This window comes from Nomascus leucogenys, chromosome X (assembly GCF_006542625.1).
Source record: "Nomascus leucogenys isolate Asia chromosome X, Asia_NLE_v1, whole genome shotgun sequence".
Lineage (NCBI taxonomy): Eukaryota > Metazoa > Chordata > Mammalia > Primates > Hylobatidae > Nomascus > Nomascus leucogenys.
The window spans coordinates 16,090,317-16,213,013 of NC_044406.1; the positions used below are offsets into that span (position 1 = coordinate 16,090,317).

Below are 122,697 nucleotides of genomic sequence, written 5' to 3' on the forward strand. Positions count from 1 at the left end.
TGCAGGTATTTGGGGTTTGCAGCATTTCTTGGCAAGACAAAGGGGAGGGGGAGGCTGGGTCTAACGAAGAGGGGCTTGTGCTGTAGCCACCTCCTATTCTGGGGGAGAGGAGGAGTATGCTTCCCAATGAAAGTGAGCCCTTTCACAGGAACAGCTGTGAGGAGGGGAATCTGCACTTGACCCTCACTCAAGGCTGACTTTGACATTTAGGGTCAGTGGCTCCTAAGCTTTGAGGACCTTGCATTGTTCATACTGGCTGGCCAACGTTTTCACCTTTGCTCTCCTTCTGAGGCAGCAAACTACCCAAGACAAAGAGGACAACCCTTTCTTCCTTCTCCTCTTCTGCTCCGACATTTGAACGTCTTAAAGAAGGGCTAGAGGGTAGCTCAAGTAGAGATTCCAGGGCAGGATTCCGGGGCTCTAGCTCAGGACTGCTGGGAAGGGGCCCCATCCTTCATGGGCTTGCACCAGGCCCTATGTTGCTTTCTTCTCCTCCAGCACTGCCCCCTCCACTCTTCTTGGAATTCTTCAGTATCTTACCTTCATCCTGAGATTACAGAGAAAGATTTATTTATCTCCCAGTTTCCCCAAAACAGCCCTGAACTGAGAGTCCCCAGACCCAAATCCCCCAACCTCTCGTTTCTGTTACATCTTCAATGGCCTTACACAAATCTGGTTAAACCACTGTGGGGCCTGTCTTGATTTCTTTAGCCCTCTAAGCCCTCCTTCACTATACTTCTTTATCACATAAGTTTGGCCATGCAATTGAACCCTATTTGCAAAGCACTGAACTTTTTACAGTATTCTTCCAGCACTGGGATTATTAGTCCTTCAGTTGTAACTCAGGCTCCTTAATGTCAAGGACAGTGCCTTACTTTCATTTCTTGCTATGCACTATTAGGTTGTTCCGCAGGAGATGGCCAGTGTGACAGTTGACGCTGGCCGCTCTCCTTGCCTCAGCTAAACCCCTTCACTGCACATTTGCCTCCACTGCCTCTGCGGAGGCTGACCCAGGGCCACGTTTCCAGGGTCTCCTATTAGCCCAACTGCTACCAACACCGTGTATGCAGCCTTTCTTAATGAAGGGTTTGTCCTACCTGCTGTCTGAGAACACTCTCTCTGAGCTGCCTTTCCAGGCCATGATGATGGGGAAGCACTGTTGTGTGCAGCTTTGTTACTTAAGATCCCTCAGGAGAAGAAGGAAGCATGCCTGTGAACCAGGCAGCTTCCAATGGGTGTCGTGGAGCCTCTATCAGTTTGTTCAGGACATTGTGGTTTCTGAATTTTGTGGCAGAGAAGTTGTTCAAATACAAGTCCCTAATATCATATATATTTATGATAAATAACCATTATTTGATGGGCAGGCCAATTATAACAATTAAACACCTCAGACCAATCAAATCAGAATCTCTGGGAGTGGGTCCAGATAACAGTGCATGTTTTTAAAGCTCCCCAGGTGGATTCCAATGTGCAGCCATAAGAAGTAAGAACTGCACTCCCACCCAAACCCCCAATTCCCCTCAGGGAACCAAGGAAGACAACTAAGGGCCTACATTCATACATTTTCATACAGATCAGTGGATTCAGGAGAGAGCGTCCAACAGCCAGACAGTCTATTTATTAGGCCTGAAGTAATGGGCAAGAGTACCAAAGAAATAAGGCCCTGCCAGAAGTTTCAGTTTAGGCTCAATAAAAAAGTTGAGAAGGCCTTTAGAATAGCTTGACCCAGTTTTCCCTCAAGAGTTGAAGATCCAAGGCCTATGCATGGCTGACAGACCAGGAAGGGACTGGGCGGGGGTGGTGGTGGTGACAGGGCTACTTGGCAGAGGGCTCAACTTTTTTGAAGCTGCTGGCATGTCATGAGTTTGGCTATCGTTGGGCATTAGTCTCAGCAAGGTCATGGTACTCCTGCCAACTCTGGATGGTTCACAAGTGGGAAGACTAGGCCCTTAATCAAAGATGCCTTCAAGTAGGACTTGGCAGATACTGCATTCAGCACAATAAAAGCTGAGGGGAAAATGACTGCTTTTACCTTAACACATTTTATTACCACCAGGTTTCATTATAAAAATGTTAGAGGTTTGGGTGTGTGTTTATTACATAAACAATGGAGTTACTCTGATCTTCACCAGCTTTCAAACTGGAATCTCAAACGGAGTTCTATTTACTAGATTTAAAGCTGTGGAACAATTGTTTCTCATGACTGCCTTATAAGCATAGGAATAATGCAGGGAAAAACAAACTCTCTGTTTTCTTTCCTTCTCAACCCCTGCCAAATTTCCCCAATCTGGAAGAAGGCACAGCCACGTGCTGGATGTTGTAGCTGATAGACTATATTTGGGCTAGGCTTACCAGGGATAGGATGGTCTTCAGGAAAAGTGGGCATGTGACTCAAAGTTCAGGCTCCTGTTGTGTCTAGCTTAGAAAGGTGTCCTAGAGGCTTGGACAGGTGTGAGAATCACTTAAGCTGATCAGGCAAACTCTCGGAAACACAGACCCTTATGCCAACCCATAGTCAGTGGTCAGAAAGTACAACAGCTACTGTCATTATGTGTTCCCAGATCTCTGGGCATTTGTCTTTTCCAGAAGCAAAGCTTTCATGTCATTATCAATGTCATCTTGGGTCCTTTAGTTCATTCCTGGGAACCCTGCATTCAGAGGGAGCAAGGCATAGGCTGCCACTGTCTTATGGCAAAGACCATTTTGTCAATTTTACTGATGTTCTGTATTTTAAAATTAATGTATCTGATTTTATATTCTTTACTTGAGATTTTAAATTATTAAAAATATTTCTTAAATTGAATGTTTCATTAAAAAATGTGAGAATTGAAAACTATAAATTTACCTCAGAGTATAGCTTTGGTAATTTCCATTGGTTTTTCTATGTGGGCTTACTGTTGTTGGTTTCATCCTCTGAATAGTTAGTTTTGGGCAAGACAGCATGGTGTGAGGAAAATGGGCTTTGGTGTCTGCCAGATCTGGATGTGAATCTTTACTCTGCCCTTTATCAGTTGTGTGACTAAGTTATAGGATCACAACTTCCTTATTTCTAAAATGGAGATAATAATATCTGCTTGTTGTATTCTTTTTTTTTTTTTTTTTTTAGATGGAGTCTCACTCTGTCGCCCAGGCTGGAGTGCAGTGGCGCAATCATCTCAGCTCACTGCAAGCTCCGCCTCCCGGGTTCACGCCATTCTCCTGCCTCAGCCTCTCCCAGTAGCTGGGACTACAGGCGGCCGCCACTACACCCGGCTAATTTTTTGTATTTTTTAGTAGAGACGGGGTTTCACCATGGTCTCGATCTCCTGACCTCATGATCCGCCCGCCTCGGCCTCCCAAAGTGCTGGGATTACAAGCGTGAGCCACCGCGCCCGGCCTGCTTGTTGTATTCTTTAAACGAGGATGAAAGAATGCAGGCAAAGGACTTAGCATGGTGCACCTAGTAGATGCTCAATCCATGGTTGCTATGGATAATAATAGCAGAAATAATAAATCACTGGCACAGGCAAAAGCTTTGTGGCTGGGAAGTGCTCTCCATTTGCATGTCTTGGGCAGAGGGCCAGGACAATGGGTATCCTTTCTGGATCAAACTACTTATCCTAATGTCCTCCAGAGACACTGGCAGATGGGACATGAAATACCAACAGTGTGCCTAGGGGAGGGCATGCAGCCAAATGTTACACTGAATTGAGCACGCCAAGGCAATCCAGGAAAAAACTCAGCACAAAAACTCACCATTCAGAAATTCCCCTGAACTGTCTTGATCTCATTTTCTCTTGTGGGATGTTCCTCAATGAACTGAGCTTCCCTACCCCAGATCTGGCTTCTTTCCTGGCTACCCAGCTGGGTTACTTTCCCCTCTGTAGGGTTTTGACTGTACATTATAGCCAGATCCTTGAGGGAAGTGAGCATTTGGGGAATACAACTTTATGGAGCAGCATCTCTGTGCTGGGCATTAGGCTTGGCTCTGAGCATCAAACATGTCTAAGTCACAGTTCTGTTCTTGAGGATTTCCAAGTCAGATGCCTTAGTCCATTTTCTGTTGCTATAACAGAATACCACAGACTGGGTAATTTATAAAGAAAATAAATGTATTACTCACAGTTCTAGAGGCTGAGAAGTCCAAGATCAAGTGGTTGCATCTGGTTGGCTTCTGGTGAGGGCTTCATGCTGTGTCATAACATTGTGGAAGGCATCGCAGGGTAATAGGGGGGTTGCACTGAGAGCCAAGCTGGCTTTTATAACATATCTACTCTTGTGATAACTAACCCATTCATGTGACAACCCATTTAATCCATTAACCCATTAATCTATTAATCCATTTAATCCATTAACCCATTAATCTGTTAATCCATTAATCTGTTTATCCATTGGGTTATGGAAAGAGCCCTCATAACCCAATCACTTCTTAGAGACCCAACCTCTTAATACTGTTAAATTGGAGATTATGTTTCCACATGAGTTTCTGAGGGGACAAACATTCAAACCATAGCATCAGGAGAATACTGACCCGTAAACATCAGAAAGGCTAAACACAGTGCCTTGAGGCCCATCCACAGGAAAGAGGAACCAACTCTTTCTTGTGGGGTGGCATGGGAAGCCAAGTGAGGCTGATGGAGGAGAGGACTTTTGAACTGACTTTGTCAGGATAAATAGGTTAAGATGTATCAAGTTTTCGGTAAGTTTTTAAAAATGTCTACTTGCCTTTGGTTGATTCTTGCCTTCTCTGAGTCTGCGGGGCATAGGAGGTGATGGAGGAGATGGTAATATTTAGGAAGGGATAAGGCTGCAGGAAGCTATAAGCAACTGTAATCTGCTATCCACACTCTCTCCATCCTGCAGAACTCCACCGTATATAGAGGTAAACTGAAGCGGAAGTTACTTATCTGTGTTCAAAGCCGAATCTTCTAATTTTCTCTGAAGGCCACCCTGTACTTCTGAATACTTTTTTGGGTAGCATGGCTCTCTCTCCTACTCTTTTTGGCTCAGCAAGAATACCAGAAACTCCACTCTCCTGAAGGGTATTACTTTTCATGGCCTTGCATGTGGCTATAACTCATTGATCTTGAATGTAGCTGCACCCCCGGCTCCTGAAATGGCAGAAAGGACATACAGAAGGGAATTAATCTCAGCCATATCCATTCGCAACTGAAACACAGAACTGGTTCTTCAGCATCCAGATGCCAAATGTCAAGCTCCAATAAGAGGAAAGATGCAAATGCTTCCTCAGCTTCAAGGAACTGAGGCCTCCCAGGAATGTTGTCTTTGCTCCTTTCTTGATCCCACCTTTGCAATTGAGTGAGGAGGAAGTTTTCATTTATTCTTCAAGATAGAGTAAATCACTCTTCTCTCACCACCTTGTCTTTGTGTTATTTGGCCATTAACAACTAAGCTCCCTCTTCCATCTAAGTTTTTACCCCTGGAAACATTCACAGACAAGTAAGAGCTGGATGATTAATTTCCGAATAAGGATGTGTTTGAGAACAGGCCAGGGGCACACATCAACAGCCACATAGCCGTCGGCTTAAACAGATGATAAATTCTGCATCCCAACTAATACAGGCCCATAGTTCCTGCTTTGAAAACCAGGGGTGATGACAGGGACCATGGGTTTCTAGTGCTTTCCACACCTGTCTCAGAAAGCAAGCAAAATAACCACTTGGGAGAATTAAGATACTTGTGTGTTGAGTGTTTTTCCCTAAGAAAGAGTTGATTTGTTGCTTCTTTTGATTAGGCTTTTATTTTTGCCCTTCTACCTCTCTCCACTGAGTTTTTAGTTGCTTCTTTTTTATTTTATTTTATTTTTTTACACAAAAGACATCATGGGTAAGAAGAGGAGATTTTATTTTGAAGAACAATGACCACATTAACAAGGTGACAACAGATAAGCTAAAAGTCACTCCATTTTCTGCCAGGGAAAAATGTCCTTTGCTGCCAAATCACATTCTGCTTCTCTTTGTCTACTCTCCTTTTATGGGAGGGTGGCAGGCCCAGCCACTGATGGACTCAGAAGAAATATCTGGGAGATAAGATACACCCTTGATTCATATGAGAAAAGAAGCTTTTGAGTTCAATGATAAAAAATAACTTCCTTTCCTGTTCCACAACATTCTTGTGGCTGGAGCCCTCTGTAGGACAACGACATTTCTCTGCCCTTGGTCCAACATATCAAGCTGAAAATAACTATGAATTTGGAAACTTGGTAAAGGGCAAAAATCCAGTTTATTGCATTTAATAGATATCTAGGCTTAGATTAGATTCTGTAAGTATAGAATCTGCCCTACATCCTGCTCTATATTTGGGGCAAAGCTGAGAACCTCTCTATCTTTAAAGTGTCACAGCTACATTTGGAGACCCAACCCATTCAGCATTCTGTGAAAGAACAGTAGAACCAAATATCCATGTGTGATTATATTCCCAAGTATGTCTATTTTAAAAAGAAAAGAAAAGAAAAGAAAAAAACAAACTTCAAAATGATTGGAGAAATAAAAACTGGATGTGGGATGGAGGAGGTGACAAGGGAAAGGGAAGGAAGCTTCTAAGGAAGTGAGATTTGAGCTAGGCTTTGATGAATTGGTAGAAATATATTAGCCAGAGAAACATTTTAGGGTATATCTTTTGTTGTTGTTGGAGTCTCGCTCTGTCACTCAGGCTGGAGTGCAATGGCACAATCTTGGCTCACTGCAACCTCTGCCTCCTGGGTTCAGCGATTCTCCTGCCTCAGCTTCCCGAGTAGCTAGGATTACAGGCGCCTGCCACTGGGCCTGGCTAATTTTTTTGTATTTTTGGTAGAGACGGAGTTTCACCATGTTAGCTAGGATGGTCTCGATCTCCTGACCTCGTGATCCGCCCTCCTCGGCCTCCCAAAGTGCTGGGATTACAGGCGTGAGCCACCGGGCTCGACCTAGGGTATATCTTTCTAAGTTTTGGTTTCTTCTACAAAATCTCATAGGCTTGTTGTGAAGATTTAATGGCCTAATTAAAATAGTGCACATGGCACACTGTTGGGACATAAGGACTGAATAAGTGGTTGAAGTTGTTGTCATTGCTACTATTATTATCATTGCAATTAGGAGGTGGTATTGGAAGTATGTGAAAAGAACCTTCGTAGGGACATGATGCTATTACCACAGGTAATTAAAGCCCTTTTTCCTGACCCCTTTTTCTCTGATCTTATCCCATTCTTTCTGAGACTGTCATCTTTTATATTTTGGCATACTTTGGTTAATATTAGTTCACTTCTGGCAAGATGAAAGCAGACCCAACCAAGTATCAAAAGATTTCTTTTAACCCCACTCCATTTCCCAATATAACATCTTATACACTGATTTACAATTTCAGTAGTGGGTGGATATTCGAGTGAAGATGTAAATATAAAACCAATAGCTTATGCTATAATTTCTCCAGGGGTCTTTGTTTTTAGCAACTTATTTTAGCAATTTCAAAAAAATATTCACTCCAGTTATTTTGATTTTCTTCTAATCTGTTTATCTTCCAGTGATTTCATTCAAGTCACAAAGGAAAGGTGTTTCTGGAAATAAGCAATGAAACATTTCTTTTTTAAGTTTAGCGGTTAATATGGCAGTATTTTTGCCTCATAAGTGATGCATATAATGTGTTTAAGAGGGGCTTGTCCATTGATGTTAGGGACTGAGGAGATTGTCACATGCAGTGGTTGGGGGAAACCAGGATGTTAATGTTAAGAGTAATTTAATGACTCATGTGCTCAGGAGGATTATGCTGATTGCTTGGTCATAGCTTATCCTCATCACAATCCTCTGATGCAGGTACAATTATTCTTCTCATTCCATAGATGAAGAAAATGAGGCTTAGAATATTTACATAACAACTTGCCCAAGATTACAGCTCAGTTGTTGTAGAGCCAGAATTTAGATTCAGTTCTCTCTGGCTCCAAAACTGTTATCAAACAGTGCCTTGGGGAAAGTGGGAGCTCTCAATGAGGTTAAGGGTTAAAAGATGTGCTATGGCCTGTGCTACAATCTCTGTTTAGTTCATCCAAAGTAGAAGGAATTTAGTTCTGATTTGAAGGTGCAAAAACTGATCAGAAGAAATGGCCTCAATCAAAATACAAGACTATGAACTGAGAAGTGGTGTCACTTGGACAAGGGACAGAGCCAATAGTGTCCTGTGTCTTGAAAAAAGGGAGGGGCATGGTAGGTAAAGCCTGTTACCTTCACTTTTGGTTTCTCTAATGACACTAGAACTTTTTGCTAATTAACTTGATTGCCTGCAACTGATATGTTTATTACTAAGCATTGTTTATCAATAACATATTGTTCAAATATTTGTTTCCCAGGAGAAGGTTGTAAATGTCCTCTGGGATCATAAAAGGTGATGGATTAACAAGTGCTGGTAGTTGTGGTAGGTCAAGAAGTTACAATGCAGAATTTCCCATACTGTTGTTTGGATATGTTGGCAGGTCAGCATGAAGAGATGGTGTTTTTCCATGATGAGAAAGATGATAGTTTGTCCCCTAATTTCTTAGCTTTAGCATCTGGTGAAGTTGCTTGCAGGGACTATATTTTATCTCATTCAAAGTCTCTGAATGAAGTAACAAGTAGCAAATATGATTACAACTCTGTAGTTACAAAAACCTAGTTTTAAATGTCTCCCATCTACAATTGGCTATCTTCATACCACCATCTGCCTTCTCAAATTTCCCAAGGCCATTTGCTGTGGATACCACAAAGCTGCCCTGGGCCAACAATGCCCCCTGTTGACTGGAACAGAGAACTCTTGGATTCAACATCTTTTTCCCCTCCACCTCCTTTCTTGCACCTTGGAATGATAATGCATGTGTCTCTGAAGTTCCCCACACCAGCCAGATGTTCCAGTCATACAAAATTGCTTGCAATTTCTCATCACATCATGCTCTCTCACACACCTACAGGTCTGTGTACACTAAAACCTCTGAATGCTTTTAAGACCTATTTTGCCCGGCTATTTCTTCAGTTTAGAAGCCTTGGCTTAAACATCACTTTTTTGGGGGAAGCCTTCCCTGAAATTGCCCAGGGTGATTTAGATATCTCCCTTTCCATAGCCTACATGTAAAGGAAAGATAGTTGTGCCTGTCTATCTTTTAGTGGATGGTGGTGCTTCCAAGGGAAGAGGGTGAACCAGTACCCCTATAAGGACCTGAGCCAGTGGTGGAGATAGGGAGGGATAAAGTCAGGCATGGCCCCAGTCTTTTATATCATCATCTGAATTTTTTTTTTCGTAATTGCATGCCTCATCCTAAACATTCTTATAAAATTAGCACTATTATCTATGTTATGTAATATAAAATAATCTCTCCTCAATCATTGAGTAAAGCTAGTGGTCCAGGAAGATCCTTCTATATTTATCCTGTGGCTTCCTGAACTGCCAGGCACACTACAGTGTATCTCGGGAGTATGCATAAGTCCCTCTGAAAACCAGGTATAAAATAATGTCTCTCAAGGCAGCCATTCAATGGTCTCCTTCAGAGTAGGCACTAGGTCTTTCATCTCTGCTATAGTATTGTCTAGTGGATTTTAGATACTCAAGAAATATTATTTTTTGGAATGAGTTAATCTTTCAAGTGATATCAGACATAATAAAGAATCAGTGTCATTAATCTTCAAAATGACAGATATTTCATTTGTAGACCCCAAAGTCTCCATCAGTCTACTACTCTTTCTCTAATTATTCTTGCATTTTATCAGGTACTGGCATCTAAAATTAATTTTTAAAACTATCTTCTTAAGTTATATTAACATTGTTTACTCACTACCATGATACCAGTATTGTTTTCCACTCTTCATTGCAAGTACATATTTTCCAGCAATATTATGGGGGAAATAAGCCTTGATGGAAAAACCCGGAACTCTAAACACCATCTGTAGTTTCTTTTCCATGGGAAAATATGTCCTTAATTAAAAGAGAAAACTGACTTAGAAATGAGCTTCGGAACACTTTGAGGCTGAAGAAGACTGCATTCAAGCATCAGACCCCTGCATCCTATGGCTCCAATTTATACAGATTACTGCCCGAAGCCTGGGGGCCTAAGGGAAGGAGCCTAAATCCAGAGACACAAAGTGACATCCTAGAACTGCTGAAGTGGGCAGGGAGGACCTCAGTGTGGTCCCCCGCTGGGCTCTTTCAGAGTTCTATCAGCATCATCATTAGGCCATCTTGGATACATATTGACCATCCCAGAAAGCCAGAAAACTTCTTTCTTACAAATCCTACGGAGATTTACATCTCTATGATCCCAAAACTGTTCACTCTTGAGACAAGAAACATCCGAATCATCTGTTTTCTCTGTTTTAAAAAGTCAATTTTTAAAAATATTGTTTGTTAAGAAATATTTATGAGTGAAGGAGCTCCTATGTGCAAAGCAACTTTCTAACACATGGTCCATTTATTATGAAATTATTCTGCAGAAACTTCCTGTTGCTTTGTTTTTCTCCTTTTATGTATGTATGTATGTATATATGTATGTATGTATCTCTTTAGAGACAGGGTCTTGCTCTTCTGACATCCAGGCTGGAGTGCAGTACCATGATCACAGCTCACTGCATCCTCGATCTCCTGGGCAGAAGCAAGCCTCCCACCCCAGCCTCCCAAGTAGCTGGGATTAGCCACCATGCCCAGCTAATTTTTTATTTTCTGTAGGAACAGGGTCTCACTATTTTGCCCAGGCTGGTCTCAAACTTCTGGCCTCAAATAATTCTGCCTCAGCCTCCCAAAGCGCTGGGACTACAGGCATGAGCCACCATGCCCAGTTCCCTTTCTCCTTTTAGAAGTGAATTACTCTAAACCAAAACCTTACAAGAGCAAGCCAAACTGTGCCTTGATTCTCTTTCATGTCAAAGTCTAGGTGGTAAGACATGGATAAGGGGCTTTTTGACAAGAACAGGAGACTTCTTTACCTGGCTTCTCTAGTAAAGCTTCTAGTATCTCAGAGGGGCCGTTGATTCTCCATACCTGGTCATTTCTCCATACCTGGTCATTTCTCTTTCCTGCTATTCCACTCAACCCTATCCTCAAATGAGGAAACCTTCCCTCCCAACTGAGTACATGATACTTTTATGTCTCCTCTGCTCTGGAAATGTCATTTCTGATTCTGCTGGGAAGGCAACCAATGGAGGTCTCAGCCTAGAGCCTTAATCCACTGTCCTAGGCATGTTCTCAGACTGGGAAAAACTGTTGGGAAACAAGTTCAGAACCTGAACTAGGTGAGACTGCAAATACTGGTATAGACAGGTTTGTTTTAATTTATAAGGTTGCTCAGCAAAACATCCCCTTTTCTGCAACACAATTAGTATGTTTTTAACTGCAGATGTAGAAAAAAATTATTTAGGGTACAGACCAATATATTTTCTTAGGTTTATAAGGAAGGTTTCCTTCTCTCTGTTTCTCCTTTATCTACTCTTTACGAAACCTTGCAAGAGTAGACTAAGAGGGACCTCCTTTCATTACACATCTTTTTTCCTAAGAAGCAAAATGAACTAAATTAGTTCATTCACTCAGTACTGTAAATACCAAATGAAAAAGCCATAGACGTATAGATGTAAGTACTGCTTCTGTAATGATTTTTTGTGTGTGTTTGTATAACTAGAGGGCACTGGGAGAAAGAAAAAAGAAATTATTCAAAGTTCAAAGGCTCCAAGATTTACTAAGAAAATAAGAAAATGGAAAAAAAAAGGCCAAGCATTCACATGCTAAGATAGCTGAAGGATCAAGTAATATGTTACCCCAGCATTTTCTTCAAAAGAAACGGCTTTTGTAGAAACTGGTGGAAAGTCCAAATCCGAACATTTTTTCTGATTATAATAAATAAAGCTAGTAATCCCTGTAGAGATTAAGAATGCAGGCTTTGGAGTTGCTTTCACTATGCTGAAATTCCAACATACAGTCAAGGTTGAGAACACTGCTTTAAGTACTTAGTTGTAACTTCCTTTCTCAGATAGTTCAATTTGGCCCTAATTTGGTTTATAATTACAGCACTCTTTCCTTCCTTTTGAGAGTCTCCATCTGTACATTTCCCAAGTGTGTGGAAAGGGAGGGTGGACATCTCTTTCCCTCTCTCCCACCTGTGTCTTTGCATACCTTATCTTCTTAGGAAGACAGCATGACTGTTGTTGTTAAATACAAAACTGACCCCATATTCTAACAAATCATAGTTCTTCTTGACCCATAGCATTACTTTTTAATTTCAATGATGGATTTCTAGGGGTCATGCATTGGCATTAGCAGTCTTTAAACACATCGTCTCTTTTTCTCTTCCTTCCATCCACTGATTGTTTCTTGAGGGAGGCTCTGAGCCATTCACCTTGGTGATTCTTTCCCTCAAACCATATCACCCAAAATCAAGCTGCCAAGCCCAGGATTGGAGGACGAAAGGTGGTCTTCTGGAACTGTATCCATAGGAATCCTTTCCAAACTGGCACTTTCATGGGGCATATTGAAGTATTGTGAAGACCTTGAGCAGCGACAGTATTTGGAGCCATCAGAAAGGATTTACCTTTTTTTTTTAAGTCTTTAGTTTATGATCCTTGTGCTCAAACCAACAATCTTCAACCATTAGTATCTGTTTTGACATATGGCCAGAAATTTATTTTAAAGAACAGCATTAGTTAGCCTTTTCTGCATAAAAAATCACCCAGTACTTAGTGGCTTAAAATTTACTGGGTGATTCTTCTGGTCTGGGATGGCTCAGTTAAGCTCTGTGGAGTTTGCTTATGTGTCTATAGTCAGCTGGGGCTGAATGACCTAGAGTGGCCTTATTCATGTCTGGTGATTAGCAGACCAAGATGGGGGTAGGGGACAACTGGGCCACCTGTACCTCATCATCCAACAGGCTGGGCCAGGCTTCTTCATGAGCAGCAGTAAGCAGGGCAGGCGCCAAGATCAGCAGAAGCAGAAGTTGCAAGGCTTCTTGAGGCCCAGGCTCAGACATGTACAATGTCACTTCCACCACATTCTTCTGGCCAAATCAGGTCATAAGGCCTGCTCAGATTCAAGGTGGAGAAATAGACTCCACCTCTTGCTGGGAAGAGCTGAAAAGTACCATGGCTATTTTTGAAATTTACCGCAATAACGAAGCACCTGTATTTGCAAATTTTTATATACATAAATTAAAATGGATTTGAAGTTCTTCTAATAGTAGGGTAACTCTCCTTGTATTCAAATAAATGGGAGAAAAGGGCATGGGAATTTCCCATGGTTGTGATAATGAGTGGTTCGTGTAAATACCATGGGTCATGAAAGAAAAAGGTTTTGAACAGCTGCCCAAGAGACAGTGTAGTGAGGTGGAAAGAGCATGAACCTTGAAATCAGACAGACCTGTGTTCAAACTCCATCTCTCCAACTTGTTAGTTGGATGGCCTTGGGCAAGTTATTTAACCTCTCTGAACATCAATTTCCTCACCATAAAACAGGAATAATAATACCTAAGGCACATATCTGTTGTGAGGATTAAATAAGATTATGGGGTAATGCCCGGAACCTAGCAAAGAGCCATTTCATGGTGCTAGTTTCCTTCCTTGACCCCTTAATTCTGTGAAATTGGTGTGTAGTGGGCATAGTGATTCTTTCATTCAGAATCAAAGCTGTCCCACCCCTTTCCCTTCCAGATACCAGCTTGTCTTTTTTCACATATTGCATATCTTTGAGAGATGACTTCAATACAATATTTTTCAACCTGGGATCTTTGCAATGTTTGCAAACATAAACTTACAGTTAAAACTTCCAAGACAATTCTTAGCTTTGGTGCTATAGATTATTCACATTTTTGAGTTGTGCATAGCTTGCTTTTTCTTTATAGTCTGGATATACTGTGCAATTTTGGAAACCCACCATTAGAAAAGGAGGCTTTGAAATAGTAGAAGTTGGGCAGCAATGTATGGGAACCACGTTTTTTCAGAAAGGATGCATTTACATTGGATAAAGTTTTCAAACATATCCAGGAATTCTAAGTAGTGAGGTTACTCTTTGGGGGCTAGAGGAGGCCAGGTTGGGCAAAACCTTTGCTTAATCTTCTCCTCTGATGCATTCTATAGGGTTCCATTTTGGCTAAATCATCATAATTCCCACCAAGACAGCACAGAATGATAATGGTTTTATTTATTATTTTATATTCATTGCCGGTATATGCAAAGTTTTATAGCCTGCTATAAATCGAGAGGGATTATCACAGCTGTTACTTATTTTAACAGGTCACAATACAGTAGTTTATGCCAGATGGTTTGGAGAATTTTGAGGGAGAAATTTTATACAGGCAGCCATATAGATACTAGCTTGGGTAGTCACACCCTGAAATTAATTTACATTTGTTATGATATAAAATATATATGAATAAACATATAGTTCCTTATGAATGAGTGATCCATTTTATAGCAGCTATTTCTTCTGGAAGTCAAGGGAGTCCCTTGTGAGCAGTGGTGGGGCAGCAGCAATAGTAATGTGCTGCTACTGGGATAGGTGAGAAGTAAAGCTCCACCACATGCATAGCTCTGGAGGGGACATTCAACTTGCTCCAGGGAAGTAAGCCTTGGAGACAAAACTGAGTTTTCACAATTGGGTCTCAGCACGTATTTGAGTCAAAGAGAATAAAGCAGGAAACTCACCCTAGGTAAATATAAGGAGAGAATGGGTATGGTATAAATACAGTAGAGCTAGAATTGGGATCCTCAAGGTCACCCTCAAGGTCAGTATGGGACCAAAAGGTTATCCAGCCCTGGGCAAATCACAGAACATATTACTTCCCTTGCAGATGCTGAAGTTTATGGGTAGAATGGCCAATTCTGGATGCTCAGCAGAAACAGGAAGATAAAATAAGTACTGATGATCAGAAATCATTTTAGAAGGTATTTTTGGTTCCAAGTCTCATAGAAAAATTGACTTACACAATGAAAGACGTAGAGAAAATTTTACAGATCATCTCTACCATCCTTATTTTATAGATGAAGAAATAGACCAAGAGGATCATTTAAATATGATTTGTCTTAGTTTTTTTCAATAAAGAAGTAAAATCAGACTGTCAAAGTATTTGGGCTCCATTGGCTTCCTCCAATCTTTGTCCCCTTGATCCAGCCCCACGAGTTCCTCTCCTGTATCCCACCTCATGCTGGGAAAGGACCACATTCCCACCTATCAGAATAATCCAAAGACCAGGTGTAAAGCACACCTGGATTTTCTTGGTAAATTGTCTGAGGCATAAAGTTAATATACCACCTCTTGAACTGAATTAAAACTATTTAGCCTTGTAGAGTCAATTCTTCCAGCTCCTGTAAAATAGGAGTCAATTAAGATCTGTTTGTGTCAACAAAATAGTAAATTAACCAGAAAAGGTGAATTTAAAATGGAGATTTGGAGCATATAACAGCTAAAATCTATATGTACAAAATCAGGAAATGACAGTATTTTGACAATTGAATAGTCCATGCATGTTGAAGGACAGAACTGGAATCTGTATCATGGAGTCCCCCAAGATGGCTAGTAGAAGAATGAAAGCTTTGAAAATTTGTAAGCTCAGCCATACAGAAATACCCCCACTCTTCTCAGGGCTGCTGAAATTCCAATAACTTCGGCTTTTAGGAATACAGCACCAAACCTGGAAGTAAGTGAAAAGAGTTTCCCAAGGATACAAATAATTTTTGGCTCTTGCCAGAGAATTGGTAACTCTTCTTTAATGGACAGATGTTTCCCAGCCATGGCTGTCTGTTATCTCCAGCTCACTGGAGACTTAAACTCTGGGGAAAGGAACTAGAAGAAGGTTGCGAAAGGAATGATAGTGGAGAACTAAATACCAAGGAAAGAGCGTGGAAATCCAAAAAGGAGTCTTAGAAATGTGTTACCATAGAGACCAATAATAAGCTTTCTTAATAAAGACCCTAAGTAATCAACGAAACATTAAATTATGTTTTGTAGCATCTGATTAAAGAGATAGGAAGGTGAATTACTCAAGGTAGGCTAATTCTGGTAATAAACCCCCAATATTTTAGTGTCTTACCTTTCACTTTCCTTGCAGTTTAATGCTGGTTAGCTTGCAGGTGGGTACCTAGGCTCTTCCCATCTTGGGAATCCACCATCCCGTATAGCCTCTGTGTTCAGCCAGCAGGGAAGACAAGAAAGCGTGTGTAGGAATAGCTAAGAGTTTTTATGTGCCAAGGCTGGAGGCACACGTAACTTCTGCCCACATTCCTTTGGCCAGGACTCAGTTAGAGGGCTGTACGTAACTGCAAGGGAGGCTGGGAAATGTAGTTTAGCTGTAGGAGAAAGAAGGACACTGTTTGGTGGACAACTAATTAGCCAGTTTCTTCCAAGGAAAGTATAAAATATGCTTCAGAACAATAAGGGGTTTCCAAAAATTGTTCTTGGTTGGATAAACTTTAGTTATATGGAAAATTACCTATGTAGACTTTACCATTTCCTGGCAATACCAGTTAAAGGAAATAGTTATCTCCTGAACCACACTGTAGATCAGAGGTTGGCAAATTATGGCCCATGGGCCAAATCCCACCCACTCTCTATTTTTGTGAAGAAGGTTCTATTGAAACACAGCCACATCCATCCATATATGCGCCATCCATGGCTGCTTTTGAGCTACAACAGTAGAGTAAGGTAGTTGCAACAGAGACTACATAGCCAGCAAAGCCTAAAATACTTTCTACCTGGCCCTTTACAGAAAAAGTTTGTTGACCCCTGCTATAGATCATCACTGTCCTAATGCAATTGTCTGTGAGACCTGGTATCCTTGGCTTTCAGTAAAAACATCAGTATGTTGAAGAGACATCTGCACTCCCATGCTTATTGCAGCACTAATTGCAATAGCCAAGATAGGAAATCAACCTGTGTCCACTGACAGATGAATGGATAAAGAATATGTGGCTTATATACACAATAGAATACTATTCAGCCATAAAAAAAGAATAAAATCCTATCATTTGCAGCAACATGGATGAAACTGGAGGGCATTATGTTAAGCGAAATAAGCTAGGCACAGAAAGACAAACATGGCATGTTCTCACTCATATGTGAGGGCTAAAAAAAGGATCACACAGAAGTAGAGAGTAGAATAGTGGTTACTAGAGGCTGGGGATGGTGGTGTGGGGATAAGGAGAGTTTGGTTAATGAATTAAAAAAATTACAGCTAGATAGGTGGAATACGTTCTAGTGGTATATAGCACTGCAGGGTGACTATAGTTAACAAGAGTTTATTGTATATTTTGAAATAGCTAGAATAGAGGATTTGGAATATTTCCAACGCAAAGAAATGATAAATGCTTTAGATGATCAATTTGCTAATTACCCTACTTTGATCATTTCACATTGTACACATGTATTGAAATATACTGTATGCCGAAAATATGTATAATTATTAAGTATCAATTAAAATAATAATTTAAAATACATATCAGAAAAGTAGGATACCTATATGGACTGAGATGTAAACTCAGTCCTTAGAACGTCAGCTCCAACTGGGCCCAGACTCTGCTGTATCCCCACAAGCACCCAGCACAGTACCTGGCATCTAGGAGATACTCAATAAGGGCTTATATTTGAACCTTTGAGCCATAGGAAGCATCGGGCACCCTAACCACCATATAGGGGATAGGGGGACCTAAAAAATGCAGTATGAGCATTATGTGTGAAGACCTCAAACACAGGTAGGAAGGAACATCTTTGTTGAGCTTTTATTATGTGCTAGGCACTATCATGGTGCTTTATTGTTTTATTTACTCTTTTATGCAACCCTATAAATTAGGTATTCTTATTTTCATTTTACAAATGAGAAACTGATTCAAAGAAGATTCAAGATTCAGAGAAGTCAAATAATTTTCCCAAGGCCACACTTGTTAAGAAGTGGAGGAGCTAGGATTCAAACACAGGTCTTTCTGGGTACAAAGCCTGTGTGGTTTTCTTTTCTTTTCTTTTCTTTTCTTTTCTTTTTTTTTTTTTTTTTACCTCTCTGCCATGGGACTTGCTAAAATCTCATTCAAATTTAAGCAATCTAGTTATATCATTATTTTTGCCGTCACTGTTAACAACCACCTCATTATTGTAAAGATCAATACAAAGGAGAAAAGACATGGCCATTTTCATTGCTTTGTGGAATTTTGCAGACTTCATTGTCAAGGCTCTCCCGTGTTAGAGCAGACCTGAAAACCCCGAGCAATGCAGTTCATTTCCTTGGGCTGCGTGATTAGTGACTTGGCCACTAGCTACCCACGCACTTGCCAGGGATTGCTGTCGAGGGCAGCCATTTTGCTCACCCTAATGTAAATTCTCATGTCAAGACCTGAGAGGTTTGAGTCTGTACATGGTGAGGCTTCCTGTTTGAAGTTGATCTGAGAGCTTGTTAACATACAGATGGCCAGGCCTCACCCCAGAGTCTGATTTAGCAGGTCTGGGAAGGCCTGAGAAGGTGTATCTCTACCAAACCCCCAGGGGCTGCCGGTCCTTTCAGAAGCAAGGCTAAGGGAAGGACTTTCCTTTACCTTTGAGAAGCTCTGACTGGTATTCCCAACCACTTCACATCTCCCATCAGTAGCCAATCCATCAAGCCTTCCCAAAGCCTCAGGGCTCCAAGTCTGCCCTTGGCAGGCAGAACTCCTCCCACTGACCCCTCGGTGACATTTGACATTATATATCACCCTGCCTTCTTAAAACTCTTTCGTCCATCCCCCTGTTTCTGAGATGGGGCCCTTCCCCTCTTCCATCCGGGTCTCCTGCTTCTCTGAGTAATGTCTCTCTTCCTTTCTGATGACCTTTTCCTTTACTCACCCACCCCTTAAACTTTGGGGTGCATGGCTGTCTTCTCACCTTCACTGGGGGAGTGGCCATGCCATCTCCTCCCACCTCATCCTTCCTGTCCCAGCCACACTCTGTCTTCCCGGGGACTCCCACCAGATTCTCTGTCGTTGCCAGCAGCTGGCAGCCCTCCAAGGAGGCTAGTGGAGAACAGCTAACCCAGACTGACTTGGGTTCTAGGTGATACTTCATGTGACCACAATCATTAATTCATAGTAATGCCAATTAGGAAATATTCTTTATTTCACACACAGGCAAGCCCCAAGATTTCTTACGACCTTGGCAAGTGGAGTGTTTCACAATTGTGAATTCTGGAGAAGGTGGATATAGTATTGCCCACACATGCAAATCTGCCCAGCGCCTAAACATCCCTAGTAGAAAATAGGCAACCCAGTCAGAAAAGAGTCAAGTTTTCCCTAAATAGGTTTCAAAGACATATTACCAAAAACAACATCCCACAAGTCATCTTTGGATAATTTCATTCACTGGGTTTCTTCTTGTTATGTATGGTATTAGGATATATCCCATAAGTGTTGTCTTTGAAGTGGCCCTAAATGGCTCTCTGCCTTCTGCATTAGGTCGCTATATGGAGAGCCTACCAACTTACGCTATGGGCACACACTGCCATGGTTTTTAACCCTGGTTCAACCTCAGATCTGGTTTAGTAAATCGCCGCTCCCTGGAGATGAATACATGGCTGCAAAGGCATTGTCCTTGCAGTGTTTTTCAGCCTGGGCAGGGTGAGATGTGTCTAGGATGCGAGGTTTCAGCGTCCGGAGATGAATGGGGGGAGGGGACGCAATGTCACATTTTTCGGGTGCCCTAGTCCTGTTATGTGCGGGCACATGCTCTACGCCAGTCTCTGTCCACCCTCTTGCCCGGGCTGGAGGGGTTGGCACGGTCGGCGTTTCTGATTCCTTCCTCTGCTGTTGGCCATAGACTAGGGATGAGGGAGGTGAGAAGAGAGCCACGGGGGTGCGGTGCTGAGCAGCTGCGGTCGGTCCAGCCTGTTGGTAATGTGCGGAGCCCGCCGTCACTCTGGGCATGGGTAACGCGCAGCCCCAGCGGTCGCGCTACGGGAGAAGGAAACACAGAGGTACAAGAAATCCGGATCCGGGATCCTCCGCAGCCTCCGGCTTGTCTAAGCTCACAGGCCGGGCTTTGTGGCTGGCTCCCGCGCACCACCGAGTTTGGCGCTGGGGACTGAGTCCTGCAGCTCACTGCAGCTGGCGGCAGGGGACGGATTATTTTTAGCAGGTTCCCTTTAGCCCGGTGGAGCTGGGAGATACTCGCGGAGCCAGGCGGCTGTCCGCGGAGCATTGGTGCAGCCGTGCCTTGCTGCCCGGGAGGTTTGGCTGCCGCAGTCCTCTCCATTCACTGAGCTGTAAATCGAAGCTGTCTACACCGGCAAGGCTCTCGATCCCAGCGTGGCCCCAGGGCTACGTCCCGCCCAGGTCTCCCGGCACCTGATTTCCCAGTGGTCAATTAGGTGTCTCAGCCTGCAGCATTGAAGCAGTGGAGGGGCCAATGCCCCTGCTTTGATGGAGCGCGCCGTGCGCAGAGACCTCCCCAGTCGACTTCCTCATCAGAAGGCAGCATCCATTCATAATTCTCTGCCTGTGGACCGAGTTAGGCTGGAGCTGGGCATGGACTCCTGCGATCTTTCTTTTGGCATCTAAAGGAGAAACTAAGATAAAAGGGAAAAGGAAGTGGGAATGCAGTCCTAACGCAACAAGGCGCTGGGAAGTCCCCGAGAGGCCTCTCTTTTGCGGGGAGAGGGAGAAGAGGCAGATTCCGAGCCCAGCGCCCCAGCCAGCTGCTGCTTCGCTGCGGAGCCGGCACGCATGCCTACCTCACCTGACGGCCGCATTCCTGGGGAGCCAGCGCGGGGCCCGGCGGCGCGCCCAGGGCGCACGGGCGGTAGGATTTCTGCACCAGGGGAACGATGCACGGGCGGGCTGCCCAGGGCCGAGCCTGAGCCTGAGCGGGCGCCGGGGGAGGCTAGCCTCGGCTTGGCGCCCCACCGCAACCCTCCGGGATGCTCCGCGACTCGCAGCCCAGGCCATGCGGGTGTGTGAGATGGGACCAGCCTGGGGGGAGAGGGTATGGGCAAGTGACATCATTTTACACTAATTTCTCGCACCTCTGGGTGCTGGGTGAACTTGGGGGTTGGGGGAGGCTCGAGGCGCAGCCCAGCCGCGCGCTAGCCCGAGAGAAGATCCCCCTTGGTCGAGATCTGAGAGCTGGGTCCCCTTGGCAGAGCTGAGCGAGGGTGAGCCGACAGTCCAGGTGGACCGCGCATAGCTCAGAGGGGCGAAGGGAACAGCGCTGGCTTTCAGGGGTCTTTTATTATTTTTAAAAGCATATTGCAGCTGCAGCTTTTAAGTTTGCCGCCTCCTCCCTACCCCGATCCCGGGTTCTGGGGCGGGGCGGCACTTTTCCACTCTGCCTACCCTCTGGGTGGAGGGGTCTGCAGGGGCTGCAGCGTCTGGTGTTGGGTTTCCTGCAGGGGGAATGAGGATTCCACAGCGCTGTGAGTGGAAGGGCGCCCTGAGGTTTGGCCTTTTGAGGGCTTCTAAGGGCTGGGGAGAAGTCGGGGATCCCGCTTGGTGCCCTCTCCTGTTTTCCTGCCCTGCCACTTGGTGTTGGATGACATTTTGCCTGTGCAGGGGTTTCACTGTCAAGGAGCTGTGATGCTGTAAGGCAAATGGACTGTTAGGATGAGCTGGAAGAGAGGGGAGTGAGCTGGAGCTTTTCCTTTTGTGGCAGTGTTAACCCCATCGCCCCCACCTCTCTGGCACACCTGTCCCCTGGGGTCATCATCTGTGCGCATGAGTGGGGCAGCCTGACCCACTAGCCATTCCAGGGACAGTGAGCCAAAACTGGACTTGCTCAGGGCATGCTAGGCCAGGAATGTGTGGGCAGTGAAAGAGCAACACCCTCCCTCACCCCCCTGAGGGGAAGACTCAGCAGGCCCCGCCATGATGGTGCACAGTGTTTTGCCATAGTGTGGTATGCTCTGGAGTTTTGGAGCTCTTGTTTTATGAGGTTTTTATTTTACAGTTTCTTGCCTCTTGGTGACCAGTTTGTTTTTCACAGCTGCTTGTGAGCAAGGCAAAGATAACAGCATCTAAAAATAGCCCTGCAGTTGGAGGTACAGCTTGGCTTGACCCCGCTATTAGAGGGGTGGGGTCTCCCTTCCCAGCTCCCTGAGGGTGGGCCAAACTTGGACCCCCAGATAGCCTCAGACCAGGTCCACACATCTTTCAGAGCAATTCACCTTCAGGTCTCAAGGCAAGGCAGGGATGCTGAGTGCTGGTCCATGTGAGAAGGGCAGCAGCTCTGAGAAGCCTCATCCATTCCCGGGTGAGGCCCAAAGCCACTGGGCTGCAAGACTGGAGGATGGGAGCCTGGACAGGGGTCCCTCTTTTGCCCCCAGCCATGGATATCCATCCTTGGCTTTACATCCCCTGGTTGGATCCAGCCATATGTATGGGGCTTCCTCCTTTGCACTTTAAAGCCAACAAGCAACTCCCTCACAATGGAGTTCGTTCCAGAATACAGAGGGACAAAAGGGGCCAGGTGGCACTCAAACCATGCCAACTTCCTACTGTGTTGATAGCAGCTGGGCTACTACTCTTTCCTTTCCAGGTGGAAACCCCTGGACAGTTGGCTGAGGAGCCTCTTCCTGGTCAGCAGGAGGGTGGCCCCAGCCTGTCTGAAGGGGGGCGCCTCCAGCTGATGGTGAAGAGGCCACCTGGAATGGAGATAGGAAGGGACTGAGGACTTTGCAGTGATTGCAGTGGAAGCAGGAAGTGCAGGTTTTCTGTGGGTCCTAGATTCTGTGAGCCTGCTAGGCTCCCCTCATTATTTATTTTCAAAAGCCTTCATTTCTTCCCTGTTCACTTTTTCTTTCGTGGTGATGGTGGTAAAGTCCAGCTTGAAGAAAAAAGGCCCCCTCTGTTCTTGATTTGGTTGGATGATAGGATTTTTATTTTTTTGGCAAGAATGCATTAGCAATTGCTGAAAAATGTAAATGCCTATTTTTTCTCCAGTGAAATAAATGAACTAAACAGCAAGGGAATGTAAGGGCAAGCATTCTCTGTTCGAGATGGAATCTACCAAGTGATTTTCTCCTCTCTTTCAAAATGAATTTTGATTTAAAATTTTTACCTTTATTTTCTGTATGTCATAACTATAATCACTGGGCAACTATTAAGATAGAGATCGTGATTGGGGGGAAGAGACCAGGAAACAGCACCTTTGAGATATCCATCATTCCTCTAGTCTTCTAGTGGAGACTTGTGCACAGTTGCTAGTTTATCTTTAAAATTTCCACCATCTTTGTGTTCCCCATGGAAGACAAAGGATTAATGATGATGAAATGTAGTATAAGGACCCAGTGCAACAGTGGCCAAGTTTGGCCACCTTAGAAGAGTAGATATGGGAAGACCATGGGTTGAGATTTCAGTTTTATAAGAACATCATTGGCTTGGCTCGACCGGTACCAAATAAGATATCAATGATCCCTTGGTCTTAAATAGAAAGGGCTGCTTCCTCTTGAAGATCAGAACCTAAACCAGCAATTGACTAGAGACCCACAGTGAGCATATTGGTCAGGGAAGGATAAACACCATAATAGGTGAGCCCTAAATTTCAGGGTTTAACACAATAGCAGTTTATTTCTTACATAATGTCAAACCAGCTTTTTGGCTTGTGATTATAAGGAACCTAGTCTCTTCTCTTCTTATGAATCTACCATTCCCTAGGGCCTTGAAGCCCCTGCTGAGTCTTCTGCATCCAGCCAGGAGAAGGGAAAACAAGAACATGGAAGATTATCCTGGAAGTAGCACCTCTCACTCCCACCCACATTTCATGGCCAGAACTCAATCACATGGCCACATCTAACTGCAAGGGGACTGGGAGATCTAGTTTGTGTGCAGTTTGTGCTATGGCAGTACACTCTCTGGCATGGAGGGGCCCTTTTTAAGCTCTACTTTGAGATTGGAGTTTGGCTCTGGACAAGTCATATGGCAAATACAGATCTCCATCTTAAAAATGGTGGTAATTCCACCCCCTCTTTCCTGTCTCAAAGGGATTTGGAAAGAGGTAGCAACATAAAAGGCTCCTACAGGGACCATCTGGTCCAACCTCTGTAGGCAAGGTCATTATCATTTTCCTCAATTTATAGATAACTTTCCCCATATAACACAGCTGGTTTATAGCAGGGCTGAAATCATACCTAGATCTCCTTCTCTTGGCTCAGTGCTCCTTCTACCATGCTATGTTGACCCTGCCCTCTTATGAAAACAGTTATATAGAATATTGTTTCTGAAAGCTGACATGCTTTCATAATGTGTAGTCATTAAAAATGACCTCATATGATTTAAAATCCATGTATGATCTTCTTCTGGTTCTTACTGTATAATCACTTATAATCAGGCAAAGAATAACCAGACACTAATCTATGCCCTGCACATATATAGCTCATTTAATCCTCACAATAACCCTAGGAGGTAGAGGTTATTATTATCCCCATTTTATAGATGAAGAAACTGAGGCACAGAGAGAATAAATAACTTGCCCAAGGTTTTATGGCAAACAAGTGACAAATTTGGGATTCGATCCTGGGCACTATGGCTCCAGAATCCAACCCTGGATTATTTTACTATACTACCTTTCTGATCTGGTAGACTCCTTCTCAAGCCCTTTCTGGGATGTCCAATTGGGACATTTTTAATTTCCTTTTTAAGTGAGTGACCTTGAAGATCCATGAGGGGAGTCATTTGTAAATTTGCTGAGGCATGTCTTTGAGCCTCAAGCATATAAAATGGATACACAGGATTGAGCTACTTAGCTAGTGAAGAAGCTCAGCTCCCAACCTCCAGCTCCAACAGCCCAATGAAGCTTTTTTTTTTTTTTTTTTTTTTTTTTTTTTGAGACGGAGTTTCACTCTGTTGCCCAGGCTGGAGTGCAGTGGTGCAATCTCGGCTCACTGCAAGCTCCGCCTCCCGGGTTCACGCCATTCTCCTGCCTCAGCCTCTCTGAGTAGCTGGGACTACAGGCGCCCACCACCATGCCCGGCTAATTTTTTTGTATTTTTAGTAGAGACGGGGTTTCACCGTGGTCTCGATCTCCTGACCTCGTGATCCGCCCGCCTCGGCCTCCCAAAGTGCTGGGATTACAAGCGTGAGCCACCGCGCCCGGCCAAAGCTTTTCTTTTTTTCTTTCAAGATTTTTGGGATAGACACTACTGTGTAGTCCGTTACCACTGTGAAGTAATAAAAATGTCTGTTTCTTTGTGAAAAGCAGCCGTGGTCAACCGTAACCTTTGGTGCAAGATTAAGAGGCAGTTGACTTGGTAGGGGCAGGCAAGGCCATCATAGTCACTTAACTCTGGAGGAAACTGCTTTTTGGGGTTGTTTATCTATTGTTGCAGGAGAAACCACCCCCAAAATTTACTGGCTTAAGATACAAGCCAATCTATTGGTTCAAAATTCTGCAATCTGGGATAAGCTCAACTTGACAGCTCTGCTAGTCTTGCTGGTGGTTGGTCAGATGGTATGTCACCTGCAGGCAAGGTCCAGCTGGGTCACTGGGCTGGCTGTGCTTATGTCTCTTTCTGGGTAGTCTCAGGGATTCTCCCTCTCCACATAGTCTTTCCCAGTGGTCTTTCCATGTGATCGCTCCAGCAGGGTAACTGGATTTCTTACCTGGCAACTCAGAGTGCCCAAGGATGCAAAGGCAGGAGCTTCCAGGTTTTCTTAGGTTGGGCCTGTGTCTTGTTTTACCAACAGAATGAGGCAAGTCACAGGCCCAGCCCAAACCCCAGGTAAGGGAATTAACCAAGGGCATAAATAACAGGAGACATGGAAACAGACATCCACAAAGGTAAAGTCTGAAGCTTCTGTATTTACAAATTTGAGGATTCCCAAAGATCTCAGGAGGAGTTGACGGTACATTAAAATGTAGGTTAAATAAAATCCATTCCTTTTGCTCCAATGGAGCAAGACTATTATATTAATAGATGCTTGATTCTTTCTTCATCCTGAAACTAACAAATCATTTATGCCCTATGGAAGCATCGAGGCTGTAGATGTGACTGCCCAAAGAGAAGGGGAACAGAAGTGTGTGACTTCTGCTCTCTTGCCGCTGCCATACTGTCTCAAAGGTATCTATTTTTAAAAAGGTATCAATACCTATCCTCAGACATAAACTAAGGATAGTTTCTGAAAAGGCAGGAGCATACCAACTGGATGAGAAGATAGGAGTATTTATTTTTTCTTTTTATTATACTTTTAAGTTCTGGGACACATGTGCAGAACGTGCAGGTTTGTTACATAGGCATACATGTGCCATGGTGGTTTGCTGCACCCATCAACCCATCATCTAGGTTGTAAGCCCCGCATACATTAGATATTTCTCCTAATGCTATCCCTCCCCTTGGCCCCCACCCCCCGACAGGCCCCAGTGTGTGATGTTCCCCTCTTGAAGACAGGAATATTTCTAATCTCCATTTACTTTTCTCTGGCAAGTCACACATTCCGAGGGGATTCAGCATGCACAACAGGAGTCCCTGCCTGCCTCAGGAGGTAGAGCTGCTCTCCTGCAGAAACGGGCTAGTGGGTTCAATCCATTGGGACTCCATTTCAGATTATTTTCCCCAGGCTTCTGAGTCACTGTAGTCAGTGAGGGTGCAGTGGCTACTTTGATTCACTGTCTACCCCTCTTCATCAGGGCTCAAGCACTTATTCCACAAGCACTCATTTGCCAGAGCTAGGCGCAGTGGCTGACAGCTCGCAGCTGCATCCCTCTTTGGGAATTGTCCTTCCCTGAAGAAAGTCGCCCCGTCTAAGGTCACACTCCTTCCAAGGGCAGCACTCATCTGATGAATGGTCAATACAGTAGTATAAAGGCCCACCCACCTTGCCTCAACTCAGGACAATTCTATAGGGCCATCCCAGCTCTAGAGCTCCCCATGGGATGGGCTGAGCCTTTGTTGTGACTCTCCTAGCCCAACTTCTCGCTCTGCCCAGCCCTGCTTAATCCACTTCCTCCACAGGTGTTGCCCCAGAGAACATTTCCTGATATGCTTCCCACACCCCAATTTCTGTCTCAAAGCTTACTTCCAGGGAACTTTCCTGGAGGTCAAGTGAAGGAGGGGTTATAGATTGGGCTACTTCCTACTACAGGCTGGGCCACTGTGGGCACACACAGAAGTGGGACATCCAGCCTGGGCCTTCCCCAAACTTCCAATTGAGAAGACATGACAAGCACTTAAGTGACAGCATGAGAAGTTAAGCAAACATAATGTACCAGGGTCACAAGTAAGTCTGATGCCTCTAGGATTTTCCCCTCCTCATACTACCCCTTACAACATCCCCCAAAGTTGTATTTTGTGTTTTTTTAGGGGATGGATGATTCATGACATTGATTATATGGTTAACAATTGTGCCTAAGTGCTCTCCCACCTGATTATTTCTTCCTTTGGGCATGGCACTGGCAATCAAAATTTATCTTTCAAATTAAGGCTATAATTATATTTTGATAAAGATCTAGCAATTCAATGAGAATGAAATTTTGAGGGTTGCCAGGATACGGATGACTCTGGGTTACAGAGAAGGGTTTGCATGCAGAATACTAATAGGTGGTTCAGCGCTCTTATCTAGATCTTTCCAATAGCGTCTGATAATGCAGGCCCATCAAGTACTGTTTCTCTGCTATTATTCTAGCAGGATAAAAGTGATGAAAGATATAAGCAGGGTTTTATGAATGAAAAGGTGATTCATCAGATGTCTTTTGGTCTATCTCACCACAGTTAAGAAATACAGTAATAATAATGTGGTGTTACCTCAAAATCTAGGAGACAAAAAGCTTTCTCTTATTTCCTTGCCTCCTCTTTTATTGTAAATAAAAGCAAAATGTCTTAGATATTGGGTTATTGTTTTTCACTGGGAATAGGGACCTGTGTTTGCAATGGTGTTGATTCCCAGGAAAATAGAAACAGTAGAAATTGGTATGATGTTATATTTTGACTTTACTTTTCCTTTCCATTTTACTCTGATTATTATTCATTCATTCATTCATTCAACAAATGTGGACTCCCTAGTATTGTGCAGGCTCTGCTTAAGGAATCTAAGAAAGTTTAAAATGGATAACCATGCATGGAAATAATAAATAATGATACAACACAGTAGCATCCAACATGTCATTTCGTGGCGTGGGGGGAGGGAAGGAGTAATATTTTTTGTTAAGTGAGATATAATTTACATACAGTTGAGTTATGCATAAGTCTTAAGTGTTAAGTTCAATGAGCTTTGACATATACATCCATGTAACAACCTCCCAAAACAAGATATAATGCATTTCCATCATCCCAAAATGTCTTCAGTACTCCTTTCCAGTCTCTCTCCCACACCTTTTGGCAACCATTATTCTGATTTCTATTATATAGATTAGATTCACCTGTTCAAGAGCTTATATTAAATTGAATCATAAGTATGACTTTAAAAAATGTCCAGCCTTTTTCATTCAGCATGGTATTTTTGAAATTTATCCATGCTGTTGTATGTATCAGTAGTTTATTCTTTTTTATTGCTAAGCAGTAATCCATTGTAAGAATATGCCATACTTTATTCATTGACTTAGGCTGTTTCCAGTTTGGGGATATTATGAATAAAGCTTCTAAGAATATTCTTGTACAAATCTTCGTGGATTTACATTTTTCGTTTCTTTTTGGTAAATATCTAGGAGTGAAATTGCTTAGTTATAGGGTAAACGTATGTTGTTTAGTTTTATAAGAAACTGGCAGAGATTCTTCAAAAATTGTATCATTTTGCACTCTCATCACCAACGTATCAGAGTTCTAGTTGTTCTGCATCCTCATCAATACTTAGTATGTCAGGAGCCATTCTAGTGGATATGAAATGGTATCTCATTATGGTTTTCATTTGCATTTCTGTGATGACAAATAATGTTGAACACCTTTTCACGTGCTTAGTAGACATTCATATATCTTGTGAGGTGTCTAATTAAGCCTTTTTCTCGTTTTTAATTCTTTTGTCTTTTTATTATTGATATTTTTTATTTGTAGTAGCTCTTCATATACACTGAGTAAAAGTTCTTTGTTAGATATTTGTATTGCAAATATTTACTCCCAGTCCTTACCTTGCCTGTTTTTTAATAGTGTTCTCTTGATAAGCAGACATTTTTAATTTCAACGAAGTCCAATTTATCAATGTTTTCTTTTATGACTAGCCTCTTTTGGGCACTGTCAGAACAATCTGCTTCCCTCAAGTTCATGAATATTATTTCATACATTTTCTTCTAGGAGTTTTATGGTTCTAGCTTTTATGTTTAGGTCTATGGTCCTTCTCTAATTACTGGTTGTGTATGGAGTAAGGTAGGGTCAAAATTCATTTTTCCCCATATGTATATTTAGTTGTTCCAGAACCATTTGTAAAAAGAAAACCAGAAAACTCCTTCCTTTCTCCCATGGAATTGACTTAACGCCTTTTTCAAACAATCAATTCAACTGTGTATGTGTGGGTCTATTTCTGAATTCTCTGTGCTGCTTCATTGATCTATATGTCTACTTTCTTGCCAAAACCACACTGTCTTGACCTCTGTAGATTTATAGTAAGTCTTGAAATCAGATAGTAAAAATCCTCCAAATTTGTTCTCTGTCAAGATTGTTTTAGCTATTCTAGAACCTGTGCATTTTCATATATATTTTAGAATCAGCTTGTCAATTTCTTCAAAAAAGCATGGTATGATTTTGATTGGCATTCATTTGAATATATAGATGGATTTGGAGAGCATGGACATTTTTAACAATGTTGTATCTTCAGGCCCTGGATATGCTATAGCTTTTGATCATATAGGTCTTCTTTAATTTCTCTTAGCAAAGTTTGCAGATTTTAGTGTAGAGGACTTGTATATTTTCTGTTAGATTTGTTTGTCCTTTGTATTTGATATTTGTGATGCTATCATAAATGGTATTCTTTTTATTTCATTCTCTAATTTTTCATTACTAGTTTATATATAATAATATATAAATCTATACAATCAATTATATTTATATGTCTGTATATATAAATATATAAATGCGATTGATTTTTATATATTGACCTTTTTGTATACAGTGACTTTTCTAAATTCACTCTTTAGTTCTAGCAGTTTTTTTGTAGATTCCATAGGGTTTTTAACCTACACAATCATGTTGTCTAAATAATGACAGTATTCTTTTTTATCTTTTTGTCTTATTACACTGGTGAGAGTGTTTTTTAAAATTCTTCCCAATCTTAAGGGAAATCAACGTTTCACCATTAAGTATATTAGCTATAGATTTTTCAAAGATGCCTGTCATCAGGTTTCCATATTAGGATTATATAGACTTCATACAATGAGTTGGGAAGTGTTCTCTCCTCCTCTATTTCCTAGAAAAATCTATGTAAATTGGTATTATTTCTTCCCTAAATGTTTGATAGAATTCACTGGTGAAGCCATCTGGGTCTGGAATTTTCCTTGTGGTTTTTATTAAGAATTCCATTTCTTTAGAATTTACAGGACTATTTGTATTTTCTATTTCTCCTGTGTCCCTTGCTAAGTTTTTCAAGGAATTTTCCGTTTCATCTAAGTTGTTAAATGTATCAATACTGTAGGCTAGAGTAGGCAGAAAAACCAAACATATCACTTGAAGCAGGACTTTGAAGAGATTGGCTAGACAAGGAGGGGAGTCCTGGGGAAAGAATGGTGTGAGAAAAGACATGGGGTGTGGGATTACCAATGGTGTGGGTTGTTTAATATGGATTATCCCCATCTGGTTGTAGTGGAAGTTTTGGGTAAAGAAGAAGAGAAAAACAATGATAGAAAGATACTTTTGAGCCAGATCAGTGCCAAATTGAGGAGTTTAGATCTTATGTAGGAAATGAAAAACCCCTATATTATTTTCAAACAGGGGCACGGCCTGCAGAAATGGTATTGAGGGAAATGATTTAGAATGATGGATTGGTGAAAGGAGAAGGGTAGAGGTAAATGCAACTCTTTTAGAATGGTGCAGTATGCAGTAGTAAGCACTGCCTACAAGTTTGATAAAGAATGGAGCTAGGACCGAGTAGGGAAAGGCCTCTGAGTATTTATTTCTCTGTACACAACGTGGTGTGATGCACCTAGTACAAACTTATCACACTGTTAATATTTTCTCTGTTCCCATATCCATCTCCTCACCTGGACATCCAGCTCCTCTAGGAAAAGACCCCAAGGTTTATCTATGCTAAAGTACTAGTGCCAGCATGCAGTAAACACTTAGTTAATACCAAGTGAATGAATGAAAGCTGAAAATATGAATGAGCAACTGGATGAATGAATGAGTGAATGAATGAATGAGCAGGCAGGATAAAAAACTGGATTTGTCAGGATAGGATAGGCTATGCTATGATAACAGATAAGCCAACAAAGCTCAGTGCTTTAACACAATAAAAGTTCTCTTCCTTCCTTACACAAAGTCTGGTGTAAGTCATGTACCCTCCTAGCAGCAGGGGAAAAGAGAGAACAAAGGCTCTTGGGAAGTTTGGTTAAGGATCCAGCCTGGAAGTGGTGTACATCACTTCTGCCTACATCCCATTAGCCAACACTGAGTCATTTGGCCCCCATTGAACTGCTGAGAAAGCTGGAAAATACAGATGTGGAATGGAAATCTGGTAAACACTAAGGACAGTTAGAAAGGAGCAAAAGGGAGCCCTAAAACCTATTTGCTATTGCTTCCAGCCTGAGAGAAAGCTAAGTCCTAGAGATGTTAAGGGACTTATTGAGGACTCCCCATACAGATTACAGATTACTTCTGCCAATAGAGCTCAGACTCTCTGGCCTGCCTTTCAGGCTTTAATATTTATAATCTCGTGGCTCACTTATTGCTAACTAATTTTTAGAAGCCAACTCCTTCAAGAGGAACTGTGAGCAGAACGAAGCACTAATAGACTCTGCCATTGGTTACGCGGTAGCTCCAGCCAGAAGCACAAATGGAGAGAGGCAGGATATGGGTCAAGGCAGGGAGTTTTGATGATAAACCTCCCAGGAGTCAGCAAAGCAGTCCTGCTTTGGGAGGCATCTGTGCTGAGCTCATGCCAGCTGCCTAAAGAGAACTCCACATCCTCTGTGATCTGGAGTCTCCCGTTCAGGATCAAACTAGCTTCCTCCACAGGGCCTGGAATGCATGGCGAGGGCTCTGTGGCTTTGGAAAATGCTGCCGAGGTGTCTCAGGTGGAGCCAATGATGTGAGGGGAAGGACCTCATCTGCTGCAGGAGGGTAAACTAGATGGAAGGAGGTTGTGTTCCTCAGCCAGATGTAGGTATTGTTTGGTTTTCAGAGTGGTGTGAGCATCAGAGATGATGAAGGCCAAGCACATGGGATGAAGCTTGGCCTAAGGCGAGTTCTCAGGAGAAGGTATTGGCGATAGGAGGATAACCATGGAGAAGGAGAAAAGAAGCCTCTCATCTTTCTTAAATTTGGCAAGGAGAGGGGGCATCAATGACAATGCATAGAGCCTGCTGCATTCCCCTGGAGGCAGCCTCCCTAAGCAGGGTCATGGACAGTCCCCCAGCTCCCCTGCACCAATCAGTGGTTACACATCAGACTTTCTGCCTCACATTTTTTTTCCTTTTTAAAGGTACAGTTAAGGGCCAGGCATGGTGGCTCATGCCTATAATCCTAACCCTTTGGGAGACCAAGGCAGGCAAATCATTTGAGCCCAGGAGTTTGAGACCAGCCCTGGCAACATGGCAAAACCCCACCTCTCTAAAAAAAAAAAAAAATACAAAAATTAGCCAGGGGTGTTGGCACACACTTGTAGTCCCAGCTACTCAGGAGGCTAAGGCGGGAGGACTGCTTGGGCCCAGGAGGTCAAGGCTGTAGTGAGCTATGATCACGTCACTGCACTCTAGCCTGGGTGACACAGTGAGACCTTGTCTCACACACACACACACAAAAGTACAGTAAGTACAGTTAAATAGAGTGAACGTAAGAATACAAAAAAAATGACAGAACTCTCAGAAAATGAGCCATCAGAGAAATGAGAAGTGAGCAAATTGGAGGAAATCATGAAAGAAAGGATTAAAGGAGATACTGTAACTGTGAAATGAGGAAAGTAAGACCTGTTCTAATGCCCTTTGCCTTACTCCTTCTGTTCCTGTATTCTGGTTTTGCTGTTCCTCAAACATTCAAACAAGATCTGACCTTGGGTCCTCTGCACTTGCTGTTCTTTCTGTTTGGAATTCTCTTACCACACATTTTCACAAAGCTCCCCCCTTTACTGGATCAGGAGCCTGCTCAAATGTCACCTTTGCAGAGATGCCTTGCCTAACTACTATCTTAGTTTGAATTCCCCCAGAAGTAGACCCTGAGACAAGGATTCGAGTACAAGTAGTGTATCAGAGAGACGAACCCAAGTAACACAGCAGGGGAGTGGTGAAGTGAGAGGGAGAAGGGAAAGGATCTAAGAAAGGTGTGCTATCAAGCAGCCACCGTGTGGGTAGCTGTGACTCAGTCCTGCTGAGGAACTCTGGGAGATAGTGTAGAACACACTTCAGAGTTATCTCGACCACAGAGGAGGGCATCTGTCACTGCTCCAGTGCGTGCCCTGCATGTGGGCCAAGCATTCTCCCATTGTCAGAGGGGAAAAAAATCACCCTTAGGCAGAGGGTCTTGGGGAATCATGAGAAGCAGCCTTCTGAGTGTTGAAGTGAATGCTGAAGGCACATTGGCAAGGCAAGAAGCATCTGCCACAACATCCTCTCTAAAATAGCAACCCCATCACTCTTTATCACCTTGTTCCACTTTCTGACTTCATAGAATTTACGCCACCTGACAGTACATCTGTATGCTTATTTGTCATCTATCTCTCCCAGTAGACAGCAAGTTCCAGGAAGACAGAGACCTCATATGTCTTTCAGTGCCTCAGACGGAGATAGCGGGTGTTTGGTAATTATTTGTTGAGTGAATGAATATTCAGAGAAAGACTGAAACTCGTTGACATCAATATTATCCTCAGCACATGAAAGAGTGAGAGAAGCAGGGCAGAAATCAGTTGCAGGAACGAAGGTAAGCATTGGACAATGAGAGCCATAGTAGGGTCTTCAATATGAATGGATAAGAACGTTATTCCAATTTCCTGGTCTGATGTTTCTGGGGACTTAAAGATTTCATCCTTGCCATGGCCATAACAGCTATTATTTTTTGACCTATATACCAAATGGAAACAACAACAACAAGAGTTTCTTTGCAGGCTGGGAAATTTAATATATCCAAAAAAGGGCACCCTAGTCTTGATCCACTAGAGGGCTCGGGCCAAGGACAACAGGGAAAGAAATGTGAATGGGACAAAGGAAGGAAGTAGGGAGAGAGAGTGATGGAGAAAGTGCGGTTCAGGGAAGCAGGTGGCAAAGGAAGGGCCTAACAACCTTGGAGTCCTCACTAAAAATGGAATATTCAACTGGGGTTTTATTAACTTTGAGATGAGCTTTTGGAGACCTATTCAAGTAAACACAACCCACCCCAAAGCCCCAAATCCTCACTTGTTACTGTAAAGGCCTGTTAGTCCCATAGTTCAGGCCCTGAATGCTCTGCTCCAGGCCCCTGGCTTGAATTCACCCCAGGAAGAAGAAACTTCTGCAGTGTGTTGTTGCTGCTGAAAAGGTAGCTTGCCTGGGCAGCCCCGGTAGATCCTGCTCTCTGTGGCTTTGCAGAAAACCCCATCACAAAGGACATTGGCGTTTCTAGAATGGACTTGAGCCCATAGCTACTATTGAAAGAAGACTCAGAAGTACACAATGGGAAGCTGACACAATGGTGAAAGGGATGGGAATCTGGGCATCTCTGTGTGCCACTTGTCCCCAGTGGCTTTTGTTCTGGAAAGAACAGACTTTTCTGTGGGTGGATAAAAGGCAAATAAATGTTGTATTCACCAAACCTATTGGTTTGACAGCTTTTAAAAGCAAGTACAAAAAGTCAGAAGAGTGGCCAAAGCTCATTCTTAAATAAAATGAGATTCCCAAGTTGTGTTTAGGTTCCAATTGCCTTCTCTTCAATACCTTTATCTTTTCATGTAAACATTCTTGCCCTGATATTTAATTCCTCACAGAACTGACAGAAGAAGCCTCATAACCACTCACTAACAGGGGTCTGTGCTATGTGTACACAGGACTGAATCAGCACATTTAATTGAATTCACTGGCAACTTTTGGGAAACATCCAGTTAGAGGACTGGTTTATGGGTTGTGTAAGTGTAATGAAATAATTAATGGTTCTCATTTGTTACTGGAATGCCCAGATTAGCCAGCTGTTTTTGCAATGTCAAATTCTGTCAAAAATGCTTATGTCTGGAGTTGATCCATTGTTAGAACAATCAGTGTGACCCTACGTGTGGCTTGGACCATTGCTTGGGTTCAAAACAGACCTCTAGTCTGATGACATTGACTCATTCCATTCGGTTTGCAGGTTGGTGTCATCTGCAATTTCACCTCTATTCCAATTGCTGCATGGGTTTGAGGGCTTAAAAAAAAACATACAAAAAAGTACTTCCTTACTCTTTGAGGTTATAGAGTAGCCCGTTCCTTTTCTGATCATGATCTTTGGCCAAGTTGGTCTGGCCTGGATGTCTCTGAGTGAGTGAGCTCTGCAACAAAAGTCACTATCTGGGGCTGGAGGGTGCCTGAAGGCCAGAGGTGGTGTTGGGTTGGGTGACTTCCTGAGAGGGTGCTGGGAAGGCATCTGAGCATGGGCTAGGCCACAGGCACTCCCAGTTCCTCATGCACTGCCTGAGGATTCGCCCTGAAGAGAAATCAAACTCACCCTTTGGGCCAACCAGGTGCTTGCAGCTTTCACTGGCAAGTCTTGGCAAGGGGTGTGTTAGAACAAAGAGTTACTCCACCTGCAGATTCCAAGAGCTAATTTGAAGGTTGAGTTAGAGAAGAAAAAGCAAAAGAGGGGGGGGAAAAGCCAGCACTTAGCAGAGCTGCAGCAGAAAAGCAGAACCCCATTTAGTGTACCCTCCCGCACAATCTTCATTTCTGTGGATGCCCCAAAGCAACTCCTAATTCAGCCTGACTCCTATGCATCTGGCTTTCAAGGAAAAGCTTTTGTTAATACTGACTGTAAATTGAGGGGGTGGCTTTAGCAATGTTTTCTGAAGAACAAAAACCTTGGCAGATTATTTCTATAGCACACTGGTGTATTTAACAACATTAGACAACCTTATTAGTTCATAGCGCAAGCATTTATGCAGTACCTACTATGTGTCCAACACTGTGCTTGATGCAGAAATATAGAGAATAAATACTCCTTGCCCGGAAAAAGCATCTAGTTTGACAGGGAAACAAGCAATTAAAACAGTGTATGGGTGGTCCTGTCTTGTTAACCCAGGTCCCCGATTCAGAACTGATCACCATTTAGGGAGGGACTGTGATAGGATTACATTTGTATAATAGTAGTCTAGAAATCATGTCTTCTCAGCAAACTAAAAGAGGAAAAGATGAAAACATTGGTCATCCCCTTACCTAAAAGTACCAATGACTTAAAGGGACATAAAAGCATCCATTGACATGATAGAGCAGTGAAAGCAGAAGCCCACTTCTGGTAAGAGCTGGTAAGATACCAAAGCACTGGAAGGGCGAGCCTCTAACTGCACTCTTGCCATCTGAGTTGAGAGGGATGGGACGTACAGGAAGGAGAAACTAAAGAAAAGCACATAATCAAACAATGATACAATAGAAGCCATGTCCTAGGCTAAATAGGGACCAAATGAGTACTCATAGCAATGATACAGCGAGTTCAGTGAATTAGTGTACCATTAGCTGCTGTAACAAACCCCAACATCTCAGTGGCTTAATAAAATTCAGGTTTATTATTCACTTGCATAGTGTCCAAAATGGGTTTGCCTCATTGGTGGGTAGCTCTTCTCCTAGCTGGAATTGAAGGATGCAGATTCCTTCCATCTTAGGAATCTATTGTCTTCAGTAGATGACTTCTAAGGTCTCTGTACTCATCTTCATCAAGAACATGAAAGAGGATGTGTGGGAGGTTTCAATGGGCCAGGCTGGAAGTGGTGTGTGTCACTTCTGCTCACATTCTACCAGGTGGACCTCAGCATATGGCACACCCAACTGCAAGGGAGGCTGGGAAATATAGTTTAGCTTTGTGCCCAGAAAGAAGAGGAAATGGCTTTGGTGACCAGTGAAGCCAGATGGCCACTCTGAGCTACAGGAAGAGGTCATTCCACTAGCTTTCAGCTCCATGTGGACAGGGACCCTCACTCCCTCTCCTTGGTGTCTCCGATGCCTACACTTGAGAATCTCAGGCCTTCCTGGTCATTAAGTTGCCATTGTCATTTCCTCAATGCCACATCTCCCACTATTCTTACTCTCTTTCACATCTCCCTGTTTTAGTTCATCAGAGTGCTTATCACTACCAATGACATTCTTCCTTATCAATCAATTTACTTACTGGCTTTTGTCCCACCTGGAAGTAAGTTCCATAAGGACAAGGACAATGGCGCATGTCATGTCCACCATTCTATTGCAGTGCCTAGCACAGTGGTTGGCACATGGGAAGTCCTTAATAACTCATTGATCAATGAATGAATGAACCAACTGGGCCCTGGGAGGTCTTGGATGGCTTCACAAAGGAGGTGCAACTCGAGCTTGGTATTGAGTAGAATTTGTCTGGGAGAAGAGATCAAGAAAAGAAAGGACATAGATTAAAAGGAGACAAAAAGGACCACAAGATATACAGATTGAACCATTTATGGAATTGAGCCAGATCCATTCAAGTCACGTTTGAGCACCTATTACACACAGGTCAGTGTTCTAGACCATTGCTCAGCTGGAAGATGAAACACACACACACACACACACACACACACACACACACACACACACACAAAGAAAGCTCATCTCTATCCTCAAACAACTTGTCTTGAGCTCTGCTTTGAGCCAGGGACTAAGACACTTCCCTTTACATAAGAGGGTTAAGTTTGAGCTCCACATCCCGACCACCAACGCCCTCCACTGAACCACTTCAGTCTTCCTTTCTGGGGTGAACATGGTCTCCCCACACCAATATCTGCTCCTTTGTGGGGAAGTGATGTGGGGCAGAAAGATCTTGGGCCTTGGAATCAGATGTATGTGCTTCCAGTCCTGCCTCTATGGCTTATCATTTTGCGGCCCTCGAGCAAGCAACTTAACCTTTCTGTGCCTATACAGTAAGTTGGAGATAATGAAACGTTCATCCTGGGTTTACTGTGGGAACCAAATAAGATTAGCTATATCGAGAGCCTAACCCGCTGTGTGGTTCATGGACATGCTCACTAAGTCATCTTCATCTTCTTCCTAAGCAGCTCCCTACATGCGCCTCTCTGATTCACATGACTCCTGGCCAAGCCACAATGAACTACTCCTGGGACCTATACCAACAGACTCGTTCTAACCTTCATATTAGGTTGGATCACAGGAAATTGCTAATATTAAAAAATTTTTGCCTCAAAAGCGAAATTCCAAATGGTTTAACCTAATGCTTTAGCATATGCTGATCTCTCCCAGCATTTGCCGATCCTAGCCAGCCATTAACCCTCCTCCTACTTCAATGTTACCTCTTCCCTGCACCCCTTCCCTAACCAGAGAGCATGTCTCTTGAACTTGTGTGGCAGCACACTTGATCCTACCTTGGATTATCACCTAATTTGTCTAATATGGCTACCAGGTTATAAACTGCTTGACGGCACTGATGGTGTTCCTTTCTCTTTAAAGCACCTCTGCACAGTCCCTTGGACATAATAAGAGGTGACATGTTTCCTTTCCCAGACCCAAGTGTGATTAGCTGGGGCCTCCAGTACACTTGGAGGGATTGGGGTCAAGCTTTGCTGATGATCCTCCGCACCATGCCAGCCAGCACCGGGGCCCAAGGCACTTGTTCTCTAATGCGACCCTCTAGAATCAGTTGCCTGTTATAACTTTGCTCTCTCTTCTCCCCTCATCTCTGTCTGCCTCAAATCAACCTGAGAAGAGAAGCACAAAATGCCTTGAACTTGGGAGGGGGAAATAGGGTGTCATTTATCTGGCTTGAGTGATTATTGAGTTTTTGGCTCTTCATTTGCTTACTTAAGAGCTGTAACGTTGAACCATATGAAATTGCCAATATTCAACTATTTTGACCTATAAAAATGTCAATTTCATTGGGTTCAACCTAGTTTTTAGTATTTGGACTCAGGCACAGTCACTCAGGGGTGAAGCTGTCTGATCCCTGTGTGTGGTCTACTCACCAAATCCTTGGTAGAGAGATCCCCATGGAGGCTACTCATAGCTTCTGATAGGCCTGTGGCCTTTAGTAGATTCTGCCATTGCTTGTGGAGTTTCCATCATAGGCTCTGGATTCCAAAAGGGCCAGTTCATATTTCCCTTTTCCTTGCAGGTGCCAACATATGTGTTTGATCTCTGGGATAAATGCCAAGACCTCCAGACTTGAGTTTTCAAGTCTTCTGGAGATCAAAGGCTCTCCTCATCACTGTGTGGGCTTCTCTGTGCTGTTACTCAACAAAGCAAGGCCAGCTCCCGCAAGGGCCAGTGGCAGAGTTCACGAGTCAAGGAAGGAAGGGGAGGAGCTCCTAGTTTTCGAAATACTGCAACATGTGGAGCAGATGAATGTGAAGGGAAGGAAGGCTTTATGTTTTTCTCAAATAAACTGGAAATTTAAAATGCAGGAACTTTACATGAATTTTAGTTATTTATTAACTAGATCCACCTGAATGGGATGGCCAGGAGCCTTTCATAGTTTTCTCATTTTATGTACCCAAAGGAATACACAGGACCTTAGCAATCATTGCACTTAACACCTTCAATCATTTCATGTGACTTCCAAAGAAAGTACCCTTTACTGTACATTGCTAGTAGAAAATATCCTAATGACAAATGAAAAACAAAAAGAAATCTAAAACTGAATTAAGTTGTCTTATTGTAGTCATTTTGCAACTATTCAAATAAGTAATTATGCCATTAGGAATCAAGATTTTCAGCACAAGAGAAAAGAGATCAATTATAAAATCAAGGAAGTTAAATTAAAACCTGTAATCTTAGATTTGAATTGGCAATAATGTTTTAAACTCATGATTTATTTTCACCTTCTGAAACTTACATATTTTCTAGTCCTGTCTACTGAAGAAGTCTAGAACCAATGACAGCCTAGCAACCATGAATACCCCTACCATGCAGAGTGTGGTCTCTAAAGTCTGTTCCCTCTGAGAGGAGTCAGGGCTTCTTCAAGAAAGGGCTGATTCTAGGTCTGAGGCAGCAAATGTGCAAGATGAACGTAGGACACCTCCCTTGATACCACTGCAGACTCAGCTAGACTCAAGCTAATTGAGTCACAAGAGAACCCATCTCTTCTGACACCAGAATGAATCCATTATGGGTTAAGTATTTGCCACTCATCTAGCTATGTCTGTTATAGAGAGCACATAACTCATTACAAATATCTAGGCTTTTGGGTTGGAAATGTCCTCGGAAAAGAATGCCTTTTGGCTTGCAGGCTCATGTATTTATAGCTTCTTTGTTGGCCCAATAAAGAGTATCACTTCTCTTCTACCTGCAAAGATACTAATTAGCAAGTAGTGATTCTAAGTAAGTGTGGCGGAGGTGGTATGTGGGGCCTTTTGTAAGTATTTTAAAATTTTCCATCATCACTTATGCTCTCTAAGTAGATTTTAAGAGACTAACCTCTACCTAGGAGAAGGGATTTATTAGCATATATAATTGGATGTCATGTGCTAATTACCTTACTGCTTCACAATCTAACCAAGCCAAGGGCATCTGTCCAGGAGGACAGAAGAGACTCCATGCGCCATATTGAAAAATAGAACCCTTTTTTTTCTTATATCCAGTGGCTGAGTGCAGTGGTTCTTGAATAAAATGGTGATTTTCACATGCTTTTTCTGACCTGCCTGTCCCACTCCAGCTCCATTTTCTTTCCTGGGATGTCAGAGGCACCCATGTTTATGACATCTCATCTTAGTTTGAACAGGAGTGAAGGGATTTTAACATGTCATACTCATCTTCGTGGGTGCATTGCCTCCTTTCTTCTCTATTTTCCCATGGAGACAGCCTGCTTTCAAGAAACTATGAGTACTAAAGGATGATACTCACGGTCTTCCCTGTAATCAGCCTCACCTGGTTCATCTCAAATAATGGAAACAGATTTGTGTCATTCACCAAGGAGTTTTATTTTTAACCCTTGTTAAGCCCATCATCTTGGAAGTATTCCTTAACTATTTGTTTCACTCTCCTGAAAAAGCAAATTCCTTATTTCTGATCAGTATTATCTTTCTATACTTTTACTTGTTTGCAAACTTGTAACACTGACAGTGTCTCTTCAGGGGGTGTGAGGCTGACAAAGTAAAGATTGGGTCAAGCCCCCATTTCTCCTACCCTGGTTTAAGCTCAGGCATGGAAGCCTTGAAAACTGGCACAAATGTTTCATGACTTGGTGATGGGCTGGTCATTTTCAGTACAGGTTGCTGAAAAGCAAGCACTTAACTGCTATCTAAGAGCACAGTGACCCTTCTGGTAAAGATGACCTTGGAGTTGAACTAATTATTAGACTGAACTATTGAGATAGGTTTTTAAGGTCAAGATGGCTGAATATCACCAATTTAATATGGTTCAATCTAATACCTACCTTGTTACCTGGCCTCTGTGGTCCACTGACTGGCAACATCAGCATCCCCCTGGGACTTGTTAGAAATGCAGATTCTCAGATCCCATCCAAGACCTACAGCATCAAGATTTCTGGCAGTAGAATTTGTTTTAACAAAGTCTCCAGGTGATTCCTATGCATACTGGAGTTTGGGAAGCTCCATTTTAATCTATTATGTTAATATTTAAGTCTGCCTTTGAGGGCAGCCTTCTTAGTTCCCCAATGGTGTGGTTTGTATCCATACAGCCTCACATACAATGATGGTTCCTGCTTAAGAACAAATATTTTTGTCAGCATCGTTGAGGCAGGATGGTACATTTTGACAAGAACAATTATGAATCCTCTGCCTATTGTGTGCTCTGTGGAATGGTAGCTTAAACAGTACAATTTCTAGCCTTGCCAAGTGACTGCCACCTTAGTGTCTGGTGTTTTTAACAGGATGTACTTTGCTGATATATATATCAAACACTAGGCCATGTGTACGTCTAAGATGCCAGTCTGCTCCCCATCCTTTGATTAGGGAGCTGAACTCTGGGGTTAGCTGTGTCTTGATAGCCTCTGTTCAAACTGGCCAAGGAAAGGACAGCCCGGTTCATGCTAAGGAGAGCAAAATCTCCAGTCTTGCCCATAGCATACTCACAATCACATGGAGAATGTGGCCTCGACAGGGGTTTTTAAAGAGAGTTGCTCCTTGCGGTCTGTGTTATAACTGAGAGCTAATCCAAATCCAATGCTGGGAGAATGGGTAAATAAACTACAGTACACCCACATGGTAGAACATTATACAGCTATTAGTAAGCATTGAGGTTGATTCACAAAGGAAAATTCTTTTATTTTGTTTTATTTTTGAGACAGGGTCTCACTCTGCCACCGAAGCTAGAATGCAGTAGCACAATCTCAGCTCACTGCAGCCTCCACCTCCCAGGCTCAAGAGATCTTCCCGCCTCAGAGTACCTGGGATTACAGGCGCACGCCACCACACCAAGCTAATTTTTGAGGTTTTGTTGTTGTTGTTGTTGTTGTCTGTAGAGATGGGGTTTTGCTGTGTTGCCCAAGCTGGTCTTGAACTCCTGGGTTCAAGTGATCTGCCTGCCTTGGCCACTGCATTTGGCCAAATTCTTTTATTTTTAAAAAGCAGTATACAATAGGGTATATATGCTATATCTCAACTATTTAGAAATGTACTTGAAAAAACTGCTTGGAAACATGCTAGCATGCTAACAGTGGCCTTTCGTGACAGGATTAAGAGTGGCTTTTTGTTGTTCTTTTAGACTTTTTTGAATGACTGTGTGTGTGTGAGAGAGAGACAGAGAAAGAATTAGTCTGTTCTCACAGTGCTATAAAGAAATACCTGAGACTGGGTAATTTATAAAGAGAAGAGGTTTAATTGGCTTATGGTTCTGCAGGCTGTACAGGAAGTGTGGCAGCATCTATTCCTGGGGAGGCCTCAGGGAGCTTTTACTCCTGGTGGAAAGCAAAGCAGAATTAGGCTTCTTACATGGCAGGAGCTGGACTGAGAGGGTTTGGGGGGAGGTGCCACACACTTTTAAAGAACCAGATCTCATGAGAACTCACTATTGCGATGGCAGCACCAATGGGGGTGGTGTTAAACCATGAGAAACCACCCCTGTGATCCAATCACCTCCCACCAGGCCCCACCTCCAACATTGGGGATTGCATTTCAACATGAGATTTGGGTAGGGACACACATCCAAACCATATCAAAGAGAGAGAGAGCGAGCTGTATTTTAATCTTTGTAGCCCTTTCACTACTACATAATAGACATTTAATAAATGCCTGAAAGAAATAAAGAATAAATGAATACTACATCATAAGCACTTGGATGACAGGGATCCTGTCTTAGCCCTCTGTGTGTCCCCTAGTTCCTAGCCCAGAACTTTGCAAAAGTAGCTGCTCAATACAAGTGAGTGGGTTTGAATGAAGGTCCAGACTCCCAGAGCTGCTGGACATGTCAACTTTATCTAATACATTTTTCCTGCTGAAAAACCAAGTTTGTACTGCACCTGAGTCAGTGCTTTCTATAAATCAGAGACTCTTCTAAAATATCCTCAGGCCCTAGAATGTGTACTATCTCTCTAAGGTTGTGCCCTCCCCCACTCACTTTCCCCACCCCTGCAATTTTTCTTTGTTTTCCCATATTCCCCTCTCTACCCCTTCTCTCTAACCTCTTTTGATAATGCCATCCATCCCCTCTCTAGACCCCTGTGATTGAGAATTTCTTCTTTGTATTGAATCTAAATTTCTTCTATTGCAATCCTGTGGATAAATGAAACCCATAGTTGGTGCAAAACCCCACTTGAGCTATTTGTGCCAATTTCATTTCCCTGCCAAAGTATACAGGGAGTCATTAACAAGTAACAAAAGCAATCAAACACATTTCCTTTAAGAATTTACATGGGACAATGCCTGGCATTGTCAGGAATCTCAAGAAGTATAAGCTGTGGCTCCTCCTGTCGGGCATAAGGATGTGGCTGCAGATGTGTATGGCAATCTAAGATAGTCTGTGAGAAGTGCAAATGAGAGGTGGGAAACAGTGAGTGGTCCAGCAGCTTGGGGGTGGGAGGTAGAAGGCTTTTGTTGAAGATGAGGCTTGGAGGGTAGATAGATGGCAAACAGTGCAGGCATTCTAAGTATACAAGCCAACCAAGGTAACCAAGTTGGGCTCTCCTTTTTCCCTGATCCAATCCTCTTCTGAGTTATTTGCTCTGGAAAACTCAGAATGCAAAAGAGACAGAACACAGGGAAGGAAAGGAGTTCAGATATTTCATATACTGAATACCTGAGTACATTGAATACCCAGCTTTCTATCTTTAACCAGAAGGAAGAAAGGGGAGTGTGTGTGTTTCCACTGCTGTAGCAAAGGTTTTCCATCAATGTCATCTTTCCCTGATGATATGTATACTCTAAGTCTCAAAGTGGCTCATAGTTGTTGCTGGTAAATGGGCAGGGCCCTCTCTTGCAGCCATAGTCCCCTCAGAGCAGCTCTTGGTGGGTGTGTCCTTCTGTAAATAAACACAGGGCAAACCCTGGCTTCTGTGGCTGGTTCATCTCAACAACTGCTCTCTGAGCTGAAGTATACCTGGAATTTTAAAATAAAAATGGATGGAATGTGTACTATTCACAGGTGAAAAGTGTTTTTCCCCCGCCTAAAGACAATCTGATAAATGTGAAAGGTAGAAAATAATGACCGAGAGACATGAAGGGTGCAGAAGCTAGGCTGATTATCCCCATGGGAGGAAGAGGCTGCTGAGGGAAGTGCATGGGCCTGGGCTCAGAAGACCTTGGCTTTGGTTTTTGCCTCTGCCAAAAATCAGCTCTGTGATCTAGGGTCAAATATTTTAATCTCAGTTTTCTCATCAGCACATGAAAGGAATGGCCTAAACAGTGGCTTTCACAGTGTTTTGACTGCTACTCAGAGTAAGAAACACATTTTTACATCACAACCCAGCATACACACACAAACACACACATGTGTGCACATGCACATGTGTGACACAAGTGATAGCTTCACAGAACAACACTGCATACAGTGCTCTTGGGTATTTTCCAGTCTGCTCTATTTTATTTCATTGTTTCTGTTTGTTTGTTTGTTGTTTAATTATACTTTAAGTTCTGGGGTACATGTGCAGAATGTGCAGTTTTAAAATGCTAGTCTTGACCTGCTAAATGGATTTCACAATCCACTAATGTGTCATGCTCTTGCAGCTTGAAAAAAAAAAATACAGAAGTCCATAATTTCCGAGGTCCCTTCCAGTAGTAGAATCCAATGACTCTGCTAGATGCCTAAAGGAATTTTCTTAAAACAATAGCTGAGCTGTGACAGATGACTATGTGCTTACATTCTGGAGGAAGTGTCTGGTATAGAACATGGCAGCAGAATGACCTGAAGATAAACAAGTAAATTACAAACTGCTGCTAAGAAGAATATCTAGGACTGCAACTCTGCCACTGGCTCAGAGTTAGGATCGCTGAGTCATTACACTAAATGCTGTCCAAGTCAATAGATGGCAGAGACTTGAGGACATTGAGCCTGTCAGAGAGGTCACAGGCTCCCCAGTTGTGGGCAGTCTTCTTTCCAGTTTCCAGAAATGAGACCCTCAAAGAGTGATCTTTAATAGCCTCATCTTTGTTTATACTTCACTCAACAAGAAGACAGGCAAAATAAAGCAAAAAGAAACTTGGAGAGCTCCAGACTCTCCTCTTGTGAATTTGGACCTTGATCCTGGCCTCCCAATCTTCTTTTGTTTTCAGCCCAGGAAAGGGAGCTAATATTTATTAAGCAGTGACACATGCCAAGGATGTTGTTACTTAATTGGAGCCTGAACCACTGCGTGAAGGCTCTGTGATTTCCCTTTCATAGAAGACTTGCTCTGGATCACACTGATGTTGTGATCCATCTTTCCATCCCAGAGCCCAAGCTCTTTCCACCAGCCCATCCTGCCATAGCTTAACTGCAGAGTCTGGGTGGATTTTGGTGACTGGCATCAAATGGAGGGCAGGACAGGACAGGGCAGCACAGCACTCAGAGATCAAAAAGTTCAAACCCCTCCTTTTTAAAGATGGAGAACTTGAATCCAGGAAAGGTTCAACGACTTGCACAATGTCACATGGTGACAGAACTGCAACTAGAACAGGCTTCTACTGGTCTTTCCACAGGACATTGGACATTAAAACAACAATGGTAACAGTAATAATTAAACAGTCTTCCTGGTATGAAGCATCGTTTTGTTTTAGAAGCTGGGAAAACTATTTCTATGGGAAAAATTGTTCTAGATCTTTTTAGCATACAAATAAACACACAGATATGTTCTCCTGTTCTGTAAGTGTTGGAATGTTTCAAGATGCTGGAATTTGTTAAGAGACTTAAATCTTTCTGATGCTGAGAGGTGAACATGAGACACTTCATCCATAGTGGGGAACGAATCTGAATTATTATGGTTCTACAGAACAGGAAACCCAGCAAGGAAAGACTCTGGGAAACTGGCTCTGGCTTTAGGCTGCTCTGCAGGTGACAGGAGACTTGGTGGTCCTTGCTCTCCTTGTACTTTACCCTGTTCTTTCCTCCAAACTGCCAAGCAGAGTGGGCAAGGGGATGGTTACCAAAGAAGAAAGGGCAGGCAGGAATAAATGGGTTCACTTGCTGAAATCCCCTTCCCATCCTCCCAATAGATCTGAGCACTCAGGCAGCAGCAACAGACACCTTAGGGAGATTTCCCATTTTGCTTACCAAGCTGATGGCTCCTGAGGATTGGCTTCAGCGTAGCAGGGACCCGGAGAACAAACCGGCTACGTATCTGTGACACTGACAATTTCAGATGCTTATTAATTGATTAATATGCCAACACACTCCTCCCTGTCATGGGGCACCAGAACGGATGGTTTGTGGAGGGATGTGTTCCTGCCCACAAAGCCGTGTGTTGGGGGTGGCTGTGATGGTAGAAGGGCAGGAAGAAGATTAGCAAGGTGTGGGTGGGTAAATGTGTCTGCAGGCACTCTGAGAACGTTTAAAAATTTTTCTTCCCTCCCTTGAAGGGGTACGAATTCCATTTCTGAGTCATTTTGTGCATTTTTCTGAAAATTTCACCACACGTAGCAGTCAAACTTTGATCTCAGCTGTCACCTCCCCCTTCTTAAGGAAGAAGGAGTAGCAGGGGAGAAAGCCAGTGTGGGGTGGGGATGTGAGGTAAGGAGGCTTTCTAGGAAGGGAGGCCAAGAATAAGCATTTTGCACTGCTCCCAGGGGGCATAAAGCTGTAAGGCAGTGGGATGCTCACAAGGCTAGGAAAGAGAGAATCAAATGAGTAGCACCCCTAGCAGGGCAGGGGAGATGGGGCTAGAGAGGCTGGGGCAAGACTAAGTTTGCCCCTGATTTTTACCCATTCCCAATAGTTCCTAAAACCAAGCTTCCTCCTGCTCTTAGAAATGAGCCTAGTCTTTCCAAGAGAGTGGCAGCCACTAGTTTTCCTTAATGTCTAAGTTAGCTCATTTCAGAGGACCCCAGTGACCATATCCATCCTTCCAATACATCATTATGAATCAAGATCTTGACAATTCCATTATCTCCAGTGTTTGACAGGGGAATGAACTAAGATCAGTCTATAAAGACTTTTCATTGCCCTGTGGACATTTCCTGTGATGGCATTTTCTTTCAGCAGTTTGGTTTTGTGGTTATCTGGTTGTGGTATTGTCTTTCTGATATAATAGAACACATCTTCCCAACCTCCTGCTAGGCACTTTCTGGAAGAGTCACTCAGTTCTTGGTTATGCCTGATGCTATGGATGATACAGAGAGTAGCAGTTCTGAATCTTTGTTCTTTATTTTGAAAAGCACTAGATCCTTTTTATGTGGCAGATGGCCCATTCTCACTCCCCTAGCCCATCACCCTTAGCTTAGGGAAACTTATTTCAATATTGGTTTGGGAAAGGGTGGCTTAGAAGCCAAACAGAGATGGTTTCTGATCCCAGATCTTCTACTTACCAGGTGGATGACTTTGCAAATTTACTTACTTTCTCTGAGTTCCCATTTCCTTATCTATAAAATAGGGGCAATATTTTCCTCTTTGAGTTGTGTGAGGGTACCATGATATTATTAATATAATGCACCTGGCTTAGAACTTGGCATATGGTTGGAGCTTCCCACAAGAGCTTGTAGTCTTAGATGAGGGAAAAGATACATCCAAATAACCTTTTTCCTGTTGTGGAGGATAAAAATGACACATAGAGCCTTATTTCCTGTTGTAACCCTTGTCATTATCTTCCCCTTTCTTGGGGAGCAGTAACAGAGGGGAGGAATTGACAAGACAAAGCAAGTGACTGACTCTAGAGAAGTAGATAAAGTAGTGGGAGTGTGCATTAGTGATATGGTTTGGCTATGTCCCCACCCAAATCTCATCTTGAATTGCACCTCCCATAATTCCCAGTGTCACGGGAGGGACCTAGTGGGAGGCAATTGAATCACAGGGGCTGGTTTTTCCCATGTTGTTCTTGTGGTAGTGAATAAGTCTCATAAGATCTGATGGTTTTATAAAGGGGAGTTCCCCTGCACATGCTCCCTTTGCCTGCCACCATATAAGACGTGACTTTGCTCCTCTTTTGCCTTCTGCCATGATTGTGAGGCCTCCACAACCATGTGGAACTGTGAGCCCATTAAACCTCTTTCCTTTATAAATTACTCAGTCATGGGTATGTCTTTATTAGCAGCATGAGAATGGACAGACTAATACAATTAGTTTTCTATTATTATTTCTATTATTGCATAGCAAATCATTGCAAACTTAGCACCGTAAAACACCACCTATTTATTATCTTTCAATTTCCAAGGGTCAGGAGTCTGGGTATGGGTTAACTGGGTCCTCTGCTCAGGGTTAACTGGGCTGAAATCAAGGTGTCAGCTGGGCTCATCTCATTTCATCTCATCTCATCTCATCTCATCTCATCTCAGGCCCAGAGTTCTCTTTCAAGTTCATTGGTTGTTGGCAGAATTCAGTTTATTGAAGTTGTAGGAGTGAGGCCCTCAGCTCCTAGAGGCCACCTGCCATTCCCTGCCACATGTCCCTCTCCACAACACGACAGTTTGCTTCTTCAAGGCCAACAAGAGAGCATCTCTGTTGCTTTTTGTCTCTTTTAAGTATTAACTCAGGATTATACGCTCTCTTTTGATTAACTCAAGTTGATTGAGTACAGACCGTAAAACCCTTTTCGCCTTGTAATGTAACATAAGTCACAGGTTCTTCCCACACTCAAGCAAAGAGGATTATACAGGGTATGTGCACAAGAAGGCAGGAATCTTGGGAATCATCCTAAAATTCTGCCTATCACACAGTGGCCCCTGGATGTATCCAAATAAACAGAGGAAAAGCCTTCTTGCTTTGCTTTGTTCCATTTTTATGAGAACAAACATTCCTAGGGCACTAAGCCTGCTATCTTGCATAACTCAGCCACGGTGAGATTGTTAAAAAGGGAGGAAAAGGGAGCATGGTGAACCCGAAGATGCAGGGCAGCCTTACAATGGCAGTGGAGCAGCTCATGAATGAATGGATTCAACTGTGGTTGAACTGTTACTTAAGAAAATGAATAGATTTTTTAAAGAAGGAAAAAGGGGACAGTTTTCCCTGGAAGAGCTCTATTAGTGCCTGTCTGCCTGCCTCTAGTGGACACATAATACTAGTTAATGCTCTGTGACCAAATGACGTCACTGAGAGCAAAGGCATTAAAGAGTTTTCCTCCTTTCCCTGTCTAAGAGATAGACAGGATGGTGGCAACTGATGAGTGAAATGTTCACCTGCTAATGTGTGGCAGAAATCCGATTTAGCTTCTCAATGGAGAAAGAAAAAGATTTTGGAAAGAAAAAGGTGACGATCCCTGGCCCTGAAGGTTGTCATTGTGAGGGCTGGTTCTTCCCAGGAGCCATGACTAGGCTGCCCATGCTGGAACTCATGCATTACTCTTTGTATCTGTGAATTCACAGTCCCAAGCAGCAGGCAGAGTTTAGCAGCCCAGGAACTCAGCACTGGCTTGCCCAACAAGCACAGTAGAAATGTGTTTAGGGTATCAGCAAAGCATGGGCACCAAAAAATGCTTTTTTTTTAGGTAACTTGATATTTAATATTTAATAATGAGGGAAGAGAATTTGCAGAACATCTTTACACTAATTTTATGATATGCCAATTGATTCTGAAATTTGGGATCACCTACTGCAGAAAAGTGGAGGTGGAGGAGTGAGGACTATAACCTTTTTGGTGTTCAAGGCCCCTAGAGTCTTGATGCCTGAGACCATCCCTAGGGAACTGTATAATACCAAAATAGGAAAAGTCTGCCAGTGTCATTGCTCCCAAACTATTTCATCCAGGCAGAATCACAGTTAAGCCATTTTGCACAAAGCCAGAGAACAAATGCTTTATGAGGGTAGGGATTCCTGTGTGTTTTGTTCTGTGCTGTGTTCCAACACCTAGCACCGTGCCTGAGACTAAGAGCTACTTGGGAATGTTCCATGGGTGGATGGATGTTTCCATTTTCAGCAGCCTCTTCCCTTCCCTCATGTTGCCCAACTCCTTTCACTCCCACAAGATCCCAAGGCATCATCAGAAGACATTTTGTGTTTCTCAAACCTGCCTGATGATAAAAATAACTTTTCACGTAATATAGATTACCAGGCCTTTCTTTTGGAAATTCTGATTCAAAGTCTACACTGATGCCCAGGAATCTGTGTTTTTGACAAGCACTTCTGATGAGTCTTTTCTTCAGAGCAACATTAAGATAAATAGGAGGGGCTCAGGTTTTCCCCACACAAGAATTAAAGAGCCATGGACACTTGACCTGGTTTCTGAGGGGCTGTCAAAAGTTACCACCCTAAGCCTCTGGTCAGCAGTGCTAAGGGAATGAAGGACTAGAAAAGAGTCTTCTGGTCTACCTCTTAGTCACCTTGGCCCAGCCCTGTATCCTGGCTCCCACCTTCCTGAAAAGACGAGCCTAAAAGGAAGGGGTGCTCAGAAGCCCCTCTACTTCTAGGACTGCCCACCTGGCTTCTTGCCCATTCTTTCCACAGGCAGGCTTTCTGTTCTGTCCCTTCTCCCAGCTGTCATGAGCACATGAATTCATGGTCCTCTCTGTTGGGTTTAGTAATGACCTCTGCCCCCATTGGGTAGGAGTTGACTTTTGCATGCAGGGAGAGCCTGATTTCTCGGTCAATCCCCCATTACTCAACCAGAGTGGAAAGAGATGAGACTGGGAGGTGGGAGGAGTAGGGTGGGCCCAGGACAGGAGTCTGGATCTGGATAGTGTGTCTGGAGGGTAAAGCAGACTGGGCCAGTTCTTGCCATTCCCGAGGCTGACAGGCTACCCAGGTACTTGTGAGGTCCTCTTTGCAGCCATTTCTTAGTAAAAATCCTCTTGGTTCCTAACATCTGCTTCCAGCAGAATTTCTGTTTAACTCATGGAGAGTTCCATCCTAGGATCCATGTGTACATGAAGAAGATGAGAGTGAGTTAAATGCTGTGTTTGGGGGAAGGAAGCCTGCCTTCCTTGATCTCTTGAATGAGTTGCAAAAACTCATCTTGCATCTGCCTCAATACTCATTACCCCTATGATGGTTTCTTTAATACGTATGCTCACCCCTGGGTGAAACCAAGGAAGAGCATTGCTTTGAAAGATGACAGGCAATGGAGCCGGTAGGTGTAGGACATGATAAGCATACCTTGGGGACGGGACCACAAGGGACAGAGGCAGGGCAAGGTATAGGCCAAAGTTCAGGTTGACAGCAGGGGCGGCGTGCAGAACTACAGCTCTGAGGCCCTGCGGCCAGAAGGCTGGAGCTGAGGCAGCCTTTCCATTCATCTCTGAGGCTTTCCTCCACATTTTTCAGAAACAGGACCCCCATCTCCACCCCCAAGCAGGCTAGCCAGGGGCTTGTCAGTGTTGATGAGCGACTGTGCCAAGGGTGAGGAATGAAGGTACGGAGAGGAAATTAGCTAGTCATAGGTAGACGGTTGGTGTCTTGGAGCCTCCCGTGCCTTGGCTCAGGGGCAAAGGTTGTCCCTATCAGTATCGTAAATGCCAAACCTTTCTCCGGCCTTGAGTTAGTTCTTAATGTGAATGCAGTAGTCTGGACTTCCACTCCACCCAGACTTTACTCCTGTCCTCTTCCCTACCCCAGGGTTGGCCAAAAGCACAACTTAAAGCCACTGATGGACAATGCCCTGTTTCTTTGTCTTGCAGCTGTCTCCAACCTGGACATCGAGAGTAAGCTGAGTGTGTACTACCGCGCCCCGTGGCACCAGCAGCGCAACATCTTCCTCCCGGCCACAAGGCCACCCTGCGTGGAGGAGCTGCACCGCCACGCCCGGCAGAGCCTGCAAGCCCTGCGCAGAGGTGACAGATCCTGGGCTTGGGGGCTTTTGCGGGAGACAACTCAGAGGTTGTCCCATCCAGGTGTCCTCTGTCCCATCAGCCCCAACACACCCCTTTATTGTATTTATTGTAGCAAGTACTTTGAAACGCTCCCGTTTCTACCCTGAAATGAAATCCATGGGTAATATGCCCTACCCATACACATAAGAAAAAATAATATTATGGTCTAAATATGATAATAAAGAGAAATTAAAAGGAAATTATTTATAATAATATCTATTTCAATATGCAAATGCTCAGGCGTGACCCCACTGGAAGACATCATGAAGCAGTCAGATGTTTGCACTTGTCAAATGTAAGTCTGGATTAAGTACAGACCTTCAGAAACTATTCCGAGGGGCAGGAGAGCATGGCCATAAAAACTGGTACATTCAGTATATATTAGATATGGGCAAAAAATAAATACTTTGGATTATAATGAAAAGGGAATTTGGCTTGACTCATAAATAGGCACTAGGTTTTTCCCCTATAAGAGATTCTGATGGAACATTTAAAATTATGTGAGACCTGGGACACATTTTCATTGACCATCCTCTGCATTATGGGATGGCTGTCATCTTTGGCTCCCATCCAATCATTGTAACAATTAGAATGATCCCCTAGAGGGCTCTTCTGCGTCTCTCGAGAACCAGTGATCGGTCTAATGCCCCCATTCTTTAGTGGGACACGTGGAGGCCTAGAAAGGTGAGAAAACTTGCTCAGGGTCACACATAGCAGGTTAGGTGTGGTACCAGGACCCAACCTAAGCCTCTGAAATGCCTGCCAGAGCTCTTTTCCTCCTTGCCATACACTGTGTCTCATGGAAATAGATACTGATATTTACATGTCTCTCACAGTCCTGAGAAAGCTAGAGATAACAACCTTTTAAGAAATGGCATTTTGCAAAAGTATTAAAATGCAAGTAAAATATTTTAATGTCATTATCAAAGTGGAGAAACAAAATGGTGATATTGTTTTCATCTTATTTATTCCACATTTGTATAACTCCTGCCTTTTCCCCTATCCTTATCTGCAATAGTTTGTTGCCTTCAATTATCATCTTTTTTCCCTCCTCATCTTTTTTTTCCTTTTAATGAAAGAGCTAACTTCCTAATATCCCTAAAGCAATTGTTTCTAAAAATTTTCCTTGGTTATTAGGGGAAGACATTGTGACACTTACAATGAAGAGTGATGATCAGTATCCTCTAGAAACATCTTTGGCATACTTACCATTCACTTCAATTTTATAGTTGGCTAAGAAGTTCTTTTTTAACTTAAGCCACCTTCTGAAAATCTTTCTTTCCATGCTTGCCATTCCTTTGCAGCCTGGATTAGGCACCCTTCCCATAATATCCTGTGCATCCTCCCATCCTGCCACTTAGAATCTTATAATCAACCACTATGGGCCTGTTTTACCAACCAACCACTAATAAGCCATTAATCTATGAGCAACTCAAAGGCAAGGATGATATCTTATTAATTTAATCAAAGCACTTAGCATGAAGGTGACATATAGTAGGTCCTCAATGAACATTTGTGGAACTGAATCAAGTTTTGCAAAAAACTGGTTGAACATTGAGGGCACAGGATGACTATAAAGGAATCTGATTGTTCTCACCAAATCCTTTCTCAGGTCCTATCATTCGAAAGCTTGGGTAACATCAGCCCTTTAGGTATAATTATTTTTATCCCTTTATTTTATTAATAAGTCATCCCTGATTAGGATTTTATGGATTCCACCAGATAACACAAAGCTGCTCGTAAACTATCACATTTCACTGCTTTGTCAGGTTTAGACTTAAAGCAGAACTGAAGAACAGCAAGTGCCAATATCAGTTTTCTCTGAACTTCCTCCTGGGGGGCGGTGAGAGAGGGATGTGGGGCCCCCTGGGGTTTGGAAGGAAGACTGTGGAGATGCATTTTACCCTCCACAGACTGGCTTGTTTTGCGGTTGGCTCAATAGCATATCTTGGGTGTAGTAGTTTTAATAGCACTGCAGAGAGCCATAAACAAGAATTATAGCCATCATGGAATTAAAAACATGCAGTGTAGAATTAAAATTAGAAAGTGACTTTTTTTTTAACCTTGTCCAAGAAACACAATAGCATACTGCTGTATTCATCAGCATAATCTGCTTCTGCCATCTGGTGGCCATGAATAATACTGACCTATCAGACAACTGCCATGCTCAGCAAACGCTGCAGTGAGCATCCCTGTAGGTTCTCTATTTGGACAGCTGGAATAGCCTTGCTTCCACCATGAGGGAGTGGATAATGAAACAAAGACAAATGAGGCTGTGGTGGCAGCAGCTCTGTGTTTCTTTTGGAGGTGAGACTGTAAGGAGAGAGCTGGAGGACCAAGATTAAAACCTAGAAATTGGCTGTCTTCAAGATCTGCTTGATAGCAAACCCCCCAACAAATTTTATTGAAGGCAAGGGAGTGTTCTAGAACCTAAGAGTCAAAAAGCAATAACATATGCTGCCCACAAGGAATCCCTGGTCTAGTGGAGAGACAGACAAGTAACCAGGTAATTTCAATACAGTGATAGGGAGGCTAAGAAGAAATGTACCAAGTCATTTCATAGAGCTTCAGGGAGGGCTTCGTGGAGGAAGTAGCATCTACATGTATTTCAAGTTATTTAGGCTCTGATTACTTTTTCCCCCTTTTCTTAGTAATTCTTTAATGCTCAGAGCCAGTAGTGGCTTTATGTGATGCTATCATTTATGTTCATAAACTATGGAGAGAGAGATTCATAAGCAACCATAAATAGATAATTATATTTTATATTTCCTTTCCTTTCAAGTTTCAGGCTGCAGCATAAGTTTCATTGGTCTAAGGGAATAGGGAGCAAGATTCCACTGCAGTTTCAGGCTCTAGTGGACTAATGTTCTCCCTACCTCAGCACCAGAAAAAGGTATTATTAGGGAGCCACTAACCTAGCCTGCCTACTCCCAGCCTAGGGCAAAGAAAGACATATATTTAAGATTGTGTAGGAGGGGAGCAATTGAATGGAAAATTGAGTTGATATCTCCCTTCCAACTACTCCCCTCCTTTCACTTCTTCCTAACCAGTAACACCTGTAAGCGACTCTTCTGTATTGATTTAAGAAAGTAAACACTTTTCCTTGTGTTACCCATTTAGTAAAGCCCACTATTTGCTTGCATAATGATGGTGGCATTGGAGGTGGGCACTTTAACAAGGAAGACATTTATCTTAAACAGCCTTCTGATAAACATTGACTTTGGAGGCAGTTTAGCAAAGACTACCTACATGGTTTTGAAGACTTTGCTCTGATTGCTTATGGGAGCCAACATTTGTCAGAAGAATCCCAAGCAAAGGGAGATGGGGAATACTATCACATCTTCTCGACACAGACACTACGTTCAGGCAGCGAGGCACATGGACAGCCAAGTCAGACATGGATAGAAAACAGAAAGTTCAAGAGTGCTCAGTTCCTAGTTTAGGGGGCAGCACATTGAATGGGGCAAAGAAAATGGAGCCAGCATTGGGGAGGCCTGTCAGAAACAAGTAACAGGACCTAGAAAAGCCCATGGCAGTGAAGGCACCCACCACAGCCCATTCGAAATACAGAGAAATGAAATACATTCTAATTTTAAAAGACTAGACTTTGATGAAAGCATAAATTCACTCTCAGTCACTCAGCAAACATGTGATGTAAATACTCCCAGCATGAGTTATTTCCAGGTACCAACAGTTGAAAAATGGACTCACACAAATTCCTGAATATGTAGCAATCAGCTCCCCTGAGCCAGTGACAGCCAGCTCCCGTACCCAGTGGGTGGGCCGGGCAGCTCTGTTGTGTCTGTACCTACTTTCCACTCCAGTACTGATGGCAGCAAATCTTCCACTATGTTCTCAACTTTTGTTGTTGTTGTTGCTTATGTTGTTTTGAAATAAGTCACACCGAACTCAGAAGTGAGCCCTCTTGTACAGATTATGAGATGGACCCACTGAAATGTACGCATCCAATTTCATATTAAGTGAAAGTTCAATTAAAAACCATTCTGAAAATCTTATTTGGTATACAAATTAGCTAAAGTAATGAAAACTCACTTTTTTTTTTTCAGCCTTTTGCTAACACTCCCAAGGGGAAAAGAGAAATTGAAAATGCCAAGTGTATTTCAGTATTACTGCTTTTTCTCCTTCTCAGAACACCGGAGCCGGAGCGATCGCCGAGAGCAAAGAGCAGCTGCCCCGTTTTCCATTGCAGCTCCTCCACTGCCAGCCTACCCTCCAGCTCACAGCCAGAGGAGGCGTGAGGTTAAGGACCGTCACTTTTTAACGGTAAGCTTGGTGGCCACCTGCAGCCCTATGCTTGCTGCTGATGAAACATCAGTTTGTCTGGGAGTCAGTTTCCTGCCTCTCAGTGAGAGAGGCTGGGCTGGCTAAGAGCTCAAATCATGGGCATTTGGGAACAAATTCATTTCCCCTCCTTTCATTACTGAAAGAAATGCCTCTTTTTTGGAATACAGACATATTTTTTAGTTAACTGGTAGCACAATGCAGTAAAGCAAGAATAGTTACAGACTAAAATCAGGGAAAAAAATACATACTTCAAACCTCGGTTCTTCTGCTTGCAAGCCGAAGGACTCAGGATAGGTTACTTATGTTCTTTGCCCTCAGTTCCCTCATCTGTAATATAGGGATATTAATAGTACCTGGTTTATAGGGCTAGAGGATTAAATGAGATAAGGCATGTAAAGCGCTTAGCCCAATGACTGACTGATACAGAGTAAGACCTCAAGAAATGTTAACCACAGCTGCCACTACTGTTATTACTAGTGAAGTGACAGCATGGCTGACTTGGTGGGGTGATCTGGTAAAGAACTTAAGTGATGCGAAAAATTACCATTTGAAGAGTAATCATGCCATCATTTCATGCTTTCCCATTCTCCAAAGGAGGCTAGTTCTCCAGGGTAACTTAATACCATGGTGACATCATCGCCTCTGGGGCTTTCAGCCCTGACCAGATGGATGTGGCTGTAACTCAGCCCAAGCCCTCAAGCATGGGTCACAGATGATAAAGCTGAGCCCAGCTCAGAACACCTGCAAACACTATCAGCAGCCACTACAAACACATCACCGCAGATGTGCCTTCTGGGGCCTCAGTGGGGACAACTGAGCACTTTGTGCCTCTGAGCAGGCATCATTGAAGTGAGGGACTATGGCTTTTGTGACCGAATCAGCCCACACTGCCTGTCTGAATGTCTGCATTCCTGCTGTCTTGCCATTCTGGTTCAAGACCCAAAGTCTAAAGAAGTTACAATAGTGAGGGTACGAGTTAAGGTTTTTATTAGAAATTAAATTTGCATGTATGACTCTAAATTGTGCACTCTCATGGCTTTTACAATATGCAAGAGAGATGCAAAATATTTGAGTCACATTGTGCCAAATATCCAGCCAAAAACAGACTTTATCTAAATGAATCCACATGATATAACATCCAGATAAGACCTTGAGTGATACTGGACAAAATATAAAAACATTTTTCCTATTTGTAGCTGGACTGCAGGCAGGTCCTTCAGTGCTCATCAAGTGCACACCGAGTGCCATGTCTCACTCACTACATTGCTGCACTGCAGCCCAAGGATAAGAAAAGGAGATAAGGGCCTCTTAGGGCTTTCTAGTTCTTCAGATAGAGCAGTTTCACATGCTAGTGATTTGTCATAAAGCAGAAGTTCTTAAGCAGCTCAAATCTGCTTGCTGAGGCATTTGCTTTTAATGAGGCATTTTCTGCATAAAAATGCTAAAATATTTTCCCATTCATTATGACATGTTTTATGGCTAATTAAGTTGGTTCTCTTGGAAGGGGGAGGTGAAAGAGAAGGATTTTGAGCATTTACAAAAATTACATAAAATATAACCCTTTCTCATGATCTGCATAATTTTTAATAATGTCTAAATACTAAAGTAAGACTATAGGAAAAGGCTTAAAATGATGAATAGCAACGAGAGTACTTCATTTACTTACCCAACAAACATCAATAAGAGAGGACTATGGATTACACTTCGGTAAACTTCAGTAAGTTTGTCCATCCCAAATGATAATACTTAGTATTTCTAAGTAATTTTAACTGTTTTATTTGTTCCAGAGTTTGGGTCACTACAAGGATTAGAAGATTTTCATTTGAGTTATATCCCTTAGGCCTGGATAGAACATAGTTCAAACTTACAAGACTGTATATTGCTGAAAGACAAATGGCTGCAGGTATTGGGACAGGAAATTTGTAGTCAAATTGCTGGATAGACATTTTCTTAGACAACTCTCCTTTCATGTATGAGATTTGGTGAAGCCATGCTTTTCTTCCTTTAAGAAAGCATTCATAATGAGATTGATATACAGTCTTCTGCAACTCTGCAGGCTATTGTACTATACCTTGGTCATTAATGGCATGGACCATGAAGCTAAACTGCCTGACTTTGAATACCAGCTCTACCACTTGCGAGCTGTATGACCCTGGCAAGTTAGTCATTTCAGTGTCTTGGGGATAGAAGTAGATAGTACCTCATAGCCTTGGCATGAGAATTGAACATGATAATACATGTAAACAGTACCACATACATAAGCACTACATAAACATCAGATATTATTGTTATTAGCCAATAAATTCCCTGAAGTATCTACAATATGGTGATAAGATCATAGGTCTAACCGTGTTTAAATCCCAGCACTACAACTTTTTGGATGTGTGACTTGGAAAAAGCTGTTGTATCTTTCTGACTTCCAGTCTCTTTATCTGTAAAATGGGGATAATATCAACTTTACAAGGTTGTTAAGGAGGCTAAATATGATGTTTTATAAATAAGATTAAACTATTTTATAAATAAGATTAAACTATGTATATGTATTTGTATTTGTGCAGTGCCTAAAATACCTGAATGTGAGTCTATATTCAAAATCGTTTACAATAAAATTCTTACCATCAAATGAAAAGCCTGTAACATATACTCACATATAAGACTAGAGGAAGTATAAATTGTTACACTCTTTCTAGAGGGCAAAACTCTAAATATTCATAACTTTGATCCAGCAATTTTATATCTAGGAATTTACCCTAAGGCAATAATCAGTGTATGCAAAGATTTATTCACTAGGGTGTTCATCAAAGCACTGTTTACAATGGGAAAGTTAATCACAAATATCCCAAATGTCTAACAATAGGGATTTAGTTTAATGAATACTGATATAACTATAGGATAGAATACAATATCAAAAATAGTGTTAGAGAAGAACATTTAATGACATGGGAAAATGTATATTTTATTATCAGGGATTTTTACATAGTTTATAAATTTGTGTATAGTATAATCTCAAAAAATGTCAATGAATGTATATGTATGTGCACATATACATATGCATAGGGGGAAAAGGCTGGAAGGGTGTATATCTGTGATTCCCAAACTGTGTGCTGAGGTGCCTTAGGGCACTGCAGTGAACTCCTAAGGGTGCCATGGGATATTTTAAAATTTCAAGGGACAAAGTGTCATCTGTCTAGTAGCATCTGGTGATGGCTCCAAAGTAACCTCATAACTCCTACAAGTGAGAAGAGAGGACGCTTGGTTTCTTGACATTTAATTTGTACCAAAAGTTCTCCAAGGGGAACTCACAGGAAACAGGACGAGCCAATTTAGCATAAAACCCTAAACCCTTTGTTAGCTGAAAATTCAAGGAGTATCTCCAATTAAAGCCCATCTAAGAGTCCTTACTGATCAAGGGTGGCAAAGGAGGTCACTTCACGGAAAGGCTTCCTTAAAAAAAAAAGGGTATCTATTCCATCCTGCTGGATTTTGAAATTCTATAGCCAGAGATTAGTTTAAGATAATTTATTTGGGACATGAAGTTACTGTGGACCTGAGCTACAGAGAAGAGATTGAAACAAACTTGACGAAATCAACACTTGCACATAGCATCTCAACCTTTTCTTTAATGCACCACAGAAACTACAGCTTTAGGCTGGTAAAGGATCTGAAGAGTTATCTGGGCCTGGCTAGGAACCAAATGTAAAAAGTTTGTAGTAAAAATGTTCCCAAGGGCAATATGAAAGAGAAATTGCCTGGGATCAACTTCTGTCCACATGAACTCTTGGCTGCAGACTGACTTGTTAAGCGTCAGAATACTGATTATTTAGGGAAAGGTAGGGAGAGGAAAGGGTTCCCAGTGAGGTGTGTTTGTGTACTAAACAAAAACCCACTTACTGAAAGTCATTTGCCTCCAGGCAGAATTTCTGGGGAATTTTTCTTCCTTGTCTAGGCTGTGGTCAAATTGAGAATGGCAAATGTGTATCAAAACAGGAGCATTTGCCAGAGCTGTAACAGGTAGCCTGTTCCCTGCAAATCCAACCATGTGTTTTTCACTCTTGGTACTAACCATTAGAAATAGTCTACACAGCCTTTCTTTGGTAAGAAACAATACTTTTATGTGCTCAAAAACTATTAGACTTAGACTTACAGTGCTGATGGCTAGAAAGTAGCCTGTTTGAGGCAGTTGAATACACAGGTTTTTTGGTGGATCGAAATATACACTGAGACTCCCAGGTAGCTGACGATAACGGTGATACCCTAGGTCCCCATCTCCCATTATTTCCTCCAAAAATGATATAGAACAAGAAGGGAAAAATAAAACTACACAGAAAAACACACCATCAGCATAACTTGAGGACAGAGAATTCCCAAACATCAAATTGACTGTTAAGTAAAAAGAGAGAAAACACCAAGTCTCAGCATATTTCCTCCTGTTACAAGGTGAGGGAGGGCAGATTCAGAAAGCTACATGGAAGAGATGAACTAGCAGTGGGTCCTAAGATTGATCTAAAACCACCACCAGAAAAATTGTCTGCCCTAAGTCTGAAAAATACTACAAATTTTTTCAGATAGACACAAACTACAAAAAAGGACCTAAAAGTATGCATATTTTACAGGAGCAGTTTTCTCTATGTAAAGCTTCTGGGGGAGACAAAAGACAAACAGGAAGGGAAATCTGCCCTTCAGCAATTGGGAGTGAAGAAGAAAAGAGGCAAAAAGGAAATTTCTAGGACCCTGCAAGACAAAATAAAACCAAAAAATTCAAGGGCACGCAGGAGTTGTGTGTGTCCTTCAACTCCTGCCTCACCACCAAAACAAACAAATACACTAAAATATTTGAACTTCAACAAACTGACAGAAGATGGTGCCATTAAACTAGGGATCTTGTGAAACACACCAAAGCCACACAAATGAGTAAGAGATAGATTAGCAGATCCACATAGAGTGATTGCAAAAGATCAATGAATGAATATATGAAGCAAGGGTTTTATGTCCAACCATGCTGTTCATCAAGTATAGAAAAGCAATTTTCAACATACAGGAACTTAGAGAATTTTGCACCCATGAGTCCTTTATGAGGCATCTACCACAGGACAAGCTTCATCCAACCAAGGGATAACTGGGGAAATGTCAGCAAAAGGATGGGTAGCATACATTTTAATACATGTAAATGTAGATCTAAAACTAAAAGTATAGTAGAGGTGAAGATAGAAAACTAAGGTGCAATTTTAAATGTTGTGACAACAGAGAATGATACAACTAAAAATGAGAGAAGGGAGAAGTAAAGAAGAAAATAGAATAAGCTAATTGATTACTGTCTAGGCAATAAGTGGCTGTTAAAGGATACCAATAAGAACTAGTTAACCAGACAGTAAAGGCTTGAATAATAAAACAGGGGACTAAGGACATTAAAATGGTATAAGAACAAAGAAGACTACTAGCAAAAAAAAAAAAAAAATACAAATCTTCCTAAACACCAAAAAATTGTTTTATATAAAGAGAGAAGACAACACATCTTACAGAGGAAGAAACATAAGAAATATAACAAAATACACATAATTATAACATTTATCAGAGTTTAGTCATATCAATGAATATGAGTGAGCTTAATTTGCCTATTTAAAACTTTTCAATTTGGCTCACAAAGCAAACCCAACTATATGCTCTATACATTAAACACACACAAGATTTTTATTTATTAATTAGGTCCTGATTGTTTGAAAAAACATGACCAAGAAAAAGAGAGAGAAAACACAAATAAAATAAGCAATGACAGGAAAAAATACCACTGAAACAAAAGAAATTTTAAAAATTATAAGAGACTATTTTGCAGAATTCTGTGCAAATAAATTTGAAAACCTAGATGAAATGGATAATTTCCTAGAAGAATAAAAATTGCTAGAATTGGCCTCATTAGAATTGGTAAGCTTAAACAGACTGACTTCCATGGGAGAACCAGAAGAAGTTATTAAGGAGCCATGCCACTAAAAAACATCAGGCCTAGATGGTTTCCCAGAGGAATTCTACTAAACCTTCAAAGTCCAGATATTCCCAATGCTCTATAAATTGTTTACGAACATTGAAAATGAAGCAAAACTTCCCTATTTCTTTTATGAAGCAAGTATAACATTGACACCTAAACTGATAAAGACAGTCAGACCAATATCACTCATGATTATTGATTCAAAAATACTAAATTCAACATTAGCAAACAATATAACATCATATTATATTAGGAGATTAATATGCTGTGACTAATGGGATTTATTCTAGGAATGGAAGGTTGGTTCAATATTAGGAAATCTATTAGTATCATATATCATATTAACAGATCTAGGAGGGGAAAACCCATATGGTTAGCTCCTTGGATACTGGCTAAGCTTTAAACAAAATTCAGTATCTATTTTTAATTAGAAATGCCTCTAATGTTTCCATACATATATGCATATATGTATGTATATATATCTAATGTTAGAGAAAACCCCATTTACAGCAATAACAAAGAAGACTAAATACTTAGGAATTAATTTACCAGAAATGTGTAAAACTTCTATGAGAAAAACTTTAAAGCACTCCTTAAAGACACAACATTAGACTTTTTCAAATAGAAAGACATCCCCTGTTCTTGGATAGAATGATTCAACACTACAAACAAATCAGTTCTCTCTAAGTTACTTAATAAGTTTAACACAATTTCAATAAAAATACCAATAAGCTTTATTTTATGGAGTTAGATACTTATGGGAAAACAAACACATAAGACTAGCCAGGAAAACACTGAAAAAGGAAACCTAGCCCTACCAGACGTTAAGACATATTTAAAGCCTCTATAATTACAAGATTGTGGTATTGGCACATGAATAGACAGATGTATCAGTAGAATAAAACACAAAGTCCAGAAAGAGACCAGAGTATATATAAAAACATTCAATAAAGGCAACATCACAAATAACTGAGGCAAGAGATGGAGTTTTTTAATGATGCTGGAACAACTGCATAGCCATTTGGTGAAAGGAAAAATTTGATCAGTGTTTCTCAACCTCAGTACTGTTGACATTTTGGGCCAAATAATTTTTTGTTGTGGGGACCATCTTGTGCATTGTGCAATGTCTGCCAGCATCCTTAGCCCCTCCCCTCACTTGTGACAACCCAAAATATCTCCAGACACTGCACTATGTTCCCTGAGGGGACAAAATCACCTCTAGTTAAAAATCATTTAATGGGATGCATACTACCATACACAACAGTAAACTCCAAATGGATCAGGGACCTAAACCTAAAAAATGAAACCACACAAGTACTAGAAGAAAATATGCATGAACTATTCTTTGACCTCAGTCCAGGGAAACACTTTCTAACTCTGGCTAAAAATACAGAGGAAAGAAAAGAAAAGAAAAAAGAAAAGATTGATGCATTTAAACAGTAAACATTTTTGCAAGCCCAAACACCGTAAAGGAAATCAAAAGACAACTGAAAAACTGGGAGAAGATATGTGCAACAGAAAAAGGGCTAATACCTCTAATTGATAAATACCTCTTAAAAATTGAGGAATAAAGAAAAGAGCAAAACCTTGGAAGAAAAATTGAGGAAAAGATGTGAACAGACAATTCAGAAAAAATATAGACATGTTTCTTAAACTGAAAAAAAATTGTTCAAGCTCACTCTCAATTAGAAATGCAGGCCAGAGCATTATGCAGCCTATAATCCCAGCATTTTGGGAGGCTCAGGCGGGAGGATCACTTGAGCCCAGGAGTTTGAGACCAGCCTGGGTAACATGGTGAAACCCCGTCTCTACAAAAAAATACAAAAATTAGCTGGGCCTGATGGTGCATGCCTGTAGTCCCAGCTACTCAGGAGACTGAGGTGGGAGGATCACTTGAGCTTGGGGAGGTTGAGGCTGCAGTGAGCTGTGATCACACCACTGCACTCCAGCCTGGGTGACAGAGGAGACTGTCTCAAAAAAAAAAAAAAAAAAAAAAGAAATGCAAACAACACTGAGATTCCACATATTACCTATTAGACTGGCAAAAATTAAACAATGTAACAATATATTCTGTTAGTGAAACTGGAGAAACAAGCATTCTCATACATTGCTGGTGGAAATTCAAACGTGGTCCAACCTAACTGAGGGCAATTTGGCAATATCTAACCAAACCACATACGCACTTACCTTTTGCTTCTGCAATTCTACTAAAGATACACCTCCAGTAATACAAAAAGGTTATTTCTTTCAGCATTGCTAACAATTACAAGATGTTGGAAACAACCCAAATACCTATACATAGAAGAGTGATGGAATAAAAGAAGCAGGAAGACCTTTATGAACTGATAAGGAGTGATTTCTAAGACATATTCTTAATTGAAAAAGGCAAAGCCCAAAAAAGTGCCTACAGTACGCTACTCTTCATGTTAGAAAGAAGGGTATGTGGTCATATAGCACATGATAATGCTTCTGTCAACAACAGACTGCATATAGTCTGTTGGTCCCATAAAATTATAATGTCATATTTTTGCTGTACCTTTTCTATGTTTACCTGTGTTTAGATATACAAATACTTCACATCGTTTTACAATTACCTACTGTATTCAGTACAGTAACATGCCACACAGATTTGCAGCCTAGGAGCAATAGGCTCTACCATATAGCCTAGTTATGTAGTAGGCTGTACCTTCTAGGTTTGTGTAAGTACTCTAAGATGTTTGCACAAGAAAATTGCCTGAGGACGTATTTCTCAGAATGTATCCCAGTCATAAGTGATCTATAACTATACAAGAAAATATACAAGTAGCCACTTATTTGCATAAAAGAAAGAATCCATTCTGCTGTGACACAACATATGCATCCCTAAAAATCTCCACACTGTGCAAAATTGCACAATAAAAAACAAAGGGCTTATGGAGAAAATGGGAGTTAGGGGCACAACACTCAAAAATTTCTTCCATGACAACACACACACACATACAAACACACACACACACACACACACACACACAAATAGGAACCTAATAAAATACAATAGCAGTTATACACACTGTAAATGGTTAAAAATACAAAAATACTGCAATAAATTGGCACTTCACCCAGAAAAAGTCCTGGAGGTGCCTGGGGATTGGGCAACAGAAGGGCCACAGCTTGTGAGTTACTGGGAAGGACTGAAAGGAAGGTTACCTGAAACTGGAGGGAAGGTCATAACACCAGGTGTGGGCAGGTGTGGCTCCTAATATATGGAGTGAACTGAGGTGGCTGGTAGATATTTGATGTGTGTGTGTGTTATGTACTCTTACGCAGCTCAGTTCAGCTGTGTGCAGTTGCTGCGTTCATCTAGAGAGTCTCACGTTATGCTCAAACGTGAATACCTAAGATATCTTAGGTATTCAAGTGATACCTTAGATATCAATCACATTGGAACAATCAATCACATTGGAACAAATTTGAATCAATATCAATCACATTGATATCGATCACAGTGGAACAAACTTGAATTTTCAAAACATGCATTATAATGAAATTGACTGTACAGGAAGGATAAACCAGAAATAAATGAGATGGATTTCCCTACAGGGGATGAGTGAGAGTGGGGTAGAAAGAATGGGGGGATGGGATGGTGGTGGCAGGTTCAAGGGGGATGGCATTTCTTTGAGTATATTTTTTGGGTTATAGCTCGGGTAATGTTTTATATATCCCCCCATAAATAAATAATTATGATCAACCAAGATGTGAGGAGAACCCCAAATGGAAAACAAACAGCACCAAATAAACCTAACTACATTACAAATGAATAACAAGCACCCTGAAAGAGGTGGGGAAGAAAATAGCTAACTTTTAATAACTTTGGAAAGCAGTATTTTCGTTTCATTTTAACCACGAATATTTATTGATAGATTAATGATATAATTTTAAATGGAACAGTAAGGCATAACTGTGGATTAAAACACCTTGCTTCATGCCTGTAATCCCAGCACTTTAGGAGGCCGAGGCAGGCGGATCACTTGAGGTCAGGAGTTTGTTCGAGACCAGCCTGGCCAACATGGTGAAACCCCATCTCTACTAAAAATACAAAATTAGCCAGGTGTGGTGGCAGGTGCCCATTAATCCCAGCTACTTAGGAGGCTGAGGCAGGAGAATCGCTGGAACCTGGGAAGCAGAGGTTGCAGTGAGCCGAGATTGCACCACTGCACTCCAGCCTGGGTGACAGAGTGAGACTCTGTCTCAAAACGAAAACAAAAACAGCTTGCTATACAACCAAAAGGGGAAAGTCATACACTTAGGAATTTTAAATATGCAAGTCAAAGAGCCTTTGAGTCAAAGAGCCCACAGATGACTATCAGATAATTCTTCCCTTTTATACAATTCCTATATTACATCACTTGATCACAAAGTTAAAATTTTACTTTAAAAGGAATTCTTCATTCATTCACACTTGAGTCACCCCACCTGGCCACTCCCCTGCTTCCCACCCCTTCCCCATCCCTTTAAGGTGGTATTCTTTAGCCATTCCCTTCCTGAATAATTGTGTGGGTCAGGCACGGTGGCTCATACCTGTAATCCCAACACTTTGGGAGGCTGAGGCTGGTGGATCACTTGAGCTCAGGAGTTTGAGACCAGCCTGGGCAACATTGTGAGACCTCTGTCTATAAGAAAAAAAAAAAAAGAAAGAAAGAAAAGAAAAGAAAAGAAAAAATAGTCAGGCATAGTGGCGCACACCTGTAGTCCCAGCTACTCGGGAGGCTGAGGTGGAAGGATCACTTGAGCCCAGGAGGCAAAGGCTGCAGTGAGCTGAGATCCTGCCACTGCACTCCAGCCTGGGTGATAAGAGCAAAACTGTGTCTCAAAAACATAATAAAAAAAAATGTGTGTACATTTTCCTTCTTAAGCAAGGAAGCAAGCAAACAAGTAAGCAATGAGTCAGAGAAAGTCCACCAAGGGCAGATTTATGATTGAAGAGACTTACACAGACAGATGTTAGGATGACAGCAACCTGATTACCTGATTCAATGAAGTCTAAACTAAGCTGACTCTAGCAAAGAAGCTGCACTGGCTTGCTCAGAGGCCTATCATTCCACCTCAGATTGGCCACAAATGTGAGACTCCATGTTTCTAAGGGATTAGCAGTGGTCTACATGAGAAGCCAGGAAGCCAATATAACCAGGCAGCTGATGCTACAATACATTTGATGCTTTAGATCTCCATTAGGAGCTGACTATAGCTTCCAGCATAATCATTTGCCACATGTAAAATCCTTCAAGATACTGAGGACAATCTTTAAATCTCAGATAGGATCAATTAGGAATTTCCTTAACAGTAATCTATTTGGAAATGTGAAGTGGAAAGCATTCCAGTGTACATAACATTGAGGCATAAACCAGGCTGCAGAGGTGTAAATGCAGGAGGCTCAATAGGGTGCCCAGCCTCCTTGTTCAAAAAGCCATGAGAAAGCCCCCAGGCATATTGTCAGAGCAGCCATTGTGGTGGCGACGGTGTCCCCAAACTAAGCAAATCAGCAGGCATATGGCTATTTTCTGAAGAACCAACACTGCACTAACAACAGTAGTCATGTAGATACGTGTGTGGAGAATCACAGGCCAGAGAGAGAGAATGACCTGGGCAAGCCACCTAGAACACTTGGTTGTACACCTCACGCCTTTCAAGAAGAGCATCTCCACTAGGTGCAGTGGCATGTGCCTGCAGTCCCAGCTACTTGGGAGGCTGATGCAGGAGGATCGCTTGAGCCCAGGAGTTGGAGGCTGCAGTGAGCCATGATGGCACCATTGCACTCCAGCCTGGGTGACAGTGAGACTCTATCTCTAAAAAAAATTTAAAAATTAAAAAAAAAATTTTTTTTTGGGAGATGGAGTCTCACTCTGTCGCCCAGGCTGGATGGAGTGCAGTGGTGCGATCTCGACTCACTGCAAGCTCCGCCTCCCGGGTTCATGCCATTCTCCTGCCTCAGCCTCCTGAGTAGCTGGGATTACAGGCACGCACCACCACACCCGGCTAATTCTTTGTATTTTTAGTAGAGACGGGGTTTCACCATGTTAGCCACGCTGGTCTCAATCTCCTGACCTTGTGATCCACCTGCCTCAGCCTCCCAAAATGCTGGGATTACAGGCATGAGCCACCATGCCCGGCCAAAATTTTTTAAAAGAAAAGCATCTCCATCAAGCAGACCTTTAATGACTGACTGGGTGGAATGGAGGGGACTAAGAGATGGTCACATTCTTCTGAGAGAAGTGCTGGTTCCTGAAAAGCTCCCAGGGGGACAACGTCCCAGAGCCCCATTTATGAGTGAAGGTAAATAAAAACTTCCAGACCACAGAACTTTCTTGCCAAGTCAGAAATATATTCAATAGGCACTGCTTGGGGTGCCACGTGGAACAGAGGGAATTTGGGGGGTTAATAAAAATCAGGGAGACTAAAAGACCAAGTGCAGTTGCTGCATTCACACCCCTGTTGGGTGACAGAAGCAGGAAGCAAAGGACATATGGACAAGATTGGAGGAGCATGTGGAAGCCTACAGTCTAGTCCAGTGAAAGAGCTTGGCCCGGTTCCCCCTCTCACTTTCTCAGACTGGATGGACATGTGGCATCAGCAGCAGAAGAGTGGAGATAACATTTAGAAATGGAGAACCAGTGAATTCAGGCTGAAGAGAAATAGACTGGGTGTAGTATTCTGTAATGCCCTGTTTGCATCAAAGGCAGGCTTGTGTTTACAGAGCACACCTGGAGTTGTCATGCATCAATAGTAGCATTTTGGGAGATGGGGCATGATGGGGTAGAGGTGGGGCTCTTGGACAGGAGGACCCTCAAGTTCCAGTTGTTAAATACTAGAGAGCAAGGAACAGTTTAGTCTCAGTTCTTTAGTCAAGAAATCAGATGTTCATTTTCTGTTCTATGTCCACCTTCTCCAAAAACTTAAAACATCCTGTGAAAGATATTGCATCATCCCCATCCCAGTTAGCCTCCTGGATGGTTCTGTCTGTGATGATGCCCAGTCGCTCATCTGAGTTATTCCCTCTGACCATTATGCATGGCTCCTGTAACAGCTCACTGCAGGAGATGTTGTCTAACATCTATCCAAATCATAAAGAGCAAAGTGAAGTTTGCTGCTTCAGCTGTCAAGTGGTTCTGGTCCATTCACATCTTTGCTCCTTTCGTAATCATCAACGGGTCAGAAATGAGCCAAGGTTCTTATGAATCCACAGAAGTTCATCTGGTCCTTCCCATCTTAACCAAGTGACCAAAGTTAATATCACCAGTAAGGGAACACACCTGTACATGGACCTCCTGATGTGATGCACTGAGATAACACTTCTGTGAGAGACCCTTGTCAAAAAATATGTTGCCTCAATCTAATCATGAGAAACATCTGACAAACCCCAATTGAAGGACATTCTAAAAAATAATTGACCAGTACTGTTTGAAAGTGTTAAAGTCATGAAAAACAAAGACTCACGCCTGTAATCCCAACACTTTGGGAAGCTGAAATGGGAAGATTGGCTGAGCTCAGGAATTTGAAACCAGCCTGGGCAACATAGCAAGACCTCATCTCTACAAAAAAAATTTTTTTAAATCAGCCAGGTGTGGTGGTGCATGCCTGCGGTCCCAGTTACTTAGGAGGTGGAGGTGGGAGGATTGCTTCAGACTGGGAGGTCAAGGCTACAGTAAGCCATGATTGCACCACTGCACTTCTGCCTGGATGACAGGGCAAGACTGTCTCAAAAACAAAACAAAACAAAAAAAATTGAAGGGGGCTGAGGAAATTTGACAACTGAATGCAATGTGCAATCCTGCATTGGATCCTGGTTGAGGAAAAAGGCATCAATGGGAAAACTGACAAAATTTAAATAAGGTTAATAGATCAGTTAATAGTATTTATCAATGCTAATGACCTGGTTTCAGCAGATGTACTATGGCTATGTAAGCTTTTCCATTAGGAAAAGCTGGGTAATGAGTAATGGGAATACTCTGCTATTTTTACAACTTTTCTTTAAGTCTAAATTATTTCAAAATAGAAACACACACACACACACACACACGCATACACACAGTTGGCACCATGGACATTTCACAGTTTCTGGGTTGGCACTTACACCCCTAGTGCTTCTGATGGATATATGACTTCAGGTGAAGGTGAGTTCACCCAAGAAATGCTTAGTGCAGAGCTTCTTTAGTTTATATAACAAAATCTAGAAGATCACAGAGAATCTGATATAAGATGATGAAAAGCTGTCACGGTATTGAGCACTTTGGCTCCGCGCACACTGTCACAGCATAGATTCCCATTTCAGACTATGGAGTCAGTTAGCCATAGCAGTTCACCCTCACCTGCTGCTGAATGGAATGTTCAGCTCATTGGTTCTCATCAGTCACGTCTCTCAGTCCAGGCCTGGATCTGCAAATACTTGGGACATGCACTTGCTCTTCCCTTTCGCAAGCCTAAGGCAGACATTCCTATTCAATTACAGCACTGTTTTCCACTGAGTCCACACAGCCACTACTCACCAGGGTTAGCACTTGAGTTGAAACATCTCCTTTTTCTGCTTTCACCCTGCAGTAGAGTCCATGAGGACCCTTGAAGCCCAAGTCCCTGCTTAGATTCTGATATCTAGACAGACAGGCAAGGAGGTCACCCTTCCTTAAATGTAGTGGGATGCCAGCAGTCTCAACAAGTTTTCCTCTCCAAGCCTCATCAGAATGATCGAGGGGTGGGATACCTGATGGTCTCTATGGCAGTGGATGAAGATACTTGGTATGAGACGGAGCCCTTATGGCAAAAGTTGATTTGGTTCCAGAGGAACACTAAGACCTAAATCCTCATCATCAGGATCAACAGTGAATTCATTTCAACATATTGCCTTTACAGTTGTATTGTTTGCCAGACTTGATAAAATTAGCCAGGAGCAAAATATCAGGGATTCTTTGTCATTTCACAGCCTGATAATCCAGGGATTTTAAAATAAAAGACTGATGTCAAGTCAAACTTTTCTTTTTACCAAGGACGTGTCTTTGAAGGGCAGGGGACATTCCAACTGCCTTATTGGGAAAGAAATGAAGGAAGCCACTCAAACTAGGACCCAGACCGTCTTAGTCATAGTTCAGAGCTATAAACAGTGACCATGTTTACTCTCCCATTTTCTATCAGGAAGAAAAAAAATGGGTCTTATGAGAAAGCAGCTTCTGAGAAAAATCAAAGTAACTTACAGAGGAGCTAGCCGGGAGAGAAGATCAAAGACTAGAGCTGGCAGGAAGGGTGTTTCAATAGTACTTGACCAAGAGATAAAGACCTTCTCACTGCCTTGTTCTCTTTCCCATCCCCAGACCCGTCTTCTCTTGTTCATCCTCTTCCATCCTTCCCTTTCTCTGTGGGTTCATTTAAGATTTTCAGTTTTCCATTGGTTTACAATAGAGTTGGGATTGAGAAACGCTGATCAAGCCTCGCCTTTGCTGTACAAGAGTTAGACATATCCAGACTTGTCCTAGACAAGTCTATTTTACCTTTATAAATTGTCTTCATAGTTTTATAAGCTCTCTCAAAAGTATTCTGTTGTTTTATTAACTTCTGTCTAAAATGGTTCTGTCCATCCAAATTAAGTCTTTCTTGCTTTGGCTTAGGTGTTCTCTGTATCTCAGATAATTTGCTCCTTTAAACCAGTTAAGGAAAATACTAACCTTGCTATGCGAATCTCTGACATACAAATCATTCTCTGATCCCAAACCTTCAGTTCCTCCATTCTGCCCAAAGAAATAAGTTCAAATCCTTAGCCCAACTCTCCAGACTCTCTACAATTGGGTCCTAACTTACCTTTCCAGATAGATTTCCCACAAATCTTTTGCACAGACCATAGACCTCAGCCAACCCAAACTACACATGCTTCTCCAGAAAACCTCCTGTACTCTCGAAACAATATCTCCACTTGAAATGCCCTTTCTCTCATTGTTTTCTCATTTACTCCTTCATTTGGAAAAAAATTAACTGAATGCCTACTATTAATAAGTACTAGAAGGATACAAACACGAATGAGACATAATCTGTTTCATCCAGAGTACATGGAGACTAGAGGCAAGTCTATTGTATTGACTTGAAGGTGTGAATACCTAACTGGTGTATGGTGTTGGAATGGGGTGGGGTGGCAGGATTAAACTTCATGGAAAACGTAGTATTTGAGAAGGCCTTGGAGGATGGGGTAGAATTTTGATATGAAAACCGGGAGGAAAAGGATTATAGACTGAGGAAACTATGAGAGGCAGGAGATGGAGTGTATACACATGAGTTCAAATACTTTGCTTTGGCTGGTAAGAAAAGGGGTGTGTCAATAGAGGGCACTGGCTATAATGCTTCAGTAGGCCAGATATTGAAGGATCTTGAATGCCAGACTAGAAAGTTTGAATTTATTCCATAAGCCCAGCAAATTATTGAAGGGTTTTGGGCACAAAAATAACAATGACCTGAAGGAGCTGTGCTTTATGACAATATCAGGGTATGTGTGTATAGGATTAATTTCCTCAATCTCTAGAGATTGCTTTTTGGTTTAGTAGAGAGAGGAGCGTTTGATGTTAGTGTGTCAGGTATAAGATTGCAGAAGTGGTGATGCCTATATACCTTCCGTTTAACTCACCTGTTTGGTCTTTGGAGAAGGGAGATGGATCTTGGAGACTGGCTATAAATAGCTGGTGACTTTAATTGTATCTGCTGTTCAGATGTGGTATTTTTCTTGAAGTAAATCAGCACAACACCTGGCCTGTGGAATAATACAGCTATTGACCACAATAAATTCTTTTCCCCTCTATACCCATTTTCAAGGCTCACCAGAAGCAGTTTGCTTTTGAGATCATGTCAGCTCTCCTCTCTGCCATAACATAAGCTGCAGAGATCATTGTCATCTTGACACCCCATATCACGCTGGTTCATATTGTCCTGATTGGACTCAGAACAGGAAGTAGCAAGGACCTTAGGTATCTTAGTCAAGAGCAAGCCAGAGGGTAAAAGCCTGGTTCCATGTGCTTTATCAGTCAGGCTCCAGTCAGGAAAACAGAAATCACGCCAGCTATTTTCACAAAGGGAATTTAACATAGGTACATTATTATTACAGGACTGACAGGGCAAATGGGAAACTAAGATGACACTGAGATAGTAACAGCAGCAAGAAGCTAACACTCCCAGGGCTGGAGGAATGGAAGGAAGGGGTTGGAGTTATTCGAGCAGCCTGCGGTACTAGAACCCAGACCTCTGGAGAGTAACCATGGCCTGGCTGGTGCTGGTGCCTCAGGAGCTCTGGAGCTCAGAAGCTTCTGAGGAACTGGGACCCAGACCTCCGAGTAGGGGGTGCTGCCTGCCAGGTGCTAATGCATCAGAAGCTCCAAAGAAGGACCACTCACAGCTGGAATCTAGAAAGGGGTACTGGACGGCTGGGTCTGACTAGCATCTCTGACAGGGGCCATAATGAGGCTGGTTCTGGGAGTGGGGAAACAGATGAGGGCTGAAACCAATTGCCATAGCTGGGGGCAAAGGACCACTGCTGGGACAATGCTAACAGAAACAGTGAGTGCCAAGAAGTAAGTCCCTTCTTCCTCTTCCAGCCTTCTAATCTCCCTCCTGCACTCCCACTGGAAGAACCTAACAGGGAGGAGCTGGCAAGAAAGAAATGTTTGCAAAGTCCCAGCAGGGCACAGAATAGGTTCAGAACTGAGAAACAATAGCTTAATAGCCAGCACAATAGCTAATGAAAACATTAGCCAATGAGTCTGGTTCATATTAAATACTGTGAGAAATAAAGAAAATTCCTTAGTTTTGGAATTCTTTCTCTTTTAAATATTGGCCTAGCTGTGGAACTGTCAATAAAAGTACTTGTCTATACACATTATTACAGAATATTCTCAGGTTGACATTCTGTTGCATGCCTGAGACTTTTTTCACTGTTCAAAATATAGGCAGACAATGGAACACTACTCATAATAAAAAGGAATGAATTATTGATAAACACAACAACTTGGATGGATCGCAAAGGCATTATTCTGGGTGAAAGAAACCAGTCTCAAATGGTTACCTAGTGTATAATTCCATTCATATAACATTTTCAAAAAGACAAAACCATAGAGATGGAGAACAGATTAGTGGCTGACAGGGGTAGGGTTGGGGGAGGTTGTGACTATAACGGAATACCACAGGGGAGTTTTGGGGGAGTAATAGAACAGTTCTATGTCCTGATTGTGGTCATGGTTACAAGAGTCTACACATGTGCTAACATTAATAGACTGTACTCAAAACAAATAAAAAGGGAAAAACAGTAAAGGCAGAATGTGCATGGTTTGTGTGTGAGATCTTACATTTTTTGCTTTTTAAAAATTTGCAGTGATGAGGTCAACTATGGCTCTGCTGAGCTTTAGCCACAGCTGGCCTGAGTTAGCAGTGCAAAGGCTCCCCTGGAGTGGGCCTGAGTGTGTGACATTTCTGCAGTTACCACACGCCTCTGACTTCCCCAGCTGAGGGCCATGGAGGAGTGCTGCTGTCACTTCTGGGCTGTTCTGTTGACTCACATTTCCAGCTTCTCTGATATGGGTGAGGGTATTTGCACTGTTTGTAGCAGTTCAAAGACTCTTTCTTCCCTGCACTTCAAAGCCTGGCCTGCCTTTTCCTTACTCATGTCTTTTATTTGGTTCTAGCAACCTTTGAGGGTTGATGGAACTGAGTGGCCCTTGGCAGTGGCTCCACTAATTGGCAAAGCTGACCACAGGGGATGAATAAGATACTGGCATCAACATCACAGTGATCATGGTCCAGTGGGCCCTGTTTTGTGTTCTTGACAGTACAGAGCAATTCCTGGGAATAAATGACTGTGCTGACCAGCCAGCAGGAAGCATTCTCCATCCTGGGCTCCCTATAGCCCTCTTTTCCATTCATGTGGGGACTATTTTCCACAAATGTTCCAAAATATAATTGGTTATGCTTTGCACATTTAAAATCCTTCATTAATAGGATGTGATTAAACAAAGTGTTCTTGAACTTTAAAATATATAAAATTATTTTGCATTCCATTACCCTAAGAATTTTTGTTCCATTCCAGCTGAGACCAAAAGGAGAGAGAGAGATGCTTTGTAGTCACACACTCTCTTTCAGAAAGCCTCTTTTTGGGTAAAATCTGCACCATTGTCATCGCCATTCAAGCTTTGCTCACTAGGGACAGTTGTCACACCCCAAACATCTACCAACAGGATAGGATTTAAAAGTGAATGAGCATGTACTCTTTTTGTGTCTTGGCTGCTTTTGCTACATATACTTTTTTGAGATGGATGTTACTGTGTAGTTTTCCATTGTATGAATACAGGATTGCACAATCTGTTTATCCATTCTGCTGTTGGGAGATAGTTGGGTTGTTTCTAGTTGTGGGGTATTGTTTGTTGACTTTTATGAATAAAGCTGCTATAAGCTTTATAAGTATTTTATAAGTATTTTTGTGCAAGTTTTTTGTGGACATACTCATTTTTCTTAAGTCTATATACCTGAGATGAAATTAAAGGGTATACATATGTTTAAGATTAGATACTGCCAAATAGTCTCCAAAGCTACACCATTTTACACTCCCACCAGCATTTATGAGCATTCCAGTTGCTCTACATCTTTGTCAACATTAATATTATTAATCTTTTTCATCTTAGCCCCTCTAGTCCACAGTGTGGTTTTCTTTTGAATTTTCCTGATGAGTAATGATGTCAAGCACCTTAATATATGCTTATTGGCCTTTTGTGTATATACACACACACACACACACACACACACACACACACACACATATATGTGTATATATGTAAGGTCTTATTCTTGTTTTCAAATGTAACACATTTGTATACACATATATATACACATATGTGTGTGTGTGTGTATATATGTATATACAAATGTGTTACATATATACATATATATATACACATATATTTTGCAAAGTGCCCCTCAGGAGAATCAAGAAAGTGGTGATAGCTGTATCTCTCAGGGAAAGGAAGTAAAGGTATGATTTGGAAAAGCAGACTTATCAATAAGAGGATATTCCCCAGGCCTGAATAATAATGCTTTTTTGTGTTTTAAATAAATATTAATGTATATGGTGGTTAAAGAAAGAACTCAGTAGGCACCTGTTCCCAAATATCCCTCTCCACAACCATTACCCAGAACTCTGCCACAGTGATTGGAATAAATCACTGTGGATTGGGTTTTTCATGATGTGTTGTCAGCACCCTAATAAGGGTACATTTGTGGGCTTCTTTCTAACCTTGAAGCTGGCTGAAAGGTTAGTGTGAAGGGTTTAGGCACTTGGGGTTAAGGATGGCATGCCAGGTGGGAGTGCTGCATTCAGGTACTTTGGGTAAGCATGAAGGCTCTGACTGCCGAGGAGAGAGTGGTGACAAAGGACAAACCCGGAGAGGGAAGAAGCCCTAAAACAGAAAGCATAGGATGTGCCTTAAACTTCTGCCTACCTCTTCATTGTGTTTACCCATGATTGTTCACCTTGATGAATGTTGGAGTTGAGGAGAGGGGAAGAGGGAAGCACAGGGTGAATGTAGAATGATGTTACTAAACATGTTGGGAAGACAAGAGCACAATGCCAGCCTTTGGGAGATTTTGAGACAGTCTCAAGGGAATAAAAAAGTACTACATAATTGTAGCAACAAGAATGACATGCGAAGAAGGCATTGTCAGACTTCTTGAAGCCTTTGAGAAAGATCAAAGGAGTTCATATTTATATACGATACATCCACAAACACTCCTGCACAGGAAAAGCTGAGGCCAATAGGACACAGTATGTGCACAAATGCAAGGATTTGGTTTAAGGACAAACGAGCTCCATGGTAGAGTGAAAATAAAAGCCCATATCACCTCACTAGAAACCCAGTGTGGTTTGCAATGGACATCTTTGCTGTAAGGTCTTATTCTTGTTTTCAAATGTTAACACAGCATCCAGCCTCCAGTAAATATTTTTCACGTTTAAGACAGCATGATAGCAATAAATCAGCTCTGAAAGTCAACTGCTATAAGTGCCATGTGGTATCAGTTAGATCACAAACCAAAGCCAATTTTTCAAAACATTTCCTGCTGGAATACCCACAACATTTTAACAGATGTATTTTGGACCGTTTCGAAGGAAAATAAGCCCCCATCAGCATATAAAATAAAACCCAAAAGAAAGTAAAATATGGAGTGGAGGGATTATTTTTTCTTTTGGTAGTAAGAGAAAGATTGAGGATCATCTTGAAACCTTTGGGGAAGTGTTTGTTCATAGCCACAAAAGGGGAGAAATTAACTTTTCTCACACGCATACCTCAAGAAAGACTGGAGTTTGAAAAATCTTCCTTCATTATATACCAAAGACATTTATTTGGCTGCTTTTGAGCATAATGTTTGTTATTTCTTATTCTGAACACTGGTCGTAAGTATAATTCTGGCTTTTGTTGAAGCAACTCATGGGAAGCTAGGGAAAGGATTTGAGGATATGACTGATGAGGCCAGCAGGGACAGAGATGGAGCGAAGGCATCAAAAGAATCATCTTTTGTCAGGGACAAGATGGGCAAGGCTGGTAGTTGCTGATTCTAAAATGCTGCAAGTCGGAGTCTGAGGCTTCTCAAAATCAGTGGTAGAAGGGCCAGAATAGGAGTCTGGAAAAGGAGGAGGAAATCACTCTTTTTTTTTTTTTTTTTGTATTTTTCTTCAACAGTTTATTATGAAAAATCTCAAAGGTAGAGAGAAGTTGAAAGACTTGTACAGTGAATATGCATATACCCATGAGGGATAAATTATTTTTAAACTGACGGTTTGTTTCCACTGGGGCCAATTTTGATCCACATCAAATAAATGATCTTGAATGAATGAATGAATGCCTAACACTCCTCCTACCACACTTATTCTGGGGAAACCAAAGTTGTTCACTGCCACTCTTGTACTGAGTGATGATTCCACAATCAGGAGTCCCCTGTGGATCTGCTTCCATTATCTGTTGTTTTGGATGCTTCCTGCTCATGCTGTCTTATCTCCTCCTGTGCTTTGCTCTCTTTGACCTTGTACTGGATGTTGTACTGAAAAATTATATGTGGGTGGCAATAATTTGATGTTATTTCTCTAGAAGATAATTTTTGTTTGCTTATGCCAGGCACGTGAGCATGTTAGCTGTACAACACGTATTTATTGAGCGCTATTGAGGCAGTAAAAATAGAGTTATGAACAAGAAATGGTTAGTCTTTCTCTGAATAAGCAACGGGATTCATTTAAACAGTTGTGGAAGAATAATTTAGTTCATATAAGTTTGATCAGCATTCAGCTTTCCCTAACCTTATCCATCAACACCCATTAAGGCGTGGCAGGCTGAGCCATGCAGAGACGCCCTGAGGTAGCAGTTCTCTTGCAGTTGTATTTCTTAGATAATTTAGAAAAAAATATATACTGTGAACTGATTATTGCATTCATCATATAAAAATGTAATCAGAAATACTCAGAACAATCTTACTTCTTTTGACTAAACATCCAGGAAAGAGGATGCTTTTATTTTTAAGGTTTTTAAAAAAAATGTTTCAATAGTTTTTAGGTCCAGGTGGTTTTTGATTACATGAGTGAGTTCTTTAGTGGTGAATTCTGAAATTTTAGTGCACCCATTCACCTGAGCAGTGTACACTGTTACCCAATATATAGTCTTTCATCCCTCACCCTGCTCCCAAAGTCCCCTGCCCCAAGTCCCCAAAGTCCATTATATCACTCTGTATGTCTTTGCGTCTTCATAGCTTAGCTCCCACTTATAAGTTAGAACACATGGTGTTTGGTTTTCTATTCCTGAGTTACTTCACCTAGAATAATGGCCTCCAGTTCCATCCAAGTTGCTGCAAAGGACATTATTTCATTCCGTTTAATGGCTGAGTAGTATTCCATGGTGTATATTTAACACATTTTCTTTATCCACTCGTTGGTTGATGAGCATTTAGGTTTGTTCCATATATTTGCAATTGCAAATTGTGCTGCTATAAGCATGCATGTGCAAGTGTCTTTTTCATACATGACTTCGTTTCCTTTGGATAGATACCTGGTAGTGGGATTGCTAGATCAAATGATAGCTCTACCTTTAGTTGTTTTCAAATTTTATTTAACTTTTATTTTAAGTTCAGGGTTACATGTGCAGGTTTGTTATATGGGTAAACTTGTGTCATGGGGGTTTGTTTTACAGATTATTTTGTCACCGAGGTAGGAAGTCTAGTACCCATTAGTTATTTTTCCTAATCTTCTCCCTCTTCCCCCCTCTTCCCTCCAATAGAACCCAGTGTGTGTTGTTCCCCTCTATGTGGAGGGCCCTCTAAAATACTAGACTAAGGCAGTTACTAATTAATGGCAGAAATATAACTGTATATTTATATACTTATAGCTCATTTTAATATTATAAACTTAAATACTCTGAATCTGCAGACCATCTGCAGGGACTCTAGAGCTTGTGTCTACGTGGAGGAACCAAAGAACACAGTCCTTCCACATCCAAGCTCCAGAGTACCTAGTTTCAACCCTCACAAGCTGGAGGTTGAAGCTACTATCAAAATAGTGGAGAGACCAATTAGCTGAGGAGGAATCTGCTATGGAGTGTAACCAAAGGAGACCTTAACTCTCCATCACAATGACCACAACTGAAAAGTCTGTGCTTTCTCTGGACTTGCCATCCTTAGTCATTGTGAGGTGTGACCTCATGCTTATTTAATGGGGTGGGTGGGTTTCTCAGACAGATGAAAAATGAAGTCCACTCCTCACCCCTCACTATTGGAAAAAATATTCAACAGGAAAGCTGACTTAGGAGATTTAAGACAAACTACCATAATTTATATATTAACATTAATATCATTCTGCAGTTTCTGACGGTGTAATTTTTTGAAAATACTTTCATGAGACACCAAAGCTTTTGGTTTCTTTGAAGTAGGTTCCTTTCCCATGTAGGCTTTGCTATCAGGCTCCCTTTTTTCCCACTTACATGAGTTTTCTCTCTCATTTACACACCCTGGTTTCTTACTTGAGACTTCCACATCATTGTCTGTGGCTGATTTTTAGGAGAGAATCGGGTTAGCGTCTGAACTCGGACCATATATACCACATCTGTCAAAATGGTCACTTTCAGCAAGGGAGCCATAGACCCTATAAAATCATTAGTCTTAAATAAGATCTAGATCAAAATTAACTGGGCCCGAGGAGGAGATATTTGCTTTGCTTAAACATTAATGAGCAACTCTTTCAGTTAAAACTTAGAAAAATAGAACAGAATTAGACACCAAGCTTTCCCCACAAAAACGCATGTCTACCATAGGCTTAAGAATAACTAGGCCCAGCATCCATCCTTGCTTCCATCAGAGGAAGCAAGGATTACTGGCAGTTTCCTCTACTTGTTTCCACCTGTTTGCATGAAGATGGTAAGTCCCTTGGATTCTGAGGAATTTACTTCCTCCTGAGATCTTGAGCATTCCCCTTACTTTTTTTTTTTTTTTTTCCCCTCCGAGACAGAGTCTTGCTCTGTCACCCAGGCTGGAGTGCAGTGGCGTAATCTTGGCTCACTGCAACCTCTGCCTCCCAGGTTCAAGCAATTCTCCTGCCTCAGCCTCCCAAGTAGCTGGGATTACAGGCATGCGCCACCACACCTGGCTAATTTTGTATTTTTAGTAGAGATAAGGTTCCACCATATTAGCCAGGCTGGTCTTGAACTCCTGACCTCAAGTAATCCGCCTGCCTTGGGCTCCCAAAGTGCTGGAATTACAGGCATGGGCCACTGTGCCTGGCTGCCCCTTACTTTCTTTGGGGTTCCCATCACTGCTAAAACACACAGAGACAATATCATTCAGGTGCACAAATATTTTGATGAGTTCTTACAGTGATGCATCATGGAAGACTGAAAGGCAAATCAAATGTGGCCCCTGACCTCCAGGAATTCGCAATCTAACAAATGAAATAGACATATCCAGGGCCAATTCCTGTTCCATTAAAGCCATGCTGTAGGATAAGTGCTATAATAGAGGCCCAGCTGAATCTAAAGCTGATATGGCTTAGAGTTTTAAAAGTTTCAATGGCCTTCTCAGTAGATCCTGAAGAGGGGATTCTGGTTACCAGATTATTCTCCAAATAGGACTGGCTGTATCATTTCTGGGGTCCAGTGCAGAATGAAAATGAAGAATCCTTTATTCAAGAATTTCAAAACAGTGACAGCACAACCTGAAACCAAGTATGGGGGCCTTCTGAGTGCAGGGCCCTATGGGACTGCTACACAGATCACACACTCATGAAATTGGCCCTGTCTCCAAATGTGGTCTGTGAATAGGAGAAAGAAGTAAATTTTGAGCAGTCTAGAGAAGGAAATTACACATACAGAATTTTCTTCCAAGTAGTTCACAAATAAATAAATAAATAAAATCACTCCAATGAAAGCAAATAATTCAATCTTCTCCAAATTGGCAAGTGGTGTTAGAATCTAAAACATAACAAAGTTACAGTTTGCAAAGACATTTTCACAGATATTTCACAGCTACAAGGTAAGTACATTAATAATAATAATTGTTGTAGTAGTAGCTGGCACTAATGTATAGAACTTATTAAGTGCCAGGATTCTTCTAAGTCTATTACATATACTTTACTCATTTAATCCTCAAAACAGCCCTGGAGGGAAAATTCTATTATTTCTCTATCTTACCACAGATGAGGAAACTGACCTTAGAGAGGTTGAGGTATTGCCCCTGGCCACACAGAAAATAAGTGGTGGAGGCAGGATTTGAATTCAGACAGTCTAGCTTCAGAGTCTGTGCTCTTAACCACTATTTATGCTACCTCTGAAAAAATAAAGATAGGAAGGAAGGAGGGAGGGGGTTGGGAGGGAGGGAAGGAAGAAAGGAAGAGAGGGAAGGAGGAAGGAAGGGAAGGAAAAAGGAAGGAAGAAGGAAGAAAGGAAGGAAGGAGAGAAGGAAGGAAGGAGAGAAGGAAGAAAGGAAGGAAGGAGAGAAGGAAGAAAGGAAGGAAGGAGAGAAGGAAGAAAGGAAGGAAGGGAGGGAAGGAAAAAGGAAGGAAGAAGGGAAAGAAGGGAGGGAAGGAAAAATGAAGGAAGGAGGGAAGGAAGAAAGGAAGGAAGGGAGGGAAGGAAGAAGGAGGGAAGGAAGAAGGAGGGAAGGAAGAAAGGAGGAAGGAAAAGAAGAAAGGGAGGGAGGAAGGAAAGAAAGAAGGAAGGAAGAAATTAGGAAGGAGGGAAGAAAAAAGGAAGAAGGAAGGAAGGGAAGTAGGAAGGAAAGGAAGAAGGAAGGGAGGGAGGCAAGGAGGGAGAGAGGGAAGGAAGAAGGAAGGAAAGAGGGAGAGAAGAAGGAAGAAAGGAAGAAAGAAAGAAGGAGGAAGGAGGGAAAGAAGGAAGGAAGGAGGAAGGAGGGAAGGTAGGAAGAGAAAGAAGAAGGGAGGAAGGAGGGAAGGAAGAAAGGAAGGAAGGTAGGAAAGAAGGAAGGAGGAAGTAAGGAAGGAAAGAAGGAAGAAGAAGGGAAGGAAGGAAGGAAGGAAGAAGGAGGGAAGGAAGAAAGGAAGGAGGGAAGGAAGAAGGAAGGGAAGAAAAAAGGAAAGAAGGAGGGAGGGAAGGAAGGAAGGGAAGGAAGAAGGGAGGAAGGAAGGAGGGAAGAAAAGGAAAGAGGGAAGGAAGGTGGGAAGGAAGGAAGGAGGAAGGAAGGAAGAAATAAAGAGAAGGAAGGAAGGAATAATAAGGAGAAGGAAGGAATAATAAGGAGAAGGAAGGAGGAAGGAAGGAAGAAATAAGGAGAAGGAAGGAAGGAAGGAATAATAAGGAGAAGAAAGGAATAATAAGGAGAAGGAAGGAGGAAGGGAAAGAAGGAATGAAGGAGGAGGGAGGGAAGGAAGGAAGGAAGGAAGTTATCCCAGTATATTATTTCATTAATGTCATAGATTTGGCCTAACCAGTATACACTGTGTTGTTTGCACGTTTTTAATTTTTTCTTTTTTTGCATTTCATGTTCATAGTTTAACAGCACCCGTTCGCCCTCCCCCACTGAATGTTGCCACATGACCCCGTGGAGTAGAAAGGTATTGGTTCTGAGAACATTCCTTCACGGCCCTATCCCACTCTGTCCAGACACTCTTCCTTTTTTCACTCTTTTAACTTTATGGAAAACTTTCTTGTTTCTAACTAACGGTTTTTCTTTAAAATCAATTTAAAAAGTGGTATTTTCCTAACTTGAATTAAATAGAATATAACTTAGACAGTCATGCCATTTGCCTTTTTCCCCCATTCACTGCCCCCCACTCTGCAAACTGCATCACCTAACACTACTCTTGGACTTTTTGTAGTCTGGCAGAGGAAACTTTTCCTATATTTAATTTATCAGAACTGTAAATGTTCAGCTTCTCAAATCAAAAAAGGAGAACAAGACAAAAGGATTCTCTGGCAGCCAATCGTCCTGTCACCATTAAATAAAAAGTGCTTTTGGCTGCTGGTCAGAGCCTGTATCAGGTCACTATCCTGTCGACACTTCGCAGTCCATTGTTATTCAAGGAAGGAATTGCCTACAAAATGAAGCCTCTGGTGGTGGGGGGTTTCTCTCTAGTGCTCATTCCCTCTCTTTGTCTCCCTCCCTCTCTCTCTCAATCAGTTTTTTTTTCTCTCTCTCTCTCTGTATGCACCAAACTTTTTTTCTTTTTGGAAGTTACCTAGGAAACAAAGTCTTTTGTTCTCGAACTTTATTTGAGCTATTCGCTTCGCTGGGAATCTGCACAAAAGCTGAAGAGAGAAAGAAGGTTGCAATATTTTACTAAAACGTTCATGATGAACACATTTTTCCCAAGGGGGGAGTCATATCCTGTTGGGTGTGTTGGGGGGATTTGCAGAAACCTCTGACAAGGTAAGTAAATGCCGGGGGTCAGTTTAGACAAGTGGCTCTGGAATCAGCTCTTTAAGGGGACTTGAGAACAGTTCGTTTGACAATAGGTGAAATCCTCTGAGTCAACAGGGCATGATATTTCCAAATGTAAAGACAGGAAATTTTTTTTGATGATCCTAATTTTAGGGCAGAATATTATTAAAGTCTTACTGGGATAACAGCAAAAGATATTTATTTTATACAGATACCCACCTTCCTCCAAATTGTGTAGAAACCCAACCCTGAAATCAAAACTGGGATGGAGCTTTTTAAATAATCTGGGCTAGGAGCCCAACCCTGAAATAAAAGTTAGACAATATTGATATTTATCAAAGGTTTGGATGGAGAATTTTCCAATGTCAGGTAGAAATCAAAGCCCCTAACTATACAGCTGGAGGAAAAGTCTCGCACCACAAAGCTGAAAAGAAAATAAACTAGGACTGTTTTACCTTCCCAATTTGAAAAATAAACTCACTGGAATATTTTCCCCCAGTAACAGCATGTGTATTTTCCACTATTGTTGGTGGGGGGAAATTCTTCACTTTTGCTTTCCCATGTGCATACAGTGTTCATGAGACTGAATTTTTAAAATGTTATTCAAAAATGCCGTAGACCTGCAGTGAAATTAACTCCTCGTGTTTTAATGCGGCTTCTCAGATTTTAGGTTGGCTTGTCCTTCAGGTGATGGGTTCTGGAATGTCTCCTGACTCCAGGTTTTCTGAACCTTTTCATAGGTGTCTAACTCATCTTCTTCCTTTGATCCTAGTCATCTAGAGATCTCAAAACTTTTCATAGAAATTTATGGTGAGATAGCTTGAAAGTGGATCTGTCTTTCATTAGAGTAGAGACTCAGTTTTCTTTGGTGTAAAGTTTGGGGATTTCTGGCTACCTTGTCTCTCCTGTTAATTCCATTTAACCTGAGAAGCATGTTTATTTAGCCCATTTCTTTCCTTTTGTGTTGCTTGACTATTGAAATAATACTTGCAGTTAGTTGTGCTTACTAACTATTTCTAAGAATTCTTCCTTTGTCCTAAGGGCCTATTTCTAACCTCATTTTGTCTTCTCTAAACTAGGAAATTCCTTATATGTGTGCTTATGTATAAGCTATGATGGCTGAACCTGATTGTACTTTGTTTGCAGTCCCATCCCCCAGAGGATGAAGATACAGATGTCATGTTAGGGCAGAGGCCAAAAAACCCAATACACAATATCCCTTCTACACTGGACAAGCAGACCAACTGGAGCAAAGCACTACCTCTCCCGACGCCAGAGGAGAAGATGAAACAAGATGCCCAAGTGATTTCTTCTTGCATTATTCCCATCAATGTCACTGGTATCGTTCTGGTTTTTTCTTAGGGGCAGTCGGGTCAGAATATTCTGTGTATTAAATATGTTCAAAATCTGTGCTGCTAAGAATACCATTTTGTAAACAAGTAATGCCTTTTTGTCATCAAAATACAAACCCAGAGGATGTTCGATATGCTTTTGTCAGGTTTTGAACATCAATTTACATGTTTTCCGCGGGCCACTTGTTATGTAAATTATGGACAGTTTCTTTTTGAAAAAAATCACCAAATAGCTCTTTGGCCATAGCTGACTGAAATAATGGAGAAAGCGGCAGTGATTAATCATATGATAATGATGTGTGGCACTGCAAGAAAGAAAACAGCAAACCCAGGCTTCTCAAACTGCAAGTAATGGTCCTGTAGGCCAACTAGAAAACTGTTTTCATGCTTCCTTGGATGAAGGTAGGCTTTTTAAAAAAGACTGTTAAGACTTCTGTATTGATTTGGGGGATTTTTGACCTAAAAACATATGGATACATAGATGAAGGCCGAATTCTATTTTAAAACCAGCAAGGCTGTCTTCCTTTCACTCTCTTTTTTTCTCCTCCTGTGTACTGAGAGTGTGAATATTAGTCTAGATAGAATGGAAGCATAGCCAGACCTTTCTGAAAAATTTATTGGCAGCAGTTATAAATTCCACAATTGGATCTAGTAATCTTAGTTGTAAGTAAAATAATGTTATAAAATATTCTAACTTTCAAAGACATAAATGGTCTATCCATTGGGCTTTCTTACATCTCTAATAGTTACATTTTAACTTATTTGTATATTTAAAATTTCAAAACAGCCATGTTATGACTGATTTTCATATTGGTACCATGTGACTAAAGATTGCATGTCACTTGAGATGCATGTTGCACACAGCTATTATTAACCCCACTCAGATTTCTCTCAAATAAAGTGGGGAAGCAAATGGACCAGATATCTGGGATAGATATTATTTTTTTTCCTGAGAAAAAAGGAGTCCTAGTTCATGGGTCTGTGGTGAGTTGGGAGTTAATTTTCCTGATGACCTATTCAACTTGTAAGATAAATTATTCTAAAGATGTGCCCCTATCTGAGCTCCACAATCTAAATGGGATGTATTAGGGGAGTTCAGCTGCCAAAATGGATCATTCTGGCACCCTCTTAAGCTAATTTTCATTTCTGGAAACCTCTGATTATTAGCAGCACGTGCTTTTTTCATGGCACTGTAAGTAAAATCTCATTTTCAAATTTAGTGCTATGATTATGGGCCATTATTTTATGATTGAGGGAAAGGGACACTTTTTCCTTCTGCTTTATTTCAGGAACTCTCTGATTAAAACTTAGATCAGATGTTGATTTCAAGAGCTTTAATGAGAACATTGTTAATGATGTCCACATAACACAAAATGTCTGCGTCTATATATAATGCATTCTATAATTACTAAGATCAGAATGAAGGATTTTAATTTGGGGTTGGAACTAAGAAAAATTCCATTAGTAAGAATTCTCCAATAATATTGTAATTATTCATCATATGATATCTCATACAGATTTTTCAAAGTGAGTTCTAGAAACCGTTGGCACTGTGACGTTAAACAGAACTCAACTCTTTCATTATACAGCTGAACCAAGACTTGACATACCACCCAGCCCCATGCTTAACAATCAGGATAAATGATGAGGTGACCAAATTCCAAAGCACGGCATTGTGGCTTTCTGAGGCAAAGCTCACTCTGAAAAATCCATGGTGCAGACAACAGTTTGAGTTCCTCACCTCCCCTCTCATCATTCTAGTTGTGATGGGACTGCATGTAATGTTGATAATGTGATTATGGAGAGAGAAACTAACAAGCACCATGGTTTGCCCTCTGTGTTTACAAAAACAAACCTATGGCATAAAGACTGGGAATTCCAGCTTTACAGTTGGTATACAGAAGGTGGATCCATTTAAGTGCAGAACTGGGGACTGCCTTGTATGTTTATTTTATATTGAAAAGACATCTCATGCTAAACCAGAAAGCATTCAGTTTAGTAAACAGAAGAAAGTAGACAGAGTTGGGTGATGCTTTAAAAAAACAAATCCTTAGACTGTTGAGTTTCCTCACAGGAAAAGAGGTGTGTGTGTGTGTGTGTGTGTGTGTGTGCGTGTGCGCGCGTGCACGCGCGCGCACATGGGGAATGGGAGAAGGTTTGGACCATAAGAGATGGAGGGAACAAAACCTCACAAAGATGGCTTTTAATGAAGAAATGGTCAGGATATGTTAGCTGAGCTAATTCAGGTTATCATCCTGGCTGCTGATTTACTATGCAAAGGTATCAGCTTCAGAGAGCCCAGAAATAGATCAGTAAATAGTAGTAACTAAAGGTTATAAATCCTTAAGGAGCCATTTCTGTGTGAGAGGGATTTTTTGGATGTCTTTTTCTCTTCTTTCTTTTGATTTTTCTTCTTTGCTTGTTTTTGTTGGCAGTGCAAGCTGTTGTGGAGAGCTGCATTTAGAAGTAAAGCTTAATGTACTGCAGCATAATTTAAATAAGAGCTGAATAACAGCTCCCTTATATTTGTTCACAGGCTTAACCCAAACTCTTTCCTCACTTCCCATCAATAAATATCACTGTGTTCCAAGTAAATGAAAATTTGTTTGCCATTTCTAAAGCTAATGAGACCTATTTGTGGGTTGCAGGAGTTGGCTTTGACAGAGAGGCTAGTATACGCTGCTCTCTGGTTCATTCACAATCGGTACTACAGAGGAGACGAAAATTGAGGAGGAGGAAAACCATCTCGGGTATCCCCAGAAGAGTTCAACAAGAAATAGGTGTGATATCAAAAAATGTTAATGGTTAACATTCCTCCGCCTAGTACAGATGATAGGGAGATGAAATAGAAGAAATAGATGAAATAGAAAAATGATTAAACATTTTAACTTGTAGAGGTTTTAAAATGGTGTGTATTTGTTTTGTATTCAGCAAGCCAGGTGGTATTACTTTTTAACTCTCTATTCTTGACTGTGAAGGTTTGACCTTCTAGATTTAGGCATATACATTCAGGTCTTACGGCTGAAATATAATACTTAGCTGATTTTTGAAAGTTTTATTAAGGTGGAAATTGAATAAAAAGTAGCAGGAGTCAATGAAAGTTTTCTTTTTGGAAAATTGTAACTTAATTTAAGAGAGATATACTTTCATGTCATTAATTATTTTAAAAGGTAAATTCCAGGCATATGCAATGAAATATTGAATATTTATAATATGATACCTTTGGTGACAATGTTTCTGTTTAGTGCATTTAAAATATCTCTGCCTATGGTTTTAAAAAAATTATTAGGGTATCATCTCTTGCAAATAAGATTTTTATTTCTGATAATGAGACCTATGATTTTTATTTCATCATGTTTATATTACAAAATAAAAATGAAGAGTAGTGGCCAAAAAGATAAAATGTACTTTAGTTTTTAAAAGTAGTCACTTAGTGTGGCAAATTAATGTGATAGTGAAGAGAGGGATAATTCACAAAAGACATAAAAGCATATCTTCTCTTGGTATGTATATATACATATATGAGGGGGACGTGTATATACACCCTAAAGCATTTTAACTCTCTCCTAATTCTTTATATTGATTTTTTTCTGTTAAAGAAAAAAAAAAACAGCTCTAACCTGCCAGCCCACAGATCTACAGACATAGCTCAGAATGTCTGTTGGTCTGCTGATATAGAAAATATCTCACTGTGCTTTCCATGTGCCCTAGATTCTGATGAATCACCAGTGGCCAGGGAAAGGAATGTGATTGTGCACACAAACCCAGACCCCTCCAACACTGTCAATAGGATATCCGGAACCAGGGACTCTGAGTGCCAAACCGAGGATATTCTGATTGCTGCGCCATCCAGAAGGAGAATTAGAGCTCAAAGGGGTCAAAGCATTGCAGCTTCCCTTTCTCATTCTGCTGGCAACATTTCTGCCCTAGCAGACAAAGGTGACACCATGTTTACTCCTACAGTGAGCAGCCGCACAAGATCTCGGAGCCTTCCCCGGGAAGGTAATAGAGGTGGGGATGCTGAGCCCAAAGTTGGTGCTAAACCCTCAGCGTATGAAGAGGGAGAGTCTTTTGTGGGTGACCATGAAAGAACCCCTAATGATTTCAGTGAGGCTCCAAGCAGCCCGAGTGCCCAGGACCACCAGCCTACTTTGGGCCTGGCCTGCTCTCAACATCTTCACAGCCCCCAGCACAAATTAAGTGAGAGGGGAAGGTCACGTCTGTCCCGAATGGCTGCTGACTCTGGCAGCTGTGACATCTCTTCCAACTCAGACACGTTTGGGAGCCCCATCCACTGCATCTCCACTGCTGGCGTCCTCCTTAGCAGCCACATGGACCAGAAAGATGACCACCAGTCATCCAGTGGCAACTGGAGTGGGAGCAGCTCCACGTGCCCCTCGCAGACCTCAGAAACCATCCCTCCTGCAGCTTCTCCTCCACTTACTGGCTCTTCACACTGTGACTCAGAGTTGTCACTAAACACAGCCCCTCATGCCAATGAGGATGCCAGTGTTTTCATGACAGAGCAATACAATGACCACTTGGATAAAGTGAGAGGCCATCGGGCAAACTCCTTTACCTCCACTGTTGCAGACCTGCTGGATGACCCCAACAACAGCAACACAAGTGACAGTGAGTGGAATTACCTACACCACCACCATGATGCCTCCTGCCGCCAGGATTTTAGTCCTGAGCGTCCCAAGGCAGACAGCCTGGGCTGCCCAAGCTTCACAAGCATGGCCACTTATGACAGCTTTCTGGAAAAGTCTCCATCAGACAAAGCGGACACTAGCTCTCACTTTTCAGTAGACACGGAAGGATACTATACCTCCATGCACTTTGACTGTGGTCTCAAAGGTAATAAGAGCTATGTCTGTCACTATGCAGCCCTGGGCCCAGAGAATGGCCAGGGTGTAGGGGCTTCCCCTGGTCTTTCAGACTGTGCCTGGCAGGACTACTTAGACCACAAGAGGCAAGGAAGACCAAGCATCTCTTTCAGAAAACCAAAGGCAAAGCCAACCCCACCTAAACGTAGCTCATCATTGAGGAAGTCTGATGGAAACGCAGATATTTCTGAGAAGAAAGAACCAAAGATAAGCAGTGGTCAGCACCTGCCTCACAGTTCCAGGGAAATGAAGCTGCCTCTTGATTTCGCCAACACACCTTCTCGAATGGAAAACACCAATCTTCCCACCAAGCAGGAACCTTCTTGGATAAACCAGAGTGAACATGGCATTAAGGAACCTCAGTTGGATGCTTCGGATATTCCACCATTCAAAGATGAAGTTGCCGAATCCACACACTATGCAGACCTCTGGCTCCTAAATGACTTGAAAACAAATGATCCTTATAGATCTCTATCTAATTCAAGCACCGCTACGGGTACCACAGTCATTGAATGCATCAAATCTCCAGAGAGCTCTGAATCCCAAACATCACAATCAGAATCAAGAGCCACCACCCCATCTCTTCCTTCTGTTGACAATGAGTTTAAACTGGCTTCACCAGAAAAGCTGGCTGGCTTGGCATCTCCATCAAGTGGCTACTCAAGCCAGTCTGAAACGCCAACATCCTCTTTCCCTACAGCTTTCTTTTCAGGTCCATTGTCTCCCGGAGGTAGCAAAAGAAAACCTAAAGTCCCAGAAAGAAAATCCTCACTACAGCAACCCTCTTTAAAAGATGGAACTATATCACTGAGTAAAGACCTTGAACTTCCAATTATACCTCCTACCCATCTTGATCTAAGTGCTCTTCATAATGTCTTGAACAAACCATTCCACCACCGTCATCCACTGCATGTTTTTACTCATAATAAGCAGAACACAGTAGGAGAAACACTGAGGTCGAATCCTCCACCGTCCCTTGCAATTACACCAACGATCCTGAAATCTGTTAACCTTAGGTCCATCAACAAGTCTGAAGAAGTTAAGCAAAAAGAAGAAAACAATACAGATCTCCCTTATTTAGAGGAAAGCACACTCACAACGGCTGCCTTGTCTCCAGGTAAGATTAGGCCGCATACAGCAAATAAATCAGTATCTCGTCAATACTCCACCGAAGACACCATACTGTCCTTTTTAGACTCTTCTGCAGTTGAGATGGGACCAGATAAACTACATTTAGAAAAAAACCCTACTTTTGATGTGAAGAATCGCTGCGATCCAGAAACCATAACATCAGCTGGTAGCAGTCTTCTAGATTCAAATGTCACAAAAGACCAACTGCGTACAGAGACTGAGCCTATTCCAGAAAACACACCAACCAAAAACTGTGCTTTTCCCACAGAAGGATTTCAGAGGGTCTCTGCTGCCCGCCCAAATGATTTGGATGGTAAAATAATACAATATGGACCTGGTCCAGATGAAACTCTAGAACAGGTACAGAAGGCACCCTCTGCAGGTCTGGAGGAAGTTGCACAACCTGAATCTGTGGATGTAATCACATCTCAGTCAAACTCACCAACTAGAGCAACAGATGTAAGCAATCAACTTAAGCATCAATTTGTTATGAGCCGCCACCACGACAAAGTGCCTGGTACTATCAGCTATGAATCGGAGATAACACCTGTAAATTCATTCCCTGAAAAATATTCCAAGCAGGAAAATATTGCTTCAGGTATTTCAGCCAAAAGTGCCTCTGATAACAGCAAAGCAGAGGAGACCCAAGGAAATGTGGATGAGGCTTCATTGAAAGGTCAGTCACTGATAACTTTGTCATAAAGGAAATGTGTCTCATGGCACTTCCTGGAATTTTTTCTTATGTTCCCAATAATACAGTACAGCCCTGGGTGTTGGTTTTCCTCCACTATTTCTTTGCACTTATTAAAACAATTGAGATGAAAGCTTTTGTTACTGGGTGAGTAATTTTTGACAGGTATCTCTCTCATTTTTAAAAAATGGCAGCAAGGTAATTTCTGTTTGTTTGTTTGTTTGTTCCCTGAGTCAGTGAAGTACGGTAGTGTGCTGGGTAACTTCCTCTTAAAGATTCTCCTGTTCTTATTTTAAGAATCATCACCGAGTGATGACTCCATCATTTCACCACTTAGTGAAGACTCCCAAGCTGAAGCAGAGGGTGTGTTCGTGTCTCCAAACAAACCTCGAACAACTGAGGATTTATTTGCAGTCATTCACAGGTGAGGCAACATTACCAAGTCCCCCAAAACAAAAGGTACAACAAAGGTTTTGCCCCTTCAGGTACTTCTCACAAATGCAAATACAGGAAAGCTTTTCGTAATTGTAATACATTCAGCAAAAACAAAAGCAAGCAAAGAATAATTTTTCCAAATCAAGTTGATAGACTGACATGCAAGTTGGGAAATAGGATCTTTATATAGAGTTTGATAGACCTCGATTGAGAGACTTTCGTAAGAGTGGCTTTATTTTTTCCCAGGAAAAGACATTCTGGAACAAGTTTTTATGTGAAAACAATCTGTGGTGAAGTGACTTGGAGTGAAAGCTCAAACTCTAGTGTAATCTCTGACTTTTGAATACTTTCTTGAACCTAAAAAATATGATCAAAGCTGTAGCCATATACCAGCAGAGACAAACAGAAGTTGATTCACCATGGATGCACCAAAATCTCAGAAATCACCACTAAAGAACTTATTCATTTAACCAAATACCACCTCTTCCCCCAAAACCTATTGAAATAAAAAATAAAAAAACTCACATTGTACCCTATAACTATATACAATTATTTGTCAGCTTAAAATAAAACTTAGAGAACACACACACACACACACACAAAGTTGATTCACAAAACAGTCTCAAGTTTGAGAAAAGACAGTATGTGTTCCTGTCCATTTTATAGCTCAGAACAAGTAATAATTTCTCTCTGTTTTTCTTTCTTCTTAGAACTTAAATTTCTTTAATAGTACTGGCCTTCATCCCCAAAATTAATGCCCATATTCCGTGAATACAGGTCCTTTGGGTTGCTTTTCCAGGACAGTGTTGTGTCCATGCTGCAAAGGCATATTTCCTCATCTGCCCTAATAAGCCCTTGTGATCCGTGGTCCATATTTGCAAAAAACATTCCTTATAGCTGATGACCAAAGAACAGAGCAGGAACTAGCCCTTGGACACCTAATCTACAGCCAACTGAGCTAGCCAATCATGATGTGCCATGCCTCCTCCTTTCACAAACACGACTGTCTTCTTACACCTCGGGAACCTAGATGGAACTCCCGAGAGATATAACTTGGGGATTGTCTTTTCTACCTCATAAAGTTATCATTTTTGAAACAAATTCATTGCAAGCAGCTTACAGTCTTTTTCTCCTGGAATTCTACTTTTTATAGGAATTTCTGTTTTCTGTTGATGTGGTTCTCTCATAAAGAAGGAGTACTGCTGTTCAACAATTGTTTTAAAAGGAGCCAATCAGAAGCACCTTCTATGTATACCTTAGCAGGCATACTTCTCTACTCAGAGGGTGAAGAACCATTAGTTTCTTTTCCTTCACCCCTGTGCCTAGTCTAAGCTCTGATTATATTTCCCTCACCCCCACACTTTATCTTCAATCCCAGGAAAAATTACTAAACTGCTATGTAAGTTAAAAAGCTATGTAAGTTAAATAGTTACTCCCAAAGGACCAAATGCTAGTGTATGGAATAGTGGACAGGATATAAATAGTGGGGTCACAAAGACCTGGATTTGAATCCCAACTCTGCCACTTACTATGCAGTCTTGAGTAAGTTAAAACCTCTGGACCTATTCCCTTATTGCACATGGGAATGCCTATAGCTCACATATTTGATTTTGATGATAACATTTTTTGTGTCTAGAATATGGTAGGGGCTAAAAGCCAATGTTAGTTTGAAAGCCCTAACTTAGTGGAGTGCTAGACACTGCCATATACAAGATATCAACCACAGAGGTTTCTGTGAACCAAAATCAAGCAGATCTACACTTGTGAAGCTCACATTTTCTCTACTGTATGAATCTTTAAGCTGATGAAAGTACATGCTGCCTATCAATGAACTGAGTCATACTGAAGATCCACCAAATTTATGCCTGCTGATTTACCAAAGAAAATCAATAATATGATGATGGGTGTCAAGGTTCAATAGATGTATTGAGTTTGGTAATCTTAGACTTGCATTTGTGCAGGGTTTACTTATTTATCTATGTACTTGTTTATTCACATCACAGCAAAAAGAATTATTTTGTTTTCTTGAGAGCTTACAGTATACAAAGCTTTAAGAGCTCCAGAGATGGTCTGGGATTTCAATTCCCCACAGAGAGCTGGCTTACTGCTTAATATGCTCTTGATGCTCTTAGGAAGCTATAGGAAATGATATTTGCAGCCCAAGATGAATTGACTTAAAACGTCATTTAATTATGTTTTTATATGGAGGGATTTTAAAAGGTAGAATAGTATAATGTCTGCTGACATATCCATCACCCAGGATTATCAACTGTCAAACTAGAGCCAATCCTGTCCCACCCACACCTCCATCCACTTGCTTTCTCTGGTATTATTTGGAAGCCAATCCCAGACATCAGATCATTTCATCTGTATTGCAGAGACAGAGTTAATAAGAAAAAGTTATAGTCTTTCACCCCCGGAACCAGAAGTATAGTTTAGTTAGCAGTATAGTTTCTTTTTTTTTTTTTTTGAGACAGAGTCTTGCTCTGTCGCCCAGGCTGCTGGAGTGCAATGTCATGATCTCAGCTCACTGCAACCTCCGCCTCCTGGGTTCAAGTGATTCTCCTGCCTCAGCTTCCTGAGTAGCTGGGATTACAGGCAAGTGCCATCATGCCCGGCTAATTTTTGTATTTTTAGTTGAGACGGGGTTTCACCATGTTGGCCAGGATGGTCTCAAACTCCTGACCTCAAGTGATCTGCCCATCTCGGCCTACCAAAGTGCTGGGATTACAGGTGTGAGCCACCGCGCCTGGCTGTTAGCAGTATAGTTTCTTAAACTTTTACAAAGTATCCTCTAGAACCTCTAGCCTCCACTTTAGCCATTATCTGAAATGATCATCTCTAGGACCTAATTTGTGTCCTGGTTATCAGAGAATTTCTCTCAGACTGTGGGTGCTACAAGGACAAGGAACGTATCTTACTTTTCATCTCTATAGCCCTAATGCTTAGTATCCCATCATATAGGACAGGCTCAAAATGCACTTTAAACAGATGTGTGAATGCGACTGAATATTTCAGTTTCATAAAAACGTGGACTGAGATGTTTGCCCCATTTTCTCCTTTTCTCAAAGATCCAAGAGGAAAGTACTTGGAAGAAAAGATTCCGGGGACATGTCTGTTCGAAGCAAATCGAGAGTTCCCCTCGGCAATAGCAGCAGCAGCGCCAGTTCCATCACTGCACCCAGCAGTAATGTGACAACCCCCAACAGCCAGAGGTCTCCTGGTCTCATATACCGAAATGCCAAAAAGTCCAACACATCCAATGAAGAGTTTAAGCTGTTACTGCTCAAGAAAGGCAGTCGCTCAGATTCCAGTTACCGCATGTCTGCCACTGAGATCCTGAAGAGCCCCATACTGCCCAAACCTCCTGGGGAGCTCACAGCAGAGTCCCCTCAGAGCACCGATGATGCCCATCAGGGGTCACAAGTGGCTGAGGCATTGTCCCCACTCTCTCCATGCTCCCCACGAGTTAATGCAGAAGGCTTTTCCTCGAAGAGCTTTGCCACCTCAGCATCAGCAAGGGTTGGACGTTCTCGGGCCCCTCCTGCAGCCAGCAGCAGCCGCTACAGTGTCCGCTGCCGGCTGTACAACACGCCCATGCAGGCGATCTCCGAGGGAGAGACGGAAAATTCTGATGGGAGCCCACATGACGACCGCTCCTCCCAGAGTTCAACATAGACTGCCTGTACCAGGCTGCCTGGCAAAGGCCAAAACCCTTACTCACATGAGGATGGAGGAACAGAATAGAGGACTTGGGAAAAGTCTCAACTTGATGGGGTAGCATCACTGCTAAGCAATGAATGAATTTCTAAATACAGTATGTGCTGGGTAAACAGAAAGTGGTTTAGACATTCTTGATTAGTTTCCATGTTCTAAGTAGCTGCAGTCTTTCATGTTTTTCTTTAGCATAGTTTGATTTACGCAATCTCCTTCCTTGTGAAAATAGAGGATACAAAAATGTCTAATTTTCATGACACCTAGAAAACGTTTTCCCAGAGCTGCCTATTCAGAAAATAAAGCCCTCACTGTCATTATTCTTTAAGAAGATGAAATTACTCTGGAGGTTTGGTATTTTTTTACATTAAAACAAACTAAAGCAAAATTTAGAAGAAAGAACTACACATATGTAAATACCATATTTTTGATAAAAATGTGTAAATAGATTTATCAATGATGAGTGGACATGTGGTCAATTATCTACTGCACACCAACTGTTTATAGAATACACAAAAATAAAATGTAATAACTGTATTCTGTGAATACCATTTTCATATCAAATGCCATATTTAAATGTCCACCAATATGATTTCTGAGTGGTAAACCTCAAATATGAATTTTAAACTGGTGAACTAAAGGAAATATTGAGGTCATATACTGAAATATGAATAATTTAAAATAATGAATTCAGATGCAATCATTTTTGTGACAAATTGCAGCACCAAACAAACTAATAGCAACTCATGGCTGTGATTTGTTGTGTGGTAATTTGGACAGAATGAAAAGCATGCTTTTGATTTTTTTTTTAATCAATGAGAGAAGTCATCATTCTCAACACAAAGCCCTGAACAACAGCATTTGACAGTGTCCTTTAGATTTTAATTTTTTCAATGGATTGCTTTAAAGAGAATGAGTAGGGAAAACAGTAGTTAATTTTAGGTTATGTTTTATATTAGGCTACTGGGGACATAAATGGTCATAATTAATGACTATAATCGTTAAACTCCTTAAACAGTTTAGAAATTAGCTCCAGGTTCTTAAACTAACAAAAATAAAACCCAAGCATGCCACAGAGCTATTGATTAATCAGTAAGTACCTGTAACGAGTTTTCAATGAAGCTTTCTCTCTGTGCTGATGAGATTCATGCTACCTAAAAATTAACAGAAATGACACTGTGAACAATGTAGTTGGAAAATAGGTATGTGTATATGCATTATTTATATTCATTGTTAAACTGGGAATGGGGAACAGCTCTGGTTCACAATACTACATACAACTGAGTTTTTGTCTGGTTTTACTAGTGTCTGCTTGATGGCAAAAGGGGAGGGTGGTGGGTGGGAGAGGAAATGTCGGGGCAGGTGCTCTGATAAAATAAAGGCAGGGAAACAAGCTGAATTACTTGAAATTACTTGAATTTTCTTGTCTTAAAACTGAAAAAAAATGTAGTTACAAGTTAAAATCTGCAAATGGTTTTTACACCTCTGATTTTAACATGAACTGATACTAATGTTTGGAATCTTATGTCAGAAATACAAGCAGCTACGTACTTAGAATAGGTTTGGAATGGGAGAGGTAGAACGTAGAGAGAATTAAGAAGGGATCTGACTTATAAAAGACTAGAATGTGATTAGAATGATAGAACATACCAAGGTTACCAAGAAATTGACAAGCTGCTGGCTTTAAGCTTATGCAAGTGGTAGTTGGGAAAGTAGGAGGTGTGGAAGGGGATTTGCATTTTGGATTAATTCATGCAAAATGAAGGAGGAAGCCTGGTCTAAGAAGATACTGTCTTTCAATAGAAATGATTTCTAAACTGCTACAGATTAAGAATAGATAATCTGATTGCTGTTGTTTTGTTTGTTTGGAAAGAAAAAAAATGTCTGGCTTCTTCTACTATTTGTTTTCACCACCAAACTGTGTTAATAAATTTCTTGTCATCCTTGTATGTAAAATGGGTGCTGGGGGTGGAGGGGTATAAGAGGAGGGAGAGTCAGAGTGTGTATGTGTGTGAGTGTGAGTGTATGTGTGCGCACACACACACTGGGGATAGATAAGCTACCTGGTAAAGGGTTTGAACATTTACAAAGTGTTACACTTTTTCTTAAAAGAAAAATGTTTTGGGGTTTGAATAAAATGGACCATCATTTGTCATTGGAACCCATTAATTAAGAAAACCAGCATGGTTTGACACCACATGGGAACATGAATAAATCTGTATCATGATTTGAAAAGTACATCTTGCAAAGTTTTAAAAATAAAGTTTTTAGGCAAATGCGATAAGAAACCATCATTTCCAGTCACAGTAGGTGATCTTTTGTAATTTCATAAAAGCAGTTCGTTTGCAGTGTGGCTTTTGTGTAGTTAGGGGTTTTTTAAGCATGAAGAAAGGTATGTGGGCTTTAAAAGTGATTCTAAATCTTGAATAGAAAACACATGAATTGGCTTTAATAAAAATGTCACCTTTTTATTATTGACATTAATTTAAGTAATGGTACCATATATTTTTTAAAATACATATTGACTTGAATTGCGAGGCAATAAGATACCTTCTATATGTAATGATCACAGAACTAACCCTTATAATATAGTTTTACTTATTTTGTTTACTCTAAAAATCTATAGCAGAGTTTCTCTATTTTATATTTCATAGATTTAAAAAAACCAAATAAAGATGGATTTAAAATTCACTGTGGAAAAGAGTATTGAGTTACAAACTGAGAAGAAAAAGCAGGAAGTTCCCTAATAATCTGGAATATTCTACATGGCTTGATTACATAGCAAAGAAGACCAAGATTTAGGGCTGTCTTTAACATCACAGCCGTCTTGAAGCAGGGTACACACGTTAGGTATTGTGAAGAACATCAATCCGAACTTTTCTTCTGTTGTTTGCACTGATGCGATTTTTTGTTCTTTTATGTTTATACAACGTATCTATGTTGTGTAGGGGAAATTTTTTCATTTTTTAAAAATTCTACTTTGATTTTGTTGTTGTTTTGTTTTGTTTTGTTTTTGGCTAAGTAGAGGACATGGACTAGTTGTAGCAAACAAAACGTGCTGTTTGCTCTTGCCAAAGGTCAGTGAGTGAGTGCATTTGCTGCAGTGGTGGCACGTAGAGAACTAGATGGTAATAAAGATTTAAAACTATGAAGAAGGTTACAGTGTAACTATTTTGGTACTAGAACCAGTTCATGCTGGCCGAAACGACAATGGTTTATGGACTTGCATCCATTTTGTATTTTTGTAATATTTGTAAATATGAACTTTTTAAATTGCTGCAAAGATGGTTTCTTTTGTAAGATGTTTTCAACGTTTACATTCAATCCAAGCCTTTGTATATTTTAGAGCTGTGCAACACTTTAAGTCTTGTATTTATTTTTAGTAAAAATGGTGACAGTTTCATTGTGAACCCCTCTCAAAAAAAATGTATCAGAAAAGTTTGATTACCTAGAAAGTGTGTATAGAAACTGCAAATAAACGTGACTGCAATTAACCTGTTTCTCTCTTCACTGTTACGTAATTGATTTCTTGGGGCTTCACAACAGTGTTTTACAGGCAGCAGGACATAAGGGCAGGATCTGTTATGGCAAAAGTAGGAACAAAAAGAACATAGACCAGCCTGTCCAACCTGGTGAAACCTGTCTCTACTAAAAATACAAAAATTAGCTGGGCATGGTGGCAGACGCCTGTAATCCCAGCTATTCTGGAGGCTGAGGCAGGAGAATCGCTTGAACCCAGGAGGCAGAGGTTGCAGTGAGCCGAGATCGCACCACTACACTCCAGCCTGGGCAACAAGAGCAAAACTCCATCTCAAACAAAAACAAAAACAAAAAAATAACACATACTATAATGGGCTTTAATCTAGCTTCGTATTTGAGAGGAAAAATAATACATTTCTAACGTCCAGTATACTTTCTTTGTAGCTCCTCTCTGGGCCAAGAAAAGATGTATAGCTTTACTTTGGAATATCTGCCTGCTTTGCTTCTGATAATTACTCAGACTGTGTCTCCTTCCCAAGATGAGCAGCCTCGACGTAAGTATGTAAGACTATACGCCACTAGATGATGTCACATAGCCTTTATTACAATAGCAAAATTCTATGCCAGTTACTGTTCTAAGTGCTTTGCATACATTAACTCATGTAATCCCCATATTATACTCATTTTACAGATGGGGAAACCGAAGCACCAAGCGGTTACTTACTTGGCTTGCCTAAGGCCATAGGAGGACTGTGTTGGAGTTGGGGGTCCAATCCAGTAAATCTGCCTTCAAGGTCTGCGGTAGTTCCCCAGTCCAACTTGTGGGTGCTGGAGACTGGAAATATCTTGCCCGCCCCTCACCCTGGCCCCCCTCGCCCTTCCTACCAGACCTGGCTCAGGGCAACTGCTAAGGCCCCGCCCCTCTCCTCATTCCAAGTCAATCACTGGCGTGCGTCCAGGAAACCCAGTTTACGTCGACGTCTCTGGTGCGACACAGAGCGCGGGGGAGGGGCGGGATCACATTAAAAAAAAAAAAAGCTTCGGACATCCCAACAACGAAGTGGGGACACCACGTTCCTAACTACAACGCCACTGGAAGGGTTGCGCATGCGCGCCAGCCTCCTGCGCAGCCGCAGAAACCACTGTCAGCGCGCGAGTCTCTGAAAGGTCTAACGTCCATTTTCAATCCTGCGAGTCCTGCGAAGGAAAACCTGAGGTAAGAGGCCCCGCCCCACAGCCATCTCCTTAGCAAATTCCCGCTCGTGGCCCGGCCCCATAGCCATCTCCTTAGCAAATTCCCGCCCTCAGCCCCGCCCCACAGCTATCTCCTTAGCAAATTCCCGCCCTCGGCCCCGCCCCACAGCCATCTCCTGAGCAAATTCCCGCCCTCACCCAAGGACTGGGAGAGCACCCGCGGATTGGCCGATCAACGGCAACGCCTGCCAGTGGCCAGACGCCAATTGGTCAGCGGGTAGTCCCGCCTCCCCCCCCCAAACGCGAGTTTGGGAACTCGGCGTCGCGGGAGGTCTCTGATCCACTCAGGGGTCAGGGCATCACTGGTCTCGCGTGCGCGTGACCAGGCCCGGTTTCCGGCGCCAGGACCTTTCCGAAGCGTCAAGTGGCCTAACGGTCACAGCTGTCGCCCATCGGAGAGGCAGGACTACTGCGAGCGGTTTTACCGCGACCTCCGGAGGCTGGCGTGACAGGCTCTGTCACTAAAATAGGTCTGTCCAGTCGTACTTTTTCCTCACCTTGAGCTTTCCCGTCACGGGAATACACGATTTGGCTTAGGGGCCGGGGCTCTCCTGAGGAGAGAGGGTTTGCTTTGCGGGGAAGAGCGAGTCTTGCACTTCGCAGCCTCAAATTTCAGCCGCGGTGTGGAGGGGGGTGCTTTGGGTGGTCCCCACAGCCTTTCCGGAGTGCCCGCGCGTGTGAGCTTTTGAGATTTGACAATTTGTGAAGCGCTTGTTGCTGACTTTCGAGGACGACAGGATCCTTTTTCAGTCGTTCTCCTGTCAGGGGAGGCAGGTGGGGAGCAAGGAAGGATCCAGACTTTGTTAACAGAGCTTTGAGTTTAAAGAATTGACAAACTCCCGAGTTAATTTCCTGTCAGACCTTTTGCGGTTGAGACATAGAGTCTGAGGCTTTGATGGTAACCGCGTTTGATTTAGAGACAGACTGTGCAGCTTCGCTGTTCTATTGTAAATACGTAAATGAGGAGGAAGAGAAAAACGTAGGGTGTTGGGAGCAGAGGCGGGAGTCGGGAGATCCTGTGAAATCGGAGTCCCTTTGGAGCGGGGGGAGGCCGTCGAGGCTTGCGAGGGCCCGGCCCCCTTGCCGCGTGGTCGTTAACCGGAAAGGCTCTGATTTGGTTAGTGGCGGATCGCGTCCCTCCCTCCTCTCCCCGGCTCTCCCCGAGTGCGGCAAACTGGCTTCAGGTTGACTAAAAGATAGCGATTTTCCGAGCAGCTTTGCCGCGCGGTGTTTTCTAAAGTGGGGCGTGGCATGGGTGCCCTTTTGGGCCTCACTTGTCCAGCCTGCGGCAAGTGCTGGGCGATGGGATGCGGTTCTGGCGGCAATGGAAGGGGCTGCCTTTGAGAGTCCCGCAGGAAGATTTAGAAAGTGATTGTTCTTAAAACAAACAGCGGTCTGGCTGTTGTAATTGGCCCCGTTTTGCTGTGTGTTCCTCGAAGTGGTCCGGGTGTGAGTGGTGCCTCATTGTGAGCTGTGCCTTATCTGATGAATTAATGGCAGGTGAAAGCCTTGCGCCTCCGGAGCGAATATTTACAACTTTTGAAAATGTCTTTAATGTCTAAAAAAAGTCTCTTAGAAAACCAGACGGCCTCTTGTTCTTATGTTATCAAGAGTTTAGATTTCTGTGGTAAATATAAGTGAGTTTCATTTTAAGTAAACTCATTTTGCGAGATTTGAGATTTGAAAGTGAAATTAATTAATTTTGCACAATCTAGCCTTGGGCTCTGAGAAAATGTTGTAAAGCTGTAATTAATCTTGTGGGACGAAGTGAAAAGGAACTAAAGTGTATGGTGTAATGAATAGTTTAAATTTCTGTGGTAAATACAAGTGAGTTTCATTTTAAGTAAACTCATTTTTATGGGATTTGAGATTTAAAAGTGAAATTAATTAATTTTGAACAATCTAGTCATGGTTGGACTCTGAGAAAATGTTGTAAAGTTGTGATTTATCTTATGGAAAGAAGTGAAAAGGAATTAAGGTATATGGTGTAATCAAGAGTTTAAATTTCTGTGGTAAATGCAAGTGAGTTTCATTTTAAGTAAACTCATTTTTACGGGATTTGAGATTTAAAAGTGAAATTAATTCATTTTGCACAATGTAGTCATGGTTGGGCTCTGAGAAAATGTTGTAAAGCTGAAATTATTTATCTTGTGGGAAGAAGTGAGAAGAAACTAAAATGTGTGGTATTATCAAGAGTTTAGATTTCCGGGGTAAATATAAATGAGTTTCCTTTTAACTAAACTCATTTTTGTGGAATTTGAGGTTTAAAAGTGAAATTAATTTTGCAGAATCTAGTCATGATTGGGCCCTGAGAAAATGTTGTAAAGCTGTAATTTATCTTGTGGGAAAAAAGTGAAAAGGAACTTAAATTTATGGTGTTATCAAGAGTTGGCCAGGTGCGGTGGCTCACACCTGTAATCCCAGCACTTTGGGAGGCCGAGGCGGGCAGATCACTTGAGGTCAGAAGTTCGGGACCAGCCTGGCCAACATGGTGAAACCCAGTCTTTACTGAAAGTGCAAAAATTAACTGGGCATGATGGTTCACGCCTGTTACGCTAACTACTCGGGAGGCTGAGGGAGGAGAATTGCTTTAACCCGGGAGGCAGAGGTTGCAGTAAGCCGAGATCATGCCACTGCACTCCAGCCTGGGTGACAGAGTAAGACTCTGTCTCCAAAAAAAAAAAAAAAAAATTTAGATTTCTGTGGTAAATATATAAATATAAATGAATTTCATTTTAAGTAAACTCATTTTGTGGGATTTGAGATTTAAAAATGAAATTAATTTTGCACATTCTAGTCATGGTTGGGCTCTAAGAAAATGTTGTAAAGCTGTAATTATTTACCTTATGGGAAGAAGTGAAAAGGAATTAAAATTTATGATGTGTCTACTATGAACCAGGCATGATGCTGAGAGTTTAACTGTGTAATTTTTGGCCTAAATAGCCCTGTGAAGTAGATATTATTCCAACTTTACAGGTTAGAAAATTTGAGGCACAGAGGCGAAATATTTGCCTAAAGTGAAACGGCAAATTTGGCAATTTGGACTTGGATTCAAGTGTTTATAACTAAAGCCCAGCTCCTTGCATCATACCCTGGTATCTGAAAGACATAACAATTCATTTCAGGTGCAATGTGAATGAAAATTACATGTTATGACCCAGACTTGTTGTCTATGTGCTCCTTGAGAAATAGTTCTGTTGGATAGATGTGGTCAATACTCAAAAGCCCTTGCTATCTTTGCCATGCATTACTCTAAGCACTTGACGTGTATTAATTCATTTAATCCTCACAATTCCATGAGGTATGTGCTATTATCCTTCCCATTTTACAGACAAAAAAAAAAAAAAAAAAGGATTTAAGTAAGTTGTTCAACTTACTTACGCAGCTAGTATGTGGGGGAGGTGGGACCCAAACCCAGGTATTCTGACCACAAGCCTAAGGTCTTAATGCTGTTTGATGCTGCCTCTCATGTAACCAGATATGTGTGACAGTTGCCGTAGAACAAGTAGAGTGTTCTTGTAGTTCAGGGAAAGCCGTGTCACATCCATACGGGATGATCATTGGCATGGTGCCCTTGCTTTTTGGAGGTGAAACTTGAAGTAAGCCTTGAAGTTGAATAGATTCTCCTAGGCGGAGACACAACAGGGTATTATGGACGGAGGGCATAACAGGAGCGAGAAGCTCAAAGAGTGAAAGATTGGTGTTGATTTGTATATGTACCAGAGATGTAAACATGTTGGGAGTCCAGTGGTGGACTCACTGCACAGTGCTCCTGTGTCTAACTACAGCCAAATTTTGACAACATTGTAATTAATCCAAATAGGGAGTTCTCTGTTCTCTGGATGTAAGAGCTTGTAAGCATTGTCTGCAAACTTGCCTGAAACAGGCTACATAGTAAATATTTTAGGCTTAGAACTGCTGTCCCCAGCCTTTTTGGCACCAGGAACCGGTTTTGGTTTTGTGGAAGACAATTTTTCCACAGATGCAGGGATGGGGGAGTGCTAGTGGGGTATGGTTTCCTAATGAAACTGTTTCATAAGGAGAGTGCAACCTAGATCCCTCGCATGTGCAGTTCACAATAGGGTTTGTGCTCCTGTGAGAATCTAATACTGCAGCTCATCTGACAGGAGGCGGAGCTCAGGCGATAATCCTTGCTAGCTCCTGCTGTGCTCCTAACAGGCCAAGGACCAGTACCAGGCGGTTGCCTAGGGGTTGGGGACCCCTGGCTTAGAGTAAAGGGGCAAGTGGTAAGAAGTGACCGCTGCGCAGTGGGCGGGGTCCTGATTATGGAAGGACCTTGCAGGCCATGGTAGGAGTTTGGATTTTACTGTGTTATTGGTAGCAAAGGTATACCAGGTGATTTTAATAATGAAGTAAAGTGCATAGAGTGTGATGGTAGACTGCACCATTTACTAGCCATGGGACCTGGGTAAATTACTTAAATCAAGCTTGTCCAACCCGCCTTATTTTGTTGTTGTTGTCATTGTTGTTGTTCTGTTTTGTTTTGTTTTAGGCTTTCGGCAGCCTGAAGCTATGCTTTTTAGTTTCTGTCTCTAGGGATAAGTGGAAAAGAGGGATGAGGAAGGGGCTTTACTGGCCCAACCAGAAACAAACTAAGAACCCATGACTATATTCCCTCCCTTGGACACCCCTAATAAACGTTCTTTGCTTCAGTTTCCTCATAAGGAAAATGAGGACAGTAATAGAACCTATCCCACAGGGTTGTCAGTAATTTAGCAAGATAGAATACCTAATCAAAGAATCAAAAGAAAGTACAAATTAAATTAGAAATAATAATTTTAAACTGTGGTTTTGCTAAAAATTCTGTAATTATGATGAAATGATTATCCTTCTGGATAAAAATAATTTGTCAAAACAACTCAAGAAAAAGTAGGATAATTTGACTAGATCATCAACCATGGAGGAACTTAGAAAATGTTATAAAAACTAGACCCAGAGAGTTTTTTTTATAAATTCAACCCTTTAGAGCACAAAAATTCTCGTGCGATGTAAACTTTTTTAGAGTATAGAAAGAGATGAAAGGCTTCCCAGCTAATTTTGCAGAGCAATTTTGATACCAAGTGTTAATAATGTAGCAATACAATACTGATTCATTAATTGTGAGAAATATACCATCTCACTAATGTAAGATCTTAGAAATAGAGATGCAAACAGTTTCTAAATAAAACACCAACAAATTGAATGTTGTTGTTTATAATCAGCTGGACCCCTCACCCCAAGAACATTAAGAAATATATTAATATGTTGCATCAGTAGATCAAAAGAGAAAAGTCACTTAGTCATCTGATGCTGAGAAGCTATTTGGTACTATGTATTATCTGTCCTGGTTTTAAAACTACATGCAGGACCAGCAGGATACTACCTTAGTTTATTTTGGAACATCTGGCTGACCCCAACAGCCTTCCTTAGTGGGAAGAAGTAGAGGAGAATTTTCAAATGTGGAGACCTATCCATTGTTTCTACCTCTAGGAAATCATCCCATAGAACTACTTGCACAGGTGCAAGACTGTTCTGCAGTGTTCTTTGTAAGAGCAAAACTTTAGAAGTAACTTGAATATTTATGAATTGGTGGCTGTGTTTAATAAATCATGGCATATTTACAAGATAGAACACTAAGAAGTCGTTACAGTAACTACAGTAGACCTAAAAGTACTGGTTTGGAAAGACTCTTTCCACCACAGGTTAGTTTTGCCTGTTTTTGAGTTTAATATCAATTGAGTCATATACTGTACTCTTTTGTGTCTGGCTGTTTTTGAACTCAAGGTTATGGTTGTGAGATTCAGCCTTGCTGTGTACAGCAGTAGTTGGTTTATTCTTATTGCTGCGAAGTTCCTTTATATGAATATACCACAATTTAATTACTGATAACTTGTATAAGTTTTATGGTCAGAAAACTCAACTAGTTTAAAAAGTGAAATTTGATTGAAGTTACAGCTCCAATTAGAGGTATTTTATAACTTGATACTTCTATGCAACATTAGTCTGCGTTTATCTAACTTGAGTTATTTCTCCCATCTTCTTTATCCCCTTTTGATTTCTCTCTTTTGGGTTCATGGTCATTAGTATCTCCACTATAGAATGAAAGGGAAACAGGAAAGAGATGAAACCTGAATCTCTTAATTGTGCCTCTCATTACTGCTGTGGTTCAGGAAGGATAAAGTGGGGTAGCTCTTTCATTAACGTACCCTTCCCAGTAACTGTGATGCAGACATTCAAAGCAAATCTCTAGTACAAGATATAATCCGATACTGTTGCAGCCAGTTTTCTACCTCCATAGTTAAGTGACTCAGAGCGATAACCAAACCTTCCTAATTTTAGATTGTTTGGCTTACCTTTCACATCCAATTATTTAGGTTTAATATAAAATTTAATAAGGCAATCCTAACTTGAAAGTTGAAATGGACCTTAGAGATCATCTCAACTGGTGTTCAAAACCTGGTGGATGAGGAGGTGGTGTCTCTTGTGGTCTGCCCAGCCCACATAGTCGGGGGGGACCCAATCCAGAATAGACTCCTGGCTTACATTTTGGAGGCAATGCTTTCTCCTTAGTCAAGAGCCTTTTGGAGCTCCTTTACAAAAGCAGTTAGCCCTTGCGTTCTCTTGTTCATTTGTTTCCAGCATTTACTCTGCAGGCTTTAAGTTACTAAGCAGTCACTTCACAGTTTGTAATTGTGTTTGATTTGATTCTTATTTCTAGTCATGGGCAATATGGCCCTTTAGTTTTGAAAGATTTATTTTAAATTGGCCATGGAAGAATTCTGGTTTTGTCACTCTCTAAAATTCATCCCAAAGTCCAATTCTATTTGAGTTAGCATTCTGAGAGTATATCCATATTATTAAGGTAGTAAGTGTATGAAGTAACTTTTTTATGCGTTGCTTTTCAGGAGTAGAGGTTTACCACTCTTAGGTGACTAAGCAGTATCACAAATAAACCCTCCAGCAAGTTTAAAAATAATTAGGTCCAACTCAGAGGAAGTGGAGTTTCTCCTGTTGCACAAAAATGATGTCTAGCAGCTCCAGTGAAATCGATGTGGTTTGTATTCAAATTGAAAATCTGTCTTTGTTTTTTTTTATTGTGCTATACTTCTATTCTAAATTTAGTTTAATTTTATACACTGAAATGCATAGACCATAAGTAAATTTTTGTTATGTATTTTAACAGTAATATATAAAGCTCCTGTGACAATTTGTGTACAAGTTTCTTTGTGAACACACACTTAAATTTCTTTTGGGTGAACAGACAGAAGTTGAATTACTAGGTCATGGAGTTCATGTGAATTTAACTCTGTGAGAATCTGCCATACAGTTTTTCAAAGTGGTTGTGCTGTTTTTACATTTCTCTTATATTCTTCTATATTTCTTAATCCTTCAAGTTGAATCAGTATGTAGATTATTAAACTATAAATAATTTGGCTTAACAGAAAACACCTTTTTTTTAGTCACATAAGGACATAGATATTAATGCTACCTAAGTAGTCTAGGCAATTCTCTTAACTACTGTCAGTCCAAATGTTTTTCAAAAATCTTTGGCGATAACTGCCTACCAAGAGTCATTTTTCTCTGATATAACTATGTAAAAGCACTTTGAAAAGCATAAGGCACTATACAAGGGTAAGATAGTATATTTTTAAAAGTACTGAACTGTAACCCAATTCCATATGTTTTTGTGATTTCTATCATGTATTTTGAAACAAAAACATACATAGCTACCAAGTATGTTTATTATAAAACTATTCCCATAGTTCATAATTCATTCTTAGAATGAAGAGTTATTATACTGAAGTGTAATGGTTATTTACTCCTTACTTATTTATACCCTGTCTTATTTTTTAAAGTTTTAAGGTACTTTAGAGATTAATTTATCAAGAAAAATAGGTGCTCAAATGTTTTCTATCTTGTCCACAGAGGGGCACTGTTGGGTTATTTAGGAATCAAAAAACATGTAACATTTATTTCTTTGTTCATGGTTAGAAATACTTGCTTTTAAAGTATTTCTGTTGCTAAAGGACTAGTCTTTCTACCATGAAGCATATAAAGGGTTAAGCTCAGTGAAAACTGTTGTCTTAAGTGTAGTTGGGTTAATGAGAACACAGTTCTGCAAATACATCTTTTCATGTAGTCATAGTATTTACAATGAGCAAAGGTCCTTTGATATCACAAATAGGCCTTTGTAACAGCCTCTTGAAAGTGAAATTAAACCCTCAACTTTTCTTTTAGTTCTGTCTTTCATCTTCCCTTGTAATTTGTTGATAAATCTTCCTCAGGTAAAAACAAGAATACCTACTTATGATGAAGACGACAACACTGTTCTTTATGCGTATGAAACAAAACCTGAATTTGTCAATAAAGTATGTTAATTGCTAATTGCCAAATATATTAACATTTGCTGTTTTAAAGGAAAAGATGTAAATTCCTCATATACTATGGAGTTCCCGTAAACTCACACTCAAGAAAATATCTCTCCCCTGAATTTGTATGCTTGCTTTCATCAGAGAATGAGCACTTAACCAATTTACTTTCCCCTTTTTCTTATATAGTAGAAAATTAAGAGCAGTTTTGTACTCACTTTCAGTATAAGACTCTAAACCTAGATTCTTCTGATATAATAAATTCTTTTCTTGCCCCCTTCCTCAATTGTCAGTTTTCATTCTCATATTAATGTGAATTTTAAAAATCTCTGCTTAAGTCTTCTGAAACCCCTTGAAAAGTTGGTGATTAATAAAAACAATTTAAATAAATAAATATAGTTCCCCCCTGCCCCCAGTGTTCAGTTTGGCTGTTACAGAAATAAATCATTAATTACTTTTAAAATATTAGCAGGAACCGAATATTGTATCTGATACATCCTGTAATACTGAAGAGCAACAGAAGACAGTTAATGATGTCCTTATCCATTGCCAGGTATGGAAGTTCTGTCTCTTCAATGTAGTTTTCTAAAATGTTAAGCAAAAATTCTCTTTATCTCACATAAAGGGAAAGTGTACAATTAATTGAAATTTTGCTTATCAATTTATTTATGATTATCATCCCATTGTGATGATTTTTTTAAAAACAATTTATAGTTAGAACCGCATCTCCTGAATAGCAACATGTAGATTTTATAGCTTTTTAAAAGGCCCATTACCAACCAAATGTAGTTACGTCTCTTTCATCTACATTGCTCAGTATTGAATTAGTTTCCCTTACAAAATCCTTAAAGGAAATTGACTGATTTGGATGAAATTTGGTATGTGCCTAAATGCACATCAAGATATCTCAATGGAAACAAAGTGGCAGCCCATCAAGGTTTTGTAAAGAAACATACCTAAGGTAGTTTTGAGGGGTTGTTTTAAGAATCACCATGTTGGTAGAGATGTGATTACTGGGAATTTTGTGAGTTGCATACCCCAGAGGTAATGAAGGTTTATATATATATATATAAAATGTTTCTTACCATATATAAGGTTTCTTGAATGGAATGAGCTAACATACTTTGGAAAGTGAAATTGTTTGGGTGTTTATCATGATCATGGGGGAGAACAGAAGTTGAGTGCTTCCAAGGGACACATGCAGTCTTGGGGGGAAGTGGGTGCAGAGGCGAGCTGAGAAGGGAGGGAGCAGGTTCTCCCCAGCCTGCCTCCCCATGCACTGCTAGGTCATGGTCTAGGTCAGCTTGCACGCTGAGGTGGGAGGTAGCATCTGTGGGGGGAGGTGCCCAGGGCCATGGTCAGCCTGAAATGGCCCCAAGGGCCCCTCTCCGTTGCTGCCAAGGGGCTGGCTCTTTCTTCCCCTACCCGTTCTAGATCACAGAGGTGGCGCTGAAGCCTGCCTTGTTCTTTCATCCCAGTTCCCTCTTGAGTCCATCTCCATCCTGCTTAGGTTGGGAGCAGAGGAAGACCTGGCCATCCCCTGCCTACCTCAGCTCCCTAGTCCTGCCTCTTCACTCCTGGAGATAGTGGAGCACCTGGGGCAGTCCTCTCCTCTGAGTCCTCAAAACTGTCCCCACAGCCAACCAACTGCCCTCATCCCTGCCCTTCTTCTGACCCCTTCCCAACCATTCTAGTGACCAGGGCTGACACCCTTGCTGCTTTCTGCATCTAGTCCCCTCCCTGAACTCAGAGCTGCCCCCCATCAGGCATCCCCCTCTCCCTCCTCTGGCTCCAGTCCCTGTCCCTGCTTCCCCTCTAAGAGTTCTCCCACATCTTGGAGAAGCCACTGCTCCTGCTTCCCATCCCTCCTTTCCTGTCATCGTCACCCTCTTCTTCCTGTGACAGCCCCACTCCTGGAATGTCATTCATACTTGCTCTCTCCACACCTGGCTTCCTGTTTTTCTCTCTGGGTATTTATGAACCTGCTGTTCCTTCTATGCTGTAAGCCCTTCCATGCATCCTCACCTGGCAAGGGCCTTCTCATGTTTTAATTCTGACTTCAGACCTCACCTCCTCTGAAAAGGTCTCTATGACTGCAGCCTGGGTTAGGACTGCTTTTCTGTGCACGCTTAGCCTCCTGTTCCCGCCTGTGTCACACCACTGGTAATAACAATAGTAACATGAAGAGACCACTGAGCACTGTTGGACCGGGCATGGTGTGGTGCTGTTACTGTTAGTATTAACCTAATACTATAGCAAGCTTCTCGTCCTTGAGAGAACCCTGAGAGAGCTTTTCATCCTGATTCTCTACATGAGGACACTGAAGCACAGAGAGGTTAAGTAACTTGCCCAGGGTCACACAGCCAATAAGTGGCTGGACTCTAGTATTTGACCCCAACCATGTTCCCCGAGAGCCTGCACTGTTTACCTCAGTGTGGCAGCCCTGTGGTTCTCACTAGCGGCATCAGAATCACCTGGGGGGCTTGTGAAAACATAGACCATTGCCCCCACTCTCAGAGTTCCAGGTTCCATAGGTCTGGGGTGCAGCCTGGCATTTGGCATTTCTAATGAGCTTATAGGTGATGTTGATGCTACCGGTCGGTGGACCACACTTTGCAAACCACTGTTCCAGGCTGTTTATCACTTTGTCTACTGGAATCCTCTTTTTACTTGTCTTTCTCCCAGCTGAGATGGTAGTTCCTCTAGGACAGGCCGGAGTGCAGTGGCGCAGTCATGGCTCACTGCAGCCGCAACTTCCCAGGCTCAGGTGATTCTTCCACCTCAGCCTTCCTAGTAGCATGGACTACAGGCATGCACCACCATGCTTGGCTAATTTTTTGTATTTTTGGTAGAGACGGGGGTTTCACCATGTTGCCTAGGCTTGTCTCCAACTCCTGAGCTCAAGGGATTCACCTGCCTTAGCCTCCCAAAGTGCTGGGATTACAGGCATGAGCCACTGCACCCGGCCAGGAGCTTTTTTCTTCGGTCCATGTTCTCAATACCTAGCAAAGTAGTTCTGCCAGGTGGTAGGCCGTCAATAAAGGTTTAGTTGAATGAGTGAATGAATGAATGAATGAATGAGGAAATGTTTCTGGCCCTTTGTTTAAGTGTATTTTTCTTTGCCCAAAGTTTCTGTGTATTTCAAGAAGAATTCTCAGATTTTTATCAGTCTCCTATGTGCTTGATTGCAATGTTTCTGGCCCTTTGCTTAAGTGTATTTTTCTTTGACGAAAGTCTCTGTGTATTTCAAGAAGAATTCTCAGATTTTTATCAGTCTCCTGCGTGTTCGATTGGCACATAAGAGATGTGTACTTAACGGTTTTGTAAGGTTAATTGCTGACTGCATGATTTAAAAATACTTTGAAGCCAAAAGTCACATCTGTTATATTTGGTTCACTGTTCTTTCTGGAGTGGAACATTCACTGTCTGTATATAATATAGACTTCATATTTGTACATATATGAACATATATGTTACATATGTATATCATAAAGTGAGTCTTTGTTGTTTTAGCAGATTTCTTTCCTAAAATAGCACCTTCCTTGATGTGCAGTGTCTTCATCATCAATGTGCTAGCATAGAGGCATTGTGGGACATTCATTCACCAGCATTACAGCTTCCTCAATTCCTACATGGAGTAGAGCAGGGGAGGGGACGCTGGGGCTCCTGAGCTCAGCCTGTTGGCTCTGTGTCACCTACAGCCAGGCCTTGAATAGGAGCAAGACATTTCTGATGGCTTGAGAACTTTTGTTGTGTCTAGCAGTTAACATTTGACTTAATGTTATTTTCACATTATTTTTCTTTGAAATTAAAATTATATTTTACATTGTGTACCAATTATATGACTACATTGTGTTATAATAGGTTATATATGATGCTATGCAAAACCTGGATAAGAAGATTGATGTGATTCGTAGAAAGGTTTCAAAAATCCAACGTTTCTGTGTGAAATCCCTGTGGACAAATCGTGTAAGTGTTATAAAAAACATTTTTACAACTGTGATAAACCTCTGGTTTGTAAAGATGCCAATAAGCTAGAAGTGAGAGAGTACCAGTATCTCTGTGAGATTAGCAAGGCGTATCTATACTTGTAGCAGTAGATGGAGACTAAACTCTGTTGGGAGAACGCTGAAGTTTAGGTTTAATAATTTATGATGCTGCCTATTTTTATGTTTGTAGTTATAATGTGTAAAATACAATCAAAATGTAGGATTGAAGAATTATATAATCAAAAGGGACCATTTATTTTTAATAATATAAAGGAATGTTGCATGGAAAATAAGTATTAATGTATTTACTACTCATTTTATTTACTTTTTTACTCACTGTTGGTTTATGCTGTGTTTGTGTGATTTCAGAAGCGATATGGATACAAAAAGTATTCTTACCGGCTTGCTAAAAAGCTTAAACTCAAGAAAATGAAGAAAAATGAGGTTTACGAGTCATTCTCCTACCCTGAAAGTTACAGCCCCACTTTACCAGTGTCAAGGTGTGAGAATAATTCCCCGAGCAACTTTCCAAGGCCATCCTTTTGCATGGAAGAATACCGGCGAGCTGAGCCAGAGGAGGACCCGATCCTCAGCCGCACTCCGAGTCCAGTGCATCCCTCAGATTTCTCTGAGCATAATTATCAGCCATATTATGCATCTGATGGTGCAACGTATGGTTCTTCTTCAGGGACCTGCCGTGGCAACCCTCGGGCTGACGGCATCCACAACACTTACTCAACTGACCATGCTTCTGCAGCACCACCTTCAGGTATGCTGGCCCAGGTAGCGCCCAATTTAGTACATGTCCCTGAGATGGTGAGTTACTCAGCTTTGATGGAGAATAGGTACACTGGATCATCTCTCTTCCTCCCTTCTGGTGTCGGTGAGTTTGAAATGCCATATTTACAAGTAGCACTATTTGACCTATATTTATCAACATCCTTGATGCAAACTAGTGGAAGCTGTTCGTTTCCTATTTTGAGGGCTGGTTTTAGGTGATATTCAGAATGATGACTAACATTTATTGAATGCATATTATGTGCAAGGCACTGTGCCAATCAACTGACATGCCTCTTCTCCACTTATACTCATAATGACCCCATGGTTTTGGCACATTTATTACGCCATCCCCAAGGTCACAGAGCTGGTGAGTAGCACTTCTAGAACTCTGCCCCATTGTGCTTTTTCAAATCTTCTGTTTTTATTTACCCTTTCCCTAGATAAATAAAAAACACTCCTGATATGGCAAGAGCCCAGATGGTAGGGAAGAAAGGGTATGCTTTTGGTTAATTCACACACACAGAAAGATCAAATTGTGTTGATGGTCCTGGTTGGAGAAACAAATTTTCCTAACTAATTACAAAACCCACTTTAGTCATCACACACTAATTGTAGGGAGTCTAGCACTCTGGGTGAGTAAAAGGATACTTGTCAGTACACAAAGAAATTTCAACACAACTTAGTGTAGAGCATAGCTAAAACTTTCTGAAGTATGAGCAGTTAAACTGTCTCATATCTCAGTTATTTTTTAAATATATAAACCTTTGACCAAAATCTCTATTACTATGCAATTAAACATGAAAGAGGAATTAAATAAAATGTTAGTTACTTCTGACCTAGTTCAGCAGAAAATAATCTTGTTTTCTTCAAAATGCACATTAGCACTTAAGCCACGAGAGACAGGAATCTAAAAAGTAAAGTGATGCTAAAAATAACCTTATTGAATACATGGGGAAGATTTGATAAAAGTACTAATTTGGTTCTTAAAGATAATGGGGTTGTTATTGAGATTCATTGATTAAAAGGAACAAATTTAAGCAATTATAAAACTAAATTTGGAGAATTTCCATTATATTTTGCTAGTAAAATTAACCTAATCTAGATAGAGAGATTAAGAGAGAAATTCCTTGAAATACTTGAAGAGAGCCATAGGTTAGGTTAGATTAACCTAATTTTACCCAAGTGACAGATCTTTTGCCATATTTGCCTGTGGCCAAAGAAGACTTGGTTTACTTAGTCTGTTTTGTGATCTTTGAAACTTCAATGTAACTTCTGAACCAGCTTTTGCTATTTAGGGGAGGTCAGATGGGACACTCTTGTGTAGGCAGCCCCACATCGTCTTTATATAGGCTTTCACTAGATTTTACAGTTGGAGTCTTGACTCCTTGCTAGGAATGTCGCAGAAGGTTCCAACAAAGAGAGCATTCCTCCCTACCTAACATCTCTTCTTTCAGGATAATGATCAGGTCGAGTGTGATTTGTCTTTTTTTTTCTCCCTCTCCATTGAAGTTGCAAGGTCACCATTTGAAAATGACCGTTACATAGAGGAAGGAAGCATCACTAAGCACCCTTCAACCTGGTCGGTGGAAGCAGTGGTCCTGTTTCTAAAACAAACAGATCCTCTTGCATTATGCCCTCTTATCGACCTCTTCAGAAGCCATGTAATGTATTTTTTGATCCTGTTTTCCTGCTGTAATGCCTTTGAATGACCTCTGTGCAGGTCTTTCAGTTGGATACTGTGTGAATGGTGGGAGAACCCTATTAGCTGATTTTTCCATATATGAGAAAGCTTATTTTGCCCAAGGTTAGCCTTAAATGGTAGGCTAATAGTCTGTTCTTTAAACGGGTATAGAAGTGCCTAAAATACAAACTGCCTCAGCTTCTTAAAACATGATGAGTCAGCATGGCCACTCAGGTGTACCTCCCCTTTGTAATGACAGATACAAAGATCCTCCCCCTATGTGCTCCCAGCTGGGCACCAGGACCATGAGGAGGAGGTGGTAACCACAAGCTATAACAGGGTGGCCTTCTTTTTATATAACCAGTGATTCAACAACTGATTCCATTTGCCTCGATTATTGATGATTTGTAATGCTAATACCCTTTTGCTATTATCAGACCATTTACAAAGTAATATCCTAGGCCGAAGTTTTATAAGTTCTAGTTTCTTTAATTTCGAGTTTTACGTAGTAGAAAAAGTATAGAAGGTGCCAAACAAAGGTTGTGCTATAAGGGATTTCAGACCTTTTCGGATAGTGTTAAATGAGTAAATAAAATTTTATTTTTAAACTGGAACATATAAAACCAAATCATATGCTTCAGCAGCATAAGTTTATCAATTAAGATAAGGAATTTTAGGAGGATGCTTTGTGACTATGTTTTATTTATTCAGATATTTTCACAGTGTGTCCTAACAAAATTAGTAGCCACATATCTGATTTTTAATATAGTAAGAAAATTGGTAATTAGTTTTAGCATCTAATTAGCTTCAGACAACTAATTGGCATTCATCATAAAGACAACATTGTATAGACATTTACAGTTTGCACTGATGTTGACATACTCATCTTCCCAGCCCTTCTCAGAAAGTTAATGAACATCTGAAATTCATTTTTACTATTCATAGTCTTTACTGTTTTGTCATGGATGTGTAGTATTTTATTCAACGTACAGTATATATTTAAAGTTAAGTTTGACACAGTTTATTTTTTAAGATATTATGTTAAATTTCCTTTTTCTTAGAACTTGAAGTGAGTTTATATATTACCAAATGGTGCTTCACTGTACAAGTTATATTTTTAATAGCTTTCATAAAGTAGATGCATATTCAGAGAATATACATCTGCAGTGAGCTGCTCTCTAGTTTGCTTTACATGTTCTCATAAAGAACTAACCATTCTGATGAAAATATGGAAGCATTATTAATTATCTTTAAGTTTCTTCTCTCCATAGGAAATTGACGGGAAGGCTCTGCTCCTACTCACGAGTGACGTGTTGCTGAAGCACTTGGGGGTGAAGCTGGGAACGGCTGTGAAGCTATGCTACTACATTGACCGACTTAAACAAGGAAAATGCTTTGAAAATTGAAAAAATCCTTGTGCGAATTTAGATTGGGCCAACTTCTAGAGGCACCAATGCCTTCTTAGTGTAGAATCATTTTTCTGCCCTTTAGTCGTTTTTGTTTTGTAGAAAGTATCTCTCAAAATATATTATAGCTAGAATTGTAGAGCTATGTTATAGTCTAGTCTACTTCTTTAAAAACCATTTAACTGCTAGATAGTATTAGAATAGTCCAATAGGAAATTCATTCTTTATAGGTCTTTAAAAATTACTTTTATTATATTGTTTACAAATATATTTCATGCAAGAAACAGAAAAAAAACCCTTTGATTCTGGTTCATCTCGATAACAGAGAACCAAAACAGCTAAGAGAGGTATTATCAGGGTTGACAACTCCTATGATTGAATCTATGGGAATTATTCCTCAGAAGAGAATTTAAAGGTGTACCCATAGATACCTCTTTCTGGAGTATTTTATCTGTCTGATGTTGCAGTATTCTACAAGTTTCCAGAAAGAGAATAGCCATATAAATTATTTTCCTGCCTGCTATTGTTTCTCTATATGTTTTATTTATTCAGATTTAGAGAAAAAATGAGCATATAAACTTTTATTAAGTGCTCTTAACGGTTTTAAGATAAACTATAGGATAGATAGAATGGTTATTTTATGCAAGAAATATTGTACCGCAAGAGTGGTTTGGATGAAGTCTGACTACTTTTTTCCAAACAATTATATTAAAACTTTCATATTTTGGCTAAGTTTGGATATATAACTACACTTTCATTGTTTGCATCTCTCTATGAAGATACCTCTGTCCAAACTTTTAAAAGGCATAACTTTATTTTATGTGTTTATTCTTTATATAGATAGTATTTTATATTTTATTCTCACCCGAAGTATACACACAATCTTTTTTAAAAAAATTCAAAATGGCATTTTGTATTGCCACAGAGGTAGGATGAGCCATGTATTAGTGAAATGTTTTATTTTGTAAAATGTAAATGGATTCTTTGCCATCACTAGTACCTCTCAACTTACTTTTTAGAGGACAAGAAACAATCTGTAGATTGGTTTCCATACAGGGAAGTTCTCTGTCCTATGCAATGTTTCTAATTAATTTGCTTAATTCTGAGCCATTAATCCTGCTACACTTTGAATGATACATTAATTCAGACTAATCTTTGGGGGCTTTATTTTGTAAGTTAGAGCTTTCAAGGGAAACATGTTCAACACTATTATTTTGTTATAAATTTATAACTTTGTTATTACATTGTATAACAAATATATAAGGTTTATAAGCTATGAGAATTGGTGCTATCACCATTGGCTATTTGCTGTAAATGTCAAGAAAATGTTCACCAGATGCAAGAATGTACATTTTCTTTTTAGAAAGCCAAATGTACTTTAGACATGAATGCAACTATTTAAAGAATAGCTTCATCTATGTTATTCCTTATATGTCATAAGATTCTTACTTAAACTTGGTCTTCTTTCAAATTGTATGAAGATGCTGTACCCACTTGAACAGTCCTCAGGTGTTTACATAAATACTATGTTTTAGTTTTCATATTTTAAAATATAAATAAAGTTAAATCACAACAGTTCATTGAAAGCCTCAGATGTGATTTCATTTATCATCACTGTATTACATTAATGTGTGTATTTGTTGTAATGTGTGAACTGAAACAGAGCCACTCTAGTAAGCTTGTGGCTTTCCATGTCCAAATACTTGAGTTTTAAAACCTGCCCAGATTCTACTGCTAAACAGATGCCTAACAGCCAAGGGCTGATTTCTTACAGGGGTTTCAATGAGACCCCAGGGGGGCTGTAAGAAGTTCAGTCGATGAGCTGTATCTGTACTCAGAGCCTTTGTTATTTATGATATCATCAGTGATGCGAGAGTGCTAGAAAATGCCCATGCCCCGAGATATCTCATCCCATCTGAGCCTGTACGCCTGGCTGGCAACTCCGGCTGCTCTTTTACCACTGGGGGCCAGAGGCCGCCTCCTGGATGCACCTCCTCTTGGCCCTCTGCCTTCAGATGGCCCAGCTACCCCGGTGGGATGCCCTTGGAGGACTGGGGTTACAGTTGCATAGCCTCACTTATCCAACCCCTACCCCCACCCCAGGAGCTGCGGCTCCAGCCGAGGAACCCAGAAACCCTCACTACTCTTGCTCCCCAGCAGCGTGTCCTATGATTCACTGGAGACAATAGGGCCCTGCCCGAGGCTCCATGGGTGATGCTCAGCGACTGGAACGGGGGTGTCAATTTGAGTGATCTGAGACTTGAGTAATTTGTGGCTCCTTTTTTTCTCCTATCTGGCTTATAAATTTTTGGTCCATAGACTATCATGCCATATTACCCTTCCTGTGAATTTTCCAGACTTGAAGTTATCTTCCTCTAGCTTTGCCTCTCATTCCATCCTTTGATGCTTTGTAGCCTGCAGAATTCTGCACCCTGAGCTCTAAGACCTTCCAGGCACACCTAGCATTTGCGTTGGTCTTTCGTCTGTGTGATTTCTTATTGTTGAAATGTCTTACAGTACATATTCTAGAGTGGGATCTCCTAAACTTTTAAGCCAAGGCCTCCCTCTGTAGGCATAGAAACACCATGCCCTTCTGTAATATTCAAAAGTAAAAAGTAAATACTGTGAGTAGTGGCAGTGTAATTGGGAGGAAAAGCACAGCTTTTTCAAGCCGCAGAAGGGATTGTCGCCGGGCACGGTGGCTCACGCTTGTAATCCCAGCACTTTGGGAGGCCGAGGCGGGCGGATCACGAGGTCAGGATATCGAGACCACGGTGAAACCCCGTCTCTACTAAAAATACCAAAAAAAAAAATTAGCCGGGCGTGGTGGCGGGCGCCTGTAGTCCCGGCTACTCGGAGAGGCTGAGGCAGGAGAATGGCTTGAACCCGGGAGGCGGAGCTTGCAGTGAGCCGAGATTGCGCCACTGCACTCCAGCCTGGGCGACAGAGCGAGACTCTGTCTCAAAAAAAAAAAAAAAGGAAAAAGAAGGGATTGTCCTCGCAGTTGGCTGAGTACATGAAGTAGGTTAAAATTTCTGGGGCTATAGCTGGATGCTGGGGCTTGCTCACAAAGTCTCCTGAGGCTGATCCAGGCAATGTGGGAGAGCTTTAGATTTGAGAGGACGTGCAAGCGAGAGCCCACCTTTGGAATACATGGCGGACAGTCCTTCCTCTCTTCTGGCTGTTTGCCCTATTTTGTCAGCAGGTCGATGCCACTAAACCTTAAGAGTGACACTCCATAGTTAGCATGTGCTCAAATTAAGCTTGGCCACTCCCCCTGCTCTAACAGAGGCAACTCTAGTGTTATGGAATCACCTTTCTGCCTTTAGGGATACTATCAGCATTGAGGGGAGATCTTTAAGAAATAAGGGACCTAGCTCCTCCCCTCGAGCTGCCTAGAACATAACAGACAAACCAGCGTTCATGAAAAGGAGAACGTCGGGCACTTATGACAGAGCATATGAGTCAGTGCCAAGTGCCCATAAGTGACATGTCCTTATGTATCAGTAGTGGTGTGTCCTGTTGTCCTGCCATAGAACTGAAGCACTTAAGCACATGCATTTGTGGAAATAATCCCTCAGGGACAACGGGGCGGCCAGAGCAGGGTTTTGGCCTTGCCAAGCCCTGCTCCTCCTTTGGCCTCACTCCTCCACCTGGCTTTGGCTAGCCTCGGAGGCTCAAGTCCACTGATGTCAGGGGCGGGGTGGGTGCACATATTCCACAGGGGCAGAAATCAGTCCGTTGGGAGCAGGACACATATCTTACAACTTCCTTTTATATTCATGTGAGACGAAAAAGATGAAGCTTTTCTGCAGTTAATGTACGGAGTCACTGATGTGTTCTAAAGTGCTGAACATTGTTGGTACTTGCCACCATCCCAGCCCTTCTCGGTTCCTCCCTGTCCTTAGAGGCATAAAGCCTGGACGCGACACTTGCCACACTCCTTTGCCAGTAGACATGGATTCTTAGATTCTGCCCCAAGAGACCCTGTGCCCTGATTTGGGGAGGAGGGAGGTGAGGAGAAGCCGCTTCCTTCTGGTGGCTGCACAGGACAGGCTTTTGAGCATCAGCAGGAGGCAGATGTGGGGTTTGCCAGCAGCCTCTGGATATCACCTTGAGACTCATCCACTTCAGTCGTGCAGGCAGCTGAGACCACTGGGGGCAGGGGAGCTTCCCTGTGACTCTTGCAGTCCTGGATTTCTAGAAACTTCCTCACCTTAGCCCCTGCCTTCCAGGAGCCATATAAGCTTCTGATTCTGTATTAAACCACTTCCATTCTGAAGATTCAGAATGGCTCATATGTTCCTGACCAAACCTGGACTTGTCTACCTTCTTTGGCATATCTGTCTTGTACAGGCCCACTGTTCAGAAAGAAGAGTAAAACTTCCATAGAAAGGGCCCTTTATATTATCTAGTTTAAGTAAACTAGTATATTTCATCAAATCTAAGACCTCTTTGATTGTAAGATGCACCACTGTTTAATAGTAAAGGAAAATGCTATCTATTAAACTATCACTCACCATTGATTATAAAATGCAAACTGATTTCATAGATGTTAACACATGAAAAGATGGGTGGCTTACGACATATAAAATGTTAGCTCTCAGAAGCTGAACAGGTGGTTTTAAAAGCTTAATGCAAAGAAATTGCACTAATTGAAGACTAATACAAATTAAAACAAAAGCAATCTAATCAGATCTGCCCCAAATTCACAATTACCAAGGAGACTTTGAAATGTGAAATTATATCCATTGTCTTAAGTAAAAAGCCTTACCACAAATGTGTATTTTGTCTTTAAGTATTAACTAGTACTAGGATGAAGCCATCATATTTAGCAAGGCATTTAACAATTTCCTTGCATCCAGCCAAGGAAAAAAAG

At 41.5% G+C, this 122,697-nt stretch overlaps 2 protein-coding genes across 6 annotated transcripts; both read left to right on the forward strand.

The window, feature by feature from the left end:
* The first annotated feature begins 52,236 nt into the window (after positions 1-52,236).
* NHS (NHS actin remodeling regulator) lies at positions 52,237-100,353 on the forward strand. Of its 2 annotated transcripts, XM_030807003.1 has the most exons (7): positions 52,237-52,420; positions 56,610-56,743; positions 85,797-85,989; positions 88,651-88,782; positions 89,714-92,695; positions 93,008-93,134; positions 96,217-100,353. In XM_030807003.1, exons 1-7 carry the CDS (start codon positions 52,237-52,239, stop codon positions 96,821-96,823), a joined length of 4,359 nt encoding a protein of 1,452 aa, XP_030662863.1. In that variant the 3' UTR covers positions 96,824-100,353. The 2 variants fall into 2 exon arrangements, with proteins under 2 accessions (XP_030662863.1, XP_030662864.1); XM_030807004.1 differs by lacking the exons at positions 52,237-52,420; positions 56,610-56,743 and adding an exon at positions 84,508-84,638.
* A 1,478-nt stretch (positions 100,354-101,831) lies between these two features.
* On the forward strand, positions 101,832-119,398 carry SCML1 (Scm polycomb group protein like 1). Of its 4 annotated transcripts, none has more exons than XM_030807189.1 (7): positions 106,203-108,647; positions 109,879-109,962; positions 110,432-110,515; positions 113,827-113,931; positions 114,321-114,720; positions 116,241-116,392; positions 117,684-119,398. In XM_030807189.1, the coding sequence occupies exons 1-7, from the start codon at positions 108,615-108,617 to the stop codon at positions 117,816-117,818; spliced, it is 993 nt and encodes a 330-aa protein (XP_030663049.1). In that variant the 5' UTR covers positions 106,203-108,614; the 3' UTR covers positions 117,819-119,398. The 4 variants fall into 4 exon arrangements, with proteins under 4 accessions (XP_012356328.1, XP_030663051.1, XP_030663049.1 ...); XM_030807190.1 differs by having other exon boundaries at positions 110,435-110,515; XM_012500874.2 differs by lacking the exons at positions 106,203-108,647; positions 109,879-109,962 and adding an exon at positions 101,832-102,063.
* Positions 119,399-122,697: the final 3,299 nt, after the last annotated feature.

Excerpts from the sequence above, each read along its gene's own strand:
- NHS (XM_030807003.1), top strand. The coding sequence starts at position 52,237 with ATGGACAATGCCCTGTTTCTTTGTCTTGCAGCTGTCTCCAACCTGGAC. Across the intron at positions 52,421-56,609 it reads CCTGCAAGCCCTGCGCAGAG|AACACCGGAGCCGGAGCGAT; the intron begins GTGACAGATCCT and ends TCTCCTTCTCAG. Across the intron at positions 56,744-85,796 it reads AGGACCGTCACTTTTTAACG|TCCCATCCCCCAGAGGATGA; the intron begins GTAAGCTTGGTG and ends CTTTGTTTGCAG.
- SCML1 (XM_030807189.1), top strand. The coding sequence starts at position 108,615 with ATGATGTCTAGCAGCTCCAGTGAAATCGATGTG. Across the intron at positions 109,963-110,431 it reads AACCTGAATTTGTCAATAAA|CAGGAACCGAATATTGTATC; the intron begins GTATGTTAATTG and ends TTAAAATATTAG. Across the intron at positions 114,721-116,240 it reads TTCTGCAGCACCACCTTCAG|TTGCAAGGTCACCATTTGAA; the intron begins GTATGCTGGCCC and ends TCTCCATTGAAG.